Source organism: Juglans regia, chromosome 12, assembly GCF_001411555.2.
Source record: "Juglans regia cultivar Chandler chromosome 12, Walnut 2.0, whole genome shotgun sequence".
In the NCBI taxonomy this organism is placed as follows: domain Eukaryota; kingdom Viridiplantae; phylum Streptophyta; class Magnoliopsida; order Fagales; family Juglandaceae; genus Juglans; species Juglans regia.
Genome location: NC_049912.1, coordinates 757,877 through 902,055, shown reverse-complemented (window position 1 = coordinate 902,055; position 144,179 = coordinate 757,877). Strand labels below are relative to the sequence as shown.

Below are 144,179 nucleotides of genomic sequence, written 5' to 3'. Positions count from 1 at the left end.
GGGAGACGAGAGACAAGTACATGTGTGTAACTGAAACAGAATAATACAATGTACAATAAAGTACGATATAGTTTTTAAAGAGTTGTCGTGCAATCATATTTTATACTGTACCAAAAAGTACGCTTATTTAATTTATTTGGAGAGAGAGAGAATAGATTAGATTATCTTCTATTATTGAAGTATAGATGAGGCGTATTGGTACAATGAATGTCATGATCTATTTCTTTCGGAACTAAAAGGCTATATTTGTTGTTCGATTATGTCTCCCACCATCTCAAATGTTGCCAGCAGAAATTAATCTTTTCATGCTCTGTATTTCCATGTATTATATGATCAGCTTGACGTACCCTTTCTTCAACGACAGGACAGCTTACCAACCCAAAAAACGTTAAAGACAAACTGCATTTTTCTTACAGACCAGTATTCTAGGATTGTTTGACGCTAACAACCTACCTTCACTTTAAACTGCATGTTTATTTAATATTAGCATACAATTCGTGTTCTTCCTCACCATTATTAAATAAGGGTGAGTATGGGTGAAAAGAAAAATAAAAATGCTTTAGATCTCAAATTTAGGATCTAAAAAATATCCCGAATGATTTTTTTTTTTTTTTTTCACCGAATGATTTGGAAAATATTTTTTTAATAATATTGTGAATTATTTATTTTTTTTAAAAAAATATTTATGATGATTAAAAAATACATAAAAAAGAAGGAAAAAAATTACACTATTCGAGACATTTTTTGAGTCCCGAATTCAGTACTCAAATAAAAACTGTCGGATCGAATCTGATTGAATTAGTGGGCTTGATCCGATATCGATTTTATTTTTCTTAAAATCAGTTAAAATGGGTTTGATTTCAATTTTTCTATTTTTAAAATTGGATCAGATCGAACTGGATCGGTTTATATATATATTATAATTTTTTATATTATATATAATTTCTATATAAAATAGTTTTGTATTATATGATAAATTACTAATTAATATAATATTAAATTTTAAAATCTTATGTCACTATAATCTATTGTATTAATAGTTATACCAATACTATATAGTGCGTATAAATAGTTATACTAATACTATATCACTATATATTATAATATATTATAATATATCACTATAGTCTATAATATAATTATAATATATATTATAATATACTATAATATATTATCACTATAATATATAATATAGTATATTAAAATTAAAAAATTGAATCGAACTAGATTAGAATTGATAAAATTAGAAGTATCAATTTAGAGAATAATTGATACAAAATTGACTATTAAAATTATAAAATCGATATATATTGATTCTATCCAAAATTTTATCTAAAATCGAACCAAATTGAACCGATTCACTCTACTCTCCAAATCTCAGCATTATTGATTGTCACCGACACCAAAAAAAAAAGGGCAGTCAGATTTTTCAAAAAAACACAAAAATAGAGCATTAAAAGAACTTTGACAATTTGCAATATTAGATCAGATACGAATGTTATTGGTATGGACATGACCATTGAAAAATAAAGTGGTCCACAACCAAGAAATAACAAGTAACCTATCTTGGATGGCTTTAGTTAAGGCTTCGTTTGGATTTTAAACTAATCTCAACTCATCTTAACTCATCATTACAATTTTTTTAAATCTCAATATAAAATATAATAAATAATTCAACTTTTTTAAATATCAAAATAATAATAATATTAAAAAATAATATTCTAATAATATTTTATCATCTCAACTCAATTCAACTCAACTCACTCCAACATCCAAACACAATCTAAATCACCTAGATGTTAAATCAAATTCAACTTATTTTAAATTAATTATTAATAAAATTAATTATTTTTTAAATTTTTATAAAAAAAATTAAACACATTTCAATCAAATCTATAAAATATTATTATTTATAACTCAAACTCAATTTCTCTTAACCTTTCAAAACGTGGCAAAAAGACCGACATAGACCACAATAAATCACGGCAATCTCTGTCTCCTTGCCAAAAAATGGAATCATTGCTACCCCCACACCAAACCGTAAACCAAATGATTTCTAAATTATTACCACCATCTTTCACGACGATAAGAATCTTCTCTACACTTGGTCATAATTCACCATATGACCCCAAAATATAGGGAAAGAAAGAGCACGTTGGCGGTAACAAACTCCGAATATTTCAAGGCTACTCAAAACAATTACCTTAGAATGGATTGAAAATCTCTCAATGTTAAAAATGTCTCTTTCAGTATAGACGTCCTTCTTGAAAAGTTGTCAAGATTCGCACCATACTCTTTCATCATACGGAATCTAAGTAGCTAGATGGGTCATACCAATAATATTATTTGAACCTCACTGATGGATCAAATTGTCAACATGTATCTGTTAAATCTTTATAGGAATATTTTTCTCAAAATTTCTAATACATCATCTATAATCACCCACTTTAAGTTACAAAATCACACCTAAGCCTTGTTTGAATACTAAAATTTTTTCAAAATAATTGTAAATAATAGTAAATAACTTGTAAATAGTAATAAAATAATTTAAAAATAAGATAATACTGTTGTGCCACCAAATTTTTACCATTGGGCGTGCCCACTAGTTCAATCAACAACTTTTTACAATTTAAAAAAAATACTCAAATCACTGATGGTAATTTTTTAAAGTTTTAGAAAAAATAAAATAAAATACATTAGTGTTCAAACATAGAGAGAAAACCTATGGAAACAAACTAACATTTTCTTTGAGAAGATATGATAACAGTTGCGTTTTTAAATAAACTCTTAAATTTAAATTTAAAAAATAATATTTATAATTATAGAGTATGTAAATATCATAAATTTTTTTTTAAAAAAATAAATATGAATTTTACGTTAAAAAATTATTTTTTTAAAAAATACCCAATACTTACACAATTTATTATCGTAACTATCATTTCATTTCATTTAATTTAACAAGGGAATTGAATAATTGAAGAGATTAGGAAGCTGGGCAGAAAGTCCCTCGGCATGGGAGCGTGTGCGTATCGCTTGACCGGTTCCGTACAGGTTACCGAGAAGGGTTTGCCTCATAGGAGAGGCGGTTTTAATTTTGGGTGTAAGGAGGAGGGGCAGGTGTCGGTTCAAATGAGGCCGTTAAAGACGGTGGTGGTGATATCAGCAGGTTGACAGGCTGGTCATTGTTTGGACATACAGAAAACTTGTAATTATTCCATCGCCCTCCCATTTTGCGACCGATCTTGTCGTTTTCCTCCGCCTCATCACTTTTTTAAAAAGAAGAGAAGAAATCCCACGCACGACACGAAAATGCTATACAGCCTGGCACTTCAGTAGTTCGGTCAAACCCTTGATGGTCCAAATCGAACACCTTACCCAACTGTTATCATCGTTATCTCGTTAGCATTGATTCATTTAACATACTTTATCTTAGGAAAACAACATCTAACTGTTTTTATTGGTCCCATTATGTAAAATCTAAAATTTAAATCAGGCAAAAATTTAGATTTTAAGAACTCAATTGTTTATAGATAAAATTTAAAAATTAAATAAAATATTATTAGAATATAATATTTATTTTAAAATTTAATAAATTTAAATTATTTATTATATTTTAAATAAAAATTTAAAAAATTATAATAATTAGATGAGATGATATACAATAAGTTAAAATGAGAAAATAAACAAGACCTAAAACTTTCTTATAATATTTTCAATGAGGTGATATGTGAAATAATTGATTTTATATCACTGTTCTCTTTCTTATCTATTTTCAAAATCTTATATGGAATAAACACTTTCAATATCCTCTATAATTCACAAGATACTTAATTTAATTTGTGATTCAATTAATAAAAACAAATTATAAGACTTTACGGATATAAATAAGGAGTAATGTTACATATTGTCGTAAAGTACATAAGTATTATTCAGTTAATTTAAAAAAAAAGTAAAATTTATTATTAAAAAATTATTTTTTTTTATGTGAGTTCTAAATTAAGTTATGTTTTTTTTTTAAAAAAATTGTGCAGTATTTTACGCACATTGTAAATATAATTTATTATTTAGAGGAAAAGGCTCAATTTAAAAAAGAAAAAATAAAGAAAAGAAAAAGGAGGAGCAAAATATAAAAAAACCAAAACAAAAAGTAGGGGGAGGAGGGGGCACTTATGTGTAAAATTGTGTAAATCAGTGCAAAATCGACATGACGCGTGTTGGTTAGCCAGCTGTATCGCAGAGCTCATCACAACCGCTTCCCTGCTATAAGCGGTGCCGAATGCCCTTGCACTTCAACGCCATTTTGGTCGCTCCCACAATCTTTACCTGCTCAACCGGTCACCCTTCTCCTCCCTCATTGATATATATATATATACACACGCTCACTCCCAGGTCGCCCCCATCCTCCTCTTTTCCTCGATATCTTGCAAGAAAATCGAATTACCAGGGAGCACGGACCATGGCGGTTAGTAAAAGCGAAATGGATCGGATCAAGGGTCCATGGAGCGCCGAGGAAGATGAGGCTCTACAAAGGCTGGTCCAGAAGCACGGCCCCAGGAACTGGTCGCTCATAAGCAAGTCCATTCCCGGCCGTTCCGGGAAGTCTTGCCGGCTCAGGTGGTGTAACCAGCTTTCCCCCCAGGTCGAGCACAGACCATTCACGCCAGAGGAGGACGATACCATTGTTCGTGCCCACGCCCGGTTCGGGAACAAGTGGGCCACCATCGCCCGACTGCTCTCCGGTCGGACCGACAACGCCATCAAGAACCATTGGAACTCCACTCTCAAGCGCAAGTGCTGCTCCTCGGTGACCGAAGAGAGCGGAGGGTACGATGGGAATTTGACTCACCTGGAACAGCCGTTGAAGAGGTCGGTCAGTGCGGGTTCGGGCATGCCCTTGGCCACCGGACTTTACGGGAACCCGAGCAGTCCGTCCGGATCCGACGTGAGCGATTATTCCAGTGTGCCCGTTTTGCCCTCAGCTCATGTTTACCGACCTGTGGCTAGGACCGGCGGCGTCGTGCCTCCCGTGGAGACTTCGTCGTCGACTGCTGTTATTGACCCTCCAACATCGTTGTCTCTTTCCCTTCCGGGGGCCTCCGATTTGTGCGCCGAGGTTTCGAACAGGGCTTCGAACGACCCATCGTGTCAAGCATCACAAGCAACGACGATACCATTATTTCCGGCACCAGAGATGAATCCGACTCCGGTGGCTGAGATGAACCGGGAAGAGAATCGGAGCATTGGGTTGGTGCCATTGAGCGCGGAGCTAATGGGGGTGATACAAGACATGATAAGGAAGGAGGTGAGGAACTACGTGTTGGAGCAGAGTGCTGGAATGTGTGTGGGTGTGAGGGATGAGGATGTGTTTAGGAACCTGGCAATGAAGAGAATCGGGATCAGCAGGATCGAGTAGTATTAGTTGTTGAGATAGTTGGATAAAATCATGGGGAAAGAAAACCGGGTCTTCGTTTTCATCTCCTTTCTCTCGTTGGTGTCTTGGGAAATAAATTTGGGCAATGTACAGCGACGGGTAGAAATATGTTTTGGGGAGAGAGTTTTGAGATGAATGCAAGCAACGAGAGTTTGGCAAGATTGGAACTTTGATCTTTCTATGGCCTTGTTCAGTAGGTTTAGGAAACAAAAAAACATGCAACTGGAAAAAAGAACAAAGAACAAAATATAGAGAAGTTATTTAATTTCCTCATTTTGATCGTTGTCTTCAGTCCATCAGTTTTCGTATTTGTTTTTCCTCTGTTTTTGAAATTTAAATTTGAATATGAGCAATGCCATTAGAAAACTGGAGCAAGACACTTGAGCTGAGTGGGAAACAAAGGAGCCTAGTCTCTTTTAGTCTCTTTTAGAGTATTGGTATTGGATTAGTCAAATATTTTTTTATCTTTAAATTTAACAAATATCATCTATATTTATTCTATATTGAATTAGTTAAATTGTTTTCATTCAAATTATAAGTTACAGTAAATTTATGCTTTTTTTCAAATATGAAAAGAATTATAATAAGTCTAAAAGTATTTTTTAAAATTATTATATTATAGATATGATATTTTTATTTATATGAGATTTTATTATTTATATATATGAGATTATTATATTATAGATGGTTAAATTGTGAAAATAAAAATAAATATGATTTGTTGGAGATTATTAAAAATTATGGAAAAAAATAAAAATTAATAAAAAATAATAATATTTTATTATTATAGAGAATGTGATAATTAATTTAATGTAGATTTTAAATTTTGAATGATTAGTTAAAGGTGAAAAAGTTATATATTAGTTAAAATTTGAAGAATATAATCATCAATTCAATACTAATACTCTTGGTCAGGCCAAACGAATGGGCTCATCTCATTTTCCATAAAAAAAAAAAAAAACACACACACACACCGCCACCAAAGGAAGGCAGTTTAACGCAAGTGGCAAGAAAAAATTTGATTATTTCGATGACATTAATTAATAGAGTACTGCAATATCACAAATTATATAAAAATAATTTTATTTTATTTTATCTGTTAAATTTATTTTATAATAAATATAATTTTATAATATGATAAATATATCAAATCATATTAATTTATAAAATTAATTTTGTCTAATTCGTAGGACAATAGATTTCTCCATTCATAGATTTTTATTTTTAATAATTAAAAAAGTAATTATTAATAAATTTATATATTTTTCGGTTAAAGTTGTTTAAAAAAATATTTAGAAAAAATAAAAAAATTTATTTGTATTAGATGTCATAAATACCCGTCGAAAACTAAGGCTCTAGTATCATTCAAAAAATCAAAGAAATCAGAGAAAATCAAAGAAATCAGAGAAAATCAAAGAAATCAGAGAATTGTAAGCTTAATTATTTATTTTTGGCTCGAAAATCAGAATTCATAATCATTTATATGCACTACAGTACCTACAAACAACATTTAAAATCCAAAATCACAATATAGCTATGCCAACGTCTTCCTACAAATCTGAAGTAAATCAACACGAATCTCGTAGGACACCATTAGACTTACACTATGGTTGATAATATAAGAGTATTAGACCAGTGGGCTCCAACGTTGGGGGTATTGGATGCTTCGTTGCCAAGATGAGTCGCTTGGGTTTGTAGATATTATTCATGGAATGTGTGACCATGCGAGTTGGCTGAGGAGGCCTGGTGGTAACAACCTCTTCAGCAGCTGAGAGTAGAGGACCCGTTGTTCGGAGAGCACTACCAGAAGAGGATATCGCAGGGGAAACACTAGTGCAATGCTGTGACTGTACCTGATGGCCAACATCATCCAGCAAGGGACCCGAAGCAATTGAACCATTTGTTGGTGTCTTGGTCAGAGGTAGCACAAGAGGATCAAGTGCCAAGAGCGGAGGGGAGGTGGACACACAGAGCTCATCTTTCTAAACTTCTCATGATTGTAATCTAAGCCTAACAAAAGTTTAAAAAATAAATAAAAAATTACAAATTACAAATGCAAACCGTTGACGATGTGATAGAAAAGAAGCAAATCATTAATGGCTCCGATCAAATATTCCGTTTATATTGAATCAGTCACCAACCAGCAAGAAGTAACGCTCCTCATTCTTAAAAGTTAAATTCAACGACTATTTAACTATTAAAGAATAAAATATACTTATATTGAATTAATCAAATTCTAAATATTTAGAATTTGACTATAATGACTTTTAAAAATTTTTTCAAATTTAAATATTACTGTACATATATCAAATATATATTTTATTAATTATTTCTCTTTTCCTTTCTTTCTATTACATATTTTATCATAATTAATATATTAATTTGACATAGTGATATATTAATTTAATAAGAACATGATTATTAATTAACACATAATAAGTAGAATAATAAAATATGATAAAATTAAAAAAATTAATAATTAAAAAAAATTAAATATTTTTAAAATTATTAGTTATTCATTACCATATAATGAATAAATATATAATCTAATGTTGAGATTTAATGTGAATAATTAAAATTAAATTCATCTTATATTATTTTATTATTATATAATAAAAAAGAATTATTTTAATATGAAGATTTATGTGAATAAAATAGTTAAAAATTAAATTTCTTTTATATTTATCAAAATTATCTTTTAATTTTAACTAATTCAATAAGAATGATCTAAAAAGTTCCCATAAAAACTGATGCAAAGGCTGCAAAAGCCACTCATTTTCTTTTTTTATCGGTTAGAGCCATTAACACTCTTTTCCACCAATAATATCAGTGAAAAGATCAATTGAGGCAGAGACCTCACAAACAAGATGCATGCCATTTTATCATAAAAAAAGCTTTGGGTCTCGAATTTAGATTTTGAATGTGTCCCGGACTTCCCAATGTCCTTTTTTTTTTCACTGAATGATTAAGAAAGTATTTTTTTAATAATATTGTAAATTTGTTATTTTTTTTTAAAAATATTTATGATGATTAAAAAAATATATAAAAAAATAAAGAAAAAAATAAAATACACTACTAGGAAGATATCTTCGGGCCTAAACCAATGTTGGTATTTTTTTAATAAATAGTATTTTTTAAGAGGTCATTAACGTTTGTACCGTTGTTTTACGTTTGAACTTTAATTTTATCAATTAATTTTAGTTAATTGTCCAATAAGTTTCTGCAGTCAGTTTTTTCCTTTTAAGTTGGTAGTGCTGATAGTGCCGTTTCTTGAAAAAACATTAATTTAGTATTTGAATTGTTTGAATTTTGGTGGAGGTTGGCGTCCGTCTACAGTCTATTAATTTTCGTTGTTTCATCCGTACAATATAGAGGAAAATCAGTAGATGGAAAGAAAGATTGTCCATAGATAATTTTGAGACTATTTTTAAATAAAAGAAAGATGCTCTTTTGGTAGAGTTTTGAACCCAACTATTTGTGCAGAGTTAGTTCGGACTATACGACGATTAGTTAGGCTGTTGTATCCTAGAGGAGATAAGCAAAAAAGAGTTCTACTACACCAGTTCATTTGAAAAAACTTAAAGAAAGTGAGATTTTCGTGCCTCAATCCAAATTGATTTCGTTTAAATGTTAATTTCATTGTAATTTTTATTATATTATTGAGTACTTCACTAACAATTTTAAGGAGATTCAAATGGAGCCTACAACTGAAAAATTCATGGAAGGCATTGGAGATCTCAACAAGCCATTCTGTTTCAAAGGAGCCCATTCCAAGAGATGGAAGTGCAATGTGCTCTTCTAAGCCTTCTTAATGTCTCTTATGTTCTCACTGCAAAGAATCCTAACAAGATCACTACTAAGAGCATGACTAAAGCACAAGTGAAAGCTCACGAAGAAAAGATTGGAAAATATACCAAATATGAGTATAACTGTCGATGTTATCTTTTAAATTGTCTTGCAGGTCAATTTTATGATTACTACAATACTACTTACACATCTGCAAAGAAAATTTGGAAACCTTTACAGAGTAAATATGATATGGAAGAAGCTAGGGCAAAAAAATATGCAGCAAGTCGCTTATTTCGATATCAAATGATATATGGAAAATCTGTCGCGGAGCAAGCACAAGATCTTCAAATGGTTGTAGTAAAACTTAGATTTGAGGGCATCAAGATTAAAGACAATCTAATTGTTTGTGACATCATCGACAACCTACCACCTTCGTGAATGGAGTTTCAAAAGTTGATGTGCCATAAACAAAAGGAGACATCCTTGAAGACGTTAATCACGTGCTTTCGCGTAGAGGAGAAAGCTAGAGGTCAGTATGATTTGGTGTTTTGAAATGGTAATGAGGATTCCATGACAAATGTAAACTTAATTTTTGAAAATGGTAGCTTGCCCAAAGGTCAAAATACAATAAATAGTTATTTGAAGCCGTAAAAAAAAAGATTTCAAGAAATTTAGTAGACCTCACAAAAAGGGCTTTCAAAGCCAAAAAGATAAGAACCAATGACCTTCTTTATAAAATCAAGCTTTTTTTTGTCTGTGACAAGAGTGAGAACTTTGCTCAAATTTGTAAGTTTCGAAAGAGAGAAAATAATCCTCAAGTTAACAGAATTGAGAAGTTGTTTGTAGCAATGATTAAAAACATTAACATGATTCAATTAGTTGAAGGGTGGTAGACAGATTTTGGTGCCAATAGGCATGTCTGCTATGATAAAGATTAGTTCACAAATTTTACTCCCTTTGAGAAGACTATTATGCTTGGTGACTCAAATAAAATCAAGGTCCTTGGGTGTGGTGAGGTCGAGCTAAAATTTAGCTGTAGACATATATTGATTCTCAAAGATGTACTCTATACACCGTCTATGAGGAAAAATTTGATATTGAGTTTTTTACTCAACAAAGCAGGCTTCAAACAAACTATGTAATCTATTCAATATGTAATTACAAAAAATAAAGTTTTTGTGTGCAAGGACTATGCATGTGATGAAATGTTTAAATTAAATATTGAGAATAAAGCATATGATGTTTCTCTTTATATGCTTTTTTCTTTAAGTTTTGGCATGCACACTTATGTCATATAAATAGTAGATATGTTACAATCACGAGTAGTTTATGATTAATTCCCAAACTAACAAAGGATTTTAAAAAATGTGAAGCTTGTAGTCAAGCATAAATTACAAAACGACGTTATTAAAGTGTGGAAAATATATACCAAATTGTTAAATTTAATTCACACCGTTCTGTATGATTTTGAAGGAATTTTAATTTATGGAGGAAATGAACATTTTATCATTTTTTTTTCAAAATATATGTATGTTTATTTATTAAAATAATAAATTTGATGATTTTGAAAAGTCAAAGAATTCCTCCAAGAAGTTGAAAATCAACTCAGTAGAAATGAGTTTAATTCATCTGTTCAGTTATTGGGAATTATCCATGAAACTAACGCTTGTGATTTTTGAATGAGATGATTTTTTTAATGAAAAGAAAATTTCTTTTTAAATCTAAAAAATTAGTGGGGGTCAAATTTTAGAAAATAATATATCTTTTCAGAAGATTTTGGTCCCAACGTCTTTAATTTTTTTCAATTTTCTTTTCTCTGAGTTTTTGGAAGTAAAGCCAGAAGTGACGAACTTTTTTGTATTTAGTGTACGTTCATGAATGGTCAGTACATTTAGATGCACGTAAAAATTTTTCAAACAGCTTTGTATCTACATCAGATGCCTCTATTATATTTGTTGCTGTTTGGTTTGTTTAAAACGTATATGGTATTTGTTAACGTCATATTTCGCACACATTTTGGCCAACCTCTGGCAACTTAGGTCTTCGAAAATGGATCTGCAAAAGATAGAGAGTAGTGCAACTAGGAGAGAGCGGCCTTGGAGTCAGGAAACTTTCGATGCCAAAGTTAGTAAATATTCTTAGAAGTTTGTAAATAAGTAAAAGAGTTTAGAGATCAGAGATCAGAGATAACTTTTTCATACTTGGAGCTGGCTATTTATACTGTAGGTTGGGGAGTGCAAATCGTCTTTGTCTCTGCAAAGTCTGTGCCTTCCCTTCAATTTCTGTTGTTAGACCTTGTTTAATGCAACGTGGCTCTGCGACAGCTCCGTAAATGTGGTGTGTAACTCAGTCGTAGATGGTCTGATCTTGATGAATCGAGGAACCTTCGCATTTCCTGCTACGCTCTATGCAGGTCTCTAGATTTTGAAAGCGGTCGGATACTGTCAAGCTAATATGTCTTGTCGACTATTCTGGTAGACGTTCTGCCCCTTGCGTGGGCTTGGGGGCCCTTGGGCCGAGGCCTAATGAGCTTTAAGAAGTGGAAAAAATTTCCTTACAGTTACCCCACCAATTCCTCTCAGACGTGTCCGAGGGGAATTCTTTATTCATTCCTTAATCCTTTGTTTTGCTAGATCTCCCGGCCCTCTTCGCTGTGTGTCCCTCGGCTCACTAGGAGGTAAAATAGTCTGGGTAGTTTGAAACTTTACCTGTCTTCCTTCGTTCGCATAAATTCATCCTTCAGGCAACTACGCTGCTGATCCCGCTATCCGCCTTGGGGAGTCAAGATGGCCTTAAGCCCGACTTGTCTCCTCGGCCCACAAGGAGGTAAAATAGTCTAGGTAGTTTGAAGCTTTGCCTATCTTCCTCCATTAGCGTAACGATGTCCATGTATTCGGGAAACAAGAGCATTATCACTACTTTGCTTTTTTGTTACAGAAGTTAATGTCGCAAACTTGGGTTCTCCAATCTATACCGGACGATGCTTGTTGATGATGCCTGTCTTGATGCTGGGTTGCCTCCGTTTGTGTTGATGATGCCCTTGTCTATTGCTTTATTATTTGGGCAATCCATGGGCTTGGCCCGCTCTGTGCCTGGGAGAGGTTGGAATGCCTCACGCCAAACTGCCTCTTTCTCTCCCAGGGAGGTAATTCGGACAACAACGTGGTTGGTCCGCTCCTTCATCGTAGTGGGGGTCAAGGTAAGCACTCAGGGCAAGCTTGGGGCTGAACACACTCTCCACTGCGGGAGGGATAAGTCAACATTTAAGCCTACCTTTCCTTCCCTATGGGATCCCGCAAGGAGGTAAGTCGTTTGGGTAGTTTGTTATTGGACCCGCTCCTGCTTGTTGACATCATAGGAAATAGTAATTTTGGGTAAGGCTGGCACTGATCCCACACTTCGTCGTAACAGGGATCGGAGTAAATTATTCGGGTTGCCACAAAACTGGTCCTGCTCTCCACTGTTGGAGGGATAAAGTAGTCTTTAGGCCTACATTTCCCTATGATGTCCCGCATGGAGGTAAATTGTTCGGACAGTCTATTACTAAACCTGCTCTCCCTCCTTTGACGCTCACGAGGAAGGTACAAACTTTTTCCTTTGGGTATCTTTGAGATCTATGATTGTATATAACTAAATATAAAACTTTCAAAAGTTATGAAAAAGAAAGTTGTTGAAAAGACTTGGAAGAATAAGAATAATGCTAGTATACTATATCATTTTGACTGCTCATTTATTTAATTTTTTTTTAAATAAATTTTTTACTTAATAATTAAAAAAATGACTATTAATATATTGATATAAAAATATTTAAACACGTTTATAAAATGTTTGAAAAAAAAAAGAAAAAAGAGTACAAATTGCATTAGGAGGTAAACCAAGTGGACAGATTGAGGTGTAGTAAGACTACCCGAAAAATAATATCATTCTTCGTGTTTTAAGCAATGTTAAAAAACAACGAACGGGGTGATAATGCGCACGTACTAATTTTCCTTTTCTTTGCTACGAGGGCAGTGATAGGTAAAGCATTAGGAGTGCAGTGTTTATATGGAAGCACTACTTTGAGAGGTCTTTGGTTTCTTAATATGCAGATCACACTACAATAATTACTTAAAAAGAGTTACAAAACGTAAAACTGGGGTACTGCAACAGGTAGGTAGCACTCATGGTACAAGAAAGTCCCGGAAGAATGTCAAATTAAGATAAAGAAGAATTTCAGATACAAAGAATGAATTACAAATGCTACTGCTACAACAACAATTAGATGTTCTGTCCTGGATGGATTGTTAAGTGTGAGAGAGGACAAGGCAAGCAGAGTGCTCACTCATCTTTTCCCTTGCCTTTTCCTTCAGAAACTTTCGAGCCATCATAAGCAGAAAGGAAGAAAGTACTATGATTTTTCTGCAGAAACCTGCATGATGGTCAGCAATGATAGTCAGCATTTGGACCCCAGAAGGAATTTAAATGTTTTAGATTCAAAATCCACCTGTCAAACGTAGCAAAATGACTCAGATATATGTAAAAGAGAGAGAAGAAGCAATGAAACTCTATTCTGACCCAAAATAGACATGCATTGATGCTAACATTGAAACATTTTTATTTTCAGGTAGCGATCAAAATGCCTCTAGATAACATTATATTTCATTCAGAATTTATAAACATGTATATGATGCTTACTTCGACCTCAAACACGGTCATGCTCAAGAACCATCGCTAATTGGAATTATGGTTTGTTTGTAGCAGCTTACCAGAGAATGGCCTTCTATCAGAGAGAGAAGGGGGGGGGGGGGCGCCGGGGCTGGGGCCGGGGCGTGGTGGTGGTGAGTTTTGATCATCTTTTATAGAAACTAGAACGCAATGTGATTTGAGACACTTTTTTTTTAACACCTGATATGAGCTATATCTTGCTTAAAATTGTGAAGCTGAGTAGGATGATGCACTTGTTCAAATTTTTTTTTTTTGATCGGTATGCACTTGTTCAATTTTAAACTTCAGCGAATCATTAAAAAAAATTCAAAATTTTATAAATAATACATTACATTAACTTATATCAGTCAAATACTATATTTCAATGCAATAGAGTAAGGATTGAGTTGATACTTGAGAAAATCAAGTAATTTCTGCTGCAAGCGTGTCAGCGTTTCCTCTTCAATATTCACATATGCCAAAAGCTCAGGCAACTTAACTGCAAACACCAAAACAATATCACCATTAGCAAAAGCCTAAAAGACAGATAAATTAAAAACAAAAGTTTGCTCCCAAACAACATTAAGACAAATAAACTCCATTATAAATGACGATATGGGCAAGTGTATGGAGATTATGAGATTCTTTGGTGCATAAATGCAAGGAAAAAATTGTGATTCCAATTTATAAACAACTTGCTTGCAGGCTCAAATAGGAATTTGTGTATGCCAGGTAGTCCAAGAATTACCAGCACCAGAAAATATAGAAATTGACTCGAGAGATCAAAAGATTAGAAGCTCAAGGAGAGAGTAATACTCTAAGCATGCCACATCAGTTTCATCAAACTAAAGGCATTCTGACATATTGGTCGCAAGAAAAAACGTTCTTACAGATGATCCAATGCCTATTCAAAAGTATCAGTACTTATTATAGACAAACATACCAAAGAGACGTAAAAGATGCTCAGCACCATATATGGTTGATGGAGAGACATTATCCACAACTGCTTCATGATATTGTTTGCGTTCTTTCTTGTATAAGAGCATCACTGGCAATGCTTTGTCAAAGTAACATCTAATACCTTTCAAGATCTCTCCTATTGAATCAGTCATCCTGCATGAGAAAATATTGTCCATGCCACCATCATCAGTGATTCAGTATCAGTGGAGGTTCCAAACCTACATAATTTGACAGAAAAGTATTCCTTTTTCTTTTTGATAAGTCGACAAAAAAGTATTCCTATATGTGATAAGGTTTCAATTGTTTTCCCTACTCCTCTTCCTCCAGCATACATTTATAATAAAAACAAACAGCACTGTTACTTGTCCTCCAATGGTTTCATTTACAGGTCACGCATATTTACCTCTTTATGTTTTGTCTTATAATGTATACACAGAAGAAGTATACTTGTAATTGTTTTTTGGGGATATTTGCCAGTTTTCTCCATCATTAAATGGGAAAAAATAAATCATTCTTTAAAGAGAAAAATATACATAGCCCCACCGCCCCCCCCAAAAAAAAAAAAAAACTACCACCAAAAAATGGCAACCCCTCTAAGCTATCAGTGTAGGTTTTCACAGAGAGGGTGGTGGTACATTGCAATATTTTGGTAGTTTGTACTAGCATAGGGGGTGATTGCCAGTCAGGTCACAATGTTAAGGGGTTATGTGTATTTGCCATTCTTTAGAAGTCATAACAATGAGTACCAAAATCTTAAGAGAATATTGCCCTAATTGCATAGGGATAAAAACATTTGTGACAATTAAAGACTTTCAATTTTTTTTTAAATATCATATTAGTTTTTTTTTTCTAATCAAAATATCAAAGTTAACGTTTTCTCTCCGTACACTTAATGTTCAATGGTGGCTGGGGGCATTTGACCACGAGCTTCCTGTTGCTTCAGAGTGGAATATGGGATTTCCGAAGTTGGTGGATGGAGGAAGTTGGCGGATGCACTAAGGGAGGTTGGAAGAGAGGGTGGACACGTGGACTGCAACAGAGGAGGGGCATTCCAGGTGTTGGCGGTGGTGATGGTGGCAGTAAACCAACTGCACACGCGTTTGTACAGGGAGGTCCTCCAACTGCCGAGGGCACGGGTGTCCTTCCGTGAACAAAACAGGCCAGGAAGAAGGTCTGACATGTCAGCTAGTCTGAGAGGAGCCGTTGGTCCCAAGAGGACTAGTTGTGCTGCTGGTTGGCAGACATGAAGCCTGTGATGCAGGGCCATCGACTTGAGTGGGAATGCAGATTGGACAGATTCCTCTAATGGGTGGCGGATATTCCTCTAATGGGTGGTGCAATAACCAAACATGGTCTAGATTGGACAGATTCTTAGTTTCCCCTGAGTGGGAAACTCATTACCAGGAGTTATGTTAGAAAAGACTACCTCGCCTATGTTCTGATCATTTCTCCATCTTGTTAAACTGTGAGGGTATTCAAGGAGGACGGAGATACTTTTGAGTTTGAGAATATGTGGCTAAAAATTGAAGGCTTTGTAAAACAGGTTAGGCAATGGTAGTCTTATCAGATTCAATGCACCCCTAATTTCATTCTTGCAGGTAAATTAAATGCTTTAAAGAAAGATTTAAAGCTTTGAAATGTGCAGTCTTTTGGAGATATAGGCAACCGCAAAAAGTCACTATTAAAGGAGCTTCATGAGGTAGAGAGGGCACAAGAGGAACGGACCCTTTCTTTGGAGGAACTCTCTCGGAGGACAGAACTAGCTTCAAAACTGGAGAGGGCTACCCTATTGGAGATCTCTTGGCGGCAAAAATCTAGAGCTTTATGAAAGAAGTTAATTGAAGCACGAAGTTTTTTCATAGAGTGGCCAATTCTCATAGGAGAACTAAAGCCATTGAGATGATGAATATTGACGAAGTTGTTTACACGAAGATTCCTGTGATTCAAGAACATGTTGCTGGTTATTTTGAGCAGTTGCTTACCGAGCCAACGGGGTGGAGGTCAAAGATTGATGGGCTAGCGTTTGAGTCCATTGAACAACAAAATGTCTCTTGGTTGGAGAGGCCATTTGAGGAGACCAAGGTTCATGAAGTGGTGAGGAAGATGGTCAAAGACAAAGCACTTGACCTAGATGGATTTTCTATGGGTTTCTTCCAATCTTGTTGGGAAGGTGGTGAAGGAAGAAATTAATGAAGGTACTTCATGAATTTTTTTTGGTTGGGAAATTTGAAAAAAATCTTAACACCACTTTTATTGCACTTATTCCAAGAAGACTGTGGCATCAGAGGTTAAAGATTATCGGCCCATTAGCCTTGTAAATCATTTTCAAGGTGCTTGCAAATCGACTAGGAGAAGTTTTGGGAGCGGATTATTACAAAGCCCCAAAACGCATTCGTATAGGGAAGACAAATATTGGACTTAGTACTCATCGCTAGGGTTGTACAAAAAACCGGAGAATCGACCCGAACAGATCCAGATCGACCGCCGGAGCTCGGAACCGGCCTAAACCGGCGTAGAACCGTTTGGCCAGCGGTTGAATTTGCCAAAAACCAATGTCCAGCGGTTTGGTCCCGATTTGATCCTAGGCCGGACTGTTGAACCGACCGAACTGATAAAATGTTTTTTTTTTTAAAAAAAATTATACATATATGAAACATCATCGTTTTAGGACTCAGTATTTGAAAAAATATATAAAGCAAATGACACCTTAATTTTTTGCGAGGCATATCAAAACCAGATTTAGGCACTAAGGGCACTTCTACTTTGCTTTGAGGCTGTATCCAAGTTGAAAGTGAATTTATCCAAGTCAAAGTTTGTCCTAGTTGGCAACGTTCGTAACATCCGACTGTTGGCTAACACTCTCGGATGTAAGGTCTCCTCTTTCCCTATGAATTCTCTTGGCCTTCCTCTAGGGTTTGCCTCCAAGGCTAAACCCATTTAGGATCCAATAATTGAGAAGATTGAATGAAGATTGGCACGTTGGACGGGATTGTATCTGTCGAAAGGTGATAGGATTACCCTAATTAAAAGCACTCAATCCAATCTACCAACTTGTTGTTTATCCTTGTTCCCAATTCCAGCGAGTGTGGCGACACGAATTGAGAAATTACATCGTGACTTCCTTTGGAGTGGTCTTAGGGATGAATTCAAATTTCATCTGGTCAAGTGGGACAAGATATGCTCCTCAATCTCTTCTGGTGGTTTGGGAATTAGAAATCTGAGCGTGTCCAATCGGGATTTCCTTGCCAAGGGTGAGAAAGGGTTGGATTTAGACAGTTAAACAAAGACATAGAAAGTAAGAAAGTTTCCTGTGCTATGAAACTACTATCTTGTTGATAAGCACCCAGTTTGGAGCTTAACCCAGCCAATGATATTCTAGAATTTTGTTGCTCATAGAACTTTGGGAGAAAGTGTAACATGTTACTTTATCATTGGAAATAAAGTACAGAAATAACAACTCAAATCACAATCACAAACATAAAAGGAACAGAAATAGGATAGGTATATGATTATGATTGATTCCATGCAACTATACCAGGAATTAAGTAAATCTTACATGCCATCCTTCTTTGACCTGTATTCAAGGTACTTTGTCAAAATATCATCAACAGTTGGTGAACGTGGAAGTTTAACAAGCTGCAGAAAAAAGGATTCTCTGATGAATCGATATATTTTGGAAGTTAAATTTCTCATGAGCATACAGACTACTACAGGATGTGCGGTTAGTCAGAAAAATGTTTCAGTTCAAAAAATGTGATCAATTACAAGCATCCATATTAGATTGAGAAAACATTCCAAGCTTACCTTGTCCTGCTGAGTAACAAACTCCCAATCATCAACCAGTTGCTTCCTTAGTGTAGATGGAATTTGTATCCTAACAAGCTTTTCTAGAGATACATTGTCCTTCTAAAATTCATTAAACCACAGTAAGTCTAGATTATAAAAAAAAATACTGTCAAAACCAAAACAAGTGCTACTAATATAAGAATGTTCCAAGCAAGCAGCGGTCTTTTATATGACTAAAGGCTGCTTCACCTCAAGCCAAAAAACCACATTTACAAAAGAAAATCCAATCTCCATCAAGGAAAATTACATATCTTTGTTCCTTGTCATTCATTTTATTCTACAGAAATCTGTCCTAGTAATGGTTATTGAACAATTTTAAATGCATCATTGCAACCATGAAAATGAATGTTAGAAATACTGTCTATATATAACCATATTAAGGGACTAGAACAAGAAATAGCAGAGCAACACAGAGACATTTTGCATGTGAGCACCAATGTGTCTGATAAAGATCCAGAATATGAAAAACAAGAATATTTAGGTAATCTATTTCAACAAAAAACAAACCAGACCTCAGCACCTGAGTCACTCTTTCGCTTCTTCCCCTTTGACACTGCAAACAATTTCCACATTAAGTTGTTAATTAAACCAACTTCTCTATAATTATTAGCATATTTATGCAATGACTGATGTTAGATCACTTGAGAATAGAAAAAGTTACAAATACTATGTCAGTTAGGTGGCAGCAAATAAAAAAAAGAGAGGGAAGTCCACCTCCCTCATGTTTGTCAGAAAGAAAAGATGAGGATAAAAATTTACCATTCTACCTTTAGCATCAACTGTCCATATTCAATCAACAATAAACACCGAATCACCATTAATTTGGAATTCCATGAGAGAACGAGCCAAATTCTCAGCAATTCTTGAAGCCCAAGAAACAACTTGAGAAGGCTTGGTGAACATGACATTGGATCCAGTCTCAATCTAGAAGAGAATTCTTAAAACGTATCATTTGAAGTTTAGATATCATCTTTAACCCCTTTTTATAAATTGTATAACAGGACTCAACTGAATTTTTTTTTTTTTTTTTATAAGTAAGAAAGGGACTCGAGCAAACTGGCTGGAAAATCCAAACTTTTATCTACACCTTTCATGGTAGGAAATCATTACACAGACAGACCATGCATTTAATAATCTGAAAAGAGGGAAAAATCATCCAAAATTACAAATAAATAATTGATCCCACTTCAGGAGTATAAACATCCCAAATTCACAACTTAGGGCTTGATAGACATCTAAACAAACTAACAAATTATCAACTAAAACTACAACAGCAACAGCAGTAGCAGCAATCAAATGATATTGATTGTAAAGAAAAGTTACTCAATTAGAGAATCAAGAAGGTAAAAGGGAATTGGATATAAAAATAACGGATACCATTGTTCTTCAGGTCTTCTTTATCAAGTTTTGCATCTACAAAGTTCAAAGACAGAATAGGCAACATTAATAGCCACAACAGTAGGGAAATGCGGTAATAACATAATGGTAAAGGGAAAAATTGACAGAATCAGTTTGTACAATAAGTTTCTAGTGAACACGATTATATTGTGATGTGTGATTGTTGGGGAGAAAGAAGGGGTTATAGGCACTTCCTCTGGAACATTATAGTTTCACAGGGAGAGAAATATGTAATGTAATTACCTCCCACCAAAAGAAAAAAAGACATAACACTCTTATTGATTAATTAGATATTAAATATTTTTTTTTTGATAAGTAATCAAAGATATTGTATTCATAGAACTAGGCAAGGCCCAGGTACACAGGAAGTATACATGATCTTCAACAGGGGGATAATCCACACAAGCACACACATGCATAAAGTGAACAAAAGCTTTACTAAACTGCTAATTGATTTTAACAAGCTAAAACCACTATACATAAAAAATATATATTTCTTTTTTATAAGTAAAATAAAATAAAGCTAACCCGCAGAGCTTTTTGGCTTTGTTTGAGCTGAACGTCCTGACTTTGGATTCTTGTCTACACCCTGTTTTTTGTCAAGGGCCTGCTGCTTCATGACATTCTCTTCAGTATGTTTCATCAGACGGTCCACACCCACCCACTCGTCCCAACTGTTGGAAAGATGTCGAAGCCATAGTAATGATTTCTGTTTCCCTTTTTAAATAGGGGCATAATTATTAATGGAAGCAAACAATTCCAACAAAAATAATAAAGGTTATGAAGTACCTTTAACAGATATTGGAATCAAATACCACGACGTTACTCGATAAATAAAAATTGAGAAACTTGAGCTTTTTGTAAATGAACCATATGCTAAATATCTATGTAGGTAGCCATTAAAAATCTAATGCAGAGTCCTAGTAAACTAAAGATTTCATGTGCCTAGGAGCATTCTTAAGAGCTAGAAATAAGCACAACACAAAACATTGATCATCTTCTCCTTCACTCAAAAGTTGGCTAGGGATCTTTGGGAATCAATATTTTGCACCTTTGGAATTGAGTGTGTCATGTCCAATTAAAAGTAGACTTGATATCTGCTTGACAAAGTTCCCCTAATAGCCATAGAAATATGGAGGTTTGGATGATTGACCCTCTGTGCTTGATGTAGTGTATTTGGCAAGAGCATAAACCTTGAACCTTCGAAAATTGTGAGAGGATGGTATTAAAATTTAGAGCCAGTATTTCCATTCCTCTAGCTTACTAGACATCATGGAATTGTTTTCTATTTCTTAATACATATGGGTGTTTCCTATTGTATACTTGTTGTGCACTGGATCGCACCCCTTTGAGTGTTGAATAAAATGACATTCCTTATTTTAAAAAACCAGCTTAAATTTTGACAATGAAATACTTTTAAAAATCAATCTTTTTCCTCTTTCTTGTCAAGATTGAGAACCATTTTAAGACCTAGAGTACATCCTTCATCCTTGAATGCCACCACTTAAGAATACACTTATCAGCCATGAATTTCTAGTTCCTAACTTGTAATTAGGTGTTATCTTTTGTATACTTCCTATGTACTTGGGTTATGCTTATTTTTTTGTTTTCATAAAATTTTTTAGTTTACTCTTAAAAAAAAATAGAATGCACTTATCAATGCCCGACACAACAGTGTAAATGGAAATTGAATGCTTGTGTGAGTACATCACATAAAATTGTTAGTAGGAACAAGGACTAGGCAAAAATTATAACAATAATAGGGAAACATGTTATTAACATAGGATTTCAATGAACACTAGAGTTACTTTGATGTTACAGAATATTTCACTCCATTACGACAAATCAGTGCACTACAAAAAAAAAGCCTAAAATGTGGAATGAAATGAATAGACTCCTAAAATGCCTCTATAAACTTGGTTATAACATATGATACAATAACTAATGTGAAAATCATTTTCCTTTGATTAAATGGTGTTACAAAAAAAGTTTATTTCAAAAGGGCATGACTGTTCGATTTTGACACTATATTTGGATGACATAATTGTTTTGATAAGTCAGTCAATTTTATTAGAAGTGTAGAGCACTGCAACCTAAGTACATTGGGTGCATACAGAAGAAAGCACCCGACTAGGGAGGAGAAAGAAAACAAAAGGAAATAATATCAAGATAATTAGAAAGCCAAAGCTATTCAGAGTAAACCAGACATAAAGAACTTTTAGCACTAAAGATCTAAGCCCATCCACTTCTTCTCTCAATCTTGAAAGTTCCAAGTACTATGTTCCTTCCACATGCACCACATTAGACATAATGGAACAATCCGCCAAACTTTCATGTTGCAATGACCTACATTTGACTTCTCCAACAAGCTAACAACTCTACAACCATTTTGGGGCATCACCTACTAAAAACCAAAAAGATGGAAGTCTGAGGTTTAAACTGTTCTAGCTACTTTGTAGTGCAGCAATCAGATGACATAAATATAGATCAAAAGTTACAAACTTCCTTAGCATATTTCAAATACTGCCATCCAAGTTGCAGATCCCAAAGTGCAAGTAGCATGTGGTAAAACTAGAGAGAGAGAGAGAGAGAGAGAGAGAGAGAGAGCCGGGGGGCAGTGGCCAAAAGAAAGATGGTGCTTTAAATTCTCAAAGCCGTTGATTGGCCAAAATTCACAAAAGAAAGATGGTACTTAAAGTAACAAAAGAAACACAAGGCTTTTTCATTGCTCAAAATAGTTGAATGACAAAAATATTTACCGTGCTTTAAATTCTATTTTCTATACCTCATTAGTTTGAAATCCAAACTCAAATGATGTAACAAAGTGAAAAGGATGGAAGACATACTCACTTTTTGTTCCAACCCTGCAAAATAGCAAGAGGAACGTCACTTATTAGCATAATTACATAATGCTTGGCTTACCCTAAATATTCAGTAGCCATCTTTGTCTGCCTTAAAATTTAAAATCTCAAAAGACTATAAACATGGTACTGTGCACCACACAATCAAAAACAATAATTAAAAAGAAAAAAGGAAAAGAAAAGATCAAACTTACAAGATAGTGAACAAAGTATCTCCATTCCTTCTTCCTACGTTCAGCTTTTTGGACCTAAAATATCAAAAATTATAGTTCGTCAGACTATTCCAACAATTAAAAACTGAAAGAAAACAAAGAATATCAATAATGATTAGTTAATTATATAAATTCGCTTGACCATGCTTTTGAAGGTCCTCTTAGAGCATTAGCATTGAATTATGCAAATGCAAATGTAAAATTTGCATAATATGACATCATTTTGCATTTGGCTATTCCACTCAAAACTAATTCTCACATTGGATTATCTATCTATTAGTCAAAATAATAATAAAATATTATTAATTTAATATTTTTATTATTTTTTTACCTAATTTATTTTTATCATATTTTACAATTCTATAGCTCATATCTTAATTAATAACGTAGGATAATTACCATAAACATCAGAAACAAGTAGGATTGCAAGCTTGGAATGACGATGGCCACTAACGTAAGCCTTGTGGCCTCCAATTTTGTGTACTGACCCAGCTCCATAGCTGGAGTTAATTATTGGAGGGTTCTCCAAGCAATGATGGCTTAACGTGTCGTCCTCAGAATAGAAACCGAGAGGAAGAGAAAGAAGGATGGATGTGCGTCGATTTCTTCTTTGAGAGATGGATGTGCAGAAATTGGAGAGAAGTGGGGGACTTTGTGCGGAAATTGGAGAGAAACGAAGAGAAGAGGGAGGGAAAGAGGGAGGCTTGGGACTTGGGAATACGAGAGAAAGGGGGAGAGAGGGGGAGTTAGTCTGGACGGTACTTTTTTTTAATAAAATACTCATTTGGTCTATCTACAGTGTTAATCCAAATATGACCGGTGAAAGGAAATCACTGTAGCTCAAAGTCATAATATTATGCATTTGGCTAATTCAATGCAGACATTTTTAAGATAAGTTATGCAAATATTTGCAAATACTGGCATTTGGATAATCCAATGCCAGTGCTCTTAGAATAGTTGATGAACATAAAAACTCAAATAACAAAGGACACAGAAGAGTTCATAAACAAACTATATTATACCGCATTGACATGAAATAAGATGCCTTTCAACAGCCTCAACATGAGAGTTTTGTAGAACACTAACGTCGCACCAGAACAGTAGATTTTTACAGCCATACCAACAATACTTACAAAAAATTATACTAAATTGATCTAAAAAGAGTATCAGTAATTGATCCTGTTAATGTCTTAGTAGAAAGAGTAGCTTTCCCCAAGTTGACATTTATCAGGCCAAAGCCAAAAAGAAAAATAAACCAACACCACTTTACCAGAAAAATCAGTTTTTAGTTGGAGCATGAGTGAGTAATAACAATCCTAACATTAATGATCAAAGGAAAAAAATCTTCGTCTTCATTTTTATGCAATTCGAGACAAATCAGTAAAATCATATTAAAAATGGAATTCAACAAACCCTAATCTTATCCTTAACCAGTCCTCTCACAGCCTTAATTTGTAAATCACTCAGCCCAATCTCTCAGAAACCAAGCCTAACCTATCGTTACGCTTGTGATGTCTCAATCATTGAAGCCCAGAGCAACTAACCTTCTTGTATCATTCCTAAGCAGAAATAGAACCTCAAGCATCGAAAATTCCAATGATACAGAGAATTATAATAGGACTTTAAAGATAAAACTTGATTAAAAAAAGAAAAACTGGGCTAAACACAGAAAGAGAGCGTGCCTTGGCTTCGTAGATGCGAGGGCCGTGATAGGCGAGGACCTTCTCGCCCTCGGAGTAGACGCTGGAATTGGAGGGAGGAGTACCGCCGCTAGAGGTGTCGCCGTCGGTGGCCGAGTCGTCCTTCGACGAGTTTACCATTTCCGCCAGACCCCCAAAGGCCAAAACGGAGAGTGAAAGAGAGAAGAGCGAGAGAACCAGGAGTGAAAAGTTGAAAACCCTGGCTTTTGTTCGTTCCCTCGCGGGGGGGGGAGATTTGTTCCACCTTTTCCCCCCAGTTCAAAATCGGTAAGATGTATATTTGCAAGCAAGGACCTGGGTTTAGGGTTAATTTAACTTTTGGAGGCTACTGACTGCTGAGTTTCAAAAAAGACCCCACAAGAGCCCACTGACTCAGATTCCAGATCCTAATAAAAAATAAAAAATCCAGTCTTTATTTTCAAAATTATTAAAAAAGTTTAAAATAATGATAATATTATAATATCATTGTAAGAATTTAAGATTATTATTACTATTTTATAAAATTATCCAAAATGCTCAAAAGATGTTGATCCCTCAATAACTATTTTTATAATATTTGAGTAATGATATTCACAACACCACCATTTTACTTTTATCCCACTATACAAGATGTGATATCATTAGATGATAAAAAATAATTCAATAAAAAATTATTTAATGGTAATAAATGTGTCATATTTTGTATAATGGGATGAAAGTAACATGGTGGTATGGTATATAGAATTTTTCTTAATATTTTATTCAAAAAAGAAAATAAGTTCTAAAAAAATAGAAATAAGTCATGACCAAATACTGTTACCTCCTTAACGACTGCTTTTTTTTTTTTTTTTTGGAACATGCTACATCCACCGCTCCCAGCTCTTGTTGGGAAGCGGGAGCTACCGTTAGGCAATTTTTTTTTTAACTTTTTTTATATGTATTTTTTTAATATTTTTAAATATTTTTTTAAAAAAAGAAAAAAATCATAATATTATTAAAAAATACTTCCTTAATTACTAAGTAAAAAAATTAAAAAAAATCACAACGGTAGAATAGAGCGGTAAAAATGAACCGTAAGAATAACATTTTTCTTTTTTTTTTACAGGTAGCTCTTTTTTATTAACAAAGAAAAGTATTTGTTCTTTATCTAAAGGGTATAAATTATAATTTTATCTTCTTCGTGTTCACTGTTCAGCCTTCAAAGGAAAATGTGTAGCTTTTTTCTTAATATTAATACACCAAAATAAATAGTGTATCTTCTGCCCCCATTAATTTCATTTACCGAGACGTGTATATATAAACAACAATAAAAAGTTTCTGTTTCAAAAAAAGAAAAAAACAATACAAAGTTTCAAGTTTTCTTATGCCTACCTAATATATATATATATATATATATATATATATATATATATTATTATTGCAGGGGCTTGAATTAAGGGGTATTCAGGAGCTTTGGATGGTCCAGCTATGATTTTTGGAAATTCTTTTCTATTCTGCAGGTTAGGTGCAGTTTGTGGAAAATCCTTGATCAATAAATTAACAATCTTTTCAGAACTTGTAAATTTATCCCACCATTTGATGAAATAAACTCGTGTCATAACATCATCATTCTTTTCATAATTCCATTTGAAGATCCACGGGAGGTGGTATCTTTTACAGAAGTGTAAAGTATGGTGAAATTTTTTAGAGTATTGGTCCAAAGTTGGATCAACAATTTTTGAAAAATGTTGATATATATATATATATATCTCTTAAAAAATAATAATAATAATATATATATATATATATATATATGGTAGCAGTAATATTTGACATTTCAGTCCTTTTTTGCTTTTCATTCTCGACATATTTAAGGAAGACCAAGAACAACCTGGCTAGTATGACTAAGGCCTAGTTTGAACAGTAAATGAAATTAGGAAATGATTTATAAATAGTAATAAAATAGTTTGAATTAAAATATTTTATGAGATTTTAAAAAGTGAAAGAGAAAAAATTAAATAAAAATATTATAAAATTTGAGAAAATTATAATAATTAGGTAACAATTAGATAAAAAATTTGAAAATTAAAATTAAAAAATATTTATATTTGTTGTATTTAAATATTAAGATATGATGAGATGAGATAAAATTATAAATAAGATGAGAGCTTCTTGCTATCGAACCCAGGTGTTAGTTAGAGATGTCGTATTGATCTCGTGTCATGTAACTACCAAGTCTTACAGGTGCCATGCATAATTAACCATAGGCAGGCCAGTTGTTAATTGGAAAATGCTAGAGCTCCCGCTGGGGGCTCCCGCTGGGAGCTCCCGCTGGAGTTCTAGTGTATTTTTTTATGTGTATTTTTTAATTCTTTTTTTTATGTAGATGTTTTTAATGATTTTAAATATTTTTAAAAAATAAAAAAATTTATAATATTATTAAATAATACTTACTTAATCACGAAGTAAAATATAAAATATTTTTATATGATTTTTTATTTTACTTCGTGACTAAGGAAGTATTTTTTAATAATTTTTTTTTACTTCTTAATTAAGAAAGTGTTTTTAATAATGTTCTAAATTTATTTTATTTTTTAAAAAATATTAAAAAATATTATATAAAAAATAACTTAAAAAAAAACACATACAAAAATACACTACAGCCCCAGCGGGAGCCCCCAGCGGGGGCTGTAGCACGATCCGTTGTTAATTATAGAACAGAGCCAGCAAAAGTTATTGATTAATACATATCATTGTCAGGGCCTGAATCATGGCGTTGCTTAAGTACTTCAGAAGATCATTAGGTTATCAGTGAGTTGGGAAGAACTCTTTTTCAAAGTCCTTTAATTAGTTATCAAGTGATTGGACAAACGGATCGAACAACTTGGTACTACTCAATCGTGTTTTTAGTGATATTAATGAATGATATCCGAAATGGTGTTTTTTCTATTTATGTGAACTGAAGTTTTCCGAGGTGGAATATTTTAGGTGTGGACCTGAATGGTATGAATCGGTATATTTATTTGGTATTGACTAGTCTATCCATCCAAACAAAAGGGCAACAAATCCACTAGTACAAAATAAAGTGAATAAACCATATATAAATGATGTGTGCTAAACAGTAATTAAAGCTGGTCTTTGCTTGTACACAACAAACAAATGAATCAATAAAAAAAGAACTTCTTGTGACGCAATCAACGTTTAAACTGATCTTTCTTAAACAGGTTCAAGCAGCAATCGTCACTGGTGCACGCCATTGCCATGGCTGTGACCCTGGCCAGGGCTTGGGCCAGAATCCTTGATTCCACCAAGAGTCTGTTTTTCTGTAAACTTGTGTCCATCACCAGGGCTTGGGCCAGATTCCTTGACTCCACCAAGTGTCTGTTGTTCTGTAAACTTGTGTCCATCTCCAGGGCTGGGGCCAGATTGCTTGATTCCACCAAGAGTCTGCTGTTGTGTAAACTTGTGTCCATCGCCAGGACTCGGGCCCGATTGCTTGATTCCTCCAAGGGTCTGCTGTTGTGTAAACTTATGCCCATCGCCAGGACTCGGGCCCGATTGCTTGATTGCTCCGAGAGACAAACCATCAAAGAAACCCCCACAACCTCCATGATTAGCAGCGCTTCGAGTCTCCAGGACATTGAAGGGACGGGCTTCAGTTGCAATGAAAATAGAGTTCAGGAACAGAAAAAGCACAAAAAAGGCGTAGTATTTTTGGGCGGTTGTCATGTCGAACAACAAAAACTTTTTCGTGCAAGAAATAAAGCTAGCTAGGTTTATACGTAGTCAAATGTGATATGCAGCAAAGAGAGCTCGGGGTGTCGTATTTATAGTAGTGTTAGTGGGATTGAAGGGTGATGAGATCATCAGACATCTTTGACTTAGACAATAGTGGGGACGACGGAGGCACAATATTCAAAACAAACGTGAGAGACTAGCTACTTATAACCATGTATGTTTTCTTGCAGGAAACCGCTCGGGAGGTTCTTGGTTTGAAGAAGTAGAAACGAGGAGGAAAAAACGAAAAGAAAAAGAAAAACTAAGATGGAGGAGTCAGGAATGTAGAAAAATGGAGATTGCGAGTCCAAGTTGAAGGGTGATGTAGAAAAATAATTCATTCGTGTTTAGATTAGGTTTCGCCGGCTGCAGAAATCATCGGAAAGTTCTGCATTCACGGTCTACGTAGACTAAAGACTAGGCAAAGTTTATGAAATTAAGAAACGAATTAGATTGGTGGTCTAACTGGGGTTCTTGTAGTCAGCGGTCATAGTTATGACTTATGAGCGAGGGAACTTCTATATATATATATATATATATATATGTATGTATTCGGCAAGTAAAATGCAATACGTGCATGGTGCGTAGTGGCCAAGTTTTTGAAAAATGATATCACGTGAATGAGAAATTAAGGCTGGCAATGGCATCTAATCTCATTTAATTATTTAATTATTGTAATTATTACAAACTCTCAAATAAAATATAAAATATAATTCAATTTTTTTAAATTTTAAAATAAAAATTATATTAAAAAATTATATATTTTTTAAATAATATTTTATTCAATTTTTATTTCATTTCACCTATTAATAATCAAACGAGAACTAATTCTTTTTTCCGAGAAAGTACGTACTATGCATGGAAAAGTAATTCTGAACAGGGATAAAGTTTGGGCAGAGGGTTCAAATTGTCAGTCATGTGGAACCGAAAAATCACGCGGGGTGGTAAAAATGTCAATGAGAAGCTACGACGAAAGAACAAACCAAAAGACTTATCATTTGTTGATTTTGTATGTAATTTTGGACTTGATAAAATTGGTATGTATGTTGAATCGTTGATTAATTGTAAGCTGGGTTGATGGCCATGTGATTAACCTTGTTAAGATCAGAGAGTATTGGATATCTTTGAATTTGGATGTTATTGTTTCTACTAAATCTTAAGGTCAAGAATGGGAGTGATATGGACAATATATATATATATATAATATTTAGGTCTCGTTTGTTTTTACAACACTTCTCATCTAATTATTATAATTTTTTTAAATTTTTATATAAAATAAAATAAATAATTCAATTTTTTTAAATCTTAAAAAAATTTTAAACTTTTATCTAAATTCATCTTATCTGCGAAAACAAACAAGACATTAATACTATTTAGAAGTAGATTCCATTTTTATCTCTCTTTTGCTGATATTCGAGAGTTCGATAAAAGAATCATTTCTAGAAGTACTATTGATCACCGGCCCGATCGATATGATCTTTGATGTAGTTCGGAACTTGTACGTCATACTTGTGGCAACTTGCCATAATTGAGTACTACAATATGATGCCATGAGAAATTGTCGTAAACTTTTGAGTAAAATAAAAAAACAGATTGATTTTTTTTTTTCAAATATTTGAATTGGGAAAATATCTTCCCGAATTGTTGCCTGAAATTGAAGATATATATCAAGTTAAAAAGATATAGAATAGTATATATAGAAGTGAAATTCCCCACTTGATACATCTCTCTTCCAAGGCAGCAATAAATATATATAGGGCACACTTCATATATCTATCTCTATTTCAGTTAACATTCTTAAGTCCCAACAACAACTTAAAAAAATCTAAATTCCTTGAAATATTACATGTTTTATAACTTAAGTGGAATTGGATTTCAATCTTCTTGATCGCATGAATTACACGATTGAAAGCTCTTTGGGATGAATTGATTAACTACAAGTCGATCCCGAGTTGTTCTTGTGGTGCTGTTCATATCTTAAATACATATGTTAAACATGAATGTATTATTCAGTTTCTTGTTAGTTTAAATGAGTCTTATTCCTCTATTAGGACCTAGATCTTTTTAATGGAGCATTTGCCTCATTTTAACAAGGTTTCCAGTCTAGTTTTACAAGAAGAGCAACAATGTGAGATTTTGATTCTCTCTTTTTCATCCTCTAAAAATCATGCTTTTACTGTCAAAGCGGATATTGGTCGTCCTATAAGATCCATGTCCAAGAAAGAACGTCTAGCCTGCAAACATTGTGGAGCCATTGGTCATATTGTTGAGGAGTGCTTCAAGCTTCATAGATTTCCACTAGAGTATAAATTCAAGGAAGGCAACAGTCCATGGCAAATCAGGTTGTCTCTGACAACACTTCCAAGTTTTCCACCACTCTTATTGAGCTGGGTTTTATTCAATCAAAGGCTGATTATTCCATTTTTACATGATCAAATGGTGATTCTATTATTGCTCTTCTTGTGTATGTTGATAACATTTTGATTGCTAGTAATTTTTATATTCTGTTGATCAATTGAAACTATTGTTGGATACAAAATTCAAACTAAAGGGTATTGGACAACTTAAATACTTCATTGGTTTGAAAGCTACTCGATCTCCTCAAGGCATTTCTTTATGCCAACAAAAATATGCTCTAGGTTTCTTGGTGCTCAACTGGCATCTTTTTCAGTGGAGCAGAATCTGAAAATTAGCCGAGAAGATGGTGACTTTTTGGAGGATCCTACAGTTTTTCGAAAACTTATCAGTAGAATTTTTTATCTCATAATTACAAGACCTAACCTTACTTTTTCTGTACATAGGCTTAGTCAATATATGAATAAGCCTCGCCAACCTCATTTGCAAGTCGTATTTTACTCATGGTTTATTCTTTTCAATTGACAATCTTCTCTACATTAAAGCTTTTACAGATTCTAACTGGGGTTCCTGTCCTGATATTGTATTTTTCTTGAAGATTCCTTGGTTTCTTGGAAATCCAAGAAACGGTAAACAGTTTCCCGTTCTTCAGTAGAGGTTTGAATACCGTTCGATGGCAACCACTGCTTGTGAAATTGTTTGGTTTCTCACTTTACTTTTAGATTTTCGTATTCCTCATACAGACTGTGTTCATTTGTTTTGTGACAATACAGCTGCTCTACACATTGCTACAAATCCCGTTTTTTATGTGCGTACAAAACACATTGAGCTTGATTGCCATTTTTTTCGAGACAAGCTTCAAGCCGAAGTTATAAAGACATTTCACATTGTTTTTCAACATCAGCTTGTACATGTTCTTACTAAGACTTTGGACGGTTAGTAGTTTATTACTTTGATACGCAAGATGAGAGTTCATTCTATCTACTCTCCATCTTAAGAGGGAGTATTAAATTTTCTACTTGATGTATTGGACCATTGGTCAATGTTTTGACTTGGTTAGTTTTTAACTAGACTTAGCTTCAACTTGTATTTCGAATGTAACTAGTTGTAGATAATTTTTGCTGAGTTGTAAACATTGTGTATATATATATCCTTGTATTTTCTTCGTAGTTATCCAGCTTTGATATTGAAAATCAAACTACAAACATAACAACTACGATTCGACTCTAAAGTACTTGAGACGACACGACATTGTTGATAGATACTATAAAAAACAACATTAATAAGCTGTAAGATTACTTGCTAGACTATATCTATTCTTATATATACTTTTTTTTTTCTAAATTTCTTTAATTTTCTGGTAAATATACCTTTCGTAGAGCATTCAAAAAAATAAATATGATAATGACATGATGTGAAAGGAATACTGCAAATTAATGCATGGTACATTATTGAGGAATTATTGAAAGGAAAATCGCTCCATGCAAATATACTCTTTCATAATGTGCATGCACATGATGCATGACTGACAGTTTGAGGTTTACCGCGTTGAAGGAACTTAAACTACATAGAAAAATGATTAATTTACAATTTCCTTAATTACAACTGTTTTACAGTTTCATATTAAATAAATGGGCGGTAGTTATGTAAAATTTATTTATAATAAAATAGGATATTTATAATAGTACTTAATTATGATATGAGTCGTAAATTAAGGAGATGTTTGAATTCAGAAATGAGTTGAGATGGGTTGAGATGGTTTGTAAATAGTAAAATAAAAGTTGAATTATTTATTATATTTTGTGTGGGAATTTGAAAAAGTTGTTTTGGGATTTGAAAAAGTTGATTTGTTTATTATATTTTGTGTAAAAATTTAAAAAAATTGTAATGATGAGTTGAGATGGATTGATGTGGATTTTGAATCCAAACCTTTCCTAAGAGTCCATTTAGATAGTGAGATGAGAATAGATGATTTATGAATAATAGTGAGGTTATTAGTTAAAATTTAATGACATGAGATGAGGTGAAATTCTTACCTCTGTATCCAAACGGACCTTAAGAGTCGTAACTATATCATTACTTTAAATATATTACTTCTACCATCATTATTATTCCATGATATTAAAAGTACTACCGCGTGTAGTATTCATGGGCAGTTGTGATAACTTGTAAAATCTTAGAAATTGCCAGTTTTTTCGTAGGATTATAATGACATTGAAAGTGTATAGATCAGTCATAAATTGTTATATGGACAAGGTGGTTCTCCGACCTTACTGTATTTAAACAATTAATTTTTTTAAAAACTAAATCACTGCAAAAATAATATATGTCATGAATGCCAATTGGCAATTAACTTAATCATAAAAATTAATTTATTTTCGAAATTAGATCAAGTTTTCATTAGTGTGATAGCTTGAATCTTTAGGTTTTTATTAGGGTTAATTAGTCATCTTCGTCATAATTAATTATTAACTAATTTCACATCTGAATGCATGCACTTTTTGTATACTATATATAATAGGGTATATAGGGCAACAAGATCATATAGATATCCTTATTCTAAACCTTATAGCTAGTGTATTGTTATTATTTCTTAATTATCCATATTAAAGTTATTTGAAGAATTATGTACATGAGTACCCGGCCGAGCAAGTAGGTCTTCCCTCTCCCTACCCCTTCAAAAATAAATCTAGGACGGTCTAATCTCCGGTCAATTAACTATATTTTTCAATTTTTATTTTTATTTTAAACTATTTTTTTAATCGTTGCTAAAATTTACACATTTCTAGAGCCATTCATTGTCACTCACACCAAACCTCACCACGACTTTCTTCTCAATCTCTTTTTGATAAGGAAAATGATTTATATACAATATTTTTCATAATATTTTATACAATAATGTTTTAAATGAGAGGTATTTTTATAAAATATCTTATAAAAGTAACATTATTTTACAAAAACACCATCATCTTATAATATTATTATAAAATGTGTTAGAAAAATGTATTGTATGTATATCATTACTTCATTGATAAATCAAATCCTAAATCCTTTCCGCGGACGCATGAGCCTCACAAGCCACACATGAGTCTCACGCGCACCACACTCCTATCCCAAACAACTCTAATAAAATCCAATTTGTTTTTGTGTAGGCATTTGGAATCTCAATTTGTTGCAATTTGCAAGATGTTCAGCTCTCCCACCAGTTTCTAAAAGCTCGTTAGTGCATTCTTTTGTCGAGAAGTGGCTTTTGTCCACCCACTCAAGATATTTTAGAGCAGTTACACATCTTCCTATTGTGAAATCTTTTTGCAATGGATGTATCAAGCATTTGATCAATCAATGGATTGCTCTATCAACCATCTTCAAAATAGCTGACCATGGAACCGAACCAATTATTTGGTGTCATTTCCGAATTAGTTTTTTGAATCTGCACGGTATCTAATGAATTGGGGAGTTTGTTGGGTCCCACCCGCCCTCCTTATATATTTATTTTTATTTAATAATGAAATAATATTGCCCATGAGAAAATGGGATTCTATTTTTTACTCCACTTCCTATTGAAGTTAAAAGAATCTAATTCTTGATAATGTATAAATTGAAATTCAAAATCAGACAAGTGTCTTGTCTTTTATTCCTTAGTTTCTGTCATATTTAATAACTTTTAACAAATAGAGTGACTTAATATAATATGTCAAATATACTTTATAATAAAAAAAATTACAATGTAATAAATCACATTGATTTCTAAACTTTATTGTATAAGACTTTTGTACAGAGCAAACATTTCTTTATAAATATTAAGAAGCTTATATACATAAACACATGCATATATACAATTCTATATAAACATTTGACCTCGTTTGTTTTCGTAAAAGAGATGAGATGAGTTGAGTTGAGATTAAAGTTAAAAGTTGAATAAAATATTATTAGAATATATATATTTTTTAATATTATTTTTATTTTAAGATTTGAAAAGATTGAATTGTTTATTTTATTTGAAAATTTGAGAAAATTATAATGATTAGATAAAATAAAATAAAATGAATTGAGATGAATTGTGAAAACAAACGAAGCCAGATGTGTTGAGTGGAGATGCGAACACCTGTAGCTTTATAAAAAAGTGAGATCTACTATTAAAACATTATTATTATTTCTATGTAGGTTTCGTAGTTATTTATTTTTTTAAAATAATTATACGAAACTTTCACATTCACGATTGCACCTATGATTTCTCATAACAAAAAATGGAGATGGGATTTATTAACCTGTTCATAATTGCCTAGTACAAAGTAGCCGCGCGCCTGTAATGGATTGCTTAATTCAAGGGGATTGTAAAAAATTGGATCATGCTAGTTGGCCGCTGGTTCTTACTACTGGGTTTAACCGATAGTTTATTTTTTAAAAAAATGTACAAATTCATTAATAGTAACGTTTTTCAACTTTAAAAAAAAAACACTTGCGGTTAAATCCACATAACAAACTAGCATTTTCCTAAAAGGTTAATGTTACTGTGAGGTTATAAAAGATTAGACACATCAAGAATCTATGATAAAATTTCTTATAATTCTCTTTCTAAACTTCATAATACAAAATTAATCAATTAGGCATCGCACGCTTGATGTAAAAACCAATAAACAAAGAGAAGAACTTTTCCATGTTAATTTATATATCTTGAATTGAAATTAGATAAGAGATTGAGGAAAATAAAAAAGTAAATTACTTCTGTCTATATACATCTAATGACAAGATCCGGTACCATTAAACGTCATATGTATTGTATTATACCCATAAAAAATAAAGAAAAATATGTTACAGAAATTGCATAATTTAATTAAAAAAACCAAAATTCTCACACAAAACAAGCCAAATCACAACATGGAATACTCACAAGTTCGGAGATACGATCAACATTTTCTATTCGAACAAGCTTGGGAACTGCAATCCATCTTCTCGTAGTACCGAATGGACAGCAGCGACAGCGAGAGCTGAACCTCATCTTTCCCCCAACTCCGACACCCCTTCTTCGACGGGAACGACGACGCTGAGAGAGTAGTGCGCGACGACGAGGTTTTGAGGAGCGGCCAGAGGCAGAACGCGTGGAGCCGACGGAAGCCTCCGAGAGCGAGGACCACCGAGCGGAGCTGGTCACTGCCGCACCCAACGTTAGCACAGTGGCGCGTGCAGATCATCTCCCATAACCTCTCGTCGTTCGCCGTGTTCCGCCACTTCTTGCTAACGCACGCCGCCGTGGCTAGCGTGCCCGCGTCCACGTGCTTCAGTACCTCAAACAGTAAATCTTCGTTGAGGTTCACGAACCTATCCTCTTCGCGCTTCTCTTCTTGTTCGTCTGAGAGCTTTGTTCTCTTTCTCTTATCGTCTCCGGCCTCGAGAAACTCGCTGAAGTGGAGTGCTCGCTTCATTTTCCGATCACAGACGCGAGGAATATTGCAGTCCCTTTCAAGCTGTGCCTTCGCTTCAAGTGCGTTCGTGTGTGGGGAAAGGAAACTATGAGAAAGTATGTTTAAGCGGAATGACCGGTATGCCCTTCACTCCAATGTAAGGTGTCTAGGTTGGTATTAGGACCATGTTTAATGCTAACATTTCTCTGGTTAATATAATAATCTATTAGCAATCACGTCTCATGATGATTCATGGATAGCAAAAATCACACATTATGTCCGTCACATTTGATGAAATCAACGCCTAGGAAAAGCAAACATTTGTAGTAAAAGTCCACGTTGAAGTTGAGAAGTACAATCGATATAAGAAATTTTACATTTTTATATGATACGTTATATCTATTTTATAATAAAAATAATTTTATAATTTTTTACGAATAACACGTTTTTGTTTGAAAAATGAATATAGGCTGAAATGATGAAGATAATGAAAAAGAAACATAAATTATTTAACCAATTAGTTAAAAAAATATTAATATTCAATTAATTTATTGACTCCATTTATTCTTTAAATTTTTTAAGATAATTGATTATATGAATATTACAATGTGGAATAGTGTTTTTTTCTCAATTATTATTATTATTTATTATTTTGCTTATAAAGTGTAATATTTTAAGATTTTTGGAATAATTAATAATTCAAAATAATAACTTAATGTAACCGGAGAGGATTAAAACAAAATTAGCAAAAAAACAGAAGATACAAAAGTGTAGGGGGGTAGACATTGCGTTTTGTCGCCATTATGGACAAAAAAGCACGTAAAAAAATTCATAGTTAAAACTTTATTTGTACGCAAAGTAAAGCGACAGGGTATTTTCACTTTCTTGGCAAGTGGTGGAGGAAGAAGACACAGCAAAAAGATGCTTGCGGCCTAATGCCTCCTCTTGAGTTAACATGTAGCTTTGTGGGTGGCGTTTAGCCAAAATTCCAAAGATTCCAACCCCATCCATTCTCTTCTTCTTTTTTTCTTTTTTCTTTTTTTCATAAAAAATCATAAGTTTATCATTTCAGTCATGCTAATTCGTTGTCAATTTTTTTAAAAAAAATTATTTGAATAATTATTTTATGGAATTATTTAAAATACATCAAGTGAGTAAATTTGACGACCTTATTTGTTTTCGCAGATAAGATGAGTTAAGTTAAGATAAAAATTGAAAGTTGAATAAAATATTATTAGAATGTATTTTTTAATATTATTTTTGTTTTGAGATTTAAAAATTTTAAATTATTTATTATATTTTATGTAAGAATTTAAAAAAATTATAATAATTAAATAAAATAAAATAAAATTTTTTATAAAAATGAACGACCTAATATTAGAATATTCTCTAATATAAAAAAAAATTTACAAAATTCAAGACAAGTAGCAATGATTTCTTTTTTAAAGCCCAACGTTTGTAATCTGTAGCAGCAACCTCGATTCTGACTTCGTCGGCCTCCTGACTTCTCTCAATGTTAATAGTGCTAGGCTTTATCTTGGACAGCCTAAAGCTCAATGGCATTTGAGCTGGTCATTATTTCAAAAGCGGGCTGATATTTCCCACAAGTCTAATAAGAAACAATAATGGATCAGCCCATTTACTGCCCTTGCCTAACGCCGTAAACTTCTTTCAAAGTTTGAAATAGCTGTATTCGAGCAATGCTATGTATCATACTTTCATTACATTTCTATTTATTATATAAAATGTGATACTCTTATCATTATTTTTATTATTCTTGTTTTTAAAAAAAAAATCAATAGATGATGAGTAATGTTACCTCGCCATAATGAGGTAGAAGTGAGATGTGATTGTGGCATGTGAATTTTTCTTTTCATTAAGATTAGCCTAACGTTTTGATCTATTCTCATCCAAGTGAGCTCTTTGCTTGGTTTTTGGGTCCATGAAAACCCTGAATTGAGCAATAGAGATAAGTATTTGTGTGAGCTTGGGAAGATCTATTAACTAAGAATATGTCCAAGATCATGCTCAACGACTATGCTCCAATTATATATGGTCACAAAATCATTGAAGATTCACATCAAGAATGATATATATGGGAACTCACCAACGGCTGTTTTATATATAAGAAGTCTTCAAACAGAACGTCTATATACAACCCATTTCAGTCAACATAGGATCTAATTTTCCCTTGTACATACCTCACCCCAATGGTCAATACAGCTTGTATTCTTCATGACAGAGTCTTGTATCCTTATATATAAATCAACACGATGACTCTCGGCACTCTTATGGTGACTGAGTAGCTTTCTCAAACACCTTGCATACACTATCTTTGTGGTACTAGAGCCCGTGTGAGAGTAAGAGAGTCTTCTCCCATGGCTTATATCCCTTAATGTTGGTAACTTTGTTACCCTCAGCCTCAAGAAAAATTATCCACCGTGGCATGAGCAAATTTTAGCCTTGGCTAAGAGCCAAGATCTAGTTGATCACCTTCTCGATTAGAAGTTGGCACCCCCTCAATTTGACAACTTTGTATGTGCCTCTGCTCTTGACAAACAAGCTTTGAATCCGTAGTTCCTTCAATGGCAGAAATCCGACCGATTGCTCCGTAGTTGGATCATCGTTATTGTAACGACCCAGCTCAATATTTTTAAGGTTGTAATATAGATAATCTTATTGGGCCTAATTAGGTTTAATGGGCCAATTTTATCTAAGTTGATAAGCTATTATTTATTTAGGTTTGTCTCATGTTGAGCCTAAACTAGACCATATATTAGATTTTCAAATATTATCAAAAATTTATTTTAACATATATTACTATTGTGATTTTTTTAAAATTTTATAAATAACATGGGTAATTTTAATTCAAGTTATCATTACTGGTATTATTATTAATTTTAATTATTAATAGGATAAATGTATTTTAAGCTCCTCTGTATCTCCCTCGCTCTCTCTCCTCAAATAAATCACGTGTAATCGATTCACTTTAAGTCTACTGTATGAAATGAATCTTTGATGTTTATTGTAATAGATCTTGTTAAAATTGTGTTATTAAACTTGTAAATTGAAAGTAAAGAAATATTTTAAGAATACTTAAATGATAGTAGTAGTATTTATTAGATTTCTTGTAAAAACAAAATTTAATAATTACGTTAATTATAATAAAGTAAACCAATTTTAAGAATCGAGATGTTCACGACTTATTTTAACACAATTGAATATAGCCTAAGTATTTTACTAAGTTATAATTTGAAAAAGAAAGTATGTTATTAGTATTTAAATAATTTATGATATTATCATTCATTGATTTTCGTAGAAAACAGAATATTTATTTAATTATTTCCTACCATACGAATTTAATTAAGTGGGATCTTCGGACACATTCTCCTAGACAGATTTAGTGATATTTAATACTTCGTGCAGGTGATGAGCTACGGAGTGAGATTCAGGAAGCAGCGCAGTAAGGTAAGTAATTTGACCACAGACTAGGATCATCACATGTCAGCTTAGATAAATTATTATTAAAGCCAATTCTTGAAAACTAGTGTCTATGTACCATGCATATCATGATATATGCAAACATGTCATCCAATATAGCACACAATCATGTCATTTCGCATCATGTTTAGATTCAGAAATTATAATTATGTAGTATGTATGTCATGCATTTCATGTCACATAAGACATATAAGCTATCTTAAGTTCAACTGCAAGATAAAATAAGACTAGTTTAATCAGATGACCATTCAGATCCATAGTATCAATAGAGTTTCAGGGTGGATGTGCAAACCACATACTCAAGCGTGGTCCACCATATTATGCCAGAATACTACTCAGCGGCTCCCCTTGCGGCCGCGAGATACAGAGTTAAGTTTGTTGGCCAGTCAGCTTAATCAGTTAAATCAGATCGGTCAGTTAATTCAGATAAATCAAGACATGTCATGCATAACATAAATATCAATATGATCAGTCATGATTTTAAACTCTCAACATGAAGAATTTTATGAAAATTTTACGTTTATTATGTTTATGTTGTGATGAGTTTCTTACTTAGTCATTGACTTATTTTAATTTTATTTTATATTTTTAACCATCCAAGTGAGGATGATGATCACGAGCAGGCATGACAGGCTTAGATTGAGCAGTTGGATTTAGTTCTAGGCTTTAATTATTTATTTAGTTTGATTTATAAAATTATGAAATCTCTTGCTGGACTATATTTTATGAAAATCATGAAACACTCCTAGACTTAGGAAGTGGGTGTTATAGGTACCTTGTCTGAAGAGCCACTTAGCCTAGTAGTTGGCCTTGACTCTGCTGCTCAAGTTTGGACTTCCCTCAAGGAAGCCTATGCCCAAGACTCACAAGAACATGATTTTTACCTCGTCCAATAGCTCATCTATCTTTGGAAGGATCCCAATACTCCACTTACAGATCACATAAGCACCTTCAAGAGTATTTGTGATAGTTTGGCTGCCCTATGTAGACCGGTGAAAGACAAATTGAAAGTATTCTCCTTGCTGAATAGCCTTGGAGCTAAGTATGAGCCATTTACCACGATGATGTTGAAACCTCCCATGCCCACTTACATCGAGCTAATTCCTTTGCTATAGGGCTTCAAAATCAAATCTTGTCTACATGAATCTACTGCGAGCTCTCCTTTTGCGTTCTATGGCCAGAAAATGAGCTCCACTGGTAATAAGGACCACCGCAACTCCGGTCGAGCTCCTCCCCACTTGTTCTCTTCCAAAGGTCATGGCTTTACACTTGCCAGCAACTTAGCTTGTGGCAACCCATCGTCGATGCAAACTAGGGAGCCCACGCCTACTCAGCCTCTTAATCCCAACACGAGGCCATGTGAGTCCACTCGTGAGGATACATGTCAAATCTATGGCAAGAAAGACCACATGGAACTTAAGTGTTGGAATTGATTTAATCATGCTTATAAGCCAGATGACGTTCCACAAGCTCTCGCTGCTCTCACCCTGGATAATTCTACTTATGATACGGAATGGATGGCTGACACTGGTGCCTTGACCCACATGACAGGAAACATAGGTATACGTGAAAACCTTTGTAGATATCTTGGTAACGATGCTATACTTGTAGGTGATGCTAGTATGCATGCTATCACACACATTAGTGATACTTATGTTCATTCAGGCACTTGTAAAATCAAATTAATCGATTTTCTTCTAGTTCCTGACTTGGCAAAAAAACTTTTATCTATTGGACAACTCACAACTAACTATCCTTATAATTGTAAATTTTACGGTATCGGCTTTGTTGTTAAGCAACGAGAGACCAATAGTGTCTGATTGACCAGACGACGGAAGGGTAATCTCTACGTCGTTTACCTCCATTGTGAAGCGCACTTCTCCACTCTATTTTGGTCAGTTCCAGTAGAAGTGTGGCACCAGAGTTTGGGACATCCTCAGCCTTTTGTTGTCCATGTTTTAAAATCGAAAGGTATTATCAACATTATTGGTTCTAATAAGGGTTCTCCCATTTGTGAAAGTTGTTAATTAGGCAAACTCAGTAAAATTCATTTTTTACCCTCGTCTAGTGTTACTCATGCAATTTTTTGATAAAATCTACTGTGATTTGTGGGGGCTCGCCCTTGTTATTTCTGCTGGAAAATTTCACTATTTTGCTTGTATTGTTGATCCTTTTTCTAAATGTATGTGGCTTCTATTGAATGCCAATTTAATAAAAAAATTAATATTTTCTAATCCAATGGGGTGGTAAATTTTCTAGTCACCAACTCACTTCTCATTTGCAACAGCGAGGCATTCTTCACCACTTTTCGTGTCCACACACACTTGGAAAAAATGGTGCGGTAGAGCGACGTCATCGTACTATACGCGAATTAGGTATGACCATACTCTTCCACAACGGTGTTTCAAAGTGCTTTTGGGTGGAAGCCTTTGCCATTGATGTATTCTTAATTAATTGCCTTCCCTCTACCTTTCTTGATTTAGAGTCCATTTTTTCTATTCTATATGGTACATATCGTGACTATAGCTCTCTCTATATTTTTAGGTCAATATGCTATCCCTATACTTGGGATACCAAACAAAAATAAGTTTGACCATAAAACCCTAGCTTGTGTCTTTATGGGATATAGTGACCAACATCGAGGGTATAAGTGCTATCACCCTCCATCTCGATGAGCCTTTATTTCCCATCATGTAGTTTTTGATGATCGCACTTCTCCATTTAAACAACTTGGTAATCTACATCTATCTCCTTCCATTTAGGTGATTCTCTATATCTTTGATATGTGCAATTCTCCTCCCTCTTCCACGCCTACCACTTCTGATATGCCTGTTGACTCCACCCCAAAGACTCATCTATCCATTGACATTGACACCGTCTCTATTCCTAGGCCCGCACCCACCCCTAGTTCTCCTCCTGGTCAGTCGACTCTCAATCCACCAACTACGCCTTGTGATTTTTCCTCGACTATGCCCACCCATGACTCACCTCCTCAATTCACTATACACACTAATTCTTCACGTCCTCTAGTATCCTCTGAATACCCAATGGTTACTCGCTCAAAGGTCAGTATTCGCAAACCTAACCCTAAGTATGCTCACATCCATGACATTGCTCCCTTACCAAAAGAACCTAAAACCATTCAATCTACTCTCTCCCATTCCGGTTGGACCCAAGCTATATATGATGAGTTACAAGCTTTGCATGACAATAAAACTTAGACGCTTGTTCCCTGTGAGCCTAACATGTTTGTCATTGGATGTAAATGAGCTTTTAAAACTAAACTCAACGCCGATGGCACCCTTGATTGTCTTAAAGCTCGTATTGTTGCTAAAGGCTTTCATCAGGTAGACGTTATTGATTATAATGATACATTCTTGGCCCAATCTTGGCTTAGGCCCATAGAGAAGCCTAGTAGTTGAGGAAATTAGTGCCATTTCTAATAAGTGGGTTTATTCTTAATTTTATTTTTATTTTTCTCCCTTTCTTCTCTCCCTCACCCCTGATGGTTTCCTCTTCCTCTTCTTTTTTCTCAACAAATTTTCCTTTCCATTACCCACGTCCTTATTTCTCTCAACAACTACTTTCCCTCATCCTTTTATCTCTCTATTGTGCGCTGAAGCCAAGCATAGTTTTCACATAGTGACCTCCACCACTAAGCCTTCCACGTTCAAGAAAACTACTGTAAAAACACTGCCCAAGCCACCATAGCGACTAGCACCCTCACGGCGTTCCTCACCCCACCACATCATGCTAAGCATGCTGCTAGCCACTGAATGCATCAAGATGATCCACTGTGATACAACCCTACGTTGCTGCCATCCCCACCAAAGCCCACTCCTAGCTATCGTACTCCTCACATAAACAACCCATAGTCTCCGTTGTACCAAGCAGCGTGACGTCTTCCCCGTCCCACGTGAAGCCCATAGCGTTGCATCTTGCATGCTTCTCCAAGTCTAGCAACCAAGCGGAGGACCACCACTGGAGCCCTGATCTTTCCCTTCTGCAAACAGAAAAAAAATCACCACAGGAAGCCCACGCTGGGACAAGGTGAACCACTAAAAATAGCCCTTGCCCAACCTCTATTTTTGCACCTCAAAACAAAGCAAGCAAGCAGGCTTTCCATGCCCTTGGTTTTAGTCACCAACGGCTGTTCAGCCACACCTAGCCGTGAATCACCCTCCACCACTATACCAGACAACATGAATCCCTCCAAGCACAGTAACGCCACCCCAGACTGCATTGTGAAATTTCCACTCTCTCTACGTAAGTGATCTCTCTCTCTCTCTCTCTCTCTCTCTCTCTCTCTCTCTCTCTCTCTCTCTCCCCGCTATAACTAATTTCTCTTTGAGGGTGTTGCTCAGCCCACCGTTAACCACCACAATGCGTTGGAGTCCTTGGGCAACCATAGAAACCGCTGACCAGCCACCATCCGTCACCTCGCACCGCTTCGGTAAGCCATGATATCGTCTCTGCTCCTCTCCTTTGGCTTTGTTGCAGCAGGGTTTGACACCAGCTAACAAAATTTTCCTCTCTTCAAAAGTTTTTCCACCACGCACGTGGAAAGCTGAGTGCGCCACCGTAATTTTTGGCCCAGGCCACGAGCCTTGCACATGGAAAGCCTCGTTGTCGCACGATTTTGGTCTGGAGTTTTTTGTTTGTTTTTTTTTAAATTCAGATTTTCTTTTGTTCCCAGACTTCCCAAAGAGGCCATGCATGTTTATGGTTAATTTCCAAAATGCCCTTTTCATTAGAATGGTTCCATGTTGGGCCTAATTTTTATATTAAAATTGCTTTGGGTGGGCTTCGTTTGAATTATAAGAATTTATATAAAAAATATGTATGGATTTAAATTAGATTACTAAGTATTTTGCAACTAAGTTTAGTAGTAAATAATTAGATTTTAATTTTATTTTAAATCTAATTTAAATCTATCTTACTAAATGAGTTTCCACTGTTTATGTTAAATTGAAATTGATACAAGTATTTTATTAAGTTGTAAATTGAAAGTGTAGATAGGCTATTATAAAAATTAAATAATATTAGTATCTATTAATTTATGTATATAGCAAAATAATTATTAAAGCTATTTTCGTAGTATTTAACTAAGTATATGGAGAATTTTAGCAAGTCTTTAAAATTGATATTCGTTCAGCACGGTTGTGGAAAAAGTTTATAAATTTAAAAAATCTGGCTAAGCGAGGTTCTTATACTAGATTTTGTATAAAAAGAGATGGACTAGGGTTGATTTATGAAAAATATACATGTTTTTTTATGAAAAGAAAATTTGAAAACAACCTTGGTCATTTTGTTCTGCATCACTAATTGTATCTGAATAAGAAAAGAGAAATATATTTTTGTCATGATTGGTATAGACAAGAGCAAAGTTTTGGCATTTAGTTTCTACACTACGCAAAAAGAGCGAATATAAAATTTGAAATCTTTTTGGCATGATTATGAAAAAATGCTCTGAATCTGTTTTGATTATGGAAAAATAGTTTGAATCTATTTTGATTATGTGAAAATGATATGATTCTTTTCAGTACTTGTTTGATATGATGTGACATCTGAAAACCTTTGGTATGACATCCTGATTCTATATCTGGCTCTATTTTTGCTCTGCTCTGACCTTACCACGAGTGTAAAACTGTGGCCCCTGTTTTAGTTGGTACCAACTTCTCTGTCTTTGACTTTGAGTGCACCCATTTTGGAAACAAAGTGATTTTCTGTGTGATCTTTTTCCTGTGCACACTCGGGGCTTCGAGAATAATAAGGGAAATATTCACTCCTATCTTTACCCGGTTTGGCCACCGATGATAGCACAACCCTACCACGGGGGTTAAACATGTCTTCTGTTTCGATATGATGTTCTGATACGATATGATATGAGATGATTTGATGATGATGATGTTCATTTATACTATGCCAAATGATATTTTTGAATATGAATATTTCTAAACTGTCGCTCTGATATTTTGGGAACATGTTTTGGTTTCGCACTCTGAAATTAAAAATGTTTTGCTCTCCATTCTGAACTTTGAGTAGGGCTGAGCAAAAATCCGACAATCCGACTCCGAATCCGACTCCGCTCCGACTCCGCTCCGGCTCCGACTTGTCGGAGTCGGAGTCGGAGGTTTTTTCTTCATGACAGTCGGAGTCGGAGTCGGAGTCGGAGTCGGATCCATTGATGATCCGACTCCGACTCCGCTCCGATCCGACTCCGATCCTCCGCCTCCGCCTCCGCCTCCGCCTCCGCCTCCGACGTCTCCCTCCGACTCCGCCTCCGCCTCCGCCTCCGATTTTATACATATTTTATAAAATATGTGTTTTTCTATATATTAATTATTTAAATTTTATACAACTATATCTTATATAGTTAGTTAAACTCAATAATATACTAGTTAAATAATATATTTATACTATAATATATAGACTAAATTGACTAATAATAGTTTAGTATATGACTATATGTAAATATCATACTATTACAAATTTACAATATTACTACCATGTAACACTAAATTACTAATGTATAAATATAATAGCATATAATACTAATAACTAATGTATATATAATATACTATAAACACTAAGATGAATAATAACATCGACATGTAATATTGTAATACTAATGTATAAACACTAATCTATAAATTTATAATAACATATAATACTAATGTATAATAACTAAAGTATTATTCATATAAATTACTAATAGTCTAATAGTATTAATTACTATATATAAATTAGTAAACCACTTTAAGCCTATATATAAATGACTATATAAATTACTGTAGTAATAGTATCAATTACTAATACTATATTACTATATGATACTATTAAGTTATTAACTATAGTGATATACTAGTATTAGAAATTAAGTATACTAATACAATCAGTAATATAGTCAGTATAATACTAATATACTAATACTATTATATAGTTATACTAAATTAAAATCATTATAGCAAATACTAATATATAGTTATTCTAATCATTACAACTAATTCTAATACTAATATAGACTATAGTTATAACTTGTAGTATCATAACTATACTAAATCACTATAACTTATACTAATATAGTTATACTAAATGACTATATCTATAACTATATATATTATATAGTATTAATATCACTATTAGTATAATATATAGTATTAATAATAACTAATAGTCTAATACTAATATAACTATTAATATAACTAATATCACTACTAGTATAACTAATATTAATACTAATACTAATATACTAATAATATTATATAGTTATACTAAATTAAAATCATTATAGCAAATACTAATATATAGTTATTCTAATCACTACAACTAATTCTAATACTAATATAGACTATAGTTATAACTTGTAGTATCATAATTATACTAAATCACTATAACTTATACTAATATAGTTATACTAAATGACTTTAACTATAACTATATATATTATATAGTATTAATATCACTATTAGTATAATATATAGTATTAATAATAACTAATAGTCTAATACTAATATAACTATTAGAATAACTAATATCACTACTAGTATAACTAATATTAATACTAATACTAATATACTAATACTATTAGTGTATTACATATATTTATATATATTAATATATATATATAAAGTATATTAGTGTATTAATAATATTTCGTATACAATGTCGGTGTCTTTTTTTTAATATTCATATATAATAATATATATCATATATTTTTTTATGAATCTTCATATATATATATATATATATAATATAAATTATAATGATAACATTAGATTGATATTGCATGGTCTTCTATTTAGTTTAGATTGTAATATTGATAAAGTTGAAATTTGAAAGCTCACAATTTTTTTTTTTTTTTAAAAAATGGGTCAAATATGAAATTAAAAAAGACAAAAAAATAAAATAAAAAAATCCGACTCCGCTCCGACTCCGCTCCGACAAGTCGGAGTCGGAGTCGGATCGGATAATATACATCGCGGAGTCGGAGTCGGAGGTCGGATTCGACCTCCGACAAAGTCGGAGTCGGAGTCGGAGTCTGGGCCCTCCGACTCCGAATAGGTCGGTGCTCAGCCCTAACTTTGAGAAAAAGCTTATATTTACATACTAGTATATGTTCTCTGTTTACGGAGTTGTTGATAACTCACCCCTTATTTCTACAATATTTTTAGATGTTTTGGGTATTTCAACTGAGGATTCAGAATAGCAAACATGGGCAAGACTATGTGATCATAGTGGATTTAAGTACAAGGAGAGTACTTTGATTATTTGAGAATTTTATTCAGTATTTTTTGCTTTGCTTTGTTGATTTGGTATTTTGGAAGATTGATGTTTATTTTAAGATTTTGTGGTGTTTTAGATTAATTATATTAGAGTAGTTGATTTGAAACAATGACTTATATGTGTCATTGAAACCTTGCAGTTTATGACTATATGGTTGAGAGATGATTTTAGGTAATATGAGCTAACTCCTTGGATCTTTGGGACCGGAGGGTTACAGTCTTAAAGCTCGCATTGTTGCTAAAGGCTTTTATCAAGTAGACATTATCGATTATAATGAGACATTCTCTCCAGTTATCAAACCAAGTACGATTTGGATTGTCCTTAGCCTTGCTTTGCTTAATTGGTGGTCTATTAGCCAACTTGATGTCAAGAATGCATTTATGCATGGTGACCTTCACGAGGTAGTCTACATGGAAAAATCCCCAGGTTTTGTCCATTGTACTCTCTCATCTCTTGTATGTAAATTGAATAAAACTCTTTATTGTTTAAAATAAACAACCAGTGTTTGGTTTGACAAACTTTGTAGCTTTTTACTTAGATTTGGATTTATTTGTAATAGTGCTGATTCTTCACTTTTTACTTGTCAGTTCGCTCATGGCACACTTATTTTACTTTTATATGTCGACGACATTCTTCTATCCGGGTCTAATCTCTCATATCTCAATGATTTTCTTTATATCCTCAACACACAGTTTTCCATGAAAGATCTTGGGCTTCTGCACTATTTTCTTGGTATTCAAGTCACCCTCACCACTGATGGCCTTGCTTTATCTCAAACCAAATATGCCGTAGATATTTTTGAACGTGCCCACATGCAAGATAGTAAACCAATGGGAACCCCAATGATGCCTAAGACCAAAGGTCTCACTTCTGATACTCATTTCCTTGATCCCTCCTACTATCGGAGCATAGTTGGTGCTCTTCAATACTTACTTTTACATGGCCTGATTTATCTTATAGTGTCAATTTTCTATCTCAATTCATGCATTCCCCAATTGAGGCTAATTATAAAATGGTTAAATGTATCCTTAGATATGCTTATGGCACTGTCGACCTTGGCATTCATTTTAGTTCCAATACTACACTTGATTTTTATACCTTTTCTAATGTAGATTGGGCAGGTTGTCCCCTCACCCGACGTTCCATCACAGGTTACTGTGTATTTCTTGGAAGTAATTGCATATTCTAGTTTGCCAAAAAGCAAGCTACTGTTTCAAGATCATGTCCCGAAGTTGAATATCGAGCCATGGCCCAGGCTACTGTCGAACTCACTTGAATTTCTTTTTTACTTCGTGATCTCGAAGTTCAACTCTCAATTGTGCCAATTCTTTTATGTGACAACCTGAGTGCTCTCTACATGAAAATCAATCCGATTTTTCACGCTCGTAGTAAACACATCGAGATTGACAACCACTACGTATAAGAATAGGTAGCACTTGGATTTCTTCAGACTCGACATGTTCTAGCATCGCTTCAACTTGCTAATCTCCTCACCAAACCCCTCGGCCGCCCGCAACTCTATTCACTCCAGTCCAAACTGCCTTGTTCCTCGACACAGTTTGCGGAGGAGAATTAACACACAATAATGTCCGAGATCACGCTCAACGGCTATGCTCCAATCATGGTCACAAAATCACTGAAGATTCACGTCAAGAATGATATATATGGGAACTCACCAGCAGCTGTTTTATATATAGGAAGTCTTCAAACATATTACAGATCCCATGATTCTCGCCAATTCCCATCTGTTTTGATATTAGAAAGATTACCACATATTTGTTTTTAATTGTATAGCCGTTTATGATATTGTTTCCATGTATATCATTCTGTTTCCATGTATATCATTCCTTTGTACAACTATATATTTTACACAATACATCAATGAAATCAAGCAAGTTTATTCAGTAAAATCTTTTCTTAACAAAACACGTCGTCTATATACAATCCATTTTAGTCAACTTAGGATCTAATTTTTCCTTGTACATACATCACCCGAATGGTCAATACAACTTGTATCCTTGTATATAAATCAACACGATGACTCTCGATGGTGAATGAGTAATTTTTGAAACACCTTGCATACACTGTCTTTAAGATCAACATGTGATCGGTAGAGAAACTCTCATGACTTGAGTCACGGTCCTTCCTCACGGCACTGTTGAATCACTAAGGCCAACTTTCATCTCTTCTCGACAGGTGGATCTTATAATGAAACCCTTTCAGCTCATTCTTTCGAAAAAGAAAATAAAAAAAATATCAGGAATTTAATTGGTTTCTGTGCAGACATGAGTAACATGAACACAGGACAATCTGCTTAATTTTCACCTCCAGAACATTATTCCAAACATGTACTTGCCAAAGAGAATATGAGGGCTTACCTGGAACCGTGGAAGTTGGAACCCCCCCATTACTTCACTGATTCTAATATCAGGAATATTCGTCCAAACTACATATTATACAACAATTCTTTTGTTGAAATCTTGGACTGCTTGTATTATTAATTTTATCACTATTCGCTGTCGACTCCGATCCCTTTCATTAAAGAGGCTGAGAATCCTACACTCATTCGCTCTTTTACTCATATCCATCAAAATTTTTGGTGGCACCTTTGATTCAGTGGTTGGTTTGGGAAGGAGAAAGGAACAAGGAAAAGCTAAGACACAGGAAATTTTTCTAATAGGAGATTATAGTATTGGTTTTCTTGAGGATGGAAAATTCGTCGGTCGGGTATTTTAGTTTTATTTTCTCAATTTACAAATTCTTTCTCATAACATTAACATCTCTGTATTTTTCTCAAATATACTAAAATTTGAAGTGATCGAGATTTTATATTTATCTTAACAGTCATTCATCTCATCTGCATGTGCGGACTAGACTCTCTTTTAATAAGTGAGTCCAATATATGATATATTTAATTAATTGGGTGAAGTGTAAAGTTAGGGTTCAAATCTAGAACTTACACTAATATTACGTGAAATTATCACTTATCCGAAAAACTTAAATTGATAGAAAAAACATATTTAATAATTTTGTTGGTGGATTCTATATGTTATCTTGCTTCTCTTTCAAATCAAGTTCTATTATGTTAGGAGTGTGGAAGGTAGATGTGCTCTCAATTTACCAATTCGGTCACACATGCCTGTTGTAAAGTGGAAATTTGGACCAAAGCAAACTCGAGAAGTGGAATTCCTCTGCAATCTCAGCTCCTCATTACTAATGGGAAAAGTGAAGTCAAATACCCACTTAAAAAGGGTCCCATTACCAAAAAGTCGCACCGTCCTCAGTCCTCACACCTTGGCCACCCAAACCTTCCATTCCCCCTTGTATGATGGCCGCTAGCTTATGCAACTGGAGATTCCCAAAAAATCTCTTCTCTTCTCCATCCTTTGGTTGAGAGAATATAAATGAAACTGAAAGAGACATCAAACATGGACTTCCTAGAAAACAGCCCCAGACCATCACCAATGAGACAGTGTTTGATGCTGGTTCTGCTGGTCTTGATGTTCGTGGTGCTCACACAGCCGAGTCTGGTTCATGGTCGAGCCCTTGGAGCAGAGATGAAGAGGGGCAAGGATGATCATCCTGAGGCTGTTGATGGTGGTGTAATCATTGGAGATGCTTCGTTTTCTAGCGCTGCCAACAGGATCGGTGGTCGGGTTTTTGTGAGGGACGGAGGCATTCCGTTGGCCTCTGGACCTAGCAGGAAAGGCTCTGGTCACTAACCATCTCGCTTACAATTTTCCTCTGTTTGTCTTCCTGTGTCATATTGTAAGTCATAAATAATGCATTTTCGAACTTCACACGAGGCATTTATCTTTCTTTCTTCTTCTTCTTCTTCTTTTTTTTTTTTTTTTTGCATTGATTCTATCAGACATTAGTGAGCTGATTATTTTTTATGAAACAGAAACGTAACTGCAACTTGTCCAAAAAAATTCATGGAAGCTAATCCCTAACATATCGCTTTGAAACTTGCCAAGTTGTGTTGTTATGACTGTATAAGTTGGCACCATGTTGAAAATTTACCCAAATCATAGGAAACTTTCAGACTTTTTGGTGCAGTCTACATACTTGAAAACCAAAGTTAACTGCTCCAAAATAGAAGTGCTAACTTCCATGCATTCATGGAGAGCGGCACCTTCTGAGGCTGGGTGGGATAGTTCATAGGTAGAAGCCAGTACATAGTAGGTCAGTATACAGATTCTTTCTACTCTTAACATAGATAACTAATAATAAGAAAGATAACAGAGATGATGAAAATACATATTCTTTCCTTTACCTATGAACATATAACTGAGTGTGATGCATGTACCAACGTATCTAAATGATTGTATCTCAAAGCAATCATATCAGGTGAGAACAAGCAAATCCCACCCATACAACAAGCCCGATGATACTTCAGTTGAAAGTGCACGATGTAACAGATCCACAAGATTCGTAGCAGTTATAATATAATAGGTTTTGGCTTTGGTCCAATTCTAACTAAACCGGTTGAATAGGATACATATCCCATACAAGTAAATAATTATGTCAGCATTTTGTAAATATTTATGCAGCAAGGATTGATACCTAACTTTGGAAGCCAATGAATTGAGTCTGTTAACCTTATTAGCATAACACTTCAAAATAGCTATAACAACACGCCACTCCACACTAACGGTAAACAAGGCAACACTTCAAAATACACTTGAAGCTTCGTAGATATAAGGAAGAATGGAAATCAAAATGACAGGAAAACATTCCAAAGCAGTTGATGAGGTTATCTGGCACCATCAATCCTAAGCTGAGAGAACACTCCACCATCTGTTGTATCCAAACCCTTGACCCCTTTGCTTCCCATGGACACATTATCATCTCCCCAATCTGGGATGCTTTTAGAAGGCAAATGCTGAATAGTAGGCAAAGGTAACTCCAAAAGAACATTTGTTCCAGTGTCCTCATGCGGCTCTCTATGCACCGCAGTTTGATGAAGCTGCAGTGCATATTCCAAGTCCCACAGCACATCAAGCATAGTAGGCCTGCTAGCTCCATCACCCTTCAAACACTTCTCAGCTGTTTCGCCAAACTTTCTCAATGAATTAGGGTTAATTTCTCCGACTAAAGAGGGATCAATAATCTTTTCAAGTTGTCCTTTGTTTTGCCAAAACACCCCCCATTCAGCTAGGTTCACCTCCTCCCTGTTGGGTGAGTTAATGATAGCTGGTCTAGCACAAAGAACTTCAAGAAGTACCACACCAAAGGAGTAGACATCAGATTTGTCTGTGAATTGAAGAGATCTAAAATATTCGGGATCCATATAGCCAAAGCTACCTTTTATGCCAACACTGACATGGTCTGGATTGAGAAGACCTGATCTTGAAAGACCAAAATCAGCAACTTTAGCCACGTAATGTTTATTCAGCAAGATGTTTGCTGACTTAACATCACGGTGAATGATTCCCCCATTTGAAAATGAGTGAAGGTAATGAAGGCCCTTAGCTGAGCCAATACAAATTTCAAGCCGTTGCTTCCAAGACAACTTAGATCTCTTAGATGGTCCCTCTGAGTCAGAGTTGTCATTTGAATGATAGATATGATCTCTCAGACTCCCATTTTCCATGAATTCATACACCAATATCATCTCTGACTTTTCTTCGCAATATCCGTACAAAGAAACAAGATGACGATGACGAATTTTTGACAAGACCAATACTTCTGTTTCGAATTCTGGAAGTCCCTGGCCATGTTTTGGATCACTTCGTTTGACTGCCACAGTCATGCCACTCCGAAGATACCCTCTATAAACTTTCCCAAACCCACCCTCACCTATCAATAATTTGGTGTCAAAGTTATGAGTGGCATCTAGTATCTCAAGAAGAGGCATCTTCAACTTTAAGTTCAAATTACGAACAGGGGAGGCACTTGATGTTCCCTTACCAGAACTTCCTTTTCCACGAAAAAATGGCAATAAGCCCACTTCATCACCATGATTTGCTTTATTGCATTTTAAACACATCAAGAATAGCAGTACTACCAAAACGAAGACAAACGCCAGACCACAAACGGTACCAACTATAACATGAAGGGTTTTCTTTTCCTTACTGCCAGAAGGTACCAAACTTGCTTCCTTCATAAACTCCATTATCTCCACCCCATTCAGGTAGGCTGTTCTATATATTGAATCCTGATTAGGCCCTACACTTATATTCATAGATCCCGAATCATCTGAATTAACCACCAAATCGTAATACAATGGAGCTGCCCTCATGTCACTTATGTTAAGCGTATCTATCATTTCGCTGATCTTTCCGTCAAAGTAGAGATTGAAGTAGATTTCATCAGAATTATTGCTGACAATATCGCAAAAGTGCAGCCTAACCAGATGTGTGGCACTCCTACTCACTTCAAAACGCCAAGTTATGTTAGGAGAATTTGATAATCCCCCGTTGTAATCCAAATTCAATTCTCTGCAGGTCTTGTAGACGAGATCTGGGGCACTATAATTATTTGCTCCATTAATATTATATAAAAGCGTATCTTCATAAGGAACACAGGTTTTTGCAAACCCTGTAGAGAGTAAATAAGCTTCATCTGTTATCCAATTCCTCCACAGTGTGTCATTAGTCTCTTGACCTCCAACATTGACCCTGTGAATCGTATGTAGAACCTGAGAACGGACACCATGGTACATATCATTTTTCTCGGGATTACCTCGATGAAGATCATCCCCGACGAATTCCTGATCTGGAAGAAGAAAGACTTCAATGGCACTTACGAAAGCAAAAGATTTTCTCCGAGGATTAAAGTGGATGTTGAACTTGCTTCCATTGATGGTGAGCAAGTATTCCTTAATCACAGGCGCTTTACTAATGCTTTTAACACCAAAATTTGACAACAGTGAAAAATTAGAAGCTGAAACATCGAATCGGGCACCAGCCAGATTAACCCTCCCGGACACAAACGGAAAGAAATGGATGCGTACATAATGAATGCCAATATCGATGATATCAAACTCAAATGAAGATCGGTTTGTGAATATTCTTGCAGTTTGATAAAGAGACGTATCTAGTGATGATTCAGTGGCAACGATAATAGAGCTTGGTCCAACTGAGAAAGACCCAGAATTCAGGTCACCGAGGAAGCTCCGATCGCCGACAGTTATGTTGGACTTTGACCCACAATTGATGAAGTAGTAATTTGGAAGAGTATAAGCTGGTGAGAGAAGCAGACAAAAGAGAGGGAAAAGAACCTTAAAGAAATGAAGCTTTTCCATTAAAATCGTTAGGAATAGCCTCTCTCTCTCTCTCTCTCTCAGTAGGAAACTGGAAGTGAACCTGATCAAAGTGTACAAGCGTCGGACCCGGACCCGGACTTACTCTAGCTGAAATTTAGACAGACGTCTTCAATGGGCAGAGAAGAGACCATTGGCCTACTGCGTGGAAAAGGTGAAGGGTATTTTTGTTTTGTTTATGTTAGTCAATGTAGGAAACTTTAAAATCAATGATATGCTTAGAATATTAATAGAAAAATTATATACATAAGCCTCACACTCCTGCACACCACTTAAAAAGTATGTGAATTTATTATTTTACCCTCATGTTTCATGAAATATGAAATATGAAATATGAAGATAAAAGAGTAAAATCACATATTTTTTAAATGATGTGCAGAGTGTGAGGCTTACATGTAGCATAACTCTTTTTTTTTTCAAGTGATCTCATTTCATTTCATTTCAATATTCAAACATCACAAATACAAATATTTTTTTAATTTTCAATTTTTAATTTTTTATTTAATAATTACTTAATCTTTACAATTTTTCTAAACTTCTAAAGAAAATATAAAAAATAATTTAACATTTTCAAATTATAAAATAAAAAATATATTAAAAAATTATATTCTAATAATATTTTAATTTCATAATATTTTTATTCAATTTTTTTCATTTTTCAAAACCTATAAAACATATATATTAACTCAAATATTTCACTACTATTTAATATTTTCAAACTATTTCAATATTACTATTTACAAATTATGTTATCTCATCTCACTATCAAACAAAGAAAACATTTTTGTTTTGTTTATGTTAGCCAATGTAGGAGACTTAAAATCAATGATATACTTGGCAGATTAATAAATAGATTTTCTATCTTATATTTATATTTGTGGCATGCTCTTTGACATGCACCTTGTAGCTCTAAATTTTTATCTCGATAATCTCAATATTTGTTACACAATCATTCTCAATAACTAGTTGCGCACTCGTGCGATGTGCAGTTGATTAGAGAACTATCTAAACATAACATTATTATTTTTTTTTTATCACAAATATATAGTAACATATTAAATATAGATAAAAGATGAAAAAGAAAATTATATTGCAAAAGAAATGAAAGTGTCTCGTGTTATTCTAAGGGGTGTGATCACCAAACGGTGTACCCCTTGGAATGACATTCTCTAACATGGTGATGGTTCCCATGAGGGGTGATGTTAAAGGAAGTGTCAAGAGACACAACCTTTTGATTTAGTCAAAAGGTTGCGTCACTTCTTAAGGATGTGACTTTTGGGTTACCATTGGTTTACCAATGGTTGTGCCTTTTCACAATAGGATGTGTCACTCCTTAAGGTTGTGACCTTTGGACTACCATTGGTTAACTAATGGATGTGCCCTTTACCAACCGGTGCATGATGGCCTATAAATAAGAGTCATTGGTGCACAAACAATTGCACTCAATTCCCTTTGTTCATCATCAACTTGTGGGACAAATACCCTCACGGGAGTGTCACCATATTGTCGTAATTCCGCTTCTATTTGTTGTTTAATTTCTCTACAGTGGTATCAAGAGCCTAGTCATGTCAGAGGGAATTTTATCTCGCATTACAAAGACGATAAATAGGCAAGTGCTTGGTTTGGCAACCACACTTGCATATTTTAATCATCTTCGTTTGCTTGAAAATCCGAGAGAGAAACTTTTTCAGATCACGGTGGGGGGTTTAGAGTATACTGGTAATCTTCAAAATTTAGTAAATTGTTACTATTTTGAAGAAAATTATTGGTATTATTTTACACAAAGGAATAGTGATTTAAATAGCCCATTTGTCCACAAAATCATTGTTTCGGCCGGTCGCCGAAGCCTCTCACCACTGCCGGACTTCGTCGACCTCGGGAGCACGTCGGAGTCGTCGTCGCCGACCACCACTTGGTCGGACGGGGCTGAGGAAACCGCACGCAGGGACACTGCAGTGCGCCAGCGTGAGGTTGAAGACAACCCAGGACGAAACGGTGCCGTTTCGTCCAACGGTCATCCCGTTCAAACCAGTCCAAGGCTAAACGACAGTGTCGTTCAGCCAACGGAGGTTAATAACGGTAAAAACGACATTGTCGTTTTGCCCGTTTCTGAGACTCCGGAGCCGAGCCGCCAAGCCGAGCCGATAATCGAGCCGTTGACGGAGCCGTTGACCGAGCCGAGTACCGAGCCGTTGACCGAGCCGCCTCCAGAAGCCGATCTCCAGTACCCGGCTTGAACCGGCTGAACCGGTTCACCCGGTTTCCTGAACCAGTTCGGGGCAGAAATTTTCAATCGGGCCGTTCGAGATCATTTCAAACCCGATTTGGTCCGTTCAAAAGCCGTTGTGCTCTAAATTTCAAGCCAAATTATTATAGAGCACCTGTTGATCGAAATTACCGCCAGAAATTCTTTGAAAGAGGTGAAACATCAAGGAAAGGTCGTGGATATCCTCGATCGGGGCGTCGCTTTTATTATTCTCCTTATATAAAATATAATAGGAGAATTTCTAGACTGCCACCTTGGATTAAACCCAAGGGTTATTATTATTACTAATTAAGTTTGTAATAATTTTAATTTTTCACAGTTGAACTATTATATTTAAATAGTACACATTTATTATTTCTACATTCTTCTTGTTGATTAATTTTTTAAGGTTTATTATTCATGGCACCGAAGAAAAGTATTGATCCCTCGGGGATAGAAAAATTGAATGGAAGAAATTTCCGGGCCTGGAAAAGGCATATAACTTTTCTTCTAACCCATGAAAAAACCTTATATACATTAACAACACCAAAGCCATGGGAAGGAAATGTAGAAGATGATGAAAGTGAAAGTATAAACAGCATTTTAAATGTAGATAAATGGATAGAACACAATGCATGGGCAAAAGCTTTAATTTTGCATTGCATGAGTGATCACATTATTCCTTTATTTGAAGACTATGAAACTACTAAAGAAATTATGGATGCAGTTGAAGCAAAGTATGGTTTAAGGTCGGATACTTATATACAGTTATTGTTGGATAAGTATAACCGGACTTGTATGAAAGAGAATGATGATATTGGTGATCATGTACTTCAAATGGAGTTGATGGCGAAAGAATTAAATGATGCCGGTCATCCTCTCAGTGATAAAATGCAAGTTACAACCATACTAAATAGTCTTCCTTCATCTTGGGATCACATTATTACTTCTTTAACACATAGTGGAAATGAAGTAACAATGATATCACTTCCAGTACTTTTAGTACTTGAAGGTGAAAGGATGAAAAGAAGGAATAAAGATAGTGAATCGTCCAATTTATTGATGGCTCAGGACAAACGTTCTACACAGAATAAGATGAAGCCAAAACAGTTTAAGAAAAAGAAATGGTTGAAAAGGAAACAAAATAAACCATTTTCTGGAAACTGTTTTAAGTGTGGAAAGAAGGGCCATTACAAATCACAATGTCCTAACAAAAGAAAAGTACAAGAAAGCAAGGAAATTGTGATGACGATCTCAGAAGTGATGCTAGTAGAACCAATGACAGAATCATGGTGGGTTGACTCTGGAGCAACAAGACATATATGCAGGAACAAAGATATGTTTGTCAAACTTGAAAATAAACCAACTGGAGAGCACAAAGTGTATATGGGCATCAATGCATATTGCGATGTCTTGGGGCAAGGTACATGTAAATTCAAAGTGAATGGTTCCGTTATTTTACTAAATGATGTTCTATATGTACCTACTGTTCGTAGGAATTTAGTATCAGTGTCTGTACTAGATCAGAAAGGCTACACAGTTGAGTTTAAGTCTGGAACCGTTGTAATAAGTAAGGGTAATATGTCAATGAAAGGCGTCAGAGATCATAATATGTATGTACTGAATGTTAATATTAATAAAGTACCTATTTCTGAGTATTTGAATGTATCTACTGATTGTACATATTTATGGCACTTAAGATTAGGCCATATAAATAAAAATAAAATGATCAGAATGTATAAAAGTGGATTAATACCACAAATAAACTCAGATAATTTTGATATATGTGAACCATGTAACAAAGGAAAAATGAGTAGTAAATCTTTTTCAAAAAGTTGGAAATCTACGGATTTACTAGAAATTATACATTCTGATGTGTGTGGACCTTTTAAAACAAAAACTCATAGAGGAATGGAGTACTTTATTACTTTCACTGATGATTATTCAAGATATGGACAAATCTACTTACTCAAGCATAAATCTGATGCAATTGAGAAATTTAAAGAATTTAAATTAGAAGTAGAAACCCAGTTGGGTAGACCCATTAAAAGTTTGAATTGTGATAGAGGAGGAGAATTTGAAGCTTTAGACAATTTCTGCAAATTGAATGGTATAAGACATATTTATACTATGCCATATAAACCTCAACAAAATGGCATTGTAGAAAGAAGAAATAGAACTCTATTGGATATGGTGCGATCGATGATGGCATATGCTGATCTACCAATACATTTTTGGGGTGAAGCATTATCGACTGCTGCATATATATTAAATAGAGTTGAAACTAAAGCGAAACCTCTTACACCTTACGAATTATGGACGGGACATAAACCAGACTTAAGTAAGCTCAAAGTGTGGGGTTGTAAGGCACAAGTGCTTATCTCAAGGCCACTAAGGGATAAATTAAAAAGTAAAACCTGGGAATGCAGGTTTATTGGGTATGTAGAAAACGGAAGTGGCTACAGATTTTATCATTCTGAAAAAGGATTGATAGAAAGTAGGGATGCCGTTTTCTTGGAAAACACGAATCTTGTTACTCCTGTTGATCAAATAGATTTATTAAATGATTTAGAGAATCAACGGATCTCCACAGAATCTGACAATGAAAATAATGATATTATTCAAATCCAGAATAACAAAAGAAAGTCAGATGAAAATCAATCTTCAGGCATTGATGTTGGAGACAGTGGGAGTAAAAGATCCAGAAGACCATCAATATTATTTCAAGATAATTATGCACTAAATACCAGTTTGGAAAATTTAGATAATGATCCTGAAAATTTTTCTGAGGCAGTCAATAGTATTGATTCAGATAAATGGCTTGAGGCCGTGAAAGATGAAATAGAATCAATAAACAAAAATAATGTTTGGGAGTTAACAGATCTTCCAAAATATAGAAAAGCTATTGGCTGTAAATGGGTTCTCAGAAGAAAATTTAAAGTTGATGGCAGTTTGGAAAGGTACAAAGCAAGGTTAGTGGCCAAGGGATATACTCAACAACCAGGTGTAGACTTTGTGGATACATATTCGCCTGTGACGAAGTTCACATCCGTAAGGATCATCATGTCCATTGTTGCCAGGATGAATTTGGAATTACATCAGTTAGATGTAAAAACAGCTTTTCTCAATGGTGAATTAAAAGAGGATATCTTTATGATTCAACCAGAAGGATTCCAAATTAAAGGACATGAAGAGAAAGTCTACAGGTTGAGAAAGTCACTGTATGGACTTAAGCAATCTTCAAGACAGTGGTACTTGAAATTTCACCAAGCCATTTTGGAAATGGGATATGAAATGAGTCCACTAGATCACTGTGTATACATATGGAAAAATGATAATCAATTAACATTATTATCATTATATGTTGATGATATATTACTGGCAAGTAATTGTCTAGATATGATGCATGCAACAAAGGAATTCTTGAAATCTAAATTTGAAATGAAAGACATGGGTGAAGCCGCTTATGTTCTTGGTATAAGAATTTCTAGAGATAGAAATTCAAATCTATTGTATTTAGATCAAGAGAAATATCTAGAAAAAGTACTTAAAATATTTGGTATGGAAAATTGTAAATTTTTAAGTACGCCTGTTTGCAAAGCTCATACTTTAAATAAAAGTATGTGCCCAAAAGATGAGGATGAAATAAGTGAAATGCTTAAAGTTCCCTATGCTCAAGCTGTGGGAAGCCTCATATATGCAATGACAAGTACCAGACCAGATATTTGTCATGCAGTTGGATTGGTAAGTAGATTTCAATCCAATCCAGGTAAAGAACATTGGCAAGTAGTTAAGCGTATATTGAGATATTTACAAGGTACCAAAAATTTGAAATTGTGCTTTGGAAACAGTGATCTAGAATTAATCGGCTATAGTGATGCTGATTTTGGAAGTGATGTAGATGATAGAAAATCTATAACTGGATATATATTTCTATTTGGTGGAACAGCAGTTTCTTGGTTAAGTAAGAAACAGGGCTGTGTTGCTAAGTCTACTATGGAAGCAGAATATATTGCTTGTAGTACTGCAGTGAGTAATGCGGTGTGGATAAAACGCTTTGTTGAAAGCTTAAATTTGGGTACATCCACAGAACCAATCAATGTGTTTTGTGATAATCAGTCTGCCATTTCTTTGATAAAAAGTGGAACACAGAGTTCCAAGGGAAAACACATTGATGTGCATTATCACTATATTTTAGATATAGTGGAAAGAGGTGAGGTCAAGGTTAATTTCGTTTCCTCGACCGAGATGGTAGCAGATCCAATGACCAAAAGTTTATCTCTGGAGAAATTCAGAGAACATGTGACTAGAATGGGATTGAGAGAAACTTAGGTGAAGCAATCTCATGGTCAGCATGTATAACTCAGCAAATTCTGGGGACGCCTAGAAAATTGGAGTTATAGAGATACCCAAATGAAAATTTTGGTTATTTGTAAAGTCACTGATAAGGTGATCAAGGAAAACCTCAGGAATGGCCTTAGGGTGAGTATTTGATAAAATTTCAGTGCAGATTGATTAATCAAGTAAAAGGTTGATCATGGTAAAGTCGCTGATAAAGTGATTAAGGAAAGACTTAGGTGAGTAAGTACTTAACGAAAATTCAGTGCCATTCACTAAAGTTTTAGTGAAATGTGATTTGATTACCCAAGTAAATGGTTAATCATTTGCAAAGTCGTTGATAAGGTGATTAGGGAAAAACCTCAGGAATAGCCTCAAGAGGAAGTACTTAACGAAAATTCAGCGTAGGTCGATACATATGTTATGTATTCGGCTGAAGTCGTCAATTGTGACAGAGGTATGGATTGTTGATCCAGTCACGGAGAATTGATGCCATTCACTAAATTTTTTTTTTTTTTTAGTGAAATGTAGTCACCCCTAATATGTGATCAGTGGGAGCACATATGGTAAAGGGTGCGGTCAGATAAGGTAATGACAAAAACGTGTGCATGTAGAGGCTTGTCATGCTCTGACGCCGATCTGCAAGAGTTGCAGATGAGAGTTGAGTAGTGGAAAGCTCATATTGGTACCAAGGTAAAATACTCAACTGGATCATCACCGTTTTGTGTGATCAAGTGGGAGATGTTATTCTAAGGGGTGTGATCACCAAACGGTGTACCCCTTGGAATGACATTCTCTAACATGGTGATGGTTCTCATGAGGGGTGATGTTAAAGGAAGTGTCAAGAGACACAACCTTTTGATTTAGTCAAAATGTTGCGTCACTTCTTAAGGATGTGACTTTTGGGTTACCATTGGTTTACCAATGGTTGTGCCTTTTCACAATAGGATGTGTCACTCCTTAAGGTTGTGACCTTTGGGCTACCATTGGTTAACTAATGGATGTGCCCTTTACCAACCGGTGCATGATGGCCTATAAATAGGGGTCATTGGTGCACAAACAAATGCACTCAATTCCCTTTGTTCATCACCAACTTGTGGGACAAATACCCTCACGGGAGTGTCATCATATTGTCGTAATTCCGCTTCTATTTGTTGTTTAATTTCTCTACATCTCGAATATTTAAAATTTCAAATTGCATAATGGACTTTTAAATTACTTTTAAACTTTAAAATTTACCAAATTATATCTGCTATAGATATCTTCATCTTCCTTTCATGGAAAAAAGAGTCATCATTTCCATGGAAGAAGTCTTCCCTGTTTTACTCTAAAGTCTTCAAAGAAAGTGTGCTCTCTAGAATCAGAACTGGATTAATTTGAAAAGGTAGAAGCAATACAACAAGCCCGTTTGGTACTTAGATTAAAATGAGACCAATTTAGTTTAGTCTAATTTTAAATTGAGTCTTACATTTAGATTGTGTTTGAATATTGAACTGGGTTGTGTTGAGTTGATATAATAAAATATTGTTATAATATTATTATTATTTTAAGACTTGAAAAGTTGAATTGTTTATTATATTTTGTGTTGAAATTTGAAAAAATTGTAATGATGAGTTGAGATGGATTTGTGAACCAAACGAAATACTTAATTCTCAAATCACTAAACTTATCTCAACTCAAAACCTCTTTACATTTGGGACCTACAACTTTTTTCAATTCAACACTTCTTTATATGCGGAACCTATAATAATTTTCAACTTGTCATATGTATATCTAAACTCTTCTTAATATCTAAATATATCTAAATTCATTTTAAGTGGACCTTACAAAACTTACTATACCATCTCAACTCATTATTATTTATAAAAAATTCAATTCATCTCAACTCAACTCAACTCAACTCAAGATAACATTCAAACGCGATCTTAATCTACTCGGTGATGTATTGCTAATTCCAGGCATTAGATTTATCCCCTTTTTCCTCCTATATAGCAAAAGATTTAAAACAGAGTAAGTGAGAGTAAAAATCAATGATTCAAAAGCTAGCTCTTTTTGTCCGTCTCTATCACCATTATCACCAAGTCAAGGTCTTCTCAAATAATGCCACTTCGGTGACTAGTACCTGCTACAAGATCATGTTATTACTGAGCGTAATAAAAGGGGCATCATAGTAGCACGTTCAAAAAAAAAAAAAACACAAAATACATTTTTGTTTTGTTTATGTTAGTCAATGTAGGAAACTTTAAAATCAATACTAATAAATAGATTTTTTTTTTCTCATATTTATATTTGCGGCATGCTCTTTGAAGTCTTGTAGCCCTATTTTTTTTTTTTTTTAATCTCAATAATCTTAATATTTTGCTACACAATCATTCTCAATAACTAGTTGAACATAATTAGTAAGATGTGCAGTTGATTATAGAACTATCTAAACATGATTTTTTGTTATCACAAATATATAGTAACATATTAGTTAATATAGATCAAAGAAGAAAGAAATATGTATTGAAAAGAAATGAAAGTGTCTCAAATATTTAAAATTCCAAATTGCTTAATGGACTTTTAAACTTTAATTTTACCAATTATATATGCTATAGATATCTTCATCATCCTTTCCTGGAAAAAGAGTCAATGCCATTTCTTCCGATATCTTCATCATCCTTTCCTGGAAAAAGAGTCAATGCCATTTCCACGGGAAGAAGTCTTCTCTGTTTTAATGGAGGAATGTGCACTTGTATTGGCATTAGTTTCATTAAAATTATCTTCAAAATTTAACTAAAAATACACGTTTTGTATAAAACCAAAATCATTCAAGATATAACCCTACATTGAATTAGTCAAAATAATAATATTTTTAATTTTTTTCATATTTTATAACTACACTAACCATATATTAATTAATAATTTAATAACCCAATATTTTATCCAGCATCCCAATGTGAAAGGCCCAGCTGAGCAACAAGAAAATGAACAATGTCCCAATTTTCAGTTGGTGTATATTTTTAGAATAAAATAATTCTTTTGAAGATGAATAGTGCATCACCAAATTAGAAGGAAACTTTGGTGGTACTCTAACTCATATGTACTGCTTCCTCATTTTGATTATTCAAATGCAGATCATTTTATTGATATTTAGCCAAACTTTAGAGATGCACTAGCCCCGGTTGGATTGAAAATTCATCTCAACTCATCTCATCTCATATTATCTTATCATTATAATTTTCTCAAATTCTTATATAAAATATAATAAATAATTCAATTTTTTTCAAATCTTAAAACAATAATAATATTAAAAAATAATATTCTAACAATATTTTATTCAACTCATCTAAAATCATCTCAACTCATTTCTGAATTCAAACAGGACTCTTAAAGAAAGTGTGCTCTCTGGAATCAGAATTGGATTTGGAAAGGTAGTCGGAAACTTGAGTTAGTTTGGATGCTAAGAGTATCCCAGATCATTTCAGAATAACTGTGAAATAATTTATTAATAGTAATGAATAATTTGTAAATAATAGTGAAGTAGTATAATAATATCTTAGAACAGTTATGTTCCCAAACAATTTTTTTTTTTTTTAGGTGGCATCAAGTTTATCCATTTTTCCTCCTATATAGCAAAAGATTTAAAACAGACTCACTCAGACTAAAATCAATGATTCAAAAGCTAGCTCTTTTTGTCACACTATTGAATCATAAAGTAATCAATTGGCATTGACATTACTAAGAATGAAGACTTCTAGGTACCGATATATCACACTATGGAAGACTTTCTAGATAGTAACGATTATATGGGGAAAGGAAGATACGATAATGCAAAACAAATTAAATAAGTTACATGGAAATGGCGTCCATCTTTCGTTAATTTGCAGCCATACGATGCCAGCTTAGTTGAAATGCATAGCATCTGTGGAAGACTTGGAACTGGTGATTGGTGAAAGATAAATAGTTTCTAGTACGTTGTTAACAGGCGTTGTAACTTGTACATGATGGTTGCCCCGTTTAGTTTTACATGATTTACTGATAGTACCAATCTATTTTTTCTCATCATAACATCAAAATATCGTTTAAATATAAAAATTTTTTCATTTCAAATTTTTAAAATTTTCATTTAATCATTAAAACTTAAAAAAAAAAACATAAAAAATAATTTACTTTTTTTAAATTTTAAAATAAAAATAATATTAAAAGATAATATTTTACTAATATTTTAACTTTATAATATTTTTATTTAACTTTTTTTATCTTATTTCTCAAACTTCGTAGAATATCTTAACTCAAACTATTTTACTATTATTTATAAACTATTTCATTACTATTTACATATTTACCATTTTATTATCTTATCTCATTTGTACAATCAAATATGACGGCATCCGTAAAATCACTTTACAAAAATTACAATGCATATAACATAAAATAGAAATAAACACGCAATAAAACCAATAAATTAGACTCCGGCTTGGACAAGCCAGGAAGAGACCGCTGCAGTAGCGACCATAAAATCCATTTAATAGATTTGTCGAATGTGGTTGAGATCTGCATCCGTGAAAGAAACATTGCAACTATCTGATTTGGAGCACTGACGAAGATCTTCACATTCTTTTTTCCTAAATTCTCGATTAGGGAAAATTGTAATACAACTAGATAGTTAAAATCGAGCCCGTCTGAATTGCTGGCTGCCTTTCGGAAGAACGTGCAGCTTTGTGCTACATGTGTTGGTTGGGACATAGTAAAGGGGCCAAGATCCGAAGGATCCGGAGGTGGACTCAGTGGGGAGTCCAACTATGCCGCGCGTGTGGTGGTAGGAGGCAAGACAACGCGCCGTTGTGTCGAAAAGCCACACGATGGGTAAGATAAGATGAAAAAATTAAAAATTTAAAATTGAAAATCCGTCAATATTTTTTTAACAACGTCAGCTAGTGAGCACAATGGTGGAGCGCGTGTGGTAGTCTAACTGTGGAAAACAAAAACTTAGACATTTTCGATCTAACAGAAAAAAATAAAAATAAAAAGGAAAATCGATGACAAACTGGAAACTATATGTAGTGGCTAATAGGGAGGAGAGGCTCCCTCCCCTTCGGCGAAGGTTCACGGTGGAGGTGGCGTGAGTTGATGCAAAGGTTCCACAGACGAAGAGAGACGGTGAATACGTATCGTAGAAAAAGCTAATATAATCTTTCTACTAAAGTTTCGTCGCTTACTACTAGTTTTCTGCTTTTAAAGTTTTCTGTACGGCAATCATACTTCCTCATTGCACTTCCATTTCATAATCTCACGTCTTAGCCAAATCATTGAATTACAAGAAGATTAATTAGGAGAAATTTTCTCCGCATGTTAATTTGGATATTGAGTTGAGTTTAGCTAAATTGAATTTTCTATGAATAATAGTGAGTTAAAATGATAGAATGAATTATATGAGGCCCACCTAAAATGAGTTTAGATGTTAAAATGAGTTTTATATATTTATGAGAAGTTGAAAAAAGTTACGGGTCTCGTGTGTAAAGAAATGTTGAGTTGAAAAAGTTATGAGTTTCACGTGTAAAGAGGTTTTGAGTTAAAATGAGTTTAGTAATTTAAGAGTTTGATGTTTTGATGTTAGAAGATGTATAAATCTGAACTAAACTCAACTCAGATCAAGGAACCAAACGCAACCTGAGTCTACCAACATCCATGTAACCAACCAAAAAAAAAAAAGAGTGGGTTTTGAGTCTATTAGTAGGAATATGAACAGCATCAAGAACAATGATAACATGACGTTCAACCTCGTTTGGTTATACAAATGAGATAAAGTAAGATGAAATAAAAGTTAAAAGTTGAATAAAATATTGTTATAATATAATTTTTGTTTTGAGATTTCAAAAAATTGAATTATTTATTATATTTTATGTGAGAGTTTGAAAAAATTATAATAATGATATAAAATGAAATGAGATTAGATTGATTTGGTTTGTGTAACCAAATCAAACCTATTGACTTCGTTTTTTTTTTTTTTTTAAAGTCTTAACTAAACAAAGACGTTATACACATAATGGGCCCAGAGTGAGCTCACCAAAACGAATATTTAGCCCAAAACCCACAACCAACGACTGATCGATATCCATTAGTCTCGGACTCTCGATGCAACTTGGTAAATGTGCTTAAGTCGATCAATTAGGGAAATTCTAAGACTGTATGGACTAAGTTCATTCACAAAAAATATGCCAAAAACTCAATTGCCCCATACCATTATTCGATTCAAAACTCCCCCTCATCTTTATGGAAATCTATGTATTCACATTTGTCTCTCAGTCTAGAACATAGCACTTAGATAATTGGTGAATGTGTATCAATTTCTGGTTTGAAAACGTTGGAAAGTATTGAAGATAATTCCACAAATCCGAAAGACCCAACGGTTATAAGTCCCTCTATGGAAATTCAGACTCAAATCACCCCAACGGCTACAGTTTCCTCTAGGGAAACTAAGACCTATTTCATCCTAACAGCTCCAACTCCTTTTATAGAAATCGAGACTCAAGCCAATTAGATTCACATCAATAACACAACGGCTACACATACTTTATATAGAAAAATTCAACACAAATATTTTGTAAACAGCTAGTTAGTTTTCTTATTTTTTTTTATTCTTCCACTTCATTGTACATATGTTATATATATTGGAAGGCTCTCACGCATGGACTCAAGGTTTGTGAGACTTTTATACAAACAACTTGAATTCATTTGTCTTTACGTTATCCAGACCCTTGTGAGAGTGCAAGAGAGTCTTTCTCTCGATTAAATATGGCCTCCATCTCACTGAGTGTAAGCAACTTTGTTACTCTCAAACTCAGCCAAGGAAATTATCCTTTGTGGAGAGAACAAATTTTAGCCTTGGCTAAGAGCCAAGATTTGGTCGAGCACCAAAATGTACGTTTGAACAGTGTTGATTAATTATTCGAACGGTGAAAATTGTATGTTTGAACGGTAGAACAATTTTTCGCTATAATAATATTAGTTAACGTGCCAAAATGTACATTCGAATGATTAAATTTAACCGTCCGAACGTTAAAACATTACATTCGAACAGTTTCATTATTAGGGACAAAATCCTTAATTATCTCGTTAGAACGCGTTAGAACGGTTTTGTTCTTCCGTCATTTTTTTGGTACAAAATCTGAAATTCAACCCTAAATCTCACTTTTTGGGACGATTTTCATTTCGTTCTAAAAGAAAATTGTCCCAAAGTCTTTTTGTTCTAGTGATTCTCTTTAAAGTGGAATAAGAAGGGTGATTAATATCTTCTTAATGGTAGCTGTGACAAAACTGCAATTGTATGGGATGTAAAGGCAGAGGAATGCAAACAACAGTTTGATTTTCATTCAGGTGCCCCATTTGATTTAATGTTGAAAAAATAGTGTCCAACTTGTTTTTGGGGTTAAACCTTTTCGCCTTTTTTTTTTCCGGTGAATATTTCGACAAAACTCGAATGTAGTAGTACTATATCCGCCACTAGGTTCGCTTTCAAAAGATGGAGACCAGTTTTGTTTGTTCTTTCTGGCATGCTGAATATTATACATACATACATATATTATATATATATATTTATATATAACTTGAAAGTTTTTTTATTAAAAATGTATAGTTGATCAGTAGGTAATCTAACGATGATGGATCAGTGAACATCAATATTAATCCAAGACTCGCTGGTTAATTAATTTTGCCGATCCGATCGATTTTATATGCAGGCCAGGATTGAATATTGACTTTGAAAACTCCCGAGAGAGACTAGCTTGCTCATGGGGTTGATCATGATGATCTGTTATATATATGCATGTATGCATGCGTGTCTAACTAAAAGAATTAATTAAGTAATTAGTCCAATAAACTTAATTAACTTGATAAATTAATTTAATCAAGCTGCTTTTACTTCACGTACGCCACAAAACTTGGAAGTCACAGAATCTTTTATTTCCGTCATTTAAATATTATTGCTGGTCAGTCCTTGACCATATATATATGCTCCTCTGGCGACGACAATTAAAAATAATGGAAATTATTTGCTTGAAAATTAAAAGGGCTTGGTAATGAGTTAAAGTTGGAGTGTTTCAGGACAAGATCAGGCTGGACAAATTTTCAGTATATATGCTTGCTGGAATTTTCACAGAGGTCAAAAGCCTAATTTGTTGACAAATTTCATGAGTACTTTGAAGCTTCCGTGATTGCTTATATAAGAAAATAGCTACAAAGTATATGCTTCTGCCGGGTCGTATTCATTAGTCAATGACATGTATATATGCTTGAGCACCGATCAAGTAGCAAGGTTGCTGGGTACGTACATAGTACGTAGTTGGGCTACATATCTTGGTTAGAAAATGAGTAATGTCGATACATATATATAATCCATGAAGAAACATAGTATATATGTCTTTTTATTCTTAACTCCAATTCCTTTTTAGAGAGCTGGTTTTAATTATTAACATATAATGCAGCTAGTGGTTTACATTTCTTATTTTGACACGGTTTGATTGGTAATTCATGTGCCATGCATTATGTCATGTACGCGTACATGCGGTGAATTGGCACATACGGCTAAATTATTTTTGTAATTGCTAACTTACCTAGCAAGCTTACTGTACTGCTGGTGATGCAAGAGGACTTGGCTTAGATGATGCTGAATTGATAGATTCTACATTGATAGTGTTGGATCGACTATATATCTTGAGAAGGTAGAACAATGCAAATATGGCAAGAAAGGGTGAAAAATCTTTGGATTGGGACAATATTGCACACATATTAGTATTTTGACCTTAACTTTGATTACGGGTATCAAAACCACGTATATAATCTTAATTCAAAAAGCTTTCTCAGCGTACGTTGTGCTCGCCAAGTTTCTCTTGGCTAGTGGTCCAAGTTTCAACCCTGAAATCAATTGTTTGTCCATTCGAATCATCAATTTATCTTATTCTTTATCTTTTATGAAAATGTTTTGTTTTCACTTTTAGAGGTGATCATATTTTGATTGTGACCATCTTTTCTCACTTTCAATGCCTAGCTAGTTCCGTTAATTAACTAGCCGCTAGGATAATTCTAATTTTGTTTGGCATCAATTGGTCACAACTAATTAAGCAGAAATTGGACCTAAAAATTGACGTTTGTCTGCTGACTCTTCTATGTGTAGATTTCTATAATATGATGGAAGAAATATAGCGTCGATTGTGATTTAACATCAGCTGGCTAAATAAAAGAGAAGTGTTAAAACTATAAAGCGATCCCATAAAAATAAATCTACAAACTAATGTGATTTGATGTGATACATTAGAATTACTTTACAATAAAAATAACTTTACAATCGTACCACATGATCAAGACATATTAGTTTGTAAGTTTATTTTTAAAAAATCCTTTTGTGCTTAAAGCATTTCTCTAAAAAAAATCATAAGCAATGGCTAAAGTCCCATGAGAGAAATATTCCTCGATCATGTTTATCGATAAACGATTATTAATCCTTCATTTTTATTATCTCTATGTCATATGACCAATTCATGTTAACAATTTGGTCTCATTTATGCGATTCGAATCCACAACCGTAAGGGTTCTGTCGACGTAGTTAACACGTATTACAAGTAAGATTTCGATCGAAGTCTTGACCTACATTAACACCATGTGTTGTTTTAAGATAGTTCATAGTACTTTAATATGGCTTATTATATTATATGTATAACTTGCATAACAAAGTTCTGACTTAGCTTATTATTCAAAGTCAGATTATCTCCCGTTGCCCGTCTCCAAAACAGCTTCGTTGGCCGGCCGCTATGGTTCATGTCGAAGACCAACAGTTCTGACCTGGGCCGCGCATGTGGGGCTACAAATAGCCACCAGCTTACATCTCTTGGACCTCACATGTTGCATTTAAATAAATATTTTTATATTATAAGATAGATTGCAAGTATACGTATGTGGGCCATATATATCAGAGTAGTACTTTTAGAAATTTAAACTTTATGTACATTGTGGACCAATATAAATGCGCCGGAGGAGGGTGGGATGCAAGTAGGTAAATTGCGGAGACGGTCGGTCTCCCCTTTTTGTATGAGAAATTGCCTTTCTCTCAGTTACTACGTATATATATAAGATTCTAACCAAAGGAAATAGTTAGCCCGGCCCCGTCCGATGATGAATGACTGCACATACGTACGTACCCGGCCTAGCTCCTGTATGCGTCATGCACATGCATGTTCTAGATCATAGATCATATGATCATTACCTCCAACTTGGTTTATGAATAACTTATGCCTATCTTCTTTTAGCTAGAATATTACAGCATCACGCGCGTGTTTAAATATTAGTATGAAATGGATCACTAATAAATTAGTACTTCCATGTCTGGAGGAGCCGCCGGTTAAATTAATAATTGACCAAACATTTATGCAAGCACACGGTTTTCACTATATATATATATATATATATAGAGAGAGAGAGAGAGAGAGAGAGAGAGAGAGAGAGAGATTTTGGACCGTATTAATCAACCTTGCAAGCTGGATTAGTTTAAGGTGTGCATGATTAGGTTCGAATGTCCATATATGTTTGTTGTCTTTTCTAAACACGATCTTCAGGTAATAATGATCCCGTACGTATATCATGCATGCCTGAGGTTTGGACATATTTAATTGGGTTGGACGGCCATTTTCATGACCTTTACGTCTTTTTTTTTTTGTTGGTGAGTATTCGACAAATGTGAAGAGTAACTCGAATCTTCTGTATCCACAAGGTTATTTCTGGCAAGCTGAATTTATATATATATACAAGGGGCATACGTGCCTTGTATGTAGATTTTGAATAACACCTAATTAAAAATACTTTTATTTATATAAATATGCTAACATACAAAATCACCATTCAATTGACAAGCTTATGAGAGTTGCATATTTAAAATTATCAAGTTTATAAACACAATTTTTTACATAAATATTATCGAGTTTATAATAATAATAATAATAATGCATGTTGAAGTTACAATCAAATATGATTATCCAATATATGCATGGAACCATGTGTATAATGTCGTATGGTATATAGTAACTAAAAGTCGACGAATCCAAATTTGTTTGTTTAATAAAAGAGTCGGATGGAAAGAAGATTAATGAGTTGTATAGTATAGGTCGAATTAATAATCCGATCAACATTGCAAATGGCGATCTACAGGGCAGAAATGATAGAAATGTATAGAAGATAGAGATCAAGTAATAATGCAATATGAAATGAATAACTTGGTTTCACTCACCAATTACGTGCATGCTAGCTAGCTAGCTGCATGATTTCATCATCACCACATGATATACATAATTACATGCTAGCTAGCTAACTTTTTTTAATTTAATTTAGTCTCTTCTCCATAAATATATGCATGATAACATGGTTTGCATTATTTTTAACAAGACATACTATTCATTGGCTATAATTTTTCAAAAAAAAAAAACAGTGGCTCTTAAGTCACCGCTGCTTTGTTGAGGGCTCTCGCTAGTATATTTCATGTGTGTGTGTCTTTTTTCTTCTTTTTTTTTTTCACATGCATTTTTTTAACATTTTTAAATATATTTTTTTAAAAAAATAGAAAACATCATTAAAAAATATTTCTTTAATTACCAAATAAAAATAAATATAAAAAGAAATTCTAGAGGAAGACTAACATTTTCTAAAAACAATTGTGTCTGCCTAGTATATGTATACAAGTATGAGCTTATGTGACTATGTCATACTGTACACATGCTAACCCATCTAAAAAAGTCAGGGTCATTTTTATCAATATACTAAAAGAGTTCAAAACCTTTAGAAGATACTACACAATAAATAATTTTTAATGGCAATTTTTGTAATTATTATAAGCAATTTATGTACTTTTTTGTAAAACTAAAGACCTAAAAGGGTACAATTGTAATAATAGTAAGTTACATAGGGGTATAAGTGGAATAAAAAGTGTTAAAAATAAATACTATTTATTATTGTTCATATAAGGATAGGCGCCAAAATAAAAGTATAAAAAAAAAATATTCATTATTATTCATATGAGGATAGGCACTTTTAAAATATAGGATATATATATATAGGATTTTGATTAAATTATCTTAATTATATTCTTAACAATGATATAAAAATTGAAATTTATTAATAATATTAATAGACTATTAATCTCTTCCAGGTGGCTGGTGACTAATTATTTCTTAGTTGAACGGACGTTACCTTCCCGCCAATTTCGTGAGGTTTAACTTCCTATTGCTGATCTTAAATAATGCAATTTTATGCTATATATGTTTGTATCCTGAATTCTTGAGTCTTCGTAAAGTACTTTCCGAGCTAGTTCTCTCTCTTCAAGTAAGATCGGGAATGTTACTCTAAAAGTGGCTACGTAATTTGTAGTGTTGTTTAATTTGTCGGAAGATCCCAGTAATTAATATATTTTACAGATGAGTGTTCAATAAAATAATTAATAGAGATGACTGGTCAACAAAAAAAAATCTTATAAAAATAAATTTAGATATAATATATAAATGTATTATATATTTATTTTTATTATAAGATATATATGACGTCTCGCATACGTTAATTTGCAAATATACCTTTTAGAAAAATTACTCCACAATCCACACTCTTATACATCCTGCATTTAAAAATATGTAATTTTATTCTTTTATTTTTATATAAAATATAAGAATAAAAAAATAAAATTACATATTTTTAAATAATTTACCGAGGATAAAATTTCTGTGTATCACTTATGCTAATTAACGTCACACAGCGTGGAGAAAAAAAAGTCAAACTGATCAATTAAGAGAAAAACAAACATGCACGACACTCAAAAATGTTTTTTTTTTTTTTTTTGATATACAGACACGTTAAGCTGGGAGGTTTTTAAGGGTCAACGTTTTCTCTTCTCCTTACGTACGTACGTTGTAATAGAGAGAGAAAGAGATATATAGCTAAACTTATACAGAGCTTTGTGACTTTCATATCTTCACGGTAAATTTACTCCCTCTGGGTCTTTGGATGCATGCAAGTAGCACTGTTCACCCGACCCGACCCGAATTCTACTGTTCCGACCTGGCCCGAACCCAAGGCTTTTCCAGTACCCGATTACCCGATTTGGCCGATACCCGAATACCCGACCCGAATACTGTTTCGGAATACCCGTTTACCCTTTTTTTTTCCTTTCTTTCTTCTGCTTCTGAATCAGTTCTTTATTTTTGATAATTCTTTGGTTAGAACATGAAATGATCAAATTTTCAAAGTACATCTTGAGACTTGTTCCTAAATTCCAGCAATGCAAGACAATAAATGGATACAGACGATTATCCTCTAAATAGGAAGCAAGAAAAAGTGCACTAAATTAAAGCATATACAAACGACATTACTATTATCCTCTAAATAGGAAGCAAGAAAAAGTGCAAAATGCACATGAATATGTCTCCAACTCCAAGAATCCTGTGTGGTAAGCCCCCATGAATATGTCTCCAAGAATCCTGCAAACATATAGTTTCAGCACAAGACATGAAGCTCAAAGCAAATGCACATGAAGAACATGCCCACAAAAAAAATAAATAAATAAAAAAAAAAGAAAAAGAAAAAATGGTCTTACTCTTAGATTAGCTAGTTTTGGTCCAAAAGTACTTCAAGTAATCTTCAATCGATCTCATTTAAAATATTCTTCAAAGTTATCTCTACATGAAAAAAAATTATGTTAAACATATAATTAATTGAAAAGACTATATGAAAATAATTTTTAAATGTGAATCTTACCGGTTTCTAACTTGTAGCTTTCAGCATCTTTCATTACATCTTGGGAGTCATAATTAATGGAGTGAGCCATTAACCAGTTTTGTGTGCAAATAAGAGATTCAACTGTTGTTGGGGCCAATGAGCTACGAAATGAATCTAAGACACGACCTCCAACGCTAAATGCCGACTCAGAAGCAACAGTAGATATAGGAATAGCTAACACATCTCGAGCCATATTGGCAAGGATCGGATATCTGATTGAGTTCACCTTCCACCATAGTAAAATATCAAAGTCGGGTGTCGATCCTTCAACACTTTCCATGAAATACTTATCCAATTCTGATTTAGACTCTACCACACCCTTTGATGCTTGATATTGTTCAAACATACTTAATATATCATACACATTATCATAAGAAGTATTGCTTTGGGTCTCACCAACACTTGATTGACCCCTACTTGAACCTACACTAGATTTTGAATATTCCTTATACATCCGCTCAATTATTCTCCTTAACCAATCAACAAGTTCAGACGCTCGCTCATTCCCAAGAAAATTTCTAAAACAAAATTCCAAAACTTCTAACTTGAAGCGCGGATCAAGCATAGATGCAATAAACAACATTTTGTTCAATTTCTCAAAATCCCCCCAATACTTGTCATATTTCAACAACATCCTCTCCGACATGGTTTTCAGCATATTACTCTCACTCATAGAAAATTTGTTCAAATAATTATAGACTGTAAATACTTCTCTAATGAACAAATTCGAAGTTGCATAAATTGAGCCTGAAACCCGCAAAGTCGTATCATAAAAAAGCTTCAAAAATTTTACAAAAACCTTAATGGTTTCCCAATAATGTAAAGTTGGTATTCCTTGTCCAACCTCACGTAAATATGGGCCAAACTCATTGTCTTCATCTTGCATCACCTCAAACGCCGCATAATATTTGAGAGCCGCACTCAACATTAGATATGTTGAGTTCCACCTAGTTGGAACATCAAGACAAAGAAGCCCACCACCCAAAATATTTTGCTTCTCTACGCATGATTTGAACTTATTAAGTCTTGCAGGGGAAGATTTCACATATTTTACTGCATTTCGAATCTTGACAATTGATTTATCAACTTCTTTCAATCCATCTTGAACAATGAGATTCAAAATATGTGCACAACATCTTATATGCATAAGTTCATTCTCTAATACCATACAATCCCTAAGTTTGGCAATTTTCCTCAAATAATCAATGGCCGTAATATTAGAGGATGCATTGTCGACTGTGATTGTAAATATCTTCTTTATGCCCCATCCAAGTACAGATGACTCAATCTCTTTTCCTATTGTTATTCCTTTGTGATCAGGAACTTTCTTAAAATCTATAATCCTCTTATGCAAGATCCAATCATCATCAATAAAATGGGCTGTTATGCACATATAGTTAAGATTTTGAATTGATGTCCACATGTCAGTAGTGATGCAAATCTTATAATCAGATGCCATGAACATGTTCTTCAACTTATCTTTTTCTAACATGTACATTTTCATACAATCTCGCATAATAGTAATGCGAGAGGGGATTGGAAATCTAGGCTCAACTACGGCCATAAAATCTTTAAAACCTTGTTTTTCTACAAATCTAAACGGTAGCTCATCCATGATTATCATTTTAGCTACCGCCGATCGTATTTTCTGTTCATTGTACTTAGCAAGTCCAACACTAGGACTGCTAGTTGTACCATCCACCCCCGTCTTCCTAGTCCCGGTCATTTTTGATTGGAGGTTATCCCTTCCAACTCCACTAGCATTAAAGACTTTACATGTCTGATGATGGTACTTCAAAGATGAAGTACCTTGTTTTTTAGGATGACATAACAAAACCTTACCACAATAATCGCACGTGGCTTTGGGCTCATTGGGATCCTCGACATTCTCAATCCTCGTAAAGTGTTGCCATACATCTGATCTTCCCTGTTTTCTTGTGATAGGAGGGCGAACTTGAGGACTAGTTGTTGGGAGAGAGCTATCCAAAGTTGGAGGCTGAGTACTATCCAAATGAATCACATTGGGCATTGATTCAGACCCAGATGAAGGCATAACTGCACTATGTTCCATAGAGTTCAACTGCAGTTTTTTCAATTTTATAAGAATGAATACAGCTTAATAGCTTATCATGATCATCAAAGGATACTATGATCAGATTGTGCACAAACAACAAGACCAAACAGAGAAAAATGTTGCTTAGGAAAAGTGAAAATGGAAAAAAAATTAAGAAAGATAACCAAATGATGGTGCAGACAAAGTGACATGTCCCCCTTAAAAAACATCATTATTAAAGGGTGTATCATTGTTTTAGTGACAAGTACAGAATTCTGCAAAGAAAGCATGAAAAAAGTCGTGTACTCACTTTGTCTTATATGGTGGGTTTTTTTAATCACTTTTTATAGTTTAAATTGAGAGCAAGAGATAGATTTAATTATATTAATCTAATTAAAACATGCAGCATGCATACAACAAATCCAACAAATCTGATAGTTAGGTTTTAATTATGATATTTATCATATTCTGGAATCATATAGGTTGAGTGGGATGAGATAAATGCTGCTTTGAGCCTCATATAATAGTTCAATTTGGCTATCTATATGGAACGATATTTGATTGTTATGTTAGCACAGAAGTCAATGACTAAAATTCTTGAATTGGATTTGATGCAGGACATGGTTATTACTAATCAGTTTAGAAAATGCCTTGTTCCTACCATCAGAAATCATTTAAATGCATGCTTGCATAAGCTGCAGTACAATGAGGGAATCTATTCTGTTGACTTTATGAAGAATAGAGGCTTCTGCAAACTCTAATAAATACATACATTCCACATTGTCATACATTCTTGATTGTTTCATATTATGGTTTCTAAAATGACAAGTGACATCCTTAAGTCATCTTGTTTTAGATATCGAATAAAAATTATTCCTATGGGCAGCTACCCTCGAATTATGGACAGCAACAACAATACTTATGAGCTGTAAGTGTTATATTTCCTTGATTTGGAACTGGTGTTGAAATGATCTCATTTAACTTAATATACTAAGAGCAGTATGAAACCAAAAGAGCACTCAGCAACCTGCACACTGTGAATTAAGTGAGGATTTAATTGACTATTTGACCTGTTCCCAACAAATTCCATGTGGCCTAGTTAAACGAGATCAATAACCAATGTCTCCACTTGAGTTTTGTGTATGAATAGCTGACATATGTGAGAAGTCAGGTTTAGCCATAAGATCATATATTTGATGTCAGGAAAATGCATATGGTTCAAGTTTCTGTTTTTCATGTTGTTTCTTATTTTATCTAGGTTTGGCCCTGTGAACTTGTTTTGGAGCACTCGTTATGGCAAACCTACTACTCTTATAGGTTTGTCTATATATATAATAGTAAATCAAGCAATTGATATAAAAATACAACAATATCTGAGAAAACCCAAGTAAACCCACAAAAGAAAGCCACCTAGCTCCCATTCTGAGTCTTTACCTTCCATTCACCAGAAGGTCCAGAACTCTACCCTATTTTCCATTTTGGCCCCCAACATCCCTCTCTCCACCAACTAACAGGGTATAAAGAAGTGAGCTTTGTTTAATCATTAATGCCCATCCTCCCTAATTTTTTGATGATATTAATCTAATACAATCTATTTGGTTTATAGAATTTCAGTGTGCAGACTCCTAATAATCATGTTACATGGGCAGGTATGGTATGATTTTTCCAAAATCAATAATTCATCAAGACTGTTTGGTTCAAGAAGTATGACTCTTTGGAATTTCAGTATGACTCTTGAACTCCAGATTACATAGGCCAATTTTCAAGCAGGGATAAGAGTTGCTAAGGTTCTCTTTGGAATTAATCATGCAAATGTCAGAGAGATCTCTTTCAAGAACTGACATATACATATATCTATAAATGTATACATATATTACAAGAGACAGCTTTCTGGGCAGCCACAATACCTAGTTTTTTCCTCTATTCCGTTTATTTTCTCTCCAACCCACCATTTTCCTCTATTCCAAACTAAGAAAATTCCTTTGGTGGGTTCAAAAAGACTCGTAGACTTGACTCAAGGCATGCAGATTATGCTATGAATAAAAGTGATCAAACGACAAACCCACTAAAACCCATAAACCAACAGCTTGAGTCTATTTTCCAACCATCCAAACACCCATAAACCAAACCACAAATCCACTAACCTTGATTCTGAGTTGCGATGGAGAGAGTGAGATCTGCGATGGAGAGAGTTGCGATGGAGAGAGTGGGCTTGCGAGGAGGAGAGCGGAGCGGCTGCGAGGGAGAGAATGTCGAGCGGGTTTTCGGTGATATTAGACGCAACGGGTAAACGGGTATTACCCGTTTAAAAATGAATCGGGTAACGGGTATTCCGTTTCCGATTTAAAACAATAACGGGTCGGGTAATTCGGTCGGGTCGGGTCGGAAATTCGGTCGGGTCGGGTATTCGGTCTTTTTGTTCACCCCTACATGCAAGCCATAACATCAAACCACATAATTAAATCTCTTATCTTATTTATATTATAGTATTTCTGATCATGTTTATGGTTAAGCGGTTATTAATCCTTCATTTTTATTCTCTCTCTGTCATATATATGACCAATTCATGTTAACAATTGGTATAAAGAATAAATTCAGAAAGTCGTAATGATTAGATAAGATAAAACTATAAGATGAGTTGAGAGGAGTTGTGAAAACAAATGACTGTTTAATAAAATTAGGGTTGTAATCTAGTCGAGCCAAGGCAGTTTTTGGCTTGTTGAGTTCGGCTCGACTCAAAATACTCAAGCGAGCTCAAATTATTTATTTTTAAAATTTTTTTGAATAAGATTTAATAATTAATAATGTAGATAAACAAAAAAATAAAAATCTAAAATTGAATTTGTACAACTAATAAGTAAAACCTTTAGTGAATTATAAGATTTTAAAAATTTATAAATAATTAATATATAACTAGTTGATATTTATCTATAATAATAATATATTACATATATTATTAATACATACACATAAAATGATAGCATATATCTATTTTATGTGGTTCCCACATACTAGTAATTAGGTTACATATTATATATTTAATTATAAAAGTCATGTTATACTAATATTATTAGCTAATACATATATAAATATATATATAAATAGTAGTATGTATATACTTATCAATATATGAAAGAGCTTTAATTAAATCGAACTAACGAGTTGATTTGAGCATAAATGAGTGGACCTTAACAAGGCTTAGCAGAGTCGAGTCAAGTTGAGTTTTATCGAGTATGTGTTATTTACTAATCAAGCGGAGTATCTACTTTCATGGGCGAGCTTTTTTTTCACAAGTCGATTTAGATTCCAGTTTAACCGAATGAGTACCGAATGAACTATTTAATAGATTGGTTCATTTATAGCTTTAAATAAAATAATTAATAAAATATTTGTAGTGTTGTTTAATTTGTCGGAAGATCAAAGTGGGTACGTAATATGTAGTGTTGTTTAATTTGTCGGAAGATCCAAGTAATTAATAATATATTTTACACATGACTGGTCAATAAATACTCCCTCCGGGTCTTTGGATGCATGCAAGCCATAACATAAACCACATAATTAAATATCTATCTTATTTATATTATATAATTTCTGATCAAGTTTATGGTTAAGCGGTTATTAATCCTTCATTTTTATTATCTCTATGTTCATGTTAACCATCGGTATAAAGATTATATTAACAATTTGGTCTCATTTGTGCGATTCGAACCCACAACCATAAGTACTGTTCTGTCGTAGTCACACGTACAAGTAAGATTTCGATCGAGACCTACGTACGTTAACACCATGTGCTGTTTTAAGATAATTCATAGTACTTTAATATATATGGCTTATTTTTCAAAGTAATATATATATATATATATATGTATAACTTGCATAACAAAGCTCTGACTTAGCTTATTATTCAAAGTCAGATTATCTCTTTTTGCCAACACGTACTAATATAGCTTATAAATTAGCTTATTCCTACGGTCTCAGCCTTCTCCCCGTCTCCAAAACAGCTTCGTTGGCCGGCTGCTGTCGTTCATGTCGAAGACCAACAGTTCTTACCTGGCAAATATGTGGGCCACGCATGTCGGGTTGCAAATAGCCACCCTACATCTCTTGGACCCCACATGTTACCTTTTCGACGTACATTTTTTTTCTATTTGTTTTGTTTTTTCTATTGGTTCGTCTCTGTGACCAGGAAAAGCTCCGCTAGAAAAGTTCCAGGCTGCTATTCGTCAAGCCGTTACCGTGGCTAATACTGTTACGTGGACGATGACGTGGCACCATAGGAAAACTAGAAAAAGAAAATGTCTAAATTCCATTTTATTTCACCTATAAAAAAGCCAAGCTCCTTCACGAACCAAGAACCCGCACTGCACCAGTAGTTCTGCTAGCCAGATCTCTCATATATTCTGCCTCTGCCTTCGATTTCTTCCTTTTTCTGAAGTGAACTGTGTGATCTCTCTCTAAGCTTTCAGCAATGGCGGTTGATTCACATCTCTCCTCCCCGCTTGACCCTCCGGCGTGCGACAAGGATTCCAAGGCACTTCTGTTCATCGAGGAGATGACGAGGGAAACAGGCGCTGTCCAGGAGAGGGTTTTGGGAGAGATACTGTTTCGGAACGCCGAGACTGAGTACCTCAGGAGGTTCCAGCTCAATGGAGCTACGGACCGAGACACGTTCAAGTCGAAAGTCCCTGTCGTTACTTATGAGGATCTTCAGCCTGACATCCAGCGTATTGCTAATGGTGACCGATCCTCCATCTTCTCGGCTCACCCCATTTCTGAGTTCCTAACCAGGTGAAGATATTATCGAGCTAATCAATCTCACTTTCACACTCAGCTGTTAAAATATAAAGAAAAAGAAACAAATTAAAGAACTAGAAAGAGAGAACATGCGTAGAGACCGTACGTGGTTCAACCTTTAACTCTAACGTAGAGGAAAAAAAAAACCATTTAGCTTGTACTATATGTAGACAGTCTATATAAAGCCATAAGAATTCTTTAGTTTGTTTTGTGCAATCCAATGGCCGCCTAGAGAACATTATAACGAAATTATTTGGGGTTTAATTTTACGTTTTTTTGTTATGAAATTACTTGTGAAACTTGCAGCTCTGGGACTTCGGCTGGTGAGAGGAAATTAATGCCGACGATTCATGAAGAGTTGGACCGTCGCCAGCTATTGTACAGTCTTCTCATGCCGGTGATGAACCTGTAAGTGTGTGTATATATATATATATATATATATATATATATATATATATATATATTATTGGACTCCTTCGGTTTTTGGCAAGGCTTACATATATATTTCTTTTTATTGCTTGAAGACTAAAATTCGGTTTCATATAATTTGAAAAATGATATTTCACAGATACGTTTCCGGTTTAGACAAAGGGAAGGGACTCTACTTCTTGTTCGTGAAGGCAGAAACAAAGACTCGCGGTGGGCTCTTGGCACGTCCGGTGCTCACCAGCTACTACAAGAGCGAACATTTCAAGACCAGGCCGTATGACCCTTACAACGTCTACACCAGCCCGAATGAGGCTATTCTCTGCGCCGACTCGTTTCAGAGCATGTACACCCAGATGCTCTGCGGCCTCCTTATGCGCGAAGAGGTTCTCCGGGTCGGTGCTGTGTTTGCCTCCGGCCTGCTAAGAGCCATCCGGTTCCTACAACTTCACTGGCAACAACTGGCCCATGACATCTCTGCTGGAGCCTTAAACCCTAAAATTACAGACCCTGCTCTTCGGGATTGCATGTCCAAAATAATTGTCAAACCCAATCCCGAACTCTCCAAGTTCATAACCCAAGAGTGTTCAGGAGAGAACTGGGAAGGTATAATCCCAAGAATTTGGCCTAACACGAAATACCTAGACGTGATTGTAACGGGTGCAATGGCTCAGTACATACCCACTCTTGAATATTACGGCGGGGGGCTACCTCTTTCATGCACTATGTATGCCTCCTCCGAATGCTACTTTGGGCTTAACCTCAAGCCAATGTCCAATCCTTCTGAGGTTTCCTACACTATCATGCCAAACATGTGTTACTGCGAGTTCTTGCCACACGAGCCGGACGCTCCAGCTGTATCTCGTGACTCACCTCCACCGCTTGTTGACCTTGCCGACGTCGAAGTTGGGAAACAATACGAGCTCATAATCACCACCTATGCCGGGCTTTGTCGCTACCGAGTGGGCGACATCCTACAAGTCACAGATTTCTACAACTCGGCTCCCCAATTTCGCTTCATAAGAAGAAAGAACGTGTTGTTGAGCATCGACTCGGACAAGACGGACGAAGCTGAGTTGCAAAAGGCTGTCGATAATGCATCAGCGCTCCTACAGGAATTCAACACAAGTGTGATCGAGTACACGAGCTATGCAGACGCAAAATCAATACCAGGACACTATGTAATTTACTGGGAGTTGCTGGTGAAGGAACTGGCTAACCCTCCGACTCATGAGGTCCTGAACCTATGCTGCTTAGCCATGGAGGAGTCTCTGAACTCGGTGTACAGACAAAGCCGAGTTGCAGACAACTCGATCGGTCCCCTTGAGATCAGGGTGGTCAAGAACGGCACCTTTGAAGAGCTCATGGATTATGCAATCTCCCGGGGTGCATCTATCAACCAGTACAAAGTTCCAAGGTGCGTTAACTCCTCCCCGATCGTGGAACTCCTCGACTCCAGAGTGACTTCGGTGCATTTCAGCCCTGCGCCGCCGCAATGGAACCCCGAACAACGTCGATGTTGGCCGCATGCATGACGGCATGTAATAAGAGAGAAGCTACTAAGATTCTGTTGGGCTACCATCCAAAAAGGCCATTTCTTGTTGAATTTTACTTCGCTTTTAAAAGTATGATCTTTCGTTTCAGTTTCTTTTTTTGCTTTTAAATATATTAATGCAGGGTGTGCGTCTGTATAATAGGTTCAGATAATCTTCTGTGCGCTTGACGTAACTGTCATGGATGTATTTGTTAGTGCATCTTTTCTTATGTTTTTCTGTCTGTCTGTATTTATCTTATGGAACATGAACAGCTTTTGTTAATCATATTGGTGTCAAGAAAATAAAGTTGGCAAATCTGTAAGTTTATTTTGGTTTTCATCTGATATATCTGTATGTGGGCTCTATTTCTACGTAATTCTTAAGTTGTGTTTGGAAATATAATTGTTCTTAGATTATTTTATTATTATTTATAAACAATATTCTTTTATTCATAAACTATTTAATATTATTCATAGATGGTCTAAAATATTCTTAACAACTAAATATAGTTAATTAATTAGCTCAAGAGTGCGGGTTCTGATTTTTCAAGAATCATCACTATCTTTGAGTTCCACTCCCCACGAAGGTCAGGAATGTTATAAAAATTAAATAATGAAATAATTTATAAAATAATAATAAATAACTTATAAATAATAATAACTTTTTTTTAAATAATAATAAATTAGTAAAAAAGAAGTTTTGTTTCTAGACATGGATAAATAAATAAATAAAAAATCTTCACAACTTTTTAAAACTCTACACTTCATATTATTTTTAATTTTTATTATTTTTTTCTTTTATTAAATATTTATTATATAAATAATGAATAGAAAATTTGAAATAATTTTAAAAAAATAAACTCAAAAAATATTTTAAAAAAATATTAAAAATTTTAAAAAATATAAAATGTAGAATGTGACGAGAATTTTATAGCAAAAATCATAAATAAATGGATGGATCTCAATTTTACGCGGGTGAATCAATTTTATGATTTCTTTTTACACAAAAGTACTTTCGTACGAAACATTAGAGCGCCGAGCGTCAATATCTAGGAAAGTATCTTTATATTGGTTTTCACGACTCACATCTTGCTGTTGTAATTAAGCAAAAGTATAATTTATAATTTGATAAAGCTCCCAATTAGTAATTAAAAATATAATTAAAAAATCGATCGGTTGGACTTGGGAGTTATCATGTCCACCAGTACTAGGTACATGATTTTGCTCTTATTCTTGGGTCCTTCGCATTACAAATGACAAATATATATTATATGAGAAAGCTTGAGTTTGTTAATAATATTTTCTAATTAAAGGGGTGACAATCCCGGCCGGATCAAATGGTCGGCAACATTAATCATGTGTAAAAGTGAATGAAAGTTAGCTAGCTGTACATCAAAAGTAAGTGTATCTAGCTTTAGATTGTCACCGTTGGGGCTGCAAAGTCGTGATTCACTTTACTCAAAGTAAGATCTTTGAATTAATCATGTCTTCCTGCCTAGCTAATTATAGAACCCTAGCTAGCTAGCTGGCTCATATATAAGATTAATGTCGGTCATTTAAATATATAAACTGTCGTACCATTTCCTTCCAAGGTTTTCAACTCATGAGACGGGTTATAAATTAAAGACAGTTTTAAATCCAAGCCCGGCCAATCGATCGAGGTGCTTTATTTATTAGTTAACATTTAAATGTTCTGAATATCTTATATATAATATGCATGACAAAAGCAAAAATCAAAGAGCATCGTTTTCGTTACCATAATAATTGTAATGCATGTTAGCAGCTCCATCCTGGACGTTATTTCTGTATCTAAGCAATTAAGAAAGCTTAACAACAGTGTGAACAATAACCATTACAAGGCCAAGTGCATGGGTGATATTGTCTCCTTTAATTGCTCTTTACCAAAGTGGCAGACATGCTTCCCTGCCGGTTGCCTCTCTATTTTCTTCCCATGCATAATTCATGTCAATGTGCATGTGTATGTCTATATATATATGGAAAATGATTTACCTACAACATATTGTACATCACATTGTACAACAATGTGTTAAATAAGGGGTATATTTGTAAAATCATCTTATTTTTATAAGATGATTTTACAAATATACCCCTTATTTAACACATTGTTGTACAATATGTTGTACTATATGTTGTAGGTGTATCATTACTCTATATATATATATATATCTCTCAAGAAATACAAAAGCAAAGAGAGAAGGACACTTCTCTACAACCGCACGTCAGAATGAGAGCTTTTTACATTCCTAATAGCAGAGTGACTCTTCCCACTACATGATTGCTGCACTCTGATGAATTCTGTTATAGTTTTGTCTTCTTTTGTATAGGTATTTAGCATTAGCTGGCAAACTCAACTTCATTCTTTTTACTCTTTTGTTTAATAAGTTCTAGCGTATTTATCCTTTTCAGCACATACATATATATGGTTTTCCTGGCTGTGTAAAGAAGCAGAGCAATGAGAATGAAATCTTCTATCTTCCATTCTATCTCGATCCTAGACTTTTAACATGGTATCAGAGCGCTTGGTTTCCTCATTCTCATATTGCCTTGTTTTCTCCTAGTCATTTTATCAATCATTTTCTCTGCATTTGATCTCTCATCTTTTTGCCATTCCTTTTCTCACTCACTGCTCCATCAATGGCAGAGGACAACGATTCCAACAACACTCCTCATGATTCTATCAATTCCATCATTTCTTCCATAGAAAACCCAAACAACCCATATTTTCTTCATCACAATGATAACTCCCACACTGTGGTCATCACTCCACCCTTCACTGGGTCGAACTACCTCACATGGCATAGGTCTTTTACTCTAGCCATTTAGATTAAGAACAAAATGGGGTTTCTAGATGGGAGCATCTCAAACCTAGATTTGGCTGATTCTCTCTACATTCCTTGGATGCGCTGCAACAACCTGATTCTCTCATGGATACTCAACTCTATTTCGAAGGAAACAACCTCCAACGTCTTCTACATCAGCTCTGCAAATGAGGTATGGGAAAAGCTCAAGACTCATTTTGCTCAACCAGATAACGTGTGGATTTTCCAACTTCAACAACAACTCAGCACTGTTGTGCAAGGGACATAGATGGTAAGCGAATACTTCACTCAATTAAATGGTATATAGGAGGAATTGCACAACTATAGGTCGTTACCTTGCTGCTCTTGTGGGCTTTGTACTTGTAAAGCACTTAATTCGGTTAGGGATATACAACGATCAGATTATGTGTTCAAATTCTTCATGGGATTGAACGATTCCTATGAAACAATCAGAGGACAAATAATCCTCATGAGCCCAATCCTTTCATTAGATAAGACTTTTTCTATGGTTCTGCAAGAAGAAAGGCAAAGGCAAGCCAGGAGCTTAGTCTTGCTAGCCACTGAATCTTCGGCTCTTGCTGCTCTGTTCAAAAGAAATGAAAAATTAGATTTAACTTGTCAACATTGTGAAAAGGCAAGGCATACACGAGAGAAATGCTACATGCTTGTTGGATTTCGTCCAAACTTTAAATTCACAAAGACTGAGCCAGGGTACTTGAGCAATGGTTCTTCTGGTTTTCATTCGGCTATTTAGGTGGTGTCTGAGGGTCAAGGGAAGGTGTTTTTGGAAGGTCCTCAGCTGCCATTCACTCAGGATCAGGTTCAAAAGCTATTAGCATTTGTGGATGGTTAGTCTCTACAACCTAGTCATAACCATCTTTCTACTCCTCAAGTAACAACCTCCACCAACACAGAATCTACTCCATCCACAGCTGCTTATTCCAACATGGCAAGTATACCTCATTGTCTTTCTACTACATCAACATCACCTTTTTCACCTTTTTCACCTTCTCAGCATCATAGTTTCTTATCACTCTCACATAAGAAATTACATAGCATTGATGACACACCATGGATTATTGATATTGGAGCTACAGACCATATGGTATGTTCTCCCTCTCTACTCACCACAATCACATGCACAACTAAAGCCCATGTTCAACTACCTAATGGTACTCAAGTTGCTGACACCCATATTGGTGATGTGCAACTTTCAGCATCTATCATTCTAAAAAATGTCCTATGCGTTCCTACCTTCAACTTTAATATGTGAGCAAATTCACTCGTGACCCTCTTATTTGCACAGTATTCTTGGATCACTTCGGTTTTCTATAGGTCATATCTTCATGGATAACGATTGGACTTGCTAGAGTTCATCATGGGCTATACTTCCTTGATCTCAGCTATCTTAGGTGCCCTCCTTCCAACCAGAAAATCAAAACTCACTTACGTTCATCCAATACTCGGATTTGCAATGTTGTGACACAACATGAGTTCAACATTTGGCACTTTAGATTAGGACACTTATCGAATCAAATGCTAAATTTAATTCAGTCCTCTTGTCCTGATGTAAAGTGTAAAGAACAAACTCATTGTATTGTTTGTCACATGGCAAAGCAAAAACGAGACTTTTCAATTAAGTGAATCTTCAACTTCATCTATCTTTGAATTAATGCATTGTGATGTTTAGGGATCATATTCACAAGCTTCTTTACAAGGACATTACTATTTTTTAACTATTGTTGATGATTATTGCGGGTTACACGGGTTTATTTAATGAAGTTCAAATATGAAGCTAAACAGCTTATACAATCATTCATTCACATGTTAAAAACCCAATTTAACTCCAAAGTCAAGCAAATTAGGACCAACAATGGTTTAGAATTCCATATGCCAGATTTCTTCCACTCTCATGGAATCATCAGAAAAAAAAAATTTGTGTCTATACACTACAGCAAAATGAAGTAGTAGAATGGAAACACCAACACTCGCTCAATGTAGCTCGGTCACTTCTTTTTCAAGCCTCCATTCCAATAAAATTTTGGAAGGATGCTATTTTAACAGCCACATATTTGATTAACAGATACCGACTCCAATTCTCCACAACAAATTACCATATGAGATCCTCTTTTCCTCTTTCCCTACTTGCTCATATTTGAGAGTCTTTGGGTGCCTATGTTATGTCTCTATTCTTAAGCATAATAGATTGAAATTCGACTTTAGAGTGCGAAAATGCATCTTTCTGGGTTATCCTTCCGGGACTAAAGGATATAAAGTGTTTGATTTAAACACTCAAACTACTCTTGTCTCTAGGAATGTCATTTTTATGGAATCAATTTTTCCATTTTAGGATTCAAACTCAACCCCTTTCATTAATACTCAACCTGATTCCTTCTCAATTAATCAACCTGTCTTTTCTGACTTTAGCACCTCATCTACTCCCACTAGCATCAATTTCCCTATCGTTCCTACTTCCAATTTAGATTTTTCTTCTACTGCATCTCATTCTCCTTCTCTCAAATCAGATTGTACTCCTCCCCTAGAGGCATCTGCTGCTGATATAAATGAGGAAATACACACTGAGTTATCTTTGCCTACTGCACCACCACCACAAACTGACCTTAGGAGATTCGAGAAAATTAGACACGCCCCCTTATACTTGAATGATTATCGTTGAGTACTTGTTGCACCCTCATATGCTAGTAATCTGTGTTCTACCTCCACCACTTATCCTCTTTCACATCATCTTACTTATGATCAATTATCTCCCTCTCATAAGTCATATGCCCTCTCTCTTTCCCTCACACACGAACCTAAAACTTACAAAAAGGCCGTAGTTTCTCCTCATTGGCGTGTTGCCATGCAATCTGAACTTAATGCTCTTGAGGCAAATGGCACTTGGTCCATTACTTCTCTACCCCCTGACAAGAAGACCATTGGGTGTAAGTATGTTTTTAATAAGAAACTCAAATTAGATGGGTCTGTTGATAAGCACAAGGCTTGTTTGGTAGCTAAATGTTACACTCAACGAGAAAGGTCTGACTACCAAGAAACCTTCAGCCCAATAGCAAAGTTCAATACTGTTAGGCTGTTCTTAGTTTTATCATCCATATTCAAGTGGCATTTGGATCAGTTGGATGTCCATAATGCTTTTTTTCATAGAGATCTCTCTGAAGAGATTTATATGGAGCTTCCTGATTGAGCTGAATTATTGCATATTTTATACATTTAGAGTTAATATATTTTATTTATTTCATTACATTATTATTGGTTTTAGATGAAAAAATAGTTAAGATGAATAAATCCGAGTTGTGATTTAAATTGGTTAATAGCATGATTTATGCTTAATTTTATAACTTTTGATTTAATTGGACAATGTTCATTCACACGCACAACATATTTTTTATATTCTATTATTCTTATTTTACTTTATTTATAATTTCTATTATTTTATTTCTAATTTCAAATTTAAAGGACTTTCAAGTGGGTAAGACGTTGGAACAACCTAAAAACTTTCAATGAGTGTAGGACTCTTCAAATAAGGATAATGATGAGGTTTGAGAGTAATTTGGATCAGACTCCAAAATGCGTTAGGAGACAAGATGGACACATTTTAGTATTTTAATCATAAATTTTCTTTCAAATATCAGATTGATACAATTCTTGATGCGTTGGAAAGCTCTAGACGTTTGGATTTGCAACTCATCTCAGCTCATTCTAGCTCATCTCAACTCATCTCACTACTATTCATTACTATTCAGCAACTTTAACTCACAAATCTCACTACTATTCACAACTCATCTCATTACTATTCACAATCCACCTCAACTCATCTCAACTCATCTTCGAATCCAAACGTCACTTTAAGAATTTCCAAATTCAAACTCCTGAAATGTGTCGTGGCTGCCAATTTGAGTCTTAAAATTTAAGCGATTTTGTGTGAGGGAATATAAAGACATTAGGGTTTCTTCCTACCCTATTTAAGCATATCATTAGCACAAAATTTAGAACTTTTGGAGAGCAGTGCCGCACATTTAATGAACTCTTCCAGGGTCCAATTGCCGCTCCAGCAACCTCATTCATTGCCTACCACATTCATCTCCATTTATTTAGCTTACTCTTTTCATTCCCTACTTTTTATTTAATTTCAGTTTAAAGTTTATGGAATATTTTTTAGATATTTGGTTTAGACTTTTGGGCATTTTATTTTCAGTTTATTTACTTCGTGTTATTTATTTTTCTCATTTCTTTAAGCTTTCATTTAACAGTGATTACAATTGCTATGGATTAATTTTAAGAATTTGTGATTTGAATACAAGGATGAACCCTAGAATCTTGATTTTGGGGCTTTTCAATTTTCAGTTCGTATTTTATCAATTAATTTCTAATCTAGTTTAATTCTTAGATTAGTTTTATTAATCTCTCGGTTCCATTGCATATTAGATCGATTAAAGCTTAATTAGGACTTAAATAATTTCTTTTTTATTGTTTAATTTTCAGATTAATTAAGATTATTAAGTTTAGTTGATTTTCTTTATTGTTAATTTCAATTTGTTAGTTTTTTTTTACATTTTATTTCGACGCTCAAAAATCTAAAAATATGAATCTAGTCCATGACTTGTGCCCTTTTCATTCTTGTTGCACTCTTCCATTCATTGCACATACCATCATTTTTATTTTCTCTTTGTAAATATTTTCACTATTTAAAATGAATTTGATTTTAAGTAACTTTCTCTCAGAAGACGATCTAGAAATTTATTCCTAATTATTACGCGACATCCTTCTACAATTGGGATAACCTTTGTGCTACTTATTTTTTAGTGAGTCACTTCCCCTGGGATTTCAGGTTAAGGGGGAGTCTCAACCCGAGGATAGTAAACTTGTTTGCAAGTCACACAAATCTCTTTATAGCTTGAAACAAGCCTCTAGGCAATGGAACTCCAAATTTACTTCTTCTCTTGTGGCTATTGGGTTTTGACAATCAAAATCAAACTATTCTTTATTTACAAGGACTGATGAGAGTGGTTTTATGGCTCTCCTCGTATATGTCGATAACATTACAGTGGGGAGTAACAATTTAACAACTATAAAAGCAATCAATTTTATTTGCACACTCAATTCAAGATTAGAGATCTAGGAGCGCTCAAATACTTGTTGGGTTTGGAAGTTGCGAGATCATTAACTGGTATTCATATTTATTAGAGGAAATACACTCTGGAAATTCTTGAAGATGCCAGATTATTAGGGTGCAAATCTAACAGCACTCCCATAGAGCAAAATCACAAGCTGTCACATGCTTCCAAGGATCCTTTATTTGAGATAACTGGCTATAGAAGGCTCATTGGTAGGTTGATTTATTTGACAATCACAAGGCCCGACATCACTTATGCAATAAGTGTTCTTAGTCAATTTATGGACAAGCCAAACCAAGAACACTTACACACAGCTCATAGGATACTCAGATATTTAAAAGGGTCAATTGGACAGGGTATTTTATTTGCCTCTAGTTCATATCTACATTTATAAGTCTATAATGACTCGGATTGGGCAGCATATCCCGATACAAGGAGGTCAATCACGGGTTTTTGTATATTTCTTGGAGACTCTTCGATCAGTTGGAAGTCAAAGAAGCAATTGACTGTGTTTCGGTCCTCTGCTGAGGCAGAATACCGTGCTTTAGCACATACTAGTTGTGAGATAGTATGGTTAATCACATTGCTCAAAGATTTCAATACAAGTCATGAACAAGCTGCACTTCTTTTCTGTGATAGTCAATCAGCCATTCACCTCACCAAAAATCCTATTTTCCATGAAAGAACTAAGCATGTGGAGCTGGATTGTCATTTCGTTCGTGAAAAGGTATTGGTTGGAACTATCACACCAGTTCATGTGTGATCAAAATTTCAATTGGCGGATATATTTACTAAGGCGTTATCAGCTCCTATCTTGAATTTTTTATTGTCCAAGATGGGCATCTTGAACATATATGCCAATCTTAAGGGGGAGTCTCAAGAAATACAAAAGCATGGAGAGAAGGGCACTGACTTCCTTATAACCCACATCAAAATGAGAGCTCTTTCTCTTTGCATTCCTAATAGTAGAGTGACTCGTCCCACTACATGGTTGTCGCACTCTGATAAATTATGTTATAGTTTTGTCTTCTTTTGTATAGGCATTTAACATTAGCCGGCAGACTCAACTTTATTCTTTTTATTCTTTTGTTTGATAGGTTCTAGCATATTTTTCATTTTCAGCACATACATATATATATATGGTTTTCTTGGCAGTGTAAAGAAACAAAGCAATGAAAATGAAATCTTCTATCTTCCATTCTGTCTCGATCCTAGACTTTTAACATATGTATATGCTGCTACTTTGGAAACTGTTAAAGGGACAAAAAGAATTAAGATCGACACACTAGTGGCGAAGAAATTGAATACATCCTGGATCAACATCCTGCATGCATGCATACAAGCACGTTGTGCCTTTTCAGGTGTTCTTTTAGATCTAGGAAATTCCTTACAACAAAGTCCGGTTAAAAGAAAATAACCACTCAAACCCGCTTTTTAAGAAATTAACAACTTAAATGAGTAAACGATTCCAAGCATGCACTCCATAAAAAATACACGAGTTAATTGATTCATTTCTAAAGCTCTCTTCATTGAATTTCTTTTAGTAAACAAAATTGATCGACTTATATAATTATGAGAGTCTCCTCAATCTCCTCTAAAACCAGGCATACCCTTGCGTTTTCCTTATTTTCCAAAAGGAGTTCATCACGGTCCAACAATACAAAAAATGCATGAAAAAAAAAAGTAAAAAAGAAGTCTCTTAGGGTTTTGTTTTATTTTTTCTTTTAAAAAAACATTAATTAGAGATCAGTTTTCCTGTTGACTCTGCCTGATGGTCAAGAGACCACAGATGGATGGATGGATGATTAGTCTCCTGCATGCGTAAAGTAGACGGCAGCGTCGCAAAAAATAGGTCGAAGCTTAATTTCCATACAAAAATTTTACTTTGCCATACCTTTTGGCGCTTGCATGTTTATTATTCTATAGAGTAAATCTATTCATAATCGCAATTCTCATCATCCTCTCATCATTCTATGATGTGACATTAGATGATAGGTTCATAAGTAAAATATAATAAATAGTCTCCAATCATCTAATGTCACATTATGAAATGATGAGAATTGAGATTATGAGTAATATTACTCTATTCTATATGCATGCATTATATATGAAGAGGAACAAATGAATATGTGCACTTCGGAAGCTATTGTCTATTTTTTTTTTAAATGAAAACTTAATTTCATTAATAACAGAAGACTTACATCAACTCACTTAAAATAGTGGATTGAATACAATGAGGAATTTCTTCCATAACATACTTGTCTTCATCAAGATCAAGACCAACTTTTGTCAAAATATGAGTTGTCATATTAGCATTCCTATTTATATGAACAACAAACCATGAGTTTAGAGCTGTCAAGACACTTAGTCCATCTTCAATCAGTAAACTACCAAAACTTAGATCTGTAGTAGCCTTGTTTTCCATGGTGACAACTTGCAGTGCATCCCCTTCGACTATGACTTTAGCCAGCCTAATTTCTTTGCAAAAAGTTACAGCCAATAGAAAGCCAACATGATCCCATTTCACCCAGTGTATCATGGAGTGATCTTCATTATATCCCCACCAAAATTTTTTCAAGAGTCTATTAAGCCTTTGTGTAATTGAATGAGGCATTAGAAAAATACCCATAGCATAAGTAGGAATAACTTGAAGTACAACTTTAATAAGGACCTCTTTACTAGAGAGAGCACCTTTGTCTTCCAATCAGACATTATTATCCAAGTCCTATCATTGAGGGATTGAATAGCACCAGTTTTAGACCTTCCAATCACAAGTTGTTGTCTATTTGGTTACAGGTTGTTGCTCAAGTAATCATTATGTCCCTTAGCTTTTTGTGGAAATCCATTAAAATTAAATGAGATGAAATAAAAGTTAAAAATTAAATAAGATTTTATTAGAATAAAATTTTTTAATAAAATTTTTATTTTAAAATTTAAAAAAATTAAATTATTTATTATATTTTATAATAAAAATTAAAAAAATTATATTGATCTCATATACCAAACCAGGCGTAATTAGTGTTATGATGCGGACCGTACGTATAAAGTCGGAATTTCACGCCGACGATGGCAGATCAATACTCCTGTCCTCGTCTAATATTGGGCCATGATGGGCTTGCTTAATTGTTCACTTCTGCTGCTGATTACTATTTAGACCAATTATCAAGTGTCCGGTTCCATTACTTGTTGAAGCCCATCTCCTCTTCAAATGCACATGACGTAGCCTGCATGTGTCTATTTAATAACCTAAAAAGGATGTGTTTCAAAAGAAAAAACAAAGGAAGTTGGATAGAAGAGTCAGTGTCTCCAAAGAAAAAACAAAGTTGGATAATATCTAATTTTATCACATTAAAAAAATTAAGTATTTGAACACTGCATTGTTTTATTTTATTTATACTACTATTGTTTTTTTTTTTTAATAAATCAAACCCATAATCTCCATTTTTAAAATAGTATTACTATATTCACAGACGAATTATATAAAAATAACTACATAAACTGACGTGAATTTATTTAATCCATTAAATCTACTTTATAATAAAAATAATTTTATAATCTAACGAACTATATCAAAATATGTCAATTTATAAGATTATTTTTATGTAATTTTTTTAAAATATTTTCCTTTTGAAAATATAGATATTGTGCAATCAGGCCACATTCGGTTGGCTTATACAACACTACTGTAAGGTCTTTTAGTTGATTTTTTTTTTTTTTTTCCCTGATGTAGAAATTGAAGATTTGCAGTGTTTGATTTGTAGACATAATGTCGACATTTGCAAATTTGTGAAGTAGACTCTTTAAATAATATTAGTTTTATCGTCAAAAGAAAACACGGAAGCTCGTGGCCCCCACGCACACTTGGCATTGGCCCCCACGTACTGAGTTTTAATGGGTTTTACTCGCTTAACTATATTTCGGGTCTTTGAGATGGTAAAGGGTATTTTTTTTTACAAATATTCTACTCGGCATCCGGTTCGCTACCCGCACGCCACACTCCTGACGTGGTCGAACCCGGTTCCTATCCACGTCACGGTTCTTTCTCTACTCAATCTCGAGCTACTTCACTCTCCCGGATATGCATCTCCACTCGACGAAACGCATCTCCATCTTCGAGCCTCAAAACTCTCCCTCTTCGAGCCGCATCTCCATCTTCCGGACTCAGAACTCTCCCTCTCGAACCGCATCTCCATCCCGACGGCCTAACCCCAAAATCCCCAAAATCTCCAAAATCTCCCAAACCCTAGAAACAACTAACTGGAAGATATGCATTTTATTTCACCCCTTCTCTCTCCCCCCTTCAGCCCGAAGCCGCTGGAGTGATGGAGCCTAACGTTTGAAGACCCATCTCCCTCACCCCCTTCAGTAGAAGAAATTTAGTCGAAGGTAATTTTTTTTTTCCAATTCATTTTAAATGTCTACCTTTGAAGATCCATCTCTCATTTTTGTTTATGCATTATTTTTGGAGACACATGGACCGATTCACCACAACCGTTTGAAGACCCAACTCGCTGACTCCCTTCAATTTTTCAGTTTGAAGAAATCCCCGTGAAAGGTAATTTTTGTTTCAAATTCGGTTTATGCATCTACCTTTGTGGTAATGCTGCGTCTCTCTCTCTCTCTCTGAGTTTCTGCATTTTTCCTTATCTTTTTTGTGTCAACAATTAAAAATATTTTGGAGACACTTTAATAGGACTAACTTCTCAGTCGCACATGTTGACACATTAAATTCTGTTTTTTTTTTCTGCTCTGCGTCTGGATTCCAATGTTAATGGCCATGCATAATTTCTATGGTACAATGAACAAGTGCAAAAGCCGACTGAAAACCCTAGTATTTTTTGTACTCCAAATAAAAAACCTTTTAGAAATTAGGTTACAGCCGTTGTAAATTACATTTTATTTTTGTAAAAGCTCTGTTATGAACAATGTTAAGTGTTGAATGTAAAATAATTGCCAAGTAAACAGTTAGCAATTTGCCAAAATATTTTATGCTAGATAGTTTTGTTAGTTGTACCTAAATCTTATGTCTGTATTAATTTGTATTTTAGTAAATTATATGCCTCTTTTTGGCTGTTTAAAACAATTCTCTCATGATCTCATTGTATTTATGCTAATGTGTAGTCACAAGTGGTCTGCATATGTGACAGAAATTTTTTTTTTAGTTACTGGTCATGAAGTTACTGATAATTATTTCAATTGTCATACTATTGCCAAAAGGAAATTAAGGCAAAACCCTTTTCATCTTTGCAAACTTGCTAGTGCATTCCATTCATAATTTTGTGCAATAGAATATAGGTTTCTAATGGCAAAAGATTAGTAGCAGTATCATAAGATTGAACATGCAAAAGCAATATCTTAATACAGAGATCAAAAACAAAAAACTTATAAATCAAACAAAACCTCTTAAGCAAATTAATAACCTAAGAATTCTGACTCGCCCACAATCATATAGTTCATGCAAGATCCAAACAACTCAAACACAAGGGTTTTGAAAACACTCCTTCCCTTCTTTTCACTCTCTGCAGTTTTCTAGTACAGAATATACAATAACTGGTCAACATTGTTCAAATTGTGCTGTTCATAACATAGGTGTTAAAATATTTGCTTGATCATCCAGTCTCAGGGAAAAAACAAACTGATCATTTAGATTGTTTGCAATCTTCCTTTGTTGTTGTGCATTGGTATTTGCTATGGCTATATGAGAACCTAGGAATGCATTTTCTTATTTCTGTTTGCTATCAAAAGTTCCATAGCGTTCAGCTAAACCATGTTTAGTGTTATATAACTTAAATTTTGTTGGCTTAATTTTTTTTTTGTGAGGTTATTCTTTCTTGCGAAATCTTTATATTGCTAAAGCAGGAAACTTCATCAAAATTCATGTCCACATCTAATGTAATGTAATAGTTTATTTTCTCAACCATTGCATTTTGATGGATTTTTTACTTGGCTTGTAAAAAAAAAAAAAATAAATGCTAAATTGGATGTGAAATCTAGTTGCACCCATAATTTTTTACCTCTATTCTATCTGCTAATTGGTGTCATATTTGCCTTGTGGTTTATATGATGTTTGATATTCTGCTCCTACTGTCTAATAATTCTGATAATGGTCACTGCTGGTAATAATTCAGTGTTGAACTTAAAGTAGTCATCTGTCAATCATCACGTAGACAAACTATGGCATCGAGTCAATCATCGTCGTGTGTAGTTAATGATCTTGAAATCGAATCACCAAGTTGTTGGTGTGGTTTGAAAACGCCATTAAAGATCTCCTACACTCACAATAATCCTGGACGGAAATTTTATGCTTGACCGAATTATCATACGGTAATTAATTTCCCATATTTTGTATTTCTCTTGAATGCATGTAGATCAATTTTTATACATGAAGATTGAAAACCTTGAATTGTACACAGGGAGAAAGAAAATGTAAATTCTTCATTTGGGCAGATATACTTCAATCAGTATTATCTGAGAAAAACTTGACAAGAGATAATGATCTTCGGAAGAGGGAGGATGCTGTATTGTTGCGTGAGTATGAAGCTCAAAAAGAAAAAGACAAACTAATAGATAGAGAGAAAATGCTAAAGAAGCATGAAGACGAGCTCCAAAGAAGGATAGTAGAGAATAGGGTCGTACGTATATTGTTGTGTCTATATTGGTTTGTATCTCTTGTAATAGTTTTTGATTTGTTCTGAATGGCATGGTTTATCATGTTAGTTTTAAATGTAAATAGAATGACTATTTTTTTGTGTCTCTATTTTTGTGTAAATAGAATGGCAATATTTTGTGTAAATAGAATGACAATATTTTGTTGTGTGACTTGTGTCTATATTTTTTTGGTTGGTTCTGAATGTGATATTTGGAATTGACAATATTTTTTTTATTTATCTTTTGGAGTTGCCAATATTTTTGGAGGTAGTTGGCTTTGATTTTGGACTGTCAATGTGTAATTATTGGGAACTTTATGTTGTTAGTGACTTTATATTGTTGTTGGGTTGGAAGGAATTGTTGAATGTGGTACACACAGTGACTTTAAGACTTCATTTTCACGATCATATACCGTTTGAATATATTTTTATAAAGGAATGCAGATTATGAAATCCACTTTGTTAGATGCCATAGACTTCTAAGACATTGTGTTAGCATTACTTCTCTCGTATAACACCAAATGCCGAAGATGTGAGCTCCAAAGATGATGAGGAGGAGCATATTTAACGGGAAAAATGTGAATAAGAAATAAATAAAAAACTGCATTAAAGAAACATTTGTGAGCTACGGAAAACATTCCCCTGCATACTTATTTTCGTCATTTAAGAACGCTATCTCAAACCCATGAGCAATAACAATTACATGTCACATGGCTCTTATCAGCACTTAACCACAACCACACGAAAGTGCAGATATTTAATCCACTCTATTACATTAACTTGGCATGAGTTTAACATCTCCATAATGAAAAAGACAAACATTAGAGTTTCAGAATTCACCTTCCTACAACAGTAGCCAAATGCATCTTCAACCTCCTCAAATACAAAAATAAAGAAATTCAACTTGAACCAGACTACAATCAATCCGAGATTCATAAAAAAATGGATCTTGAGCTTATACAAAATGAAATACAATATCACTAAAACAGGAACTTTGTTGAACCAGATTCCCAATAAAACACCAACAAATACCATATTTCCCAACCGTACACGTCCATATCCTAACAACACAAAAGCCATGCTCATATGCTCATATGCTACTCATTGAAGTTTCATCATGTATGCTGCAGTTGCCCAAGCCGCTGCACTAGAAACATAAATGCTTAGATAAATGATAAATTACTGCAATAAGCTTATAAATTTTGACAATAAAGCCACCCTCAAACTGTGCTGCTGTTCATGTTTAATGCTATGAAAATATTGCATTAAACTTACAAAACTTGACCCGGTAGGAAATAACTTACTTAACGCATTGCAAGTAAAACTAAAGAAATCATTTCCAATGAACTTTTTTGGCAAGTAAAACGATAAGAAACCATATGCAATGAACTTTTTATACAAATAGTATACTTCTCTTCTACTCTACATCTCATTGGAATGATCTTCACAAACTAAAGAAATGCTTAGATTTGTTATAGAATCAATAATATATACATATTATGAAATTTCATACCAAAAGTGTGGTGTTTTCTTCAAGATCCCCTTGAAGAGATACACACTCTCCACAGTAGGGCTGGAAAAAAAAACCACACGGCTAAATTTCTGCAACACAAGCTAGCCAATCCCAACCAATTCAGAGCCAACACAAATCAGATAATACCAGCCCAGAATTATCTTAATAGGAAACAGAAAATAGGAGAGTTCAATGACAACTAAAGGACAATCCAAACAGTTAAAACAATCTAAGCCCAAGGAAACAGAAAATACCAGAGTTCAGTGCTTACCAATAATGCGGGCAGTTAGGCCAAAGGTTGTACAAAATGAAGGGGCATATGAAGAACATTTCCAACATGTTCACTGCATGTACATCTCCATGGCCAACTGTGGTCATGGTGGTAATGGACCAATACATAACTGACTATATTCATACGGAAATAAACTACTAGTCCACATATAAGGCACTAGACTCATAACTACCTGCATCAAAAAATTCTTATACTTCTTTTATTAATATATAATTAGTAAATATATATATCTAATATACACGTGGTACTAAATCTTTTTCCACACCAAAATGTTACATTTTCAAACTAGCATCCAACCATAATAATTTACGAATGTACTAAAAACCTTCAAACTATTCTCCACTTCATATACAAATTTATTTACAAATTTGTCAAGGTTGTATCTATGGCAACTTCAAAATTCACCAAAGGTTATAAAAATTTCCAAGCACAAAAGTCATTCTCCTTTCAACTTCTAGTACATACTCTCCAACTGTCGCGTAAGCCAAAAGTGTGGACACATTCCACAAGAGTTTGAATACATAACCTTTGAAATCTGCCTACGCCATTCCATAAGACTTAATCAAGACCAAAAAACAGCCATTTGCTTCTGCATGATTATGAAGAAGACAACAAACCATTAATAACCATTTGATATCACAAGTTTGATAACACCAGAAAAATTTCGAACCTGAGCCTAGCTGAAGCAAAAATATATATATATATATATATATATATATATATATGCATAGAAAAACTAAAATAATTCAAATGCTCTAATCTCTAATTTTCTTATCCACCTAGAAAACAATTTGTGCACAATAATATTATCGTAATGTATGTGTTATAGCATCATTAGGCAGTTCGAAACAGCTAAACTCATTTAACATTATCTGGGCATTTTCACGCTTACCTCTAGTAGTAATACTTAGCTTAGCAGCTGCATTGCAAGGTAGTTGAAGATAGTAAACAAAAACTGGTCAGAGTGCTACGTCCATTTTTAACTGCAACATATAAAAAGAACTTCTACCTAGCCCCAAAAAAATCAAATCTAAACTTTTATAACTCAATTAAAGATCAGTTTCATATGAGAATTACGAAGGCATTTCAAGTGATCTTTCTAGAATCCTATAATGGTCATGATATTTTCTAGAATTATTTGGTTGCTAAGTCGTCACTTCAAATCGCCGCAATTGACTTTTTTTTTCCAACTTATTATTTATTGTTACCTTAATGTATTCCCAACGGGATAATTTTCGCCGGAATAGAGTTTTGAGGCGATGTGTGATTGGCTTTCACCAAAACCATTGCAATTTCTAACGTTGGCAATTCTCACTTATTAAAGAATTATAAGGAGTTCTTATAATTCTTGGAAGCAGCAAAACAGAGGATAGTGAAAAAATTAGAGACTTGAGACTGGTATTCTAAAATGAATCATATTCTAAACTGTTTGTCTAGACTGTCCCACATTTGTTTATAAACTAGTTTTCCATTTACTTGCACAAAGGCAACAAACAACCCCATCCAACTAAACATTAGTGGGCCAATTTTTTTTACACAAACTATTGTACAACATATATAGCCTCATACATAGCAATAAGGATGGCTAAATGGGACCTAGTGGATGTTTCCAAAACTTTTTTGTGTTTTTTTTTTTAAGTAAAAAATTTAAGAACTTCTAAAGATAGTTTATTTTTACTAGAGAAAATAAGGGCCAAAAGCTCTTCAGATGTTATCAACAACCTCATACATAGCAAACCAGTTGACCACTGCTTGCAATATCGATGGTGTCTCCATAAATATCTTCAGATGTTATCAACAACCCAAAAGTTCCACAAAACACAGATGAAACAAACATCAAATCGGCTCATTTCAGATGTTATCAACAACCAAAAAAACATACAACATCAACAACCCAAAAATCCCACAAAACACAGATCAAACAAACATGAATCGATCTGTAAGACGATCGGAGATATGCAACGAAAAGAGAAAAAAAAAAACCCATTTTCTGAAATTTCTTACTCTTGCAAGACGAGCTAAGGTGGCTCTCGGCAGCAGCAAACCAGTGGAGGACTGAATGCAACGAGCGGAGGACTACTAAGGTGGCTCTGCAGCAGAAAGCCGTACATAAATGGCAAACCCAGTGGACAGTATTTGTCACTCTGTGCCGACGTGATGGAGCCACGCACTTCCGGACTGTTGGAGATGCACGGGGCTGGCAGAGGGTGAAGCTGGCTGCGAAAGGACACGAGCTGGGGGAGTGGAGGAGAGAACGCGGGGGAAGGAAGGGAAATGGTTTCTGAGAGAAGAAACGAGGAAGAACGCGGGACGGGGGCAGGGGGGAGGGAATTGAAATAAAATTAAAACGCACGTTTTCTCTTAAATAAAAAATAAAAAAATAAAAAAAAAACCACGTCAGATGAGTGTGGTGGATGGATGAACAGTAACGGTTGTATAGTTAAACTCTTTTTTTTAATATATCTCGGTAATTATGCTATATTTATGTAATAAAAGTGGTAAACCCTGGTTGGTTTCCAGGAAAACTGAGTGGAAACCATCCAGAGTTAGGTTTTGACAAAAAAAAAAAAAAAAAATCTCTCCATCATACTGGATGGTATAAACAGGTTCTGCTGAATTTCCAAGTGAAAGAGATGTTCAAAAAAATAAAATTGAAATATGAATTTTCTTTCTTTTAACCTTTTGAGCAACTGAATCGTGTATTTTGTGTACAAAATTATAGCTTTGACTATAATTCTTTTTATTGTCTTCTACAGTTTTATCTTTCTGTTTCTTGAGAACTATGGTGTTAGGAAATTGGAAGCGGTTTTTGCTGTTCTTATTGGGACAATGGCAGTTTCATTTGCTTGGATGTTTGGTGAAACAAAGTCAAGTGGCATAGAACTTCTTCTCGGTTAAAAAATGTTTTTTTTTTTTTTTTTTTTTTATATTTTTCTACCTATAATTTGTTTTATATTCTTGCAATTTTCAGACCATTGTGCTACCTTGAACTAATATGCAATCAAATGGATACATTTTCATAGGTATTTTAGTTCCAAAACTAAGCTCTAGAACAATACGGCAGGCTGTTGGAGTAGTGGGTTGCATTATTATGCCTCACAATGTTTTCTTGCACTCGGCTCTTGATATCATATTGAGGAATGCGCACCAAGAGTTTGACAGAATGCTTAGGAGAAACTTTCTCTTAGTATTGAAAGGGAAAAGTATTCTAACCACTACATTACAAAGCCAGTGCGTACAGGAATGAATATATAGAGAAATCAGAAAGCAACAGAACCCTTATGATTGGGACACGTCACATGATTAGTTACAATGTAAATCTTCTTGAATATTCTTCTTGCTTCTAGAAGCCTTTGGTAATTCCACTACCTTAATATCCCCCAGCGAGCCAAGCATCACTGGAACAATAGTGAGGCTTGATCGAAGCTGTGTAAACCGAGGTGCTGAGAGATGTTTAGTCATGATGTCTGCGATCTGATCTTTGCTGGAGATGAAAGAAACTTGTAAAGTTTTGGCTGCAACACGTTCCCGAACAAAGTGGTAATCTAACTCCACGTGTTTCGTTCTTGAATGCATAACTGGATTAAGTGAAAGGTATGTAGCTCCGTGATTATCACACCAAAGAATTGGTGGAGTTGAGAGCCGAATACCAAGTTCTTGCAATAGTGACTGCAACCAAATAACTTCACAGGCAGCATTAGCAACAGATTTATACTTGGCTTTCGTGGAAGACCGAGCAACAGTGGGTTGTTTTTTTGAACCCCAAGAGATTAAATGACTACCAAAGTAAATACAAAAACCTCCTGTGGAGCGACGATCATCTGGACACCCGGCCCAGTCAACATCAGAGAAGGCATCAAGTTTATATGATGAAGATGAGGAAAAACAAAGACCAAAAGTGCGGGTATGATTCAAGTAACGAAGTATGCGCTTGACTGCCTTCCAGTGGGGAAGGCGAGGACTATGCATGTACTGACAAACACGATTAACAGCAAATGAGATATCTGGTCTAGTAAAGGCTAGATATTGAAGACTTCCTACAACACTTCTGTACCATTGAGGGTCATCAAAAAGAGGTCCATCTAAGGCTGTTAATTTTTCAGTAACAGACATAGGCGTATTTACTGGTTTAGATTCATGCATGTGAGTCCGTATCAATAAATCATGAATATATTTGGATTGAGACAGACATAAACCAGATTGTGTGCGGGACACTTCTATACCAAGAAAAAAATTGAGGAACCCTAAATCTTTAACAGGAAAATATTGCTTCAAGGAAGAAATAAAATCAGCAATAAGAGTGGAATTTGAACCAGTCACCAATATGTCATCAACATATATCAGAAGATATAAACAGTCAGAAGCAGTACGCATAATAAAAAGGGATGAATCTGAAGTAGAACACGTAAAACCAAGATGAAGCAGCTTGTCACTTAATTTGGCAAACCAGGCCCTAGGGGCCTGTTTTAGACCGTATAGAGATTTTTTCAACTTACAGACATGTGCCGGAAAATCGGGATTCACGAAACCGGGAGGTTGCTTCATGTAGACAGCCTCCTCAAGGTCACCATGCAGAAAAGCGTTCTGGACGTCAAGTTGGTGCAGTGACCAGTTGGAGGTAACAGCAAGAGAGAGCAAAAGCCGAATGGTAACTGGTTTCACAATCGGACTATAGGTTTCATGATAGTCCAATCCGAGTTGCTGATGAAACCCTTGAGCAACAAGACGTGCCTTGCGACGCTCAAGAGAACCATCAGCGCGGCGCTTGGACTTGAGAACCCACTTGGATCCAAGAAGATTATAGGTCGATGAGGGAGGAACAAGATCCCAAGTTTGATTATGGAGAAGAGCATCAAACTCAGTAGCCATGGCAGTACGCCATTCAGCATATTTAGAAGCTTCTGAGAACGAGGTTGGTTCTTCGGGAACTGAAAGGGAAGAAGAAGTTTGGGGAATAGTGGATGTGGTAAGGGAACCAGATGGTTGACGAGAAGGCCACGGGATCGTTCCATCAGTGCGACGACGAGGACACTGAGTATGGGTTTTGGACCTTGTAACCATGGGATGAGTGGAAGAAGAAGGATGTGGATCATGAGGAGAAGAGGGAATATCAGCAGACTCGAGTTGTGAAACCGTATTCGGCAAGGATGATGTGACTGCAGCAGGAGACAGGGAAGATTGAGACGAAGGGGAAGAACTTGAAGACAAGCTAGCGGCAGACGAGCGTGTAGGAGAGAATAAGATGGGGTTAGGGTTAGATGGAGATATGGGCTGGGTTATAGGAGCAGTGGGCTGGGTTATAGGAGAAGTGGGCCTTGAGACATGTATGGAATCAGACGAAAGGAGGCTAGAATTATTGTGAGAGGAAACAATGAAGGGCCGACGTTGTTGGGTTACGGGAGAGAGATCAGCTTGAGATGCAAATGGAAAAACAGTCTCATCAAAAATTACATCACGAGAAATATAATTGCGACCTGTGGGAATATGAAGACAAATGTACCCTTTGTGATATGGACTATAGCCCATGAAAACACAGGGTTTGGATCTATAATCCATTTTATGTTGATTAAAAGGCCTGAGATTGGGCCAACATGCAGACCCAAAAATTTTAAAAAATTTATAATCGGGAAGACGGCCCATTAATACCTCAAAGGGCGATTTATTTTGCAAAAGCGGAGTTGGCATAGAATTAATCAAAAAAGTGGCGGTTTGAAAAGCCTGGGCCCAAAAAGAATGCGGAACCGAGGCATGAGATAAAAGAGATAGTCCGGTTTCAACAATATGACGATGTCGACGTTCCACACTTCCATTTTGTTGATGAGAGTGTGGACATGTGACCCGATGAGTTATACCACAAGACTAAAAAATATTTTTAAGGGGACGAAATTCGCCACCCCAGTCAGTTTGAACTGAGACAATCGTGGTATTAAAAGTATTACTCACATATCGAAGGAAAGCCAAAACTAAAGGAGTAACATTAGATTTCATTTGCATAGGAAAAAACTAGACATATTTGGAATAATCATCAACTAAAGAAAGATAATAGCGCATGCCATTCATGGAGAGCTCAAGGGCAGGACCCCAAACATCAAGAAATAATAATTCAAATGGGCGAGTGGAGCGGGACGAGGTGGGTGGGTGAGGCAGAACATGAGCCTTGGCGTTGCAACAAGCAGAGCAATTTTTTATTGAAGTTGAACTTGTAAACGGAAGATTGAAACGGCGAAGAATAAAAGCAGTAGTGCGTGGGGAAGGGTGACCCAATCGGGAATGCCAGAGTTGAGCTGAAGTTCTAACACCAAGGAAGGCACGAGGAGGTGAGGAGGGCACTGCACTAGACTGGAACGCATAGAGGCCATCTTCAACGTGACCCTGAAGGAGTACTTCCCGGGAACGTGAATCCTTCACAAGAAACAAATCAGAGTGAAATTCAAAGAAAACTTTATTATCATTGCAGAATTGATATACAGAAAGAAGATTTTTAGAAATTGAGGGAACATGAAGTAAATTATGTAACAGAAAAATGCCAGCTGTGGTCGGTATCTGAGCGGAACCGAGATGATGAATAGGAAGTGATGAGCCATCTCCGATGAAGACTTGGTCAGGTCCCTGATATGGCGTCGACTCCAGGTTGAGATTATTGAACTCTGAAGTGAAGTGGTGAGAGGCAGCAGTATCAGGATACCAGGTTGTGGTATTGGGTGATGGAGTAGACAAAGATGTGTTATTGGCTTGAAAAGGTGCGGGAGAAGATGATGGGTATGGAGTGGTAAGCCGATGGTAGCAGGTCAAGGCAGTGTGACCAAATTTCTGACACAGTTGGCATTGTGGACGAGTATCAGGACGTGGAGAAGCAGGATAAAACTGGGGTGAAGCGGGACGTGGAGTGAAAGGACCACGCCCACGACCTCGTCGACCTCCACGGGATGGAGCACGAGAGGATTGAGGAGTAGGAGGATATCGAACGGTATGATGGGCAGCAAGAGAAGTATTAGCAAGTAAATTCTGGGTTTGATAAGAAATACGGGACTCATGATTTAGGAGGTAACTGTAGAGCTGAGCGGAAGAAATAGTATCAGCACGAGTGGTTAGAAAAGTAACCAAAGATTCATACTCAGTGCCTAGACCCGCGAGCAAAGAAATGGAAAATTCTGAGTCGCTGAGAACATGACCAGCAGCAGTTAAGCTAGCGGCAAGAGACTTGGCTCTGTTATAATAATCAGAGACTGATTCGGGACCCTTTCGGAGAGTGGCTAGCTGAAATTTCGTGTGGCACACATGAGCGGAAGATCTCGCAGAAAAGAGATTCTGGAGAGTGGTCCATATTTCAGCAGAAGTATGACAATCCAAAACTTGTCCGAGGACTGAATCTGAAAGGGAGGAATTTAGAGTAGAAATAATGAGTTTATCTTGTAAAACCCATTTTTTGTGCTCTGGATTAGGAACATTGTCAATGGAGGAAGGAGGCATCGGTAGGGAACCATCAACATGCCCGTACAATTGATGGCCCTGCAAGAAAGGAACAATTTGAGCTTTCCATAGAAGATAGTTATCTATGGTAAGCTTGATTGTAATGAAGTGAGATGCAGTAGTGAGGATATTTGTGGTTTTATCGGATGGAGCCATTGTGGGAAAAAAAAATTGTAGAAAAGCAGGAAGGGAAAGGACGTGAGTCCTGGTCAGGCTCTTGATACCATATTGAGGAATGGGCACCAAGAGTTTGACAGAATGCCTAAGAGAAACTTTCTCTTAGTATTGAAAGGGAAAAGTATTCTAACCACTACATTACAAAGGCAGTGCGTACAGGAATGAATATATAGAGAAATCAGAAAGCAACAGAACCCTTATGATTGGGACACGTCACATGATTAGTTACAATGCAAATCTTCTTGAATATTCTTCTTGCTTCTAGAAGCCTTTGGTAATTCCACTACCTTAATATGTACAATCAAGGGAGATTGACCATAGCAAGAAAGGTCAAGTCCAAGAAGCTATTCAGTACTACTCCATTGAGTCCACTGTGGCCCTTGTTGTGTCATTCATTATCAATCTATTTGTTACAACTGTGTTTGCCCAAGGGTTTTATGGTGCAGAAATAGCCGATAGGATTGGCCTTCTAAATGCAGGACGGTATCTCCAAGAGAAGTACGGGGGTGGACTTTTTCCGATTTTATATATTTGGGCTATTGGGTTATTAGCAGCTGGTCAAAGTAGAACCATTACCGGTACTTATGCAGGGCAGTTTATCATGGGTGGTTTCCTAAACTTGAGGTTGAAAAAATGGATGAGAGCATTGATCACACGAAGCTTTGCAATCATCCCAACTATTATAGTTGCTCTTGTCTTTGATACCTCTGAGGGCACGTTAGATGTTCTAAATGAATGGCTTAATGTGCTTCAAGTCAGTCCAGATTCCCTTCGCACTTATTCCCCTGCTTTGTTTGGTGTCAAGGCAGCAGATCATGGGCACTTTTAAAATCGGCTCAGTTCTCAAGTATGTTAATCCTTTAGTCTGCATCTTCACTATCATTTTTAATTTCTTGGGATGAGCGTTTGATGCCATCAGGTTAGAAATCTATGTATACATTTTACAGAAATCTACAGTTGACTTGACTTTGAGCAAGTAATTTGAGGGTATCTTGTATAACTCTCACAATCTCTCTGTCTTTTCTTTTCTTCGGTATTGGACAATAATTTTGTGCATAGTTCTATTCTGGGTATGGCCTCATCGTTAGAAATTGCTATGGTAATGTCATATCACTTTGTTGTTCATTTGAAAATTACTCTTTAGTCTGTGCCCAGTTGTTGAGTTTAGCTTCTTTTCTGAATTCCTGTTACTGTTACCAAGTGATTTGATTAGTCGCATACATACATGTGCGCATACTGACTTGGTATTGCAGTCTTTTACCTGCATGGGCAGTGGCATTTTTTACATCTGTATTTGTGAGTCTGTGACTTTGATCAATTGTATTTTGCTAAATTCTCTGGGGATCTAATAAAATGAAAGTAGCGGGGTTTTGTCCAGTATATCGCAAGACCTTTGCTCGCTAAGAGGGGATGGTATAATCATTTGCAAGGGAGTGCTAATGTGATTGGTGTAGCAGCCAGATTATTACATGAAATTGGGGAATGCTACCACCTTCATATTGGTGTAGAAGTCAGGATTATTTTGTTTGTTCTGGAGGAAAGAGTTGAATGTCAACATGTAACTTCCCACTGTCAAGTTCTCTTGCATAGTTTAGTAACATATGTGTTTTCATAAAGAACTAGCGACTTGAAAAGTGAGTTCACTGCTTCCCTTCACCTTAATTAATGATCATGTGTTCCCTAATACCCTGCCTCTCCTTGAAGTTGGAAGCAAAATCTAATTTTCAGCATAGGATGTGCTTAGGCATAAATCCGGTGACTGTCTTCCTAGTCTAGCGTCAAAAAACAGATATATATATATATATATATATATATATATATATATTTGGAGGATATTTTCTGCACATTTACTTGTTCAACGTGTTGTTTAATGTGGTAGTTTGACAAAGAGCTGCCCGCAGGTATCAAGCTATTGGGTCTTCTTCATCTGCAGAAAGACTTTTGCTCAACGAGTTTTTATGTTTCTTATAAATTTATAGGAAAGAAAACTAAAAACACGATCCCCTCATTATTTTCCAGTACTTGCTTGTCATGCAGCCCAGACGGTATATTTCTTTGTACAGTAATAGAAAAGCAAATTAGTAATGGGATAAAAGCTCACCTTTTCTCTGTTTTATCTTTTGTTTGTAGATGGCTGCGTGGCTTGTGGCAGCACTGGTAATAGTGATTAATTGGTATCTGTTGCTCGACTTCTTCTCCTCTGAAGTTAATGGGGTGTTGTTTGGATCCGCTGTGGCTGCTTTTACGGCAGCAAATATTGGATTTATAGTTTACCTTGTTTCTCGGGGTGTTAAGTTTTCAAGTTGGCGCTGCACAGTACAGCCGAAAACTGTAGCAGAGACAGTGGGTTGAGTAACCAATCTCCATTGCTGGTTGCAATTGCAGGATGTTTAAACATACAGTATCAGTAACTGCCAGATGGATAAGTTGCTGTCATGCTGCATTTGCACAGAAGACTTCTGGCTGAGCATTATCCTCAATCTTTAAGCATAGACCAGTAGTCTATAAATCTGAAATCAGTGGTTTATTGTTTCAGTGTTGTATTAAAATAATCAATGCAGTTGTTTATGTATGATAGAACTTGTTTCTATATGAATGAAGCAAGGCCGCATGAGGCTGCTTCCGATTCGAGTTCTAGGTGGAGTATCATTCTAGTTGCAACGCCTGTAGTCAACTTGGCAATATTGAAATTGGTTTTGGAAAATTTTCTTGTTAATTTGTTTTACATGTTTTTCCTCTGATTTTCTAAATTTGGTGTGCAAGGAGTTACTCGCCACAGAAGGGAAGATCTTATATAAAGATGGTATATATGGGTTAAAATCTCCTAAATTCTTGTACAAACTTTAAGATTTAAAATTGATATATATGGAGTGAGACGCTCTTGTTATATTCTTTTCTTTAACTTCGATAGATACTCATGGGAAGTCAACCACGCCAATTGGGCAACTGAAAATTGATGTCTTATTGAGCGTAAGCTACTCAGATTGTTAAGAACCCAGTTATAGAATTGCAGCAGAATTGTTTCAGAAACAAGAGAATTGAGAAAGAATACGATGCAAGAACAATAGAAAGAAAGAATAGAACTCTAGTTTTCGAGGAACCAGTGCCTCCAAGAATGCAGAATTGCATAAAACTCTTCAACTCCCAACTCCTTTCTTCATTCTGCTTCAACACCCTTTACACAGATCTTGAGCCTCACATTACAGAACTGTCTAAATTCACAGATGATGACTTGGACGTTAGTAGTTAGGTTAGACAAATGCCGCACTGGAATGCAAGAAATGTTGAAACATCATTTGTTTAAAATTTACCTTACAGAACTGTCTAAATTCACAGATGATGATTTGGATTACATTTCGGGTCGAACCCGCTAAAAATCGGTTACAACCCAATTAACCCGACAAACAAGTAACATGTTTATAAACTCTTAGTTGCATATCAAAGTTCAAACCCTAGCCGCCTTGCCCTCCGCATTCTCTTCGTCATCACCATTGCCTCTCATCCCCATTCTGTGAAATCTCACCTCGCCTTGCCACCCAGGTTGAGCCCCAGTCTGGGCCTAGAAATCTTCACCTCCCACCCGAATAGACCTTGAGTATGGGTATGGGTTTGTTGCCGGTTGAAGTGAGAGAAAGCGGTGGTTGTGGGCTGAGGTTAAAGCTGTTGTTATGGAAGGGTTGAGCGTAGTGGTCGAAGATTTGGCGAGTTTGGTCAGAATCCTGGTTGGTTTCTTCCTCGCTCGATTGCATGATTGTGCCAGTGTTGCCCCATTCGTATTCCAGCATTTTGCTATGTGCAGACGGCCTCTTCTCCCTGCGGGCTACGACGTTTCTGCGCACAGAACATATAGTGAGAGAGAGAGAGGAAGCAAAAGTGTAAGCTTTTTACGAAAGATTATTGGGAGAAGAAAAGCTGAAACTTTTTTTTTTCTTTTGTTCCTTTTTGCTTTGTTGGTATATTTAAGCAGTTAAGCTTACCTAAGGAATTAGGTGGAGTGTGGAACTCGGAGAAGCAGATAGAGGAAGGAAAACTCGGAAGCCCTAAGTTGCCATTTGCAGGAAGGAAATATTCGGTGTCGGGTTGCTGTTTCTTGTGGGTCGGGTCGGACCTAAACTCAGTTCGGATTGGTCGGGTTGCAGCCCTTAATTCATAACAAAGTTCTGACCTAGCTATCCCGTTGCCAACACCTACTAAATTTTCATATAAATTAGCTTACTCTTACGGTCTCAGCCGTCTCCAAAACAGCTTCGTTGGCCTGCCGCTGTCGTTCATTTCGAAAACCAGCAGCTCTGACCTGGCAAATATATGGGCCCCGCATTTTTTTTCCTATTTGTTTTGTTTTTTTTTTTCTATTGGTTCGTCTCTGTGACCAGGAAAAGCTCCTCGTGGACTATGACGTGGTACGATAGGTAAGCTAGAAAAAAAAAATGTCTAAATTCCATTTTATTTCACCTATAAAAATGCCATGCTCTTTCACGAACCAAGAACCCGCACTGCACCACCAGTAGTTCTGCTAGCCAGATCTCTCATATATTCTGCCTTCGATTTCTTCCTTTTCTTTTTCTGAAGTAAACTGTGTGATCTCTCCCTAAGCTTTCAGCAATGGCGGTTGATTCACAGCTCTCCTCCCCGCTTGGCCCTCCGGCGTGCGACAAGGATTCCAAGGCACTTCTGTTCATCGAGGAGATGACGAGGAAAGCAGACGCTGTCCAGGAGAGGGTTTTGGGGGAGATACTGCTTCGGAACGCCAAGACTGAGTACCTCAGGAGGTTCCAGCTCAATGGAGCTACGGACCGAGACACGTTCAAGTCGAAAATCCCTGTCGTTTCTTATGAGGATCTTCTACCTGACATCCAGCGTATTGCTAATGGTGACCGATCCTCCATCTTCTCGGCTCACCCCATTTCTGAGTTCCTGACCAGGTGAAGATATTATCGAGCTAATCAATCTCACTTTCACACTCGCTGTTAAAATATAAAGAAAAAGAAACAAATTAAAGAACTAGAAAGAGAGAACATGCGTAGAGACCGTACTATATGTATACAGTTTATATAAAGCCAGAAGAATTCTTTAGTTTGTTTTGTGCAATCCAATGGCCGCCTAGAGAACATTATAACGAAATTATTTGGGGTTTAATTTTACGTTTTTTTGTTATGAAATTAATTGTGAAACCGCAGCTCTGCGACTTCGGCTGGTGAGAGTAAATTAATGCCGACGATTCATGAAGAGTTGGACCGTCGCCAGCTATTGTACAGTCTTCTCATGCCGGTGATGAACCTGTAAGTACATATATATATATATATATATTATATTATATTGGACTCCTTTGGTTTTTGGCAAGGCTTACATATATATTTCGTTTTATTGCTTGAAGACTAAAATTCGGCTTCATATAATTTGAAAAATGATATTTCACAGATACGTTTCCGGTTTAGACAAAGGGAAGGGACTCTACTTCTTGTTCGTGAAGGCAGAAACAAAGACTCCCGGTGGGCTCTTGGCACGTCCGGTGCTCACCAGCTACTACAAGAGCGAACATTTCAAGACCAGGCCGTATGACCCTTACAACGTCTACACCAGCCCGAATGAGGCTATTCTCTGCGCCGACTCGTTTCAGAGCATGTACACCCAGATGCTCTGCGGCCTCCTTATGCGCGAAGAGGTTCTCCGGGTCGGTGCTGTGTTTGCCTCCGGCCTGCTAAGAGCCATCCGGTTCCTACAACTTCACTGGCAACAACTGGCCCATGACATCTCTGCTGGAGCCTTAAACCCTAAAATTACAGACCCTGCTCTCCGGGATTGCATGTCCAAAATAATTGTCAAACCCAATCCCGAACTCTCCAAGTTCATAACCCAAGAGTGTTCAGGAGAGAACTGGGAAGGTATAATCACAAGAATTTGGCCTAACACGAAATACCTAGACGTGATTGTAACGGGTGCAATGGCTCAGTACATACCCACTCTTGAATATTACGGCGGGGGGCTACCTCTTTCATGCACTATGTATGCCTCCTCCGAATGCTACTTTGGGCTTAACCTCAAGCCAATGTCCAATCCTTCTGAGGTTTCCTACACTATCATGCCAAACATGTGTTACTGCGAGTTCTTGCCACATGAGCCGGACGCTCCAGCTGTATCTCGTGACTCACCTCCACCGCTTGTTGACCTTGCCGACGTCGAAGTTGGGAAACAATACGAGCTCATAATCACCACCTATGCCGGGCTTTGTCGCTACCGAGTGGGCGACATCCTACAAGTCACCGATTTCTACAACTCGGCTCCCCAATTTCGCTTCATAAGAAGAAAGAACGTGTTGTTGAGCATCGACTCGGACAAGACGGACGAAGCTGAGTTGCAAAAGGCTGGCGATAATGCATCAGCGCTCCTACAGGAATTCAACACAAGTGTGGTCGAGTACACGAGCTATGCAGACGCAAAATCAATACCAGGACACTATGTAATTTACTGGGAGTTGCTGGTGAAGGAACCGGCTAACCCTCCGACTCATGAGGTCCTGAACCTATGCTGCTTAGCCATGGAGGAGTCTCTGAACTCGGTGTACAGACAAATCCGAGTTGCAGACAACTCGATCGGTCCCCTTGAGATCAGGGTGGTCAAGAACGGCACCTTTGAAGAGCTCATGGATTATGCAATCTCCCGGGGTGCATCTATCAACCAGTACAAAGTTCCAAGGTGCGTTAACTCCTCCCCGATTGTGGAATTTCTCGACTCCAGAGTGACCTCGAAGCATTTCAGCCCTGCGCCGCCGCAATGGAACTCCGAACGACGTTGATGTTGGCCGCATGCATGACGGCATGAAATAAGAGAGAAGCTGCTAAGATTCTGTTGGTCTACCAACCAAAAAGGCCATTTCTTGTTGAATTTTACTTCGCTTTTAAAAATATGATCTTTCGTTTCAGTTTCTAATTTTGCTTTTAAATATATTAATGCAGGGTGTGCGTCCTTATGTTGATCATGAGCGCCTTATAGCTACCTAGCTAGGGTCGATGATGAGAAGAAAGGCCGTGTGACTCATGAATTTGCCAAAATTAAATTCCAAGCTTGGAGCAATATTATATATGATAAGAGCTAGGGAAATAGCATATATCAGTACTTCAAGTTTATTTAGAAATTTAAGATAATGTTCTCGTGCATATCGATGATTCTTTGTATAAATCATGGACTTAAAGAAACATAGATACAGAAAGGACCTTTACAACTAGTTTTTGCAATACTTTGCAGTGTTTATTAATTTCTTAACATCTTAAAGGTGAAAGAGAAAATAGAAAGACAAGCGACTTGTAGCTGATCTAGCTAGGCAGATCATGTACATGAATTACTAAAGTTATTTCTCAGAACCCTCGATACGGCCAATGTTTTCCATCTGGTGGAAAATATTTAATTACAGCTTCAAGTGGTATGAATGAAGTTAATAAATCATGTTAATCGACCATTCATCCAGTACAAACTGGAGAGCCATAATTCTTTTTACTAAAGCTTGCACACCAAATTATCAACATCGGCATATTACACTAATAAAAATTAAAACTCAGACCACATGTAAAGATTCAATTGTTAAAATTGTGCTACATTACCTATTTTCATTTATTATTCAAAATAAACCTTAGACTAAAATATAAGTTGGTAACGCATGCAATATGTGAATTTTAGTAATTTTGAATGGAAAATGTTAAATACTTGTTAGGCGAAAATTAAAAAAATAAATAAATCCATGTGATGTTTGAAAGGTAGGATGCAACATACGGATATTTTTACAACATACCAACTAGGTTCCTAGTACTTTTGGTCAATGTAAATTCATCCACTTGGATGGTTTGTGATGAGCTAATTATTTATTTGTCTCGTGTATGACCATGAAACGCGTGGAGATGAGGGTACATATTCATTTGGGATCTAGATTATGGTTTTCATGCTCTCCAATCAGTACTTAAAGTTGCTGATTTCACATGTTGGTATATCTATATATATGTCATTGTTTGGGGTTGCGGTCAAAACATAGCAGCCGCTTCAAGTTGTGAGAACCATCTAGGAAATACGGAAGAGAGCATTGACTAAATTAACTATTGCTTGGTTACCCAAAACAACACTCGCCAAACCTCCAAAAACTCCAAATTAATTATAAATCAGCATCTAAAAACGGATCAAAACCAATCCTTTAGCATCAAAAAGTTCCTAATGTAGATAAAGCACTGCAATTTGTAACAGATTTACAATCAATTTAAACTAGCATCTAAATATTTAAGCCTCCAATGACTTTACCTTTCACTTGCAAATGAACCCAAAAAAAAAAAAGAAGCTAAATGCATATACCCAAAACAGAGAGAGATAGACATGGAATGAAGGAGAGAAATACCACACAGATTGAAAGGAAAGGAGATAGCTTGCTGAAACAGGGACCGAGTGGAGAAGCCATGCGCGACGGTGGGACACGATTGGGCAGCCTATAGAGAGAGAGGGACTGAGTAAAAGTTAGAGAGAGAGAGAGAGAGAGTAAATTGATTGTGAGAGAGATGGACGAGACTTATCGGCTAGGTGAGGAGGCGACGCCATTAAACAAGGAAGTCGATCTGTCACAGAGAAGAATCGACTAAGGTGGAGATCGACACGGCGCACGACATTGTTTTCTCAGACCTTGTTCAACGTGAAGATTGGGATGGACTGATGGAAGGGGGTTTTGCTCTGTTTCGGTAGTGAAGGCAGGGTGGCTAGGCACGATTGGTTCATGCTTGGTGGTGGAGGCTCACGATGACTGCAGCAAAATTGGGTGGAAGACAGAGATCAGTATCGATGAAAAGAAAAATTATTTATATCAGCCAACAGTAGCTACAACACACTTAATGTGTTGAGTAAAAAAAAAAAACACCATGTAAGGTGTGCGGAGAGTGCAGCTGATCTTTAGTCAGGCTCCAGTGAAAATGGGTTTCTGTAATTTTACGGGGAGAAATGTTTTGCACGCTTCTAACTTAATGCGGTGATAAACATGTTGCCGCATTAAGAAATAACTTGCTATTTTTCATCTTACATGGTATTATTATTTGTGAAGAGACAAAGTGGCCGCAAAATATATCTTGTCGCTACAAAAAGTATGTTTTATGGCGAATTTCACATTCACCACTACAAAAAAGCGGCTACAGTAAATTATGGTTTGTTGCGGCTGGAAATTACTCGCCCCTTCAGTTTTTGGCAGCAAAAGCTACTTTTTCTCATAGTGATATAAACAAGTTTATGATACTATCGTGCTGCTGAATATAATTTTTCATCTGATATATCTATACGTGGGCTTTATTTTCATGGAATTCTTAGGCTGTGTTAGGGAATATAATTATTCTCAGATTATTTTATTATTATTATTTATAATTATAAACTATTCAATACTATTCATAGATGATATGAGATATTCTTAATAGCTAAATGGAGTTAATTAATTAGCTCACACGTGCGGGTTCTAATTTTGCAAGAATCATCGCTATCTTTGAGTTCCACTCCCCACAAAGGTCAAGGTTATAAAAATTAAACCTTGCACGAATAGTAATGGAATAATTTATAAAATAATAAGAAATAACTTATAAATAAAGATAAGTTATTTTTAAATAATAATAAATTAATAAAAAAGAAGTTTTGAAAGATAAGTTATTTTTAAATAATAATAAATTAGTAAAAAAGAAGTTTTGTTTCTAAACATACATAAATAAATGGATGGATCTCAATTTTGGTTTTCACGACTCACATCATGCTGTTGTAATTAAGCAGAACTATAATTTATAATTTGATATAGCTCCCAATTAGTAATTAAAAATATAATTAAAAAATCGATCGGTAGGACTTCGGAGTTATCATGTCCACCAGTACTTATAGGTACTTGAAAACTATACATGATTTTGCTCTCATTCTTGGGTCCTTGGCATTACTAATGACAAATATATATTATATGAGAAAGCAGCTTGAGTTTGGTAATATTTTCTAATTAAAGGGGTAACAATCAAATGGTCGGCAACATTAATCATGTGTAAAAGTGAATCAAAGTTAGGTATCTAGCTTTAGATTGTCACCGTTGGGGCTCAAAGTAGTGATTCACTTTACTCAAAGTAAGATCTTTGAATTAATCATATCTTCCTGCCTAGCTAATTATAGAACCCTAGCTAGCTGGCTCATATATAAGATTAATGTCGGTCATTTAAGAGAAATTCTATTTGCAGTCCCCACTTGGAGACTGCATGTGCAGGCCCCTTATTAAATGAGAAAAAGCATCATTTTAGGAGTGATAGTTTTGTAATTTTAAAAAAATTTAAAAATAAAATTGTCTAGACTTGTATTGCAGTCCCCAAATAGAGACTGTATCTAGCATTGCTCGTCATTTAAATATATAAACTGTCGTACCATTTCCTTCCAAGGTTTTCAACTCATGAGACGGGTTATAAATTAAAGACAGTTTTAAATCCAAGCCCGGCCAATCGATCGAGGTGCTTTATTTATTAGTTAATATTTAAATGTTCTGAATATCTTATATATAATATGCATGACAAAAGCAAAAATCAAAGAGCATCGTTTTCGTTACCATAATAATTGTAATGCATGTTAGCAGCTCCATCCTGGACGTTATTTCTGTATCTAAGCAATTAAGAAAGCTTAACAAAAGTGTGAACAATAACCATTACAAGGCAAGGTGCATGGGTGATATTATCTCCTTTAATTGCTCTTTACCAAAGTGGCAGACATGCTTCACTGCCGGTTGCCTCTCTATTTTCTTCCCATGCATAATTCATGTCAATGTGTACGTGTGTGTCATATATATATATATATATATATATATATATATATATATATATATATCTCAAGAAATACAAAAGCAAAGAGAGAAGGGCACTTCCCTACAACCGCACGTCAGAATGAGAGCTTTTTACATTCCAAATAGAAGAGTGACTCGTCCCACTACATGATTGCTACACTCTGATGAATTATGTTATAGTTTTGTCTTCTTTTGTATAGGCATTTAGCATTAGCTGGCAGACTCAACTTTATTCTTTTTACTCTTTTGTTTAATAGGTTCTAGCGTATTTATCATTTTCGGCACATACATATATATGGTTTTCCTGGCTGTGTAAAGAAGCAGAGCAATGAGAATGAAATCTTCTATCTTTCATTCTATCTCGATCCTAGACTTTTAACATGGTATCAGAGAGCTTGGTTTCCTCATTCTCATATTGCCTTGTTTTCTCCGAGTCATTTTATCAATCATTTTCTCTGCATTTGATCTCTCATCTTTTTGCCATTCCTTTTCTCAATCACTGCTCCATCAATGGCAGAGGACAATGATTCCAACAACACACCTCAATCCAATGATTCCATCAATTCTGTCATTTCTTGCTCAGAAAACCCAAACAGCCCATATTTTATTTATCACAGTGATAACTCCCACACTGTGGTAATCACTCCTCCCTTCACTGGGTCGAACTACTTCACATGGCATAGGTCCTTTACTCTAGCCATTTCGATTAAGAACAAAATGGGGTTTTTAGATGGGAGCATCTCAAACCCAAATTTGGCTGATTCTCTCTATGTTCCTTGGCTGCACTACAACAACCTGATTCTCTCATGGATACTCAACTCTATTTCGAAGGAAATAGCCTCCAACGTCTTCTACATCAGCTTTGCAAAAGAGGTATGGGAAAAGCTCAAGACTCATTTTGCTCAACCAGATAACATGCGGATTTTCCAACTTCAACAGCAACTCAGCACTGTTGTGCAAGGGACATAGATGGTAAGCGAATACTTCACTCAATTAAATGGTATATGGGAGGAATTGCACAACTATAGGTCGTTACCTTGCTGCTTTTGTGGGCTTTGTACTTGTAAAGCACTTAATTCGGTTGGGGATATATGTGTTCAAATTCCTCATGGGATTGAACGATTCCTATGAAACAATCAGAGGACAAATAATCCTCATGAGCCCAATCCCTTCATTAGATAAGACTTTTTCTATGGTTCTGCAAGAAGAAAGGCAAAGGCAAACCAGGAGCTTAGTCTTGCTAGCCACTGAATCTTTGGCTCTTGCTGCTCAGTTCAAAAGAAAGGAAAAATTAGATTTAACTTGTCAACACTGTGCAAAGGCAGGGCATACACGAGAGAAATGCTACATGCTTGTTGGATTTCCTCCAAACTTTAAATTCACAAAGACTCAGCCAGGGTACTCGAGCAATGGTTGTTTTGGTTTTCACACGTCTAATTAGGTGGTGTCTGAGGGTCAAAGGAAGGTGTTTTTGGAAGGTCCTCAGCTGCCATTCACTTAGGATCAGGTTTAGAAGCTATTAGCATTTGTGGATGGTCAGACTCTACAACCTAGTCATAACCATCTTTCTACTCCTCAAGCAACAACCTCCACCAACACAGAATCTACTCCATCCATAAGTGCTCATTCCAACATGGCAGGTATACCTCATTGTCTTTCTACTACATCAGCATCACCTTTTTCACCTTCTCAACATCATAGTTTCTTATCACTCTCACATCAAAAATTACATAGCATTGATGACACACCTTGGATTGTTGATACTGGAGCTACAGACCATATGGTCTGTTCTCCCTCTCTACTCACCACAATCACATGCACCACTAAAGCCCATGTTGAACTACCTAATGGTACTCAAGTTGCTACCACCCATATTGGTGATGTGCAACTTTCAGCATCTATCATACTAAAAAATGTCCTATGTGTTCCCACCTTCAACTTTAATCTACTCTCTGTGAGCAAATTCACTCGTGACCCTCTTACTTGCTTAGTATTCTTGGATCACTTCTATTTTCTATAGGTCATATCTTCATAGATAACGATTGGACTTGCTAGAGTTCATCATGGGCTATACTTCCTTGATCACAGCTCACTCAGGTGCACTCCTTCCAACCAGAAAATCAAAACTCACTTACCTTCCTCCAATACTCAGATTTGCAATGTTGTGACACAACAGCAGTTCAACATTTGGCACTTTAGATTAGGACACTTATCCAATCAAAGGCTAAATTTAATTCAGTCCTCTTCTCCTGATGTAAAGTGTAAAGAACAAACTCATTGTATTGTCTGTCACATGGCAAACCAAAAACGAATCTTTTCAATTAAGTGAATCTTCAACTTCATCTATCTTTGAATTAATACATTGTGATGTTTAGGGATCATATTCACAAGCTTCTTTACAAGGATGTCACTATTTTTTAACTATTGTTAATGATTACTGCGGGTTACACGGGTTTATTCAATGAAGTTCAAATATGAAGCTAAACAGCTTCTACAATCATTCATTCACATGATAAAAACCCAATTTAACTCCAAAGTCAAGCAAATTAGGACCGACAATGGTTTAGAATTCCATATGCCACATTTCTTCCACTTTCATGGAATCATTCATAAAAAAAAACTTGTGTCTATACACCACAGCAAAATGGAGTGATAGAACGGAAACACCAACATTTGCTCAATGTAGCTTGGTCACTTCTTTTTCAAGCCTCCATTCCAATAAATTTTGGAGGGAAGCTATTTTAACAACCACATATTTGATTAACAGATACCGACTCCAATTCTCCACAACAAATTACCATATTAGATCCTCTTTTCCTCTTTTCCTCTTTCCCTACTTGCTCACATTTGAGAGTCTTTGGGTGCCTATGTTATGTCTCTACTCCTAAGCATAATAGATTGAAATTCGACTCTAGGGCGCAAAAATGCATCTTTCTGGGTTATCTTTCAAGGACTAAAGGATATAAAGTGTTTTATTTAAACACTCAAACTACTCTTGTCTCTAGGGATGTCATTTTTATGAATCAATTTTTCCATTTCAGGATTCAAACTCAACCCCTTCCATTAATACTTAACCTGATTCCTTCTCAATTAATCCAACTGTTTTTTCTGACTTTAGCACCTCATCTACTCCCACTAACATCAATTTCCCTCTCGTTCCTACTTCCAATTCAGATTCTTCTTATACTGCATCTCATTCTCCTTCTCTTGGATCAGATTGTACTCCTCCCCTAGAGGCATCTGCTGCTGATATAAATGAGGAAATACACACTGAGTTGTCTTCTCCTACTGCACCACCACCACAAACTGATCTTAGGAGATCCAAGAAAATTAGGCACACCCCCTCATACTTGAATGATTATCATTGAGTACTAGTTGCACCCTCATCTGCTAGTAATCTGTGTTCTACCGCCACCACTCATCCTCTTTAACATCATCTTACTTATGATCAATTATCTCCCTCTCATAAGTCATAGGCCCTCTCTCTTTTCCTCACACACGAACCTAAAACTTATGAAAAGGCTATAGTTTCTCCTCATTGGCGTGCTGCCATGCAATTTGAACTTAATGCTCTTGAGGCAAATGACACTTGGTCCATTACTTCTCTACCCCCTGACAAGAAGACCATTGGGTGTAAGTATGTTTTTAAGAAGAAACTCAAATCAGATGGGTCCGTTGATAAGCACAAGGCTTGTTTGGTAGCTAAATGTTACACTCAACGAGAAGGGTTTGACTACCAAGAAACCTTCAGCCCAGTAGCAAAGTTCACTACTGTCAGGTTGTTCTTAACTTTACCATCCATATTCAAATGACATTTGGACCAATTGGATGACCATAATGCTTTTCTTCACGGAGATCTCTCTGAAGAGATTTATATGGAGCTTCTCCTAGGATTTTAGGTTAAGGGGGAGTCTCAAGCCGAGGGTACTAAACTTGTTTGCAAGTTACACAAATCTCTTTCTAGCTTGAAACAAGCCTCTAGACAATGGAACTCCAAATTTACTTCTTCTCTTCTTGCTATTGGGTTTTGACAATCAAAATCAAACTATTCCTTATTTACAAAGACTGATGAGAGTGGTTTTATGGCTCTCCTCGTATATGTCAATGACATTATAGTGGGGAGTAACAATTTAGCAGCTATAGAAGCAATCAATTTTATTTGCACACTCAATTCAAGATTAGAGATCTAGGAGCTCTCAAATACTTGTTGGGTTTGGAAGTTGCGAGATCTTCAACTGGTATTCATATTTATTAGTGGAAATATAATCTGGAAATTCTTGAAGATGCTGATTTATTAGGGTGCAAATCTATCAGCACTACCATAGAGCAAAATCACAAGCTATCACTTGCTTCCAAGGATCCTTTATCTGAGATAACTGGCTATAGAATGCTCATTGGTAGGTTGATTTATTTGACAATCACAAGGCCTGACATCACCTATGCAGTAAGTGTTCTTAGTCAATTTATAGACAAGACGAGCCAAGAACACTTGCACACAGCTCATAGGATACTCAGATATTTAAAAGGGTCGACTGGACAGAGTATTTTATTTGCCTCCAATTCATATCTACATTTAAAAGCCTATAATGACTCAGATTAGGCAGCATATCCCGATACAAGGAGGTCAGTCACGGGTTTTTGTATATTTCTTGGAGACTCTTTGATCAGTTGGAAGTCAAAGAAGCAATTGACTGTGTCACGGTCCTCTGCTGAGGCAGAATACCGAGCTTTAGCACACACTAGTTGTGAGATAGTATGGTTAATCACATTGTTCAAAGATTTCAATACAAGTCATGAACAACCTGCACTTCTTTTCTGTGATAGTCAATCAGCCATTCACCTCACCAAAAATCATGTTTTACATGAAAGAACTAAACATGTGGAGCTGGATTGTCATTTCGTTCGGGAAAAGGTATTGGCTGGAACTATCACACCAGTTCATGTGGGATCAAAATTTCAATTGGCGAATATATTTACTAAGGCGTTATCAGCTCTTCTCTTGAATTTTTTATTGTCCAAGATGGTCATCTTGAACATTAGGGGTGATACCCGCAAGGTGCGGGGTGGGGGGTACCGGGTACCCTCCCCCGCACCATGCGGGGGTTGGGGTTTTTCCCCCGCCCTCGGGAGGTGGGGGCGGGGGAGGGGGAAAAAACCCCATCTGCCCCACCCCCGCCTAGGCCAATACATTGTGTTTAAAAAAAAATGGTCTAAAAATATTTTTTTAGACCCAAATTATAATATAATTTAAATAATAAATTAAAATTTATAAATATAAAAAGAACTTAAACTCGTTAGAGTTAGATTTTGGATTGTCTTAGCCTCCTATATAAGGTTGGCCTAGGAAGCCAAGGCAATCCAATGACTTGAATACAATTTTAAATTTTTAATAAATTGTATATATCTATATACAATATATTTATTTATATATATAAATAAATAAAAATTATATTTGTGGAGCAAGGGCTGGGGGCGGGCCGGGGCCCCACGGCCCACCCCTATTGAACATATATGCCTATATTAAGGGGGGGTCTCAAGAAATACAAAAGCATGGAGAGAAGGGCACTGACTTCCCTACAACCGCACGTCAGAATGAGAGCTCTTTCCATTCCTAATAGCAAAGTGACTCGTCCCACTACATGGCTGCTGCACTCTGATGAATTCTGTTAGAGTTTTGTCTTCGTTTTTATAGGCATTTAGCATTAGCTGGTAGACTCAACTTTATTCTTTTTATTCTTTTGTTTGATAGGTTCTAGCGTATTTTTCATTTTCAGCACATACATATATATATGGTTTTCTTGGCTGTGTAAAGAAACAAAGCAATGAGAATGAAATCTTCTATCTTCCATTCTTTCTCGATCCTAGACTTTTAACATATGTATATGCTGCTACTTTGGAAACTGTTAAAGGGACAAAAATAATTAAGATCGACACACTAGTGGGGAAGAAATTGAATACGTCCTGGATCAACATCCTACATGCATGCATACAAGCACGTTGTGCCTTCTTAGGTGTTCTTTTAGATCTAGGAAATTCCTTACAACAAAGTCTAGTTAAAAGAAATTAACCACTCAAACCTGCTTTTTAAGAAATTAACAACTTAAATGAGTAAACGATTCCAAGCATGCACTCCATAAAAAATGCATGAGTTAATTGATTCATTTCTAAAGCTCTCTTCATTCAATTTCTTTTAGTAAACAAAATTGATCGACTTATATAATTATGGGAGTCTCCTCAATCTCCTTTAAAACCAGGCAGACTCTTGCATTTTTCTTATTTTCCAAAAGGAGTTCATCACGGTCCAATAGTACAAAAAATGCATGAAAAAGAATTAAAAAAGAAGTCTCTTGGGGTTTTGTTTTATTTTTTCTTTCAAAAAAATATTAATTAGAGATCAGTTTTCCTGCTGACTCTGCCTAATGGTCAAGAGACCATAGATGGATGGATGGATGATTAGTCTCCTGCATGGGTAAAGTAGACGGTAGCGTCGCAAAAAATAGATCGAAGCTTAATTTCCATACATAGATTTTGTTTTGCCATACCTTTTGGCGCTTGCATGTTTATTATTCTATAGAGTAAATATATTCATAATCACAATTCTCATCATCATCTTATCATCCCATGATGTAGCATTAGATGATAGGTTCACAAGTGAAATATAATAAATAGTCTCCAATCATCTAATGTCACATAATGGAATGATGAGATGATGATGAGAATTGAGATTATGAGTAACAGTACTTTATTCTATATGCATGCATTATATATGAAGAGGAACAAATGAATATGTGCACTTTGGAAGCTGTTGTCTATTTTTTTTTTTAAATGAAAACTTAATTTCATTAATAACAGAAGACTTACATCAACTCACTTAAAATAGTGGATTGAATACATGAGTTTAGAGCTGTCAAGACACTTAGTCCATCTTCTTTTGCCAAAATATGAGTTGCCATATTAGCATTCCTATTTATATGAACAACAAACCATTAGTTTAGAGCTATCAAGACACTTGGTCCATCTTCAATCAATAAACCACCAAAACTTATATCTGTAGTAGCCTTGTTTGCCATGGTGACAACTTGCAGTGCATCTCCTTCGAGTATGACTTTAGCCAACCCCATTTCTTTGCAAAAAGTTGCAGCCAACAGAAAGCCATATGTCTCAGGAGAGAAAGAATCTTCATTCATAGATCTTGGAGCTTGTAGAGTACCAACAACCTGCCCTTGCCAATCTCTGGCAACTACTCCAATGCCTATCCTTCCCTCAGCCATATTAGTTGCAGCATTCACCTTGTAAAACCCCTCAGCTGATTTCTACCATGAGATTTGTAAACATGCAAATCTGGTAGCTGTTGTTTTGACCTGGTGATTTGCAAATCTGTAGGCAACAATTTCTTCTTTGGCAGCTTTATAGAGAGCCATCAGGTGTCTGAATCCCTTTTCATAGACTAGTTCAATTCTTCTGATCCATAACAGTCTAGCAGTAACAGCAGCTTCCACTAATTCTTCATGCTCCAAACACTTGGTCAATTGCTTCCATATAACACCAAAGCAGTCACTTTGGAAGGTTATCTTTTGGATTTTTCTACTACTCAGACTCCAAACATCACTGGCAGTAGGACATTCCCACAACACATGCCCTGATGTTTCAGATACCAAGCCACGTACTGGGCAGTCATCGTTTTCCACAACTTTCCTCTTCACTAGATTGGACAGAGTAGGAATAGCATCCTTGCAAGCTCTCCATAAAAAAAACTTTTACGCCATTTTGAATCTTCATATTCCATATAGCTTTCCAACCTTCTTTTTGCCTTCTCCCACTAGATGTCTCACCAACAAAACTAGCTTCAGAATCATTGTACAGATAGTATGCACTTTTTACTGAAAAACTACCATTCTTTATGGGTAACTGGGCCAATTTATCTTCTCTGTCACTCGTGCTAATAGGAATAGATTGAATCAAGGCAGCCTCTTGAGGTTCAAAAAGAGCATATAGATGGTTGATTTTCCAGGTCTTCACATCAGGATCAATTAAATCAGCAACCCACTGATAACCAGTAGACACCTAAAGAGATAAAACCTTTGAAGCATAATATCTTGGTATCCACTTGTCACTCCAAATCTTCACCTTCTTCCCATCACCAATTCTCTAAAAAATACCTTTTTTGAGCAACTTCAGGCCAGAAAATAAGCTCCTCCATGCATATGAGGGATTGTATCCCCATCTTTGCCTTTAGCAGATTGTCATCATTAAAATATTTTTGTTTAAACACTTGGTCCATAAGGTATGATGGATTCTGAAGCATCCTCCAACTTTGTTTAGAAAACATAGCTACATTGAAACTTCTGAAGTCTTCAAAACCCAATCCCCCTCTGTCCTTAGATAGGCTAACTTGATCCCATTTCACCCAGTGTAGCATGGAGTGATCTTCATTATATCCCTACCAGAATTTCTTCAAGAGTCTATTAAGCCTTTGTGTAATTGAATGAGGCAGTAGAAAAATACTCATAGCATAAGTAGGAATAGCTTGAAGTACAACTTTAAAAAGAACCTCTTTACCAGCAGTAGAGAGCACCTTTGTCTTCCAATTAGACATTCTTGTCCAAGTCCTATCATTGAGGGATTGAAAAGCACCAGTTTTAGACCTTCCAATCACAAGCTGTTGTCTATTTTGTTGCAGGTTGTTGCTCAAGTAATCATTATGTCCCTTAGCTTTTTGTGGAAATCCATTAAAACTAGTTTTTAGAATAAGCAATGTTACGTACAGTCTCCAAATGGAGATTGCATTGCAAGCCTAATTAATTTTATCTTTAAATTTTTTTAAAATTACAATATCTTTTTCAAAATGGTACTTTTTTTTTATTTAATGAAGGGCTTGCACATGCAGTCCCTATTTGGGGACTGCAAATAGAATTTCTTTTTTAGAATATATATCATTCGTTAAATAGATGAGATGAGATGAGATGAAATAAAATAAAAGTTAAAAATTAAATAAAATCTTAATAGAATAAAAAATTTTTAATATTATTTTTATTTTAAAATTTAAAAAAATTAAATTATTTATTATATTTTATAATAAAAATTAAAAATAATTATAATAATTATATTAGATGATCAAATCATCTATCAAACCAGGCCTAATTAGTGTTATTATGCGGGCCGTACGTATAAAGTCGGAATTTCACGCCGACGATGTTAGATCAGTACTCCTGTCCTCGTTTAATATTGGGCCATGATGGGCTTGCTTAATTGTTCACTTCTGCTGCTGATTACTATTTAGACCAATTATCAAGTGTTCTGTTCCATTACTTGTTGAAGCCCATCTCCTCTTCAAATGCACATGACGTAGCCTGCATGTGTCTATTTAATAACCTAAAAAGGATGTGTTTCAAAAGAAAAAACAAAGAAAGTTGGATAGAAGAGCCAATGTTTCCAAAGAAAAAACAAAGAAAGTTGGATAATATCTAATTTTATCACATTAAAAAAATTAAGTATTGAACACTGCATTGTTTTATTTTTTAATAAGTCAAACCCATAATTTCCATTTTGAAAAGAGTATTACTATATTCATAAACAAATTATATAAAAATAATCACATAAATTGACGTGACTTTATTTAATCTGTTAGATTTATTTTATAATAAAAATAATTTTTTAATCTAACGAATTAAATCAAATCACGTCAATTTATAAGATTATAAAATCTCTTTAAAGTATTTTCCTTTTGAAAATATAGATATTGTGCAATCAGGCGACATTCGGTTGGCTTATACAACACAACTGTTAGGTCTGGTGTAGAAATTGAAGATTTGCAGTGTTTGATTTGTAGACATAATGTCGACATTTGCAAATTTGTGAAGTAAACCGGCCCGGGAGGATTGGATTGGCACTTGCGTCAGGCCTCAGACTCTTTAAATAATATTAGTTTTTATCGTCAAAAGAAAACACGAAAGCCCGTGCAGCCACGAGCTTCCACGACAAAGACGTAGCTAGACTCGTGGCCCCCACGCACACTTGAAATTGGCCACGAGTCACTCTACCCTTCCTCAAATGCGGCATCATGCGGCGAAGGATTAGGGGCTTTGGGTCGTGAGCTGGAAAAAATAGCGGTAAGCTGATAAGGAAGAGTTGAATGAGCAGACACGGTGGCGGGAATGAATACAAAATTTGAAGCGATATATTGGGATGGATGCTTGGGAATTGGTGTAGGAGGTAGCCGACAAAAAGTGATGTTTCCTCTGTTTTCCGTGGCCATCCATTTGAAAAATTCAAAGCTGATTTGGCTTTTATGATCATGAATTTTTTATTTTTTATTTTTTAAAAAAGCATAGAAATGTTGCACCATCCATTTATCTTCCTCCTTATTATCTTCGGCCATATTTAATGATGGGATATATTTTAAATAATTATTAATTAAACAGTTGATAAAAAAAAAACTATTTAAAATATGATCATAATCAAAGATTACAAAATTTAGGATGATGGTCGAGCCATTTGTATTGAAAGTCCCAATTAAGAAGTGATAAATTGTGAATGAACATTCTATATAAATTAGGTTGTGTTTGGATATTAAGATATTTCAAATATTATGTGAATAATAGTAAAAAATAATGATAGAATATTGAATGATAGTGAATAGTAATAAAAATTAATAATAAAATAATAAATAACAGTAAAATATTCTGAGAATACATATTCTTAGTACCTAAACTAGGCCTAAACATACTAAAAAATAAGCATTTTATGCTATAAAGGCTTAATTAAATCATGGAACGTCCAAAATCTCGATCAAATGAGGATGAATCACAAAAGACACGAGATTTAGACTATATTTAGATGTTGATATGATTTCAGATGATTTGAGTTGATACGTGAATAGTAATATTTTATAGATTCTATTGAAATGTATTTAAATATAAATATGTTGAATTATATGTTTAAACGTATGAAATAAGTTGAGATGAGTTTACACTTTATATAAAAAGTTAAAAAAGTAATAAGTTACATCAATAATTGGTTTTAGATAGATTCAAGTGATATTTACATCCAAATGTAAACTTGAAATACAAAGCATTGGATAGAGCATGGGTGTCTAACATCTTTGATCAAGAGCCGTCATATATATACAGAGCATTCAATGCATAGGGATCAAAGGCTAAAAAACGGGATAGGATTAAACTAGCAAAGAACACTTAAAATCGCGTGAGATGTTTCTTGAGGGCATCAAAAGGGGAGCAAATTATAAGTGAAAGATGAGGGTCACCAATCCAAAAAATATCTCTTTAGATTCTACCTAAAAAGAGAGAAGGAGTTTAGATAAATGTTCAAGGCTTCAAGCATCGAAGAAATCTTTTTTCGCTAGACGTTCGGACAAGCCTTCTTGTTCTTTAATCCCTTCGCGAGGAGCATTCATAAACTGTATCAACAATTGAGTAAGAATTGCTCGGAGTCGGAGAAGTTTAAGATTGAAGTACTAGCGAAACAACCGCAACCCAATCAAAACATGTCTCCTAGGATAGTCTGCTTCCGCAGTGCTCAATATTTGCAATAAGATTACATATTACAACCGACAAAAGATAAAAATCAAATGACAAAAACATCGTTAATACAGAATAAATGTTGTCAAAATGTCCCGTACGTTCATCTCCACGTGCCGCACTTCCAATCTGTAAATTCTCATTTACCACAAAACATAAAATCAGAAGCCAGCAAGCAAAAAGAAAAAGGTCAGCAGAAAAAAAAAAAAAAAGAAAAAAAAAAAGAAAAAGGTCGGGTGCTCTCTTTATTTTGCTTAGCGTTAACTATAGCGTTGTTGCTGAGGCTGAGCCCGCGGGAGGACGATATAAAGCAACAACACCCACCACTCCCGAAAGTCTTTGCTCTGTTACCATTACTCAACTAGCCATTTCAGCTGTCTTTTTCTCACGCCGAAACCCATAAACCAAACTCGTACCATGCCGTCCCAGGAGCCCGAGCAACAGCAGCCGCTGTTACTGGACTCGGACCAGGAGGAGCAACAAGATACCGCCTACGAATCGGACGAGAAGGTCCTGATAATTGGAATTGATGAAGGTTCTGCCCCCGGGTCCGGCCGCGCCCCGCCGTTCTCGTGGAAAAAGCTCTGGCTGTTCACAGGGCCCGGGTTCTTGATGAGCATAGCGTTCTTGGATCCTGGGAACCTGGAGGGGGATCTCCAGGCCGGCGCGATCGCCGGGTACTCGCTGCTGTGGCTTCTCATGTGGGCCACGGCCATGGGACTGCTGGTACAGCTTCTGTCGGCGCGGCTCGGCGTTGCCACTGGGCGTCACTTAGCCGAGCTTTGCAGGGACGAGTACCCCACGTGGGCAAGGATGGTGCTTTGGGTCATGACCGAGTTGGCGCTAATTGGGGCTGATATTCAGGAGGTTATTGGGAGTGCTATTGCTATTAACATTTTGAGCAATGGAGTTTTGCCTCTATGGTCCGGGGTCATCATAACCGCTTTTGATTGGTAATCAATTTACTTACAATTTACAATGTTTTTCTTTTTTCTTTCTTCTTATAACAATTCTTACTAGTGCTATTTTGCTGGTTTTGATAGACATAATTAAATTTCTTAATCTGCTCTTCTGAATTCGAGCTCTTTGGGTTTTTATTTGCAAAAATATTTAAAGTTGAAGTTTAGGACATTTAAACATCTATGTGGGTTTTCTCCGGTTAAGAGTATGTTTGACGCTGTATTGAGTTTTAATGGGTTTTACTCGCTTAACTATATTTCGGGTCTTTGAGATGGTAAAGCGTATTTTTTTTTTAATATATCTCGGTAATTATGCTATATTTATGTAATAAAAGTGGTAAACTCTGGTTGGTTTCCAGGAAAACTGAGTGGAAACCAGCCAGAGTTAAGTTTTGACAAAAAATAAAAATAAAAAATCTCTCCATCATACTGGATGGTTTAAACAGGTTCTGCTGAATTTCCAAGTGAAAGAGATGTTGTTTTGTCAAAAAAATAAAATTGAAATATGAATTTTCTTTCTTTTAACCTTTTAAGCAACTGAATCGTGTATTTTTTGTACAAAATTATAGCTTTGACTATAATTCTTTTTATTGTCTTCTACAGTTTTATCTTTCTGTTTCTTGAGAACTATGGTGTAAGGAAATTGGAAGCTGTTTTTGCTGTTCTTATTGGGACAATGGCAGTTTCATTTGCTTGGATGTTTGGTGAAACAAAGCCAAGTGGCATAGAACTTCTTCTCGGTAAAAAAATGTTTTTTTTTTTGTATATTTTTCTACCTATAATTTGTTTTATATTCTTGCAATTTTCAGACTATTGTGCTACCTTGAACTAATATGCAGTCAAATGGATACATTTTCATAGGTATTTTAGTTCCAAAACTGAGCTCCAGAACAATACGGCAGGCTGTTGGAGTTGTGGGTTGCATTATTATGCCTCACAATGTTTTCTTGCACTCGGCTCTTGTACAATCAAGGGAGATTGACCATAGCAAGAAAGGTCAAGTCCAAGAAGCTATTAAGTACTACTCCATTGAGTCCACTGTGGCCCTTGTTGTGTCATTCATTATCAATCTATTTGTTACAACTGTGTTTGCCCAAGGGTTTTATGGTACAGAAATAGCCGATAGGATTGGCCTTCTAAATGCAGGACGGTATCTCCAAGAGAAGTACGGGGGTGGACTTTTTCCCATTTTATATATTTGGGCTATTGGGTTATTAGCAGCTGGTCAAAGTAGCACTATTACCGGTACTTATGCAGGGCAGTTTATCATGGGTGGTTTCCTAAACTTGAGGTTGAAAAAATGGATGAGAGCATTGATCACACGAAGCTTTGCAATCATCCCAACTATTATAGTTGCTCTTGTCTTTGATACCTCTGAGGGCACGTTAGATGTTCTAAATGAATGGCTTAATGTGCTTCAGTCAGTCCAGATTCCCTTTGCACTTATTCCCCTGCTTTGTTTGGTGTCAAGGGAGCAGATCATGGGCACTTTTAAAATCGGCTCAGTTCTCAAGGTATGTTAATCCTTTTAGTCTGCATCTTCACTATCCTTTTTAATTTCTTGGGAGGAGCGTTTGATGCCATCAGTTTAGAAATCTATGTATACATTTTACAGAAATCTACAGTTGACTTGACTTTGAGCAAGTAATTTGAGGGTATCTTGTATAACTCTCACAATCTCTCTGTCTTTTCTTTTCTTCGGTATTGGACAATAATTTTGTGCATAGTTCTATTCTGGGTATGGCCTCATCGTTAGAGATTGACATGGTAATGTCATATCACTTTGTTGTTCATTTGAAAATTACTCTTTAGTCTGTGCCCAGTTGCTGAGTTTAGCTTCTTTTCTGAATTCCTGTTTCTGTTACCAAGTGATTTGATTAGTCGCATACATACATGTACGCATACCTGACTTGGTATTGCAGTCTGTTACCTGCGTGGGCACTGGCATTTTTTACATCTGTATTTGTGAGTCTGTGACTTTGATCAATTGTATTTTACTAAATTCTCTGGTGATCTAATAAAATGAAAGTAGTGGGGTTTGGTCCAGTATATCGCAAGACCTTTGCTCGCTAAGAGAGGATGGTATAATCATTTGCGAGGGAGTGCTAATGCGATTGGTGTAGCAGTCAGATTATTACATGAAATTGGGGAATGCTACCACCTTCATATTGGTGTAGAAGTCAGGATTATTTTGTTTGTTCTGGAGGAAAAAGTTGAATGTCAAAATGTAACTTCCCACTGTCAAGTTCTCTTGCATAGTTTAGTAACATGTGTTTTCATAAAGAACTAGTGACTTGAAAAGTGTGTTCACTGCTTCCCTTCACCTTAATTAATGATCATGTGTTCCCTAATACCCAGCCTCTCCTTAAAGTTGGAAGCAAAATCTAATTTTCAGCATAGGATGTGCTTAGGCATAAATCCTGTGACTGTCTTCCTAGTCTAGCGTCAAAAAACAGATATATATATATATATATATATATATATATAAATATTTGGAGGATATTTTCTGCACATTTACTTGTTCGACGTGTTGTTTTCTGTGGTAGTTTGACAAAGAGCTGCCCGCAGGTATCAAGCTATTGGGTCTTCTTCATCTGCAGAAAGACTTTTTCTCAACGAGTTTTTATGTTTCTTATAAATATATAGGAAAGACAACTAAAAACACGATCCCCTCATTATTTTCCAGTACTTGCTTGTCATGCAGCCCAGACGGTATATTTCTTTGTACAGTAATAGAAAAGCAAATTAGTAATGGGATAAAAGCTCACCTTTTCTCCGTTTTATCTTTTGTTTGTAGATGGCTGCGTGGCTTGTGGCAGCACTGGTAATAGTGATTAATGGGTATCTGTTGCTCGACTTCTTCTCCTCTGAAGTTAATGGGGTGTTGTTTGGATCCGCTGTGGCTGCTTTTACGGCAGCATATATTGGATTTATAGTTTACCTTGTTTCTCGGGGTGTTAAGTTTTCAAGTTGGCGCTGCACAGTACAGCCGAAAACTGTAGCAGAGACAGTGGGTTGAGTAACCAATCTCCATTGCTGGTTGCAATTGCAGGATGTTTAAACATACAGTATCAGTCAGTAACTGCCAGATGGATAAGTTGCTGTCATGCTGCATTTGCACAGAAGACTTCTGGCTGAGCATTATCCTCATTCTTTAAGCATAGACCAGTAGTCTATAAAAATCAGTGGTTTATTGTTTCAGTGTTGTATTAAAATAATCAATGCAGTTGTTTATGTATGATAGAAACTTGTTTCTATATGAATGAAGCAAGGCCGCATGAGGCTGCTTCCGATTCGAGTTCTAGGTGGAGTATCATTCTAGTTGCAACGCCTGTAGTCAACTTGGCAATATTGAAATTGGTTTTGGAAAATTTTCTTGTTAATTTGTTTTACATGTTTTTCCTCTGATTTTCTAAATTTGGTGTGTAAGGAGTTACTTCCGACACAAGGGAAGATCTTATATAAAGATTGTATATATGGGTTAAAATCTCCTAAATTCTTGTACAAACTTTAAGATTTAAAATTGATATATATGGAGTGAGACGCTCTTGTTATATTCTTTTCTTTAACTTTGATAGATACACATGGGAAGTCAACCGCGCCAATCGGGCAACTGAAAATTGATATCTTATTGAGCGTAAGCTACTCAGATCTTGAGCCTCACATTACAGAACTGTCTAAATTCACAGATGATGACTTGGACGTTAGTAGTTAGGTTAGACAAATGCCGCACTGGAATGCAAGAAATGTTGAAACATCATTTGTTTAAATTTTACCTCAAAGCTACCTTCCTTATTAATGAATATGTCTATATTATTAGGTCTTTCCAACTTCTAATCTTGAATACATGAATTCAGGTCCATTTTCTGAGTTTTACTCCCAATGGAAATGATCCCCTAGTTAGATTAGTCATCTTTCCAGCAGGGTCAAGTGACTACACTTTTAACTATAATATAGTTCAAATGAGGCAAATCTAACTACCTGAAATTCTTGTCATCACAAACTAGAAAATCGACACAATATAAACCTCAATGATTCTGCCGTTAGGTATAGTACAGATGTTACTCAGCATGATTGTACTCTTTCATTCCATATTTAGTTCCTTAGTTGAACTGTACAAATTTATTACATATGTTGTAATCTCTCAGAGACCTCTGTATTTAAACAAACATTATGTCAATGAAAGGGAGACCTTCTTACTCATCTTATTCTCTTATATGATATCAAGAGCCATAAAGGCTAACACCTTCACTCTTTATGGCAAAAACTAATTCCATTAGCACCTCTGCTATTCTAAACATCACACAATTTATCTCTATTAAACTCGATCAGCATAACTACCTACTGTGGTTATCTTAATTTTTACCTGTATTACACAGCTATGATCTTTTGGGAATTGTTGATGGGAGTGAACCTTGTCCACCCCAGTTCATTCCCACCTCTGCTAACAATCCCACCCCCAAAATCAACCTTGAATTTGTCCTTTGGATAAAGAAAGATTAGTTTATTCTTAGTTGGTTGAATGCAACCCTTATAGAGGGGATTTGGGTACGAGCTATAGTCTCAATACCTCTAAGCTGGTTTGAACCTCTTTTGCCACACGGTTTTCCTCACAATCTTGACCCCGTGTTGTTCATTTAAAAAGATAACTACAAACACTCAAGCAAGAGTCTAAAACTTGCACAACCTATCTCAACTTGGCCAAACAATATGGACGGGCATTCGCCTACACGCCCCTCGTCTGCAGACGGGGGCTGGACGGGTTGGGCAGTGGGGCACCTCCCAGCCCTACTGACCAGACCTAACATTACTCAGTCAACCAACTTTGTCAATTCCTTCATGTCCGTACCAGCACTCATTGGTCTGCAACTAAACTGAGTATTAAGATATCTCAAAGGTATCATCACCCATGGTCTGCATCTCACTCGTGGTTCACTCTACCTTGCTGCCTATTGTGATTTAGATTGGGCAGACTCCATAGATGATAGATGATCAACCAGCGGATTTGGTATTGATTTTGGTCCATCTTATCTCATGGAGTGCAAAAAATAACAAGTTGTTGTCTCTCGCAACAACACGGAAGTTGAATATAGGTCCCTTGCTTTAGCCATTGCTTAGCTCTTTTGGATCAGAATGCTCTTCAAAGACCTTAAAATCTTTCTTCCCACTACGCCCATGATCTGGTGTGACAACATCGGAGCTCGCTTCTAACACCATCTTCCATGCTCGAACCAAGCACATTGAAGTGGATTATCACTTCATCCGAGAAAAAGTATTCACCAATGATATTTGGCTTAACTACATCTTCTCCTTAGAGGCAAGGTGCTGATATAATTACAAAAGGACTCACTACTGCTAGGCTTTTATTGCTACATGCTTATGCTTCGACCACTTGTCCCCATCAACTTGCAAGGGGGTGTTAACCATAACAGTTCAAACGAGGCAAATATTACTACCTGAGATTCTTGACATCAGAAACTAGAAAATCAACACAATATAAATCCCAGTGATTCTGCCGTTAAATATTACAGATGTTATTCAGCGTGGTTGTATTCTTTCATTACATATTTAGTTCATTAGTTGAGTTGTACAAATTCATTACTTATGTTTTAATCTCTAATAGACCTCTATAATTAAGCACAAGCATTATGTCAATGAAAGGGAAACCATCTTCCTCATCTTATTCTCTTACATATATATTCCAAATGCAATAGCCGTGGTAAGTTTGGAGCTATGAATTACAATATCCCAAATACAAGATTTCATCTGCCACAACTGTGCATTAGGTAATAATCTATAGGGAAACTCTTAACCTGGAATCGAACTCATAATGTTTGAGTCTGCCCTTGACCACTAGACGGCATCTTGATCGGTGAAATGATGTGATTTATACTTAATTAAAGAACTGAAAAATCGCTGATCTCTTTGATTTGGTTTTACTTCGACTTGGTCACTAGATCATGAAATATAACCATAATAAAGTGTTTTACCTTGTATAATTTATGGGTGGTATTCTACTCATGGAAGGTCGTATCAACTTTTTTTAAAAAAAGAAAAAACGAAACAGAAAAAGATGACAGTACCCCAATTTTATTGATTATCCTCACTTATGGCAGAAGAAAACTGTGCTTACAATTCGACACCTGAGAGATACAAATAGAATAAAAAACCAAAATCCAGGCATTAAAACCTCTATAAGTTTTGCAATGTACCCCTCGATGATGTAAAATCACCACTTGTCCCAAAAGCTTAAGCTGATAGGAAGAGGTAGATTTTATTATTTTATATCTTAACACTCCCCCTCACTTGTGGGCCAGACTTTTCCTCAATGAGTAGGCCCAACAAGTGGAATATTTAATTAAATGGGATAGAGTGTAGAGTCAGGGTTTGAACTCAGGACCTCTGCTCTGATACCATGTAAAATCACCACTTGTCCCAAAAGCTTAAGCTGATAGGAAGAGGTAGATTTTATTATTTTATATCTTAACAGATGAAAGGGTGCCAACATTATTACAAATAGAAATGGAGTCTCTAGCCTATGGAGATGGAATTCTCGTTGGAATATAGGTGAGTTCTTTATACTGATTTATGGTATCGTTTCAAATATATGTTAATAATTAAATTGGCTCGCAAGCTGGAAACAGTTTCTCTGGTTAGATTGGATCCGCATGCATGCTTGATCTAAACTCCTAAGTCTAGGGTGGTGGGCAAAAATAGTTGGAATAGAAACATTTTCCTATCTTCCATTAACAGATATCTTATCCTTTGTATCTCGAAGTTATCAAATTGACTCACATCATCATTCAAATATGGTTGACTCTTAAATAGCACCCTTTTATTTAGATTTAATGATCAAAATTGTGTTACAACACTCACTTAAGTTTGAAGAAAAAGTCGGTGAATGCTTTACAAAAGGAAATCACTAGAGATCTTATGAGCTAAATGGTATTCCAAATATTTTACCCAAAAAAAAAAGAAAAAAAAGAACGGACAAATTAAAATAGGTTGCTTGTCCCATGTAAAAGTCACTCGAAAGCCGAACAGCAAGATCCCAAACAAAGGGTGAAAGAGCAAAAGGTAAAGGAAGCCATTTCCTTTGCTTGAAATGAAATCATGTCCTTTTACCCAAAAAATTCCAATGATCTGTCATTCTTGGCTTTCGGCTTCTCCAAGTTATTCCCTTATTCACGTGCCATAAGAAAGTAGAATGAGGTGGAGACAGAGAGGTTTAAGTTTTAAGTTATTCTAAGGATCCCTACTTCCTTTAAATCGTCTGATCCACTTTTGAAAGATGAAGACAGGGAAATGAGAATGTTTCAATATTTATGTTTTCACTACCTTACAAGACAATATTATTTTGATCAATAATGGTACTTTGATGTCATGGAAATCACTTTCCACTTGGACTGCATTACATGATCAGCAGTGTATTGAATCTGAAGGGAATATAATAAGGTTCCTTTATAGTATCAAATGCAAATGCTAACTTACAATGCACGAAAAGAAGCCTATCATGTCTTTATTATGTTCAATGTTAGAAAATATTTTTATGCACGGTGTACTTGCCCATGAGCTAGATAGGTAGTAATGGTATGACATAAATTATGTACAGTTTAATGTTTTGAAGTTGTCCAAATCTAAGTTTTGTTTTTAATTTTTTTTTTTTTTTTATGAGTTGAATGTCGAAGATGAAAGGTTTTTAGCATGAGCGGGTTTTTAGCATGAACGAGAATGCTAAGTACCCCCCATAAGGGCATATTGATCATTTAGATAGTGAGAACTACGTTGAAAGGTTAGTTCTAAGTTGCAAACCAATTCATTGATCATTTTGAGTTTTAGGTTGTCATTGAGAGTGACTAAAGATAGGAATGTTAAATCTTGTTAACAGGTCGTATTCGTGTTGTGTTAAGACATGTATATTATACTATATGGATCAACTCTAATCCGACCTGTTAAACTTATTATGTCAAAATTTCAAACCCTAATACGACCTATTAATATAACGGATCGTGTCTTGTCAACCTGTTTTGACCTGTTTATGTAAATAGGTTGACTAGATCTGAAATTAACCCGCTTGACCTAATTAAGTTTAATATAATTTTATATAAATGTTAAAATCACAATATCTATAAAAAAAAAAAATATAAAACTAACTACAAGTCTAAAATTACAATCGAAATAATAAAAATATAAAAATTAAAATCCCAACAATTTTATTTTTAAGTATAAGGATATAATTATAATTTTTAACTTTCTTAACAGATTATAACGAATCAAAATAGGTTGACCATTTATCAACCCGTTTTGACTTGAACTCGTTAAGACTAAATCCTAACCCATTTTTATCGTATCGTGTTCGTGTTGGGTTAAAGAGTCGTGCCACATATTGCCACCTCTAATTAAAGATAGAACAAAAAGGAAGCGAAAGAAGATATTTTTTGAATAGTAAATTGAGATGAGATAAGTTGAGATGATAATTGAATAAAATATTATAAGATTATTATTTTTTAATATTATTATTTTTTAATATTTAAAAAAATTAAATTATTTATTATATTTTATGTAAAAATTTAAAAAAATTATAATGATAAAATAGATTAAGATCACTTCTCATTTCAAACGAAACTTAAATCTACAAAAAATACAACATTTTGTGAGGTGGCATGTGAGAGGGCCAATGCCTAAGTGAATCAAATTAAGATTGTGTTTGGATAGTAAAGTAATTTCAAATACTCTGTAAATAGTAGTGAAAGTAAAAGAAATACTTTAGACGCAAAATAATTATACAAAAATAAACTCATAAATTAATATAATTTAATGTGATACATTAAATTATAAAATTTTTTTTACTATTAAATAGATTTAACGGATCCCATTAAAATACATCAATTTATAAACTTATTTTTATATAATCTCCTTCTTCTGTATATAACAATTCTCAATAAAATATTGAATAATAAATAATAATAATAATAATAAAATAATAAATAATAGTAAACACTCCGCTACCCACACGAAACCTATGAGTCTCATCGATTCCCTGAAGTCCGGCAAGGAAAGGGAAAAAAGGATATCTATTGGTGGAAGGTAATAGCCAAAGTGGTTTACATCCAAGATCAGGTGAAATAACATGAAGCCAGCATGAAAGACATCGAGGAAGGGGAGTCCTGCAGGCGATTCATGTTTAGGGGAGAAGCTGGGATTTTCACCGCTTGGCAACGAGCACTTTCGAGAAAAATAGAGCTGAATTGCAGCATTAATGGACATGAGCTAAAAACAGTGAAGCCAGGACAAGAGCTTTAGAAAATTAGCCGAGAGCGAGCCAGCGAAAGAGCGATCAAACATTATAATTTTTATTTTCATGATCTATCATCACCTGCAGATTGACATTTGGGAGAGCTACAGCTTATTTTAGATCGATAATAAAATAAAATCCAGATAAAAGCAAATTAAAGGAAATGGGATAAAATAAAATAATTAAAAAGAAAAAAAGAGATGCTCTCCAACAGTAATTAATCAATCAATACAAAAGTAATGAAGTAGTAGTTAATAGAAAATCCCAAACTCTCCCAAAAAGAATATAATAAAGAAACAGACGATCATCGATGATCTACGTACATCAAATCCCAAACTCCACATCAAACCGACAGTACTCCAAACCCAATAAGATCCCTTTTAAATCATGTAATAAATAAATTAAAGACACAAACCAAGGAGAAGAGACAATCCCAATGCCAACCCAGCAACCACCTCCTGCATGCACCTCATCCTCGACACTGCTCCGCTCTGCATTTCGGTTCCATAAATTCAAACCAAACGTTATGGGCCAATAATTATTAATTCATTAATTAGATCGGAACAAATATATTTAATTCATTAAATATTAGCCTTTTCCCTTATTATTATTATTATTTTTTGCTATTTTCGGACATCGACGACAATAATAGCTGTCGTGTAGTACTACGTGTGACAGTTTTGACATCGACGTCATTCCGTGTTTCCTCGTGTGCTGCAATTCAAAATTTCACTCAAATTCATACATTTTTAGTTCCGTCCACAGCAGTTCACGTGGTTATACAGCTCTGCCCGACGATACTAAGGCCACACGACGGTGGTCGGTGGCGCGTGGGTGACACATTGTACTGATCTGTTTCAGTAGTCAGTGAGGTGCGCACCTTAACATTGTCTTAGAACAAAACACGAAGAAACTCAGTCGAGTTCACTTCCGTGCGCTACTGAGTAAAACTAACGTGGGTTAACGAAGAGGTAGAATGGATGCCTTTAAAGTAAGATTTCCAGATCTGGGCGCACATTGCACTCCAGAGCGAAAGTCCAAGGCTATATGAAGAACGTCCAAAAATACTTACCTCATCGGCCAATGACGGACCAGGCGAGAATGCGTCCTGGTTCGGTCCGGGGGCTTCGGCAGGTGGCGCCGGTGGACCAAGTAGCTCTGGTGCTGGGGCCGGCGCGTTGTGCTTCTTAGTCTTAGTCTTAGTCTTTTTCTTGCTCGGAGCCGGAGCTGGAACCTCGGCAGTCGGCGCAGAAACCGGAGCTGGAGGAGCGCTGGAGGGAACAGTTGCTGGTGCAACTGATGGAGGAGATTTCTCCGGTGCAGGCAATGGTGGAGAGCTGACTGGAACCGGAGCTGGTGGGGAGCTCACTGGAGCGGCAGCCGGAGTAGATGACACAGGAGGTGTAGCCGCTGGCGAAGGCACCGCAGGTTTCTTCGATGGAGCCGGGGCTGGTGAAGCGGACTTTGGAGTGGTAACCGGTGCCGGGGATTTAGGTTTGGAAGGTGCTTCAGCAGGTGATTGTGGTTTAGACGGAGATGTGGCTGGTGATATAGTCGGTGTAGTAGCAGTGGGAGGAGCTTTCTTTGGCGCAGGAGTAGGTGACTGGGCTCCGACGGGGCTAGCAACGACGCAGATCAATGCCAACACGAATGCAATAATGCATTTCCGATCCATTGCTCCAGAGATACTCTGTGATATAGAGCTAGCGAGAGGGACAGGACTAGAAAACGGTGAAAGCAAACTTATATATATAGGCCTCTCAGCCAAACCAGGCCGGGAGTTGTTCAATCTGGGCTGTCCTGGCCCAATATAACTGGGCCCTCAGTAAACCGTTGGATTAACGAATAAGGACTAAAGAAGGATGGGGTTAGGGGCCCACAGAGCAGAATTTCGGGAGAGTGTAAACGTGGCGCTTGGAACAGTCTGGAACGGAACCCCATTAGCTAGCAGTCAATGGTTTTTGCGTTGGATTTGATAGGCGGATTATTGCGTAGCAGCAGTTGCATGCTACAGCTGGATTGTTGGTGATAAGCCTAGACAGTAAGACAAAGCAACGAAGGCTGACCACGTGAAATGTTGGGGGCAACGTAGATTTATAATATATCTCGTACTGCCGAGGCAATAATTCCTGTAGGCGGTAATTTTGTTACCACTTCTTCTAGGCACAGTCGCCGAACGCAAGCGGCGTGCAAACGGCTGAGAATAATTACGCCACGTCAGCCGATTAAATTAAAAAAAAAAAATAATAAATAAAGAAAAAAAACAGAACACTCTGGTTTCATTTCTCTTTCGTTTGTTTTGGATTCCCGCTCGACCTCTCTCGTCTTCGCCTTCGGCTGGTGTGAAGAGATTCCCGCTTCGGTGGTCGACGTCGAAACAAAGATCTTCGGCTGGTATTTCTCCTTCAGATCAGCTTGCGTTGTCTTCGGCGTAGGTGATTTGGCGTGGGTGATTTTCGGCGTGGGTGATCTGAGGCGTGGGTGGGTGTCTGTGTCGCAAGTTCTTCATCTTCCTGGGTTTGTCGGCGTGGGTGTCTTTGTCGCACGTTCTTCATCTTCTTGGGTCAGGTCTTACATTTTTGTGTTGTTTGTTTGCAGGAGTTAGGGAGGTCTAACAGTCTTCGGCTTCAATCTCCCTCTCTCGAAAGCTCTGGGGTCTTCGGCTTCAAATCGACTCTCTCGATTACTCTGGGATTTCGTGGTCTTCAAGTCGAGCCGTGAGTAACTGGTCCAGCATGGTGGATATCAACTGGGCTCGGTGCGCAATGGTAAATCAGCTTCTGTTTGTGTGTGTTTGGAAACCCAGATAGAGCAATGAAGATGTGTTTATGCCGTAGAAATGTATATTCATGTGAATGAAATTCATGTTCTGAGTAAAAAAAAAAAACGCATAATATTCGTGTGTG

At 35.5% G+C, this 144,179-nt stretch overlaps 9 protein-coding genes, 1 long non-coding RNA gene and 1 pseudogene across 15 annotated transcripts; 6 read left to right on the top strand and 5 right to left on the bottom strand.

Moving 5' to 3' along the window:
• The first annotated feature begins 4,393 nt into the window (after positions 1-4,393).
• Positions 4,394-5,714, top strand: LOC108979251 (transcription factor MYB44-like). The gene has a single exon (XM_018949895.2). It carries the CDS (start codon positions 4,457-4,459, stop codon positions 5,411-5,413), a length of 957 nt encoding a protein of 318 aa, XP_018805440.1. The 5' UTR covers positions 4,394-4,456; the 3' UTR covers positions 5,414-5,714.
• Positions 5,715-13,288: 7,574 nt separating this feature from the next.
• Positions 13,289-25,114, bottom strand: LOC108979247 (protein MRG1). Of its 2 annotated transcripts, none has more exons than XM_035683126.1 (11): positions 24,863-25,114; positions 23,163-23,216; positions 22,958-22,971; positions 20,636-20,781; positions 20,087-20,122; positions 19,222-19,262; positions 18,668-18,769; positions 18,420-18,499; positions 14,847-15,016; positions 14,318-14,402; positions 13,289-13,628 (listed from the first exon to the last, which is right to left on the bottom strand). In XM_035683126.1, the coding sequence occupies exons 1-11, from the start codon at positions 24,998-25,000 to the stop codon at positions 13,538-13,540; spliced, it is 957 nt and encodes a 318-aa protein (XP_035539019.1). In that variant the 5' UTR covers positions 25,001-25,114; the 3' UTR covers positions 13,289-13,537. The 2 variants fall into 2 exon arrangements, with proteins under 2 accessions (XP_035539019.1, XP_035539020.1); XM_035683127.1 differs by having other exon boundaries at positions 13,294-13,628; positions 20,636-20,824; positions 22,954-22,971; positions 24,863-25,110.
• A 2,795-nt stretch (positions 25,115-27,909) lies between these two features.
• LOC108981271 lies at positions 27,910-28,640 on the bottom strand. The gene has a single exon (XM_018952378.2). It carries the CDS (start codon positions 28,565-28,567, stop codon positions 28,079-28,081), a length of 489 nt encoding a protein of 162 aa, XP_018807923.2. The 5' UTR covers positions 28,568-28,640; the 3' UTR covers positions 27,910-28,078.
• A 7,064-nt stretch (positions 28,641-35,704) lies between these two features.
• LOC109020745 (F-box protein GID2-like) lies at positions 35,705-36,557 on the bottom strand. Its single transcript, XM_019003272.2, has one exon. It carries the CDS (start codon positions 36,391-36,393, stop codon positions 35,878-35,880), a length of 516 nt encoding a protein of 171 aa, XP_018858817.1. The 5' UTR covers positions 36,394-36,557; the 3' UTR covers positions 35,705-35,877.
• Positions 36,558-52,629: 16,072 nt separating this feature from the next.
• On the bottom strand, positions 52,630-55,547 carry LOC109020744 (probable receptor-like protein kinase At5g24010). Its single transcript, XM_019003271.2, has one exon. The coding sequence runs from the start codon at positions 55,406-55,408 to the stop codon at positions 52,916-52,918; it is 2,493 nt and encodes an 830-aa protein (XP_018858816.2). The 5' UTR covers positions 55,409-55,547; the 3' UTR covers positions 52,630-52,915.
• A 26,771-nt stretch (positions 55,548-82,318) lies between these two features.
• Positions 82,319-84,605, top strand: LOC108990788 (probable indole-3-acetic acid-amido synthetase GH3.1). The gene is made up of 3 exons (XM_018964874.2): positions 82,319-82,638; positions 82,951-83,052; positions 83,213-84,605. The coding sequence occupies exons 1-3, from the start codon at positions 82,319-82,321 to the stop codon at positions 84,603-84,605; spliced, it is 1,815 nt and encodes a 604-aa protein (XP_018820419.1).
• A 12,220-nt stretch (positions 84,606-96,825) lies between these two features.
• On the top strand, positions 96,826-99,329 carry LOC118344065. Its single transcript, XR_004797831.1, has 3 exons — positions 96,826-97,131; positions 98,705-98,900; positions 98,990-99,329. It is a non-coding gene; the product is annotated as an uncharacterized LOC118344065 (long non-coding RNA).
• Positions 99,330-108,973: 9,644 nt separating this feature from the next.
• LOC109014697 lies at positions 108,974-111,391 on the top strand (annotated as a pseudogene).
• Positions 111,392-112,320: 929 nt separating this feature from the next.
• LOC109017877 (probable indole-3-acetic acid-amido synthetase GH3.1) lies at positions 112,321-115,899 on the top strand. Of its 5 annotated transcripts, none has more exons than XR_004797801.1 (5): positions 112,321-112,550; positions 113,296-113,597; positions 113,853-113,954; positions 114,094-115,520; positions 115,629-115,899. XR_004797801.1 is itself a non-coding variant. In XM_035683602.1 (5 exons), exons 1-5 carry the CDS (start codon positions 112,344-112,346, stop codon positions 115,663-115,665), a joined length of 1,923 nt encoding a protein of 640 aa, XP_035539495.1. In that variant the 5' UTR covers positions 112,321-112,343; the 3' UTR covers positions 115,666-115,899. The 5 variants fall into 5 exon arrangements, 4 of the variants coding, with proteins under 4 accessions (XP_035539495.1, XP_035539494.1, XP_035539496.1 ...); XM_035683602.1 differs by having other exon boundaries at positions 114,094-115,368; XM_035683601.1 differs by lacking the exon at positions 115,629-115,899 and having other exon boundaries at positions 114,094-115,594.
• A 15,395-nt stretch (positions 115,900-131,294) lies between these two features.
• Positions 131,295-135,361, top strand: LOC118343979 (metal transporter Nramp3-like). The gene is made up of 4 exons (XM_035683554.1): positions 131,295-131,972; positions 132,582-132,718; positions 132,840-133,492; positions 134,776-135,361. The coding sequence occupies exons 1-4, from the start codon at positions 131,437-131,439 to the stop codon at positions 134,995-134,997; spliced, it is 1,548 nt and encodes a 515-aa protein (XP_035539447.1). The 5' UTR covers positions 131,295-131,436; the 3' UTR covers positions 134,998-135,361.
• Positions 135,362-141,462: 6,101 nt separating this feature from the next.
• Positions 141,463-143,015, bottom strand: LOC109020241 (lysine-rich arabinogalactan protein 18-like). Its single transcript, XM_019002660.2, has 2 exons — positions 142,346-143,015; positions 141,463-141,764 (listed from the first exon to the last, which is right to left on the bottom strand). The coding sequence occupies exons 1-2, from the start codon at positions 142,946-142,948 to the stop codon at positions 141,675-141,677; spliced, it is 693 nt and encodes a 230-aa protein (XP_018858205.1). The 5' UTR covers positions 142,949-143,015; the 3' UTR covers positions 141,463-141,674.
• Between the last annotated feature and the right edge of the window lie 1,164 nt (positions 143,016-144,179).

Coding starts and splice junctions, on each gene's coding strand:
- LOC108990788 (XM_018964874.2), top strand. CDS start 82,319: ATGGCGGTTGATTCACATCTCTCCTCCCCGCTTGACCCTCCGGCGTGC. Junction 82,639..82,950: donor ATTTCTGAGTTCCTAACCAG/GTGAAGATATTA, acceptor TGAAACTTGCAG/CTCTGGGACTTCGGCTGGTG. Junction 83,053..83,212: donor CTCATGCCGGTGATGAACCT/GTAAGTGTGTGT, acceptor GATATTTCACAG/ATACGTTTCCGGTTTAGACA.
- LOC109020744 (XM_019003271.2), bottom strand. CDS start 55,408: ATGGAAAAGCTTCATTTCTTTAAGGTTCTTTTCCCTCTCTTTTGTCTG.
- LOC118343979 (XM_035683554.1), top strand. CDS start 131,437: ATGCCGTCCCAGGAGCCCGAGCAACAGCAGCCGCTGTTACTGGACTCG. Junction 131,973..132,581: donor ATCATAACCGCTTTTGATTG/GTAATCAATTTA, acceptor TGTCTTCTACAG/TTTTATCTTTCTGTTTCTTG. Junction 133,493..134,775: donor AAATCGGCTCAGTTCTCAAG/GTATGTTAATCC, acceptor TTTTGTTTGTAG/ATGGCTGCGTGGCTTGTGGC.
- LOC109020745 (XM_019003272.2), bottom strand. CDS start 36,393: ATGAAGCGAGCACTCCACTTCAGCGAGTTTCTCGAGGCCGGAGACGAT.
- LOC108979247 (XM_035683126.1), bottom strand. CDS start 25,000: ATGGTAAACTCGTCGAAGGACGACTCGGCCACCGACGGCGACACCTCT. Junction 19,263..20,086: donor AGAAGACCTGAAGAACAATG/GTATCCGTTATT, acceptor AATTGTTTGCAG/TGTCAAAGGGGAAGAAGCGA. Junction 18,770..19,221: donor AGAGTGACTCAGGTGCTGAG/GTCTGGTTTGTT, acceptor AATGAATTTTAG/AAGGACAATGTATCTCTAGA.
- LOC108979251 (XM_018949895.2), top strand. CDS start 4,457: ATGGCGGTTAGTAAAAGCGAAATGGATCGGATCAAGGGTCCATGGAGC.
- LOC109017877 (XM_035683601.1), top strand. CDS start 112,344: ATGGAAGGGTTGAGCGTAGTGGTCGAAGATTTGGCGAGTTTGGTCAGA. Junction 113,598..113,852: donor ATTTCTGAGTTCCTGACCAG/GTGAAGATATTA, acceptor GTGAAACCGCAG/CTCTGCGACTTCGGCTGGTG. Junction 113,955..114,093: donor CTCATGCCGGTGATGAACCT/GTAAGTACATAT, acceptor GATATTTCACAG/ATACGTTTCCGGTTTAGACA.
- LOC108981271 (XM_018952378.2), bottom strand. CDS start 28,567: ATGACAACCGCCCAAAAATACTACGCCTTTTTTGTGCTTTTTCTGTTC.
- LOC109020241 (XM_019002660.2), bottom strand. CDS start 142,948: ATGGATCGGAAATGCATTATTGCATTCGTGTTGGCATTGATCTGCGTC. Junction 141,765..142,345: donor GTCCGTCATTGGCCGATGAG/GTAAGTATTTTT, acceptor ACCGAAATGCAG/AGCGGAGCAGTGTCGAGGAT.